This window comes from Sus scrofa, chromosome 3 (assembly GCF_054392235.1).
Source record: "Sus scrofa isolate SSC_HxYL_T2T_F1_AM1 chromosome 3, Sscrofa_HxYL_maternal_Yorkshire_Landrace_v2.0, whole genome shotgun sequence".
In the NCBI taxonomy this organism is placed as follows: domain Eukaryota; kingdom Metazoa; phylum Chordata; class Mammalia; order Artiodactyla; family Suidae; genus Sus; species Sus scrofa.
In genome coordinates this window covers 47,292,190-47,414,085 of record NC_139385.1, presented here as the reverse complement: position 1 = coordinate 47,414,085, position 121,896 = coordinate 47,292,190, and the positions used below count along the sequence as shown (strand labels likewise).

Below are 121,896 nucleotides of genomic sequence, written 5' to 3'. Positions count from 1 at the left end.
TCACGGGCACAGCGGGCCGCGAAGCCCAGCCCAGAGTTGCGCGCCCCACCGCCGCCGCGGCCGCAGCGGAGCTCGAAGCTCCCCGCCCCTCGGGACAGCCCTTCCGGGTCAGGGATGGGGGAAAGGGGCGGGGCTAGTCCAGGGCCCGCCCACCGGCGCGAGGGGCGGGGCCTGCCGTACGTCGTCGCGCGTGACGAAGCCGTGTTCCCGCGGGGCGGTGGCGGCAGCGGCCTCAGGGCGGCGGTGGCGTGGAGGCAGCTGCTGGCGCCTCCGGCTCTCGGGGTTCCCTTGACCCGGCTTCTGTGGCCCCGGTTAGGTCATGGCCGGTGGCTTCGCAGGGGGACGGACGTTGCCATGGGTGAGCGTGACCGGCCGCGGAGCTCCGTGCCCAGAGGGGCCACGTTGGAGACGGACGACGGAGCGGGCGAGCCGCCGCTGCCCAGCCCGCGTCTCCTTCTCAGTCCGCCGTCTGTGGCTCCCCTCGGGGGTCCCTCCTCAGGTCCCTCCTCTCCGGTCCCTCTACCTGTGTCATCCCTCAGGTCCCCCCCCCCCCCAGGTTCTCTCAGGTCTCTCCACCATGTCCCCCCTCTGTTCCCTCCCCTCCGGTCCCCCCACCAAGTCCTCTCTCAGGTCCCCCCCCTCAGTTCTCCTTCTCAGGTTCCCCTGCCATGTCCCCCCTCCGTCCCCTCCTCTCAGGTCCCCCCCTTCAGGTCCCCCTACCTGTGTCATCTCTCAGCCGCCCCCCCCCCAGTTCTCTCAGGTCCCCTCACCATGTCCCCCCTCCATTCCCTCCTCTCTCAGGTCCCCCCTCAGTTCTCCTCAGGTTCCCCCACCATGTCCCCCCTCCGTTCCCTCCTCTCAGGTGCCCCCCTCAGGTTCCCCCCCCCAGGTTCTCCCTCTCAGGTCCCCCCCTCACGTCCCTCTGCCTGTGTCATCCCTCAGGCCCCCTCCCTAGTTCTCTCAGGTCCCCCCACCTTTTCCCCCCTCTGTTCCTCCTCTCAGGTCCCCTCCTCAGGTCCCTCTGCCTATGTTATCCCTCAGTTCCCCCCTCAGTTTCTCTCAGGTCCCTCCCCCTCCGGTCCCCCCCTCCGGTCCCCCCACCATGTCCTCTCTCAGGCCCCTCCCCCTCAGTTCTCCTCAGGTTCCTCCACCATGTCCCCCCTCAGGTCTTCTTCAGGTCCCCCCTCCGTTCCCTCCTCTCAGGTCCCCTCCTCAGGTGCCTCTGCCTGTGTCATCCCTCAGGTCCGCCCCCCAGGTTCTCCCTCTCAGGTCCCCCCCTCAGGTCCCTCTGCCTGTGTCATCCCTCAGCACCCCCCCATTCTCTCAGGTCCCCCCACCTTGTCCCCCCTCCGTTCCCTCCTCTCAGGTCCCCTCCTCAGGTCCCTCTGCCTGTGTTATCCCTCGGTCCCCCCCAGTTTCAGGTCCCTCCCCTCCGGTCCCCCCACCATGTCCTCTCTCAGGTCTTCTTCAGGTCCTCCCTCCGTTCCCTCCTCTCAGGTCCCCCCCCCCCCAGGTTCCTCTACCTGTGTCATCCCTCAGGTCCCTCCACCCATGTATCCCTTCAAGTCCTCTCTCAGGCCCCCCACCCATCTCGCCCCTCTGACTTCCCTTGATCCCAGATCTCCCCACCCACTCTGTCCCCTTCAGGGACCCCCTTTCCCCCCAAAGGGTTCTAGAGACCTGAGCGAGCCGTGTAGTGACTGTTCCGGCTGCATCTTGAGGTCTGTCGGGGAGCTGGACACGAGGCAGATTTGTGTTCGATTTGCAAGCTGGGTGCAGAGGACAAAGCGTGTCTTGTGATGTGAGTCAGTGATGGACTCCGGGTGCCGCTGTTGCGCGGCCTGTGGCTTGGACGGCAAGTGGGCGAGGCTCGCAGGGAGTGGAAGGGGCCTGTTGGAGACAGAGTCCAGGAGATGAGGGCCCAGGAAAGGAGTCGTGAGCTTGCTCTCCTGGGACCCGTGTCGGGTCTTGCCCTGCCACCATCTGCCAGGGTGTAGACGGCGGCTTGCACGGGGAGTGGTTCTGGTGCTGAGTGGGTGGAGGCCAGGGGTGCTGCTCGGCACCCACGCGCCCCTGCCACCCTGGCTTGGTGAGTCCAGAGTTCTGGCTTTGAGGCCGCTTCTTGCTCCTCCACAGCTGCTGTGTGCTGGGCAGCGCCTGGGTTGACGTCTCCCTCCCGGGTCGGTCTCTGATGGGCAGATGTGCCAGTGGCAGCGCGGGGGTGAGCTGCTTCCCCGGTGTCTGGAGGCCCTGAGCGGGTCTGGGCCGAGGTCTGTGGAGCTTGGTCTCCCGCCAGTGTCCCAGCAGCCCTGTCAGGACAGTTTCACGCTTCCGTCACCTGAATCATCCAAAATGACATCTGAGGCCCCGGGATTTTGCGCGGCTCCGAGCTGGGTCAGCTGGTGCACCTACCTGCCTGCCTGGCCCTGCCACTAGGTGGGGACACAGGCCCATGCAGCCGCTGTCGCTGTCCCATATCCACAGGCCAGGCCCACCTTTCCCTTTCTGTCTCGGGACCCTTTGGTTCTGAACCTTTTCAAGCTCCTGTTATGAGATGACAGCAGGGTATTTACTGTGTTAGGAACAAAAATGGAGACGCTGTTACGCTTAATACTTTTTACGGAAAACCGGCGATAATAAATCCGCTGCAGGTAGACGTGGCATCTTAACAAAAGACAGTTTTGTTCAGCCTTGGTTTTAGGCTTGTGCCGGTAGGTTGCTTAAAGGCGCTGCAGTTTCGGCTTCTGCCTTCAGGCGGTTCTGACTCCGCCTGTCACGTAGGGAGCCTCAGGAGCATCTCGTGTATCCTTTCTGGAGAACCGGTGTGAGAAAGAAAGTTTTTTTTTTTTTTTTGTCTTTTTAGGGCCGCACCTGTGGCATATGGAGGTTCCCAGGCTAGGGGTTGAATCAGAGCTACAGCCGCCGGTCTCCAACGCAGCCACGGCAGCGCCGGATCTGAGCCGCGTCTGCGACCTACACCGCAGCTCCCGGCAGCGCTGGATCCTTAATCCACTGAGCGAGGCCAGGGATCGAACCCACAACCTCATGGTTCCTAGTCGGATACTACTACTCCGGAAAGACAGTTCTTAGCAGCCCTGTGAAAGTCGGACCTCATGGCCCGGGAGGCACCTTGAGAACCATGTGTGGCCACCTTGCACCCTTTCTGGTGTTCTGTCCACGTTGATGTGCTGATTTTTGATTCCTTTTTTGTCAATGAGGAAGGTCAGACGGGAACATTTAGCAGAGTTTTCTGAGGCGCGACGAGCTTGCGGAAATCTGCGTTGTCGTCAGGGCTGCCTTGCCCCTCAGTCTCGCTGAGGCCCGGCTCTTTGCGATTCCCGGAGGACCCAGGACACGGGCTGCGGCAGAGGCCGCGGGTGGTCTCAAGGGTCCTGGTCCTCTCCCCTCTTGGGGTCTGTGGAGAGATAGGGCTGCTGCGGTTCTCTTGGTGTCTTGCTACTCTTAAGCCATAGTTAATAGACTTTAATTATTTATTTATTTATTTATTTATTTTTTTGTCTTTTTTTTTTTTTTTTTTGTCTTTTGTTGTTGTTGTTGTTGCTATCTCTTGGGCCGCTCCCGCGGCATATGGAGGTTCCCAGGCTAGGGGTTGAATCGGAGCTGTAGCCACCGGCCTACGCCAGAGCCACAGCAACGCGGGATCCGAGCCGCGTCTGCAACCTACACCACAGCTCACGGCAACGCCGGATCGTTAACCCACTGAGCAAGGGCAGGGACCGAACCCGCGACCTCATGGTTCCTAGTCGGATTCGTTAACCACTGGGCCACGATGGGAACTCCAAGACTTTAATTTTTTGGAGCAGTTGTAGGTTTACAGAAAAACCAAGCCGGAGGCACAGAGTCCCTCTGTGCCCCCTGCTGCACTCATGCCGTGTCACACCTCTGTGTCCACGAGGCGGGGTTGTCAGGATTCTGAGCTGATAGCAGCACGGTGCTGACTGGCGCTGGGCCCGGCGCCCCCTTCCCGCCCCAGGCCCCCGGGCTCCCCTGGGACAGGGTTTCAGGGTTGGTTTCGATGGCCTCAGCCCCTGTGAGTGCGCCGCGTGGGGCTTTTGCGGGATGTCCGTCAGCTGGGGTTTGTCGAATGTCTTTCTCGCGGTTGGGCGAGGAGGCGCTGACTGCTTCTCGGACTGCGGCCTCTCGTGTCCTGCTTCCCTCCCCGAGACACCTCACCTGGGACGGGCAGTGGGGGGGGCGATGGGTGCTCGAGGGGACGGCAGCGGTGGGATGGCGGGGGGAGAGCTCGCAGTGTCGTAGAAGCAGCCGTGACAAAGCAGGGCTGAGGGAACTGGGGGCCTGACACCCGTGAGCACCTGACCTGGGCACCTGGCTGGGAGCCCTGCAGCAGGGGGAGCGGAGGCTCTGCTTTGGGGATGGGCTCCTTGGTCCCAGTGGCTGGGCTCTGTCCAGAGAGCACACATCCCCCCGGCTTAGCCCATGTTCCCTGGATCCGGCGGGTACCCCTGCCCAGCCAGCCTGCTCTTTCCTGGCTGGGCTTGCTCTCCGGGAAGCTAATGGGGTTATGGGTTTGGGCTGCTGTCTCCTCGGAATCCCCCTCAGGTGTTTTCTTCTTTTTCTTTTTAGGGCCGCACCCGTGGCATCTGGAGGTTCCCGGGCTAGGGGTCCAATTGGAGCTGCAGCCGCCGGCCTACACCCCAGCCCCAGCAACGCCAGATCCTTAACCCCCTGAGCGAGGCCACGAACCTGCGTCCTCATGGATCCTGGTTGGGTTCCTGAACTGCTGAGCCACGGCAGGAACTCCCCTGTTGGCTTTTCTGGGAGGCCTTACTCTGAAAGCCTGCTTCCATTGGCTTCGCCCCTTGGGATCCACGTGAGGCTTCGAGGACCCTGGCTGTGCTGGTCACAGGAGACTGGCTCCTGTGGAGGGCCAGGCTCCATGGGGAGCAGGCAGGAGGGGAGGCGGGCAGTGAGGGTGTGCCGTGGACCAGGGGGTGACCGTGGGCACTGGCAGGTGCTCCATGAGGAGTGGGCTGGACTGCGAGGTGGGGGGCCCCGCTCCAGGCCATCCTCGCCACCTTCCCAGCGCTTGGGGTGGGAGCAGCCTGGAGTCCCACGGCCATCTGGGCCTTACCCCACACTGTCCTGGTGACAACTGCTTTGTGGAAGAGTGTCTCCTTCCTAGAAAATGTGGGTTCCGTTCCATCATTCTCTGCTGACATGTCCTTACCGAGTGAGGATCCTGAGTAAGACTCAAGGCTCCCGGCTTTTCTTTCTTTTTTTCTTTTCTTCTTCTTCTTTTTTTTGGGGGGGTGCACCTGCAGCATATGAAAATTCCCTGGCCAGGGAACAGACTTGTGCCGCAGCAGTGACCGGCGCTCCTGGGCTGGGATTCAGATCCAAGCTGCAGTTGTGACTTGTGCCGCAGCTTGTGGCAATGCAGATCCTTAACCCACTGAGCGGGGCCAGGGGTTGAACCCATGTCCTCAGGGAGACTATGTTGTGTCCTTAACCCATTGAGCCACAGTGGGAGCTCCTCGCCTTTTGTTATTGTCACAGAAAAGTATCAGGTGTCCTAAACACAGTCACGGTTTCACTGGAAGAGTAAACCCTGCAGGTGAAGGGACAGGATGCTTATCAGCATAGCCCGGTGCCCGGAAGCAGCCAGCTGCAGGGGTTCTATGTCAGAGGGTGTTCTCGTGACCTGTACTTACTTGGGGCAGCCTGTGGGCCTGGTTAGGGGAGTCTTTGGCATGTCCGGCCGCCCCCTTCCTCAGCACTGAAGACCTGACGCGGTACCTCGCCCCTGCTCCACGGTGGGCTCCCGGGCTGCCGTGAGGGCCACGCTCTCCTCTTGGTTCCTCCTTCACTGGGTGCCCTTCTCACCCTCACTCGGGAGATGGAGTGGCCCTTGAAAGATGCGCTGGGCCTGGTCTCTGCGGAAGGCGGAGCTGGAGCCCGCACAGCGGGAGGACTTGGTCGTGGCGCCGGGTGATGGGCCGAGCCTGCTCTGGTTAAGGGCTGTGAAGGGCACCGGTTGCGCCGAAACCTAGCACCTTGGCATGAGGTTCATTTTGAGCTGAAGGCAAGTGAGAATCGGTAGATGCAGAAAGAAGCCTTCTTGGAGCGTCCCTTATCCGACTGAGAGCAAATTCTGGGCAGTAAGGCTGCCAAAAATTCCTCCTGCAGGGTGGGCCTGCTCCCGGGAGATGCTGTGACTAAAATTCTGTCCCAAGTCCCTTTCTGGGGGGAGTTTCGCGGCGCTGAAAGTGACGGAAAGACGCTCCGGCCTGTGTAGGCGGACACATCACAGTTTCCTATGTTTGATTGTTCTCTTAAACAATCGTCTTTTCTTTTTTATTTTATTTTATTTATTTATTTTATTTTTTATTTTTTTTGTCTTTTGTTGTTGCTATTTCTTGGGCCGCTCCCGTGGCATATGGAGGTTCCCAGGCTAGGGGTTGAATCGGAGCTGTAGCCACCAGCCTACGCCAGAGCCACAGCCATGCGGGATCCGAGCCGCGTCTGCAACCTACACCACAGCTCACGGCAACGCCGGATCGTTAACCCACTGAGCAAGGGCAGGGACCGAACCCGCAACCTCATAGTTCCTAGTCGGATTCGTTAACCACTGCGCCACGACGGGAACTCCAAACAATCGTCTTTTCTAAAGAGACTTGTCTTTCCTCTAAGAAGGCTTTTCTCCCAGCTCCTTTCCCCTGTTGAACTAGGTATGTGAGCATCCAGTTGAAACCGTTTCCAGAGCCAGCTACTTTGCTTGGCACCCAAGTGCCAAAACATGAATAAATGAACTTTTTTCTCCTGTTAATGTGTTGTCCCTCTCGTCCACACACCTCAGTTACTGAACATTAGAGGGTAGAGGAGAAGCTATTTCCTGCCTCCAGCCTCCTTCACCACAGAGGCTCCGTCACTTGGCCAGACATGGATGTGGGTGAGGCAGAGGGAGAGGAGGGGCTGGGGACCCCGCACCCTCCTTTTGCCCCACTCGCCTTGTGTGTGACGTCACACTTGCAAAAATCGCCAGGATACGTGGGAGAATCAAGATGATCCCTTGGCAGACAAGTGATGGGTTCTCATCCCAAACCCACCATTGTCAGGCCGTGAAGGTGGATGAGAAAAGTAGTTCCAGTGCAGGAGGGGACCCGTGCAGGCCGTGGAGAAGGAGGGGCGTGCCTTCTGCAGGGTGGGCAGTTTGTTGTCATCTTGGGAAGCCACACATAGCGGAAAATTGAAAAATAAAATTTAGCTTTTTCCTGTGTTTGGTTTAAATTGGGTTCAGAATGTCCTACATAGGAAACACAAAGGAGATGGGCCGAGCACCACCTCCTGTGTCCCGAACTGGTCGTTTCCGTGGTGCTCAGAGAGACCCATGAGTCCCTTGGCCGCATTGCCTGGGCCAACGGGAGACACGCAGCCTCGGCCAGCTCTGGTGAACCTCTGGCCTCAGGAGGAGCTGGGAGCGACCTGCGAGCAGCAGATGACTGCCCCTCCTGCAAGCCACACCGTAACCAGGTGCGGAGGTGCTGGCCAGAGGCGTGCTGCAGTGAGTCGGAATGTTTGTATAGAAACCTTATTTTTCAGGTTGCAAGTCCGAGAGGTCATAGCCATATTTTTGTATAGATAAGAACATAGTTTCTGAATTTGGGGTAGCTTTATTTATTAATTTGTTTTTTTGACCCTACCCTTGGCACGCGGAAATTCCCTGGCCAGGGATGGAACTCATGCCTCAGTGGTGACCTGTGCCACAGCTGCAGCAGTGCTGGATCCTTAACCCGCTGTACCACAAGGGAGCTTCCATTCAGTAGCTCCTTTATTTTATTTTATCTTTTCGTCTTTTTGCCTTTTTTTCTAGGGCTGCTCCTACAGCACATGGAGGTTCCCAGGTTAGGGGTCTCATCGGAGCTGTAGCCGCCGGCCTACGCCAGAGCCACAGCAACGCGGGATCCGAGCCACGTCTGCGACCCACACCACAGCTCACGGCAACGCCGGATCCTTAACCCACTGAGCAAGGCCAGGGATCGAACCTGCGTCCTCATGGATACTAGTCAGGTTTGTTTCTGCTGAGCCACAGTGGGAATTCTGATGATAATATCTTTTGATGAAAGATCCTTAATCAAGGAACACCCAGGAAATCATTCACAGGCTGAGATCAACCCACCTCCAGTTTCTAAATACTGACCAAAAGTCTCAGTCTTTATCCTGGGAGGGCCCTTTGAGCCTCACGTGGGCATGGGGACCCCACATGCCCAGGGCTGCCTTCAGTACAGGGCTAAAGAAAGATAGGTGGAGACAGGAGAAAGACAAATAACCCAATTAAAAAGTGCACAGAGGGAATTGTGGCGCATTGAAAATGAATCCAGCTGGCATCACAAGGACATGGGGATCCCTGGCTCGCTCAGTGGGTTGAGGAGCCAGCGTTGCCGTGAGCTGTGGTGTAGGTCGCAGGTGTGGCTCGGATCCCGTGTTGCTGTGGTGTCAGCTGGTGGCTGCAGCTCCATTTGGACCTCTAGCCTGGGAACTTCCATATTCCATGGGTGCAGCCCTAAAAAGCAAGAAAAAAAATGCACAAGCTGGTTCCCTTGTGGCGCAGCCAGTTAAAGATCTGGTTTTTTCTCTGTAGTGGCTTGGGTCAGTGCTGAGGTGTGGGTTTGATCCCTGGTCTGGGAATGTCCATATCTGCAGGTGTGGTCAAAAAAAATGGCACAAACAGGAGTTCCCATAGCGGTGCAGTGGAAGGGGATCTGACTGGGAACCACGAGGTCGTGGGTTTGATCCCTGGCCTCGCTCAGTGGGTTAAGGATCTGGTGTTGCCGTGAGCTGCGGTGTAGGTCGCAGACGCAGCTCAGATCTGGCGTGGCTGTGGCTGTGGTGTAGGCCGGCAGCTGTAGCTCTGAATCGACCCTGATCCTGGGAACCTCTATATGCCGCGGGTGTGGGCCTAAAAAGCAAAAAATAAAGATTAAAAAAAATGGCACAGACATTTCCCCAGAGAAGATAGGTTGATGCCCAACAAGGACCCGAAGAGATTGCTGGTAAAGTGCAGGTCAGAACCGCCGCAAGAACCATTCCCTCCTTCTCTGGGGATTGTGATAACAGAATTGCAAAATGACAGGTGCTGATGAGCATGTGGAGACATCGGAACCCTCGTGTGTGGCCGATGAGGAGGTGAAACAGAGCAGCTATTGAGGAAGACTGTCGGTTTCTCAGAAGGTTAAGCACCGAGTTCCCGGGTGACCCCGCAGCTCCATGCCTGGGTCCACCCCCGAGAGAGCTGAACTGGAGACAGGCCCTTGCCAGACCCCTGCCTGCCCGCCTTCGTTCCTGCGCAGTCACGGCAGCCAAGGTGGAAACGGCCCCCATACGACGACGATGACGGGTGACGGATGAGTAGAGTGTGGTCCCTGCACAGACGAGACGCAGGGACCACGGTCATGTACTTGACCTGAGTTCCCTTGTATGAAACGTCCAGAACAGGCACATCCAGAGACGGAGACCAGAGCGGTGCGTGCCAGGGGCTGGGTGAGAGGGTGGGGAGTGACTGCTAATGGCTGCAAGGTTCATTTTGGGACGATGGAAACGTCTGGAACTGGACAGGGGTGATGGTGGCACGAGGGAGACCAGCGAGACTCCCTCCCTTTCTGTCTGAGCGGGGACAGTGCGGGGGGACGGTGTCAGGGTTGAACGTGTGTGGGTGCCGAGAGGCTGCCTCTCGTCACCCAGCCTCTCCCACAGGGATTCTCCCGCCGAGAGCTGTACTTTGGGGTCTTGGAAGCAACCCCCCCACCCGCGGCAGGAGGAGCTGTTTCCTGAGATGGCGAAGGGCGTGGAGCCCTGGGAGCCACGTTGCAGCGCTGCCGCTTTCCACGTGGCCTCTTCTCTTGGCAGGTTGTCTGCAGCGAGTCTTATGTGGCTGTTAGACATCTTCCCAGCAGAACCCTCAGAGGATTCTAAATTTCACTTGCACTCTTTACATTTTCATTAAGAGCTTTCACCCAGAGAAAATGATGGATTAGATTTTACCGTTGGAAAGAAGCCAGATAAAATTAGATGGCTTTTGGTCCCCAAGGCCTTTTGGTCCGCCCCTCAACCCTGGTTTTTCTGGGTCTTTGCTTTTCTCCCTCGGTTCCCAGCAAACAGGTGCCTGCGGATGTGTGTTCACTAAAAGCCCTGAGGCCTGCAGCTCTCTGGGAGCCTCTCTGCATTCTTTGCACGAGGGATTTGGCTTTTGTTCCAATCTCCTCCGGCCTAGGACAGCTTTGGGCCTTGGGCTCCTCCTTGGGGAGGGTGTTTTTCCTCTCTTCTCTTGAGTAAATAAAGCTTGTTAGTCATTAGTCCTTGAGAGCCGTAAGCCGGTAGAGTATTTTGCTGCACCAAAGAAATTAATCCAATTCCTTGTCTGTCTCCTTCTTGGCAAAGTTAACCCCCTGTCTTACCCTCTAAATATAATAGCGTTTGCCTCCCAACCTGCCGCTTTGAGCAGAACTGGGTTCCAATAGGCAACCGTCTTGTGTTACCATTTGGGGATGTGGTGAATTACAAAGGCAGCTGCTGTTTCTTCCTGCACCACAACAAGGAAGAAAGATTATTCTGCAGGAACACCAGCTTAGATGGGTCTGGAGGAGCCGACGAAACCATCGGGGAAGCCCCCTAAGGTGGCAGGGGGAGCGGACATAGGGGGGTTATTCATGGGACTGTCAGTTTCTTTAAATGAAATTCCATGTGGTGTTTGTTTCGGCAGCGCACGCACTGAAACTGGAATGACAGAGGCATGAGCATGGCCCCTGTGCAAGGATGACGTGCAAACGTGTGAGTCGGCGTTTCCAGAAGAGTGATGTTCAGGTGGGTACCCTGCCCCCACTGTCAGGATTTCAAGACACAATGGCCTGGCCTGAAAAAAATCACATTAAATTTTATGCTATCACATACACAAAAAAAAAAAGAATAGAAGAGAAAAAGAGTTCCCACCGTGGCTCAGCAGTTAACGAACCGGACTAGTCTCCGTGAGGACTCAGATTCCATCCCTGGCCTCGCTCTATGGGTTAAGGCTCTGGCGTTGCCATGAGCTGTGCTGTAGGCCGGCAGATAACAGCTCGGATTCGACTCCTAGCCCGGGAATCTCCTCATGCTGTGGGTGCGGCCCTGAAAATACCAAAAAAAAAAAAAAAAAAAAAAAAAAGAAAAAGCTATGGTTTGCATTTGGGAAAATGTATAAAAATAAAACCTACGTTCATTTCACACGACGAACTGTAGGTTGGGGCACCTGGCCCAGCCTTGGTTGGTGAAGCTGTGTGGAGTGTAGGTTCTGAGAGCGATCCTCAAGGCTGGGGAGAGCCGCATCCGGGTGGGGTTTCTATGAGGACAGCACGAGGCGGCCTCAAGGCCGCCGGGGTCTCTGTTTCGCCTGACTTCCTGCGCTTCTGCTTCTTGCCACTAGATGCCTGTGAGTGCCGCTGGCAAGGACCGCAGGCGGTGGGATAATAAATCTGTTCCCGGCAATCAGTGGATATGTCTCAACTCCACATGGAGTTCAGCAGAGACCTTGAGCAGATTTCAGCCTGTCTCGCCCCCACATGTCCCAGCATTTTCAATTAACCGCGTGGGAAGAAGTCGGCCCGCTTACAGCAAAGGAGATTTTTGTGCTGTGTTCAGACGCAGGCAAATCCTAGCGCATGTGCCTGGGAGCCTGAGAGGACCCCTGTGGGCAGAAGGACCTGGTCACGAATGGGGGTGAAAGCCTCCCCATTCTGCAGTGCCAGCCTCGGCAGACTCGGGACACCCGCCGAAAAGCGTTCCTTCCACGCCCACCCCCGAATTTTAACGTCCCAGAGGTACTTTTTTGGCAGCTGAAAGTTTAAGGAACAGTTTTATTGGTTTCTTGATGTTATTTCAAGGGGGTGCCCAGCTCTCTTGGAACATTTGTGGGATCGTGGGTTCAGGGGACATGAGTGAAGTCCCAGAGGTGGGAGGGCCCTGGTGGGTGAGGTGTGACCACTGGCTGCCCCTGGGGCTCTGGACCAGACCTTGGAGCCAGTGTCCTGTTACGGCCTCCACTGGGACAGAGTCTGCCTTTGTCACGCACAGGGCCACTGGCAGCTGTGGGCTGTTCTCTTGGTTGATTGTCCCTTTTCCCCTGTGCGGGGTGCCTGGCGGGGAGCAGATTTGGGGTGGCTTCCTGGCACTGCCAGCTACACACGGCCGCTGAGCCCTGGAAGGAAGGGGTGGCTGCTCGGGACTGAGGCGAATGCATTCGGGAGGCGGAGGCTTGCCGCCGGACAGTGACAGCGGTTTAGTGTCTCAGAAGGTCCTTCCGTGGTCAGGTGGGGACACTCCGGATCTTTTGGGTTAGTTATCAAGGGAATTCCTCTGTCGTCTTTGACTTCTTGAATGTGCGTGGCTGCTAGAAAACGTCAAATTGTATCCGTCGCTCATGTGATATTTCTCTTGGACAGAGCCCGCCTTCTTGGAACACGCCCATGTGTGCACACAAACACACGAGCCCACCCACAGGTGCACACACGTGCCGCCCCGTCCCGATTGTCCCGGGTTGCTCACAGTGCTGAGAACCTTGCTGTGTCCGGCAGAGACGCCGGAGGAGGTGAGACTCACCAGCCCCTGTGCTCCAGCTCTCTCTCCGCCACTTTTCCACGTTCAAAATGAAAACACTGGTTTTCTACCAATTTCTTTTTTAAAAATTGAGATGAAATGCATATCATGTAAAATTAGCCATTTTGTTTTATTTTTTGCTTTTTAGGGCCCCACCTGTGGCATATGGAGGTTCCCAGGCTGGGGCTGAATTGGAGCTGTAGCCGCCGGCCTACACCACAGCCACAGCAACACTGGATCCGAGCTGCATCTGCAGCTTGCACCACAGCTCACAGAAATGCCGGATCCTTAACCCACTGCTCGAGGCCAGGGATTGAACCCGCGTCCTCATGGATGCTAGTCAGATTCGTTAACTGCTGAGCCACGACGGGAACTCCATGTTAACTATTTTATTTTATTTTTTTTTAATTTTTTTTTGTCTTTTGTCTTTTTTTGTTGTTGTTGTTGTTGCTATTTCTTGGGCCGCTCCCTCGGCATGTGGAGGTTCCCAGGCTAGGGGTCTAATCGGAGCTGTAGCCACCGGCCTACACCAGAGCCACAGCAACGTGGGATCCGAGCCGAGTCTGCAACCTACACCACAGCTCACGGCAACGCCGGATCGTTAACCCGCTGAGCAAGGGCAGGGACCGAACCCGCAACCTCATGGTTCCTAGTCGGATTCGTTAACCACTGCGCCACGACGGGAACTCCCATGTTAACTATTTTAAATTCAACAGTTCAGTAGGATTTGACACAGAGTTGTGCAGCCACCTCCTCTGCCTGGTTCTAGAACATTCTTATCCCTCAAGAGAACCTGTCCCCATCAGTGGCCCCTCCTTGCTCACCACTCTGGCACCTCCTCCTCTGCTCTCGCCATGCACCTGTCTGTTCTGGGTGCTCCATGTGGAGTCAGGCGCTGGTACCTCACGTGTCAGGCTTCTCAGCTTTGTGTTTTCGAGGTGCATCCGTGTTGTGGCGCGTGTCACAGTGTCCTTCCTTTTTGAGGCTCAGTCACAGTCCCTGTGTAGACGGACGCTCTGCTCATCCCGGAGGGATGCTTGGGCTGTGCTGCCGTGAACGTGGGCACAGGGTGTCTGATGCCTGCTCTCACTGCCCCGGGGCTGCCTTGCGAGCTGCGCCCGCCGCCTCCTGGAGAGGCGCTGATGGTGCTGGGTGCCAGGGCGGCGTACATCTCTGCTCCCGAGAGGCCCTTTCTGGGTGGCTCTGGGCGCCCGAGGCCTTTGTGACGCGTGAGGCCAGAGCTCACTTCTCAGCCTAGGCGGAGCGTGGGGCCAGCTTGTGTGGTCTTGGGGCCCGAGGTCTGTCTTTGCACCTGGGAGCTGCTGGTGCTCAAGGCCTGGCCCCTCTGGGTGCACCTGAGACAGGTGGAGGTGTGGCCGTGCTGTTGGTTTGGGGTCTTCCTCTTGCCTTCTTGGGGGGGTGAGGTCTGTCGGGCAGGGGTATCAGTTGGGCACGTGGTGGGGGCGGTGCTGAGAAAACAGGAGAGGTGGAGGGGCTTGGCACAGCCTGAGCTGTGGAGGGGTGCGAGGGCCCCAGAGAACCCGGCGAAAGCAGCTCGGGAGAGCCCCCCAGACAGAGCTGGGGGGCGGGGGGAAGGCCTCGTTTGCGACCTCTGTCCTGGGGACTTCCTGTCCAGCTCCGCTGAGGGGCCTGCAGCTTCTCCTTTTTTTTTTTTTCCTTTTTTTTGTTTTTTTTTTTAGGTCCACCCCCGAGGCATATGGAGGTTGCCAGGCTTGGGGTCGAATCGGAGCTGCAGCTGCCGGCCTCCACCACAGCCACAGCAATTCTAGATCCGAGGTGCAACTGCGACTTGCACCACAGCTCATGGCAACGCCGGATCCTTTAGCCCACTGAGCGAGGCCAGGGACCGAACCTGCAACTTCATGGTTCCTGGTCGGATTTGTTTCCGCTGTGCTGTGACGGGAACTCCTGCAGCTTCTCTTTTTTGAGGATCTGTCGAGTGACACAGGAGAGCCATTTCGAAGTGAACAGCTCAGAGGCGTTTAGCACGTTCATGGCATTGTGAACCACCACCGCTGTCTGGTTCCAGAAGATTCTTACTGCCCCACCTGGAACCCCGAGTCCGTTAGCTGTCCTGCGCCCAGCCCTGCTCACCTTCCAATTTCTGTCAGGTCCTTGAGTGAGAGGAACTGCACGCTGTCTGTCCGTCTGTGTCTGGCTTCTCTCACCGCGCAGCCCGTCTGCCCACACGGCAGCCTGTGTTGTGGGCTGAGCTGCGTCCTGCTGCAGGCGTGGACCATGGTGCATCGCTCCGATGTCCATTGTGGAAGCTGGGTTGGGAATCTCCTGGCCTCGTAACCACTCCCTGGGCGGGACTCCTGGGCCCCCGGGCGTGGAGATGGCATCTGGTTGAGAAGGAGGAGCAGGAGGACGCCTGGCTCTGCCAAGGGCGCCCCCTGCGACTGCCGTGCGGGTGAAACAGCGTGAGGGCATCTGGTGGGTCATTGGAGGCAGAAGTCAAGAGCCTGACTGAATGAGTGTCCCGTGGCGGCCACAGCAAGTGCCCACAGGTGGGGGCCTGAGATTTCTCTCTGTCTGGAGTGGAGTCAGAGGTGGAGGTGTCTCAGGGCTGCGACCCTCCAGGGGCTCTGGGGGTTCCTTCTGGGCTTGTCCAGCTCCTGGGCCTGCAGGTGTGCCTGGGCTATGGCTGCGTCACTCCAGCCTCTGCCTCTGTCCTCACGTGGTTTCTCCTCTGTTAGGAGACCGGTCACTGGATTTAGGGCCACTTTGATCCAGGATGACCTCATCTTAAAGATCCTTCACCGAATTGCATGCTCAAGGACCCCATTTCCAAAAATGTCATAATCCAGTGTTCATGTATACTCATCGTGTTTCACAATTTTCTGTATTTTGTGATATTTTGACCTCATAAGAAACCTACTTCCAGGAGTTCCTGTTGTGACTCAATGGTAATGAATCTGACTAGTATCCATGAGGACGCAGGTTCAATCCCTGGCCTCACTCAGTGGGTTAAGGATCTGGTGTTGCCGTGAGCTGTGGCGCAGTCGCAGACACATCTTGGATCCTACGTGGCTGTGGCTGTGGCTGTGGTGTAGGCTGGCAGCGGTACCTCCAATTCCACCCCTAGCCTGGGAACCTCTGCAGGGACAGCCCTTAAAAAGCAAAACAAAAAACCCATCTACTTCCAGATGCCACAGCACTTCCTTATCCACCTCTCCCACATGCTGCCAGTGTAACTCCTGCCCGAAGTCACCCGGGACCAGGGATCAGACGGCTGGGGACAGCTGTGCCCCTACCCCCTGGAACTGGTAAAGGCCTTCCCCTGGTTCTGCTTCTCCATGGCCCTGTGTGTGTGACCCCGTCTCTGGGACCTGCGACTCAAATCAGCTTTGTCTTCCCGAGCTGTTTGTCTCTCTTCTGTGGCCCCACCTGACTGGCCATCCTTAGGGACCCTGTTCAGTCCCCCACATGGACTGCACACATGATGTTAGGCCAGCAGGTCTGGCTCCTGTCCATGTCCCTTGATGCACGCTGGGACAGAGTGACCAGTCACCTACTGGGATGACTCCGTCCCAAGGCCGAGGCCCCGGGAACCTCCGTCTGGGCTCTGAGGTGCTACTGACTCAGTGCGTTTCAGATTAGCAGGAAGTTCCTGAGAGGAAAACCACAAGCGTTATTTTTCTTTAATTCCAGCCATTCTGTGGTTTTTGGAGATGGCGTTTAAAGATTTGTTTTTGATTTTTATCTCAAAGAGAATTCAGAAGAGCCCGTGGGTTGGGCTCCAGAGAAAATACAGACAGAAGCCGTGAGCTTGCACCAGGCAGCCTTGGAGGGTGAGTGGGCAGGATGGGCCTCGGGGTGCACGGTGGGGGAGGAGGCGCTGCTGCCTGGAACCCCAGCCTGGGCCACGTGGGTCCATCCCCCCACAGAGGTTTTAGGGGGAGGTTCGCTTTCATTGTCACTGGCCAGGACAGCACAGCTTGTCCCTGTTCTCATCACACAGAGAGGGTGACCATGCCTCAGGGGTCCCGTTGGCCTCCATGGGGGACCAGCTGGAGAATGGAGAGGGGGCCCCTAGGACAGGGGGTAGGGGATGGGGGGAGGGGCGGTGGAGGCCAGGGAGGGAGCCGCTGCTCTGGCCACCCCCCTGGGAGGGAGGAACTTGCTCTAGGGGCAGAGCTCAGATCTCGTGGAGCAGAGCTAAGACCCTGGGGTCTTCCCTCTGGGTCAGGCCCACCTAGATTCTGGAATGGTCTCTGTGCTGGGGGAGGGTCAGCAAGTTCTTAGGGAAAAACAAAGCAAATTCAGCGTGGAAGCTCTCTTGGGCTGTGGGGTCCTCTGGGGAAGGGGAGATGCTGACACATCAGCGGCGTACCCCAGGGCCGCCTAGGTGGACCGCGTGCTGGTCAGGGATGCGTGGTGCGCCTGGCGGGCTGGCCAGCGTGGGAACAGCTCCCCGCTGTCTGGACTTGCTGATCTTCAGTTTCTAAAGAGAGGGGGCCTGGCCTTCCAGGGACCCCAGTTGGCATCTGCCTGATGTTGCCTCACACTGGGCTGGACGACCGCCCCCAGCACGGCCTGGCAGGACGCAGGGCCATCTCCACGCTGCCTGTTTCTGGGCCTGTCCCCCTGATGGTTCCATCAGCACCGTGTCCACCAGGCCTCCTTCCCCCTCAGTAACCTTGAAGCCTGAAAGGTCTCGTTCCTTGTTGAATTCTCTCCGCTCGTTCCGTTTCTTAGTTTGTGTTTGTGTCCCAGTGTCCTCGCCTCGGCTGTGGGGAGCCCCGAGCCTGTTCGTGGGTCAGTGCTGATGGTCTGGACCAAAGATGTGGCGGCTCTGCTGTCCCGGCCCAGCCCTGGTTGTGGCTGCTCTGCAGAGCCTGGTGCCTTTCAGCGGGTGGCAGGGATTGGCAGGTATTCCAGGGGCCATGGTGGGGGGAGCTCAGAACATGTGAACCTTTGTCTGTGCATCTGCCCTGCAGCTGCTTGTGTTGAGACTGTGCCTCGAATTCCACCCAGTTCCACAGCCTCGCTCCGGGTGCTGCCGCTGCGTGTGTGCGACTGGGGTCTCAGCCGCGGACTCGCACGCCTGCTGCTCAGAGCTCTTGTCTCTTCTCCGTCCTCGTCTGCGGCCCGTGACCCCGCCCAGCCCCACAGCTGTGGCCACCGGCTCTGTGGTCCCTTCCTCGGTAAGGACACCTGCCTTGTCCTCTCCTTCAGCACCTTCAGGGTTGCGCGTTCCAGAAAGGGCGGAACTGGTTTGGGAACAGATGACTAGAGAGGCAGAAGGGACCTGGGCGCTGAGGGCCTGGCCCCCGCTCGGAACTTTGGTGAGCAGAGGCCCGTCGCCTGCCTCCGTCTCCTCCTCCGGGCGTTTGGGATACTAAGGAGGCCTGGCTTATGGGAATGAGGTCATTTATGTAAAGATGGAGTCAGGCCTGGGGGTCTTGTGTGTGTGTGTGTGTGTGTGTGTGTGTGTGTGTGTGTGTGTACACACCTCTCCTGGTGGACACAGTTCTGTTCAGCTTCCCTGATTGCCTGGGGCTGTGCAGCAGATGTCATTGTGGTCGAGTCCTGACCCGTGCTGGGCAGAGCTGTCCCTCGACTCCATCTTGGGCGTTTGTCGCTGTCCCCTCCGCTCTCTGGTCTGGGCCCCACCCCCGCCGGGCAGGCGGGGCATGGACGTGGCACTGTGTGTGCAGACCCCTGCTTCCTGTCTGCCTCCTGTGCCTCTTTCCCCTCCCAGCTCCTTTAGGCCCCAGCCTTGCCCATTATTCGGTCCCCCTCCCATCCTTATTAGCATTTCAAAGAGCCCACATTTGCACTTAACAAGCCCGAGGTGGTTTCTGGCTGCAGCCTGGGGCCACGGCTACATCCTGTGATGGGGACTGAAGGAGGAGGGGGCCCAGGCTGGCCGGGCCTTGGATGGAATTTGCACCTTGGACGCAGCGTTTGTGTCACTTTCCCAGGGCTTCCTGACAGACACCACAGGCTTGGCGGCTTCCAGCCGCAAAAGCGCATCCCTTTGCCGTCTGGAGGTGAGGATCAGGCCAAGATCAGGAGTCAAGATCAACCAGGAAGCTTCTGAAGCTCTGGGGAGGCTTCTCCTGCCTCTTGCAGCTTCTACTGTTGCCCGCAACCCTGGCATCCTGGCCTGTGGCCACGTCCCCCATCCGTCTCCTCCTTCTCATCCCTCTGTGTCTGTGTCCCCTCCTCCTCTTCCTCCCATAAGGTCATCGGTCATGGTCGGTTAGGGCCACCCTGCTCCAGTGGGACCTGCTCTTAACTAACTATATCTGCGAAGACTATTTCCAGACAAGGTCACGTTCTGAGATGCTGGGGGTCAAGTGTCAAGATCTCTGTTTTGGGGGCGTAATTCAGCCCACAGAGGGTTCCGGCTCTACGCTCTTGTATTTGATGGTATTAGATATTCAAGTTTTGGAGTTCCCATCGTGGCTCAGTGGACGTGAATCTGACTAGCATCCATGAGGACGCAGGTTCGATCCCTGGCCTCACTCAGTGGGTCAAGGAGTTAGCCTTGCCGTGAGCTGTGGTGTAGGTTGCAGACATGGTTCTGATCCCCTGTTGTTGTGGCTGTGGTGTAGGCCAGCGGCTACAGCTGCGATTTGACTCTCAGCCTGGGAACCTCCATATGCCTTGGGTGTGGCCCTAAAAAGACAAAGACAAAAAAAAAAAAAAAAGAGAGAGAAATTATTACAGTTTTAAAACATTTAATTTAATTTTTAGGGAAATACATTGTCCCCTCAACAACATGAGTTTTTTCCCAGTGCTCCCAGTTCCTCCCTAAGGGACGGCCACCTCCCCATGTTTGTTGGTGTCCTGGGGGTACTGTGGGAGCTCAGAACCCTCCTCATTCCCCTCACACCTTCTGTGGTCTCTGCGGGGGGGTGCTGTCTGCACCTGCCCAGCCCTCTGGGTCAGCGTCAGGAGCTGCTGTGTGGACGTGGGCAATTGAGTGTCATTAGAAGATAGTAGCAGAGTCTGGACCCAACCAAGCATCTTGTAGAAGCTCCCCTCACGGGCTCATGTGTGACCCAAGTTCCTGCAAGGAGGTGCTGGGTTGTAGAGTTTGGACGTGTATAGTACAGTTTTTTAACTTTGTCTTGTGAGATGATCGCCTATTTTGAGAAGAGTCGCGGAAATATTACCGTGGATCCTGCATTCCTTTCTCCCAGATCACTCTGGTTTCCTGTGTCTGCTTCGTCCTCAGAGATTAAGCTGTGTCATGGGGTGCAGCCTAGACATTTGAAGGGTGTGTTTCCTAAGCCCGGGGCATGTGTCCCCCGGCAGCCCCAGCACAGGCCTTGATGCAGCGCTAGACGCTCTCTAGTCTGCCGTTTGTGCTCACAGGTCTTTACTTGACCAAATAATGATTTTTTTTTTTAATGAGCGTTATGGTGTTTATTTCAGGCTCTCTCTTGGGGTTTGTGTGTGTGTGTGTGTGTGTGTGTGTGTGTGTGTGTGTGTTTTCTTTTTGTCACACAGGCACTATGTGGGAACCCCTGGGCCAGGGGTTGAACCTACGCACACAGCGAAAACTGGAGCCCCAGTGGTGAGAAAGCAGGAGCCTCAACCCACTGGGCCATCAGAGAACTCCCCAAATAATGACTTTTGCACACGTGTTAACTTTATCCCGAATGTTTCATCTTCTTGGTTTCCTTCCTTCTTTCTTTTTTTTGGCCCTTGAGGGCCACACCATCGACATAGGGAGGTTCCCAGGCTAGGGGTTGATTAGAACTGTAGCCGGCGGCCTCCACCCCACCTCACAGCAACCCTGGATCCTTAACCCGCTGAGTGAGGCCGGGGATCGAACCCGGGTCCTCACGGATGTTAGTCAGATTCGTTTCCGCTGTGCCACGACGGGAACTCCCCAACCAGTTATTTTGTGCGGATGTGACACTCTGGATTTCTCTGTGTTCATTTCTTGCCGCGGAACTTGCTTTTTGTTTGAGTCTGTTTTCCCCGGTGACTCTCTCGGGCCAAGCCTGCCATCCCGCCTGATAGTCCTGGGTGGCTGCTGCAGTTCATTCACGGGCGCGGAAAAATAAAATGAAATGAAACCAATCGCTTGGTTCCTCAGGCACAGGAGCCCCCTTTCCAGGCTCAGTGGCTGCACGTGCCGTCGGGTCCCGAGTGTGTCAGACGTGGCGGGTACGGAACGTTCCGTCATCACTAGATGTTTAATTGCACTGCGTTGTTGTGGGGTTTCCCGTGCACGATCATCGCCTCTGCAAGGAGAGATGCTTTGGTTTCTTTTCCAGCTCTTGGGGTCCTCACTGGGGGTTCTGGTCTGACGGCAGTGGCTGCGGTGTCGTGCAGAGGTGCAGTGTCGCGTCTCTCGGTCCGGGGCGATGGGTTTAGGAAAGGGTGTGTGTTTGTTTTTACGTGAAGAAAATATTTATCAGTTGCTGTCTTCCTTACTGCCTATACATGTTTAATCACAAATGGGCATTATCTTTTGTCAGGGCTTTTTTTTTTGTACCTAATGAGGGAATCATGTGCCTTTTCTCACGAATCTCAATATAGTGAATTTTATGTATGAAATTTCTGACGGTGCAACAGTTTTGGAGTCCTGGGATAAATCGCCCTTGGTTGTGGTTTCTTCTTCTTCTTCTTCTTCTTTTTAGGGCCGCACCGCGTCTGCCACCTACGCCGCAGCTCGTGGCAACGCCAGATCCTTAACTCACTGAGCGGGGCCAGGGATCAAACCCGCGTCCTCAGGGGTGCGAGTCAGGTTTGCTAACCACTGAGCCCCGATGGGAACTCCAGTTGCAGTGGAGTCGTACTCTGTTGGATAATGTTTCGGTAGTGCTTTTGCCTCAGTATCCATAAACGATACTTCTTTCATGCTCTCTTATCATGGTTAGGTTACCGGTGTTCTTCCTGCGTTAGAAAAACGGTACAGAAGTTGCCCCCTTATTTTCAGTGCTGTGGGGTGATCTGTAAAGTTTTGAGACCACCCGGTCCTTAAGAATTTGGTGGAATTTTTCTGTGAAATTATCCAGGCCCACTGTGTTTTTTTGGGCGGCGGGAGAGGTGGTTCCCGGTAACTTTACTTCTTCGGTGGAAACAGGTCTAAGCGTCCATCTCTAGCAGGGCCAGTTTGGTGCTGTGCTGCCCTAGGGTATTCTCGCTTTTACCCAGGTTTCCAGTTTATTTGTAGACACTGAGGCAAAGTGGCCCCTCAGGATTTTTACTCTTGCTTTTGTTTCACTGTTGATTTCCCCTTGTTATTTCTTATTTTGTGTATTTGGTTTTCTCCTTTTATCTCAGTTAACTAATGGATGACCTATTCCGTTAATTTAAAAACGAGGATTTTGGAGTTCTCTCGTGGCTCAGTGGTTAACAAATCCGACTAGAAACCCTGAGGTTTTGAGTTCAATCTCTGGCTTCGCCCAGTGGGTTGGGGATCCGGCGTTGCTGGGAGCTGTGGGGTAGGTCGCAGATGCGGCTCCGATCCTGCGTTGCTACAGCTCCGATTGGACCCCTAGCCTGGAAACCTCCATATGCCGCAGGCGAGGCCCTCAAAAGACAAAAAAAAAAAAAAAAGAGGATTTTGGTTTGCTAATCATGGCTGTTTTTTCTGTTCTTTACCACATAATGCCTGTTTTCATTTTGATTATTTCCTTTCATATGCTCTCTATTGACTGACTGACTTCTTTTTCTAAGCTTTTTTGGTTTGAAATTTTAGTGTATATTCGTTTTTATATTTTTTAATTTTTAAAACTCTTTCAACTTTATGGCGCCACCCGAAGCATATGGAAATTCCCGGGCTAGGGACCGAGTCTGAGACACAGCTGTGACCCGTGCCACAGCTGTGGCCCGTGCCACAGCTGTGGCGACGCTGGATCCTTTAACCCACTGCACGGGTCCGGGAATTGAACCTGCACCTCCACAGCAACCCCCGGCGCTGCCGTCAGATTTTTAACCCAGCTGTGTTACAGCGGGAACTCCTTCTCATCTTTTTAAACAACAGTGTTTATTAGCGTGAATTGTCTCTGTGATCACTTCTTTAAATGCATCTCAGATGCTGATGGGTAGCATTTTTGTATCTTTATTTTTTAGAAAGTCTATAATTTTGGTTGTATTTCCCCACTCATCCCAGAGTTAATAGTTCAAAAAATTTCCACATGGGAGTTCCCGTCATGGCACAGTGGAAATGAATCCGACCTGGAACCGTGAGGTTTTGGGTTCGATCCCTGGCCTCGCTCAGTGGGTTGGGCGTCTGGTGTGGCCATGAGCTGTGGTGAAGGTCACAGTTGCAGCTTGGATCCTGTGTTGCTCAGGTCGTGCTGTAGGCCGGTGGCTTCAGCTCTGATTTGACCCCTAGTCTGGGAATCTCCATATGCTGTGGGTGCGGCCCTAAGAAGCAAAAAAAAAAAAGAGGAAAAAATGAAATTTCCACATGGAAGTCTTTCTCTGTCTGCTTTTTGACACTGTTAATGGTCTGTGGACTTAGAGCGTTGTGAGCAGTTTTGTTGTATTTCCACCCATGGGGCCAATGCTTCCTTTGTGCCTGTGGTGGATCCCTGGGGCCGGGGACCGTGCCTCTTTACCACAGCGGCTCGTCTGGGCGGGTGGGGTCCCTGCCCAGCTGGCAGGGGCCTCTGCTCATCCAGAACCCGGAGTTCCCTCCGGGGAGGCGCAATCCCTGTGCGTGAGCTTCTCAACCAGGCTCAGCTGGGCCATGGGACGCCCTTAGGGACTGGTGCCAGGCTGCATTCGCGAGGGAGGCCTGCTGCCCGTGTCACATCCTGTCGCAGGCCCCGCCCACACTGGGAGCCCTCCTCCCCTGGGAGCCATGCCCTGCGCCCCCTGCGCCCCCTGCCCCATGTCGTCGGACCGGAGCGGAGAGGGGAGCATCTGGAGGTGGAGGGCTGAGCACCAGGTGCAAGAGGCCCCCGCCGCCTGTTCCGAGACGGGGATTGGGGGGGGAGAGGTGGAGTGAACCGGGGTGTACGGCAAAGGGCTGGGTTCGGGTTAATTCACGGTGCGCCGAGTGGGTCTCCGGCTGGTCCCCAGGGCAGTCAGTTTGAGCAGCTGGCTGGTGGGCAGCGTGTTGGGGGCCACAAGCAGGCGGGGGGCCGCTGAGCGGGGTGGGGACAAGGGGGCTCAGGCTGGGCATGGAGCTGCGGTGAGGGGTGTGCTTGGGGTGCGGTGTTGGCCCCGGCTGAGGGGGTCGTGGGGGAAGGAGTCGGGTGGGCCGGGGGCGGAGGGCGGGCTGGCAGGCTGGGGGTCAGGCCTTGGATGTGGTGGGGGCGGGTTGCCTGCCGAAGGTGTGTGGGTGGAGGGCCTGGCCGAGTCTGGTGTCTTCTGGGTTGCCAGCGTTGGAGCGGGGGTTGGGGTGGTGTGGAGGCAGGTGCAGACCCGGTGCCCTGGAGAGGGAGGGCCCCCTGCTGGTCACCACAGGGCGCGGGGTTCATCCCTGGCGTGCAGGCCCTGTCCTTCTCCACGCCCCAGTGGGCCGGGCAGGTCCCCTTTCTGGTTGGTGGCTACGTAGCAGCCGTCTCCCTGCCCTGGTCCCTCCCTGTTTAGAGTTGTTTTCACAAGGCAGAGACCCAGGGACACAGCTCCCGTGGCCCTGAGTGGCACAGCCGCCTCACTGCCCCAGCCGTGGGGATGGTGTCATCAGGAGAAGTGTTTGAGCCATGTTTGCTGGGAACTGGCCGAGAAGCAGGCAGGTTCCTTCTCTCCTGTGTCGTATCTCTGTGGTTGTCACGTATTGTATGGTTCCACTTCTATAAAATGTTCAGAATAGGCAAATCTATAGACAAAGTAGATGACTGGTTGCCAGGGACTGGAGGTGGGGGTTTGAGGGAAAACTGGGAAGCAGTGCAGGGTTTCTTTTGGGTGATGAAAATATTCTGAAATTGATGGGGGTGATGGTTGCACTACATTGAAATACTGAAAATCTTTGAATTGTTTTCCTTCCTTCCTTCCTTCCTTCCTTCCTCCCTTCCTCTTTTTTTAGGGCCATACCTGTGGCATATGGAGGTTCCCAGGCTAGGGGTTGAGTAGGAGCTGTAGCTGCAGGGCTATACCAGTCACGGGAACGCAGGATCCACACTGTGTCTGCGACCCACACCACAGCTCACAGCAGTATTGCATCCTTAACGCATTGAGCAAGGCCAGGGATCGAACCTGCATCCTCATGGATACTGGTTGGGTTCGTTAGCCACTGAGTCACAACGGAAACTCCCCTCCTTGCCTCTTGTCATTGTCAGGAGTTCAGTGACACCTTGAAGATGCAGGTGACCACGCCCCCGGGCAGTGGGATGCACCACCCTCCTCTCCCCACTGGCCCTCTCCTCTAGTCCTGTTTCCCACGGCCCTGAGCTCCTCGATGCTGGGGACCAGAGCTCATCTGCTGCAGTTGACCGTGCGGCCTAGCCGTGCCGCTGGACACGCTGCCCCATCTGGCGTGCCCTGTGCTGCTGTGCTGGAGCCGGACGCTGTCCCTCTGTTTTCTGGGCTTCCCAGCTTCTCCACACGAGCATGCACACAGGTGTGCCCGATAGTGAAAAAAAAAAAAAAAGAAAAACAAATTAGGAAAACACTAGAAAATAAGGGAATGAAATACACCCAGAGAGTTTGCAGGTGTAAAGCATGTCGCTGGCTTCCTTGGCGCGATGGCCCCAGTGCCGCATGCACCCTGATTAGAGACGGGGTCTCTGACTCTCTGACAACACGGTCGCAGCTCTGGTCCCTGGTGCTCTCTGCCCGACCGGCCTTAACCCCGCCTCACTGCTGACTTGGGGGAGTCAACACTGGTTTCAAGGGACTCAGTGAAAACCATGTGCAGGCAAATGAGAAGACAGATCCCAGAGAGGGAGCTCCCGTTGTGGCTCAGTGAAAACAATCCCACTAGGAACCATGAGGCTGCGGGTTCAATCCCTGGCCTCACTCAGTGAACTGTGAGCTGTGGTGTAGGGTGCAGACACGGCTCGGATCCTACATGGCTGTGGCTGTGGTGTAGACTGGCAGCTACAGCTCTAATTCGACCCCTAGCCTGGGAACCTCCGTATGCTGTGGGTGCAGCCCTAAAAAGACCAAAAAAAAAAAAAAAAGAGAGAATGGCAAATGTTGGTAGAAAGGAAAGTTGCTTTTATTTTGTTTTTTTTTTTGTCTTTTTGTCTTTTGTTGTTGTTGCTATTTCTTGGGCCGCTCCCGTGGCATATGGAGGTTCCCAGGCCAGGGGTTGAATCGGAGCTGTAGCCACCGGCCTACGCCAGAGCCACAGCCACGCGGGATCCGAGCCGTGTCTGCAACCTACACCACAGCTCACGGCAACGCCGGATCGTTAACCCACTGAGCAAGGGCAGGGACCGAACCCGCAACCTCATGGTTCCTAGTCGGATTCGTTAACCACTGCGCCACGACGGGAACTCCGGAAAGTTGCTTTTAATCAGAGTGCTGACATCTGGGGAGATGGTGGACTCGGCGTCTCCCAGGAGCCACCTCTGAAGATTCAGCTCGGCCGTGAAGGTTTTAAAGGGGAAAAGGAACCGACCTTGGCTGGGCATGGAGACGGGGCCCAGTGTCGCCGCCGTCCCGCGGTGGACGGGCCCTTGCTTGTTGTCTTCTTCCTCCAGGTGTTTTCTCGCTGACACGGTTTGGTGGCAGTTTGGGAGACGAGTGAAGGGAACACGGGGGACAGAGCTGGTCCCCTGTCTGTCCCTTTTTCCTTGTTCTACCTCTTTGAGCTACGGAAACGCCGGTGGTTGAAGCACCGTGGTATTTTGATGCCGCCGAGCTCTGGGTTGGTGCGAGCCACGCGTTCGTCCCCTTCTCCCAGGACCGGTTCTTGGACCTGTGCTGTTGTGGACTCAGTATCCGGATGGAGCGGCTTCTGTCGTGGTTGCAGTCTGTTCATCACGCGGTTACTTTTCCCTTGGTCACAGTTAGGGCATCTGTGAGGCAGCTCAGGAAACGTGCGTCACTGGATCTGTGACGTACTGTTACTGTTTGCTGTTCGAGCTGCTCTCTTGTGACTCGGGGCGGGGGGCATCCGGGAGCCCCATTGCGTGAGCCTGCGTAGACGTCAGGGTTTTGCTCAGCCCCAGGAGCAATGCTGAGACCTGCTGGTTTCAGCTCGGAGGCAGGGACTGCGGGTCTTTCCACCAGGCCCCTCGGCTTCTGGCCCTGCTGTGTGAGGTGGACGTGGGTGCCCTCCTCCGGGCTGGTGAGGACAGCTGGGCTCTGGCCCAGGCGCCGCTCTGGGAAGGTGCGAGGCTGCTGCATCCTGTCTGCCCACAGGGACTGGGCTCAGCGCCCCTGCCTTATTTAGGGACCTGTGGGTGCCGCAGCCAAGGGTGGACGCCAGCAGCCAGCCCGCCCTAGGCCCACCTCCGGCCCTGCCAGTGGCACGGCACAGGTGGGCATTCTGGGCACGGAGTGTGCTGTGCTTCCTGGACCTGAGTGGGGGTCGTGTAGCTGTGCAACCTGAGCCCTGACAGTGACAGGCCAGCTGTCACCCGGCCCAGGGTGAGACACTCGCTCTTACTTGTGTGGAGGGCGCGGCTGCAAGCCGGTGTCTTTGCTCTTCCACTCCCGCCAACCTGCCCTGGGAAAGACAGATTCCTTGGGTGTCCAGGGATCCCGGGTCTTCCTTTTCAAGGCAGGGGAGGTGCCTGTAGTCTCAGAAGCTGTCCCCTCCTCCTAGATCTGGGCAGCTCTGCCCCCCGGTCCTTAGGGCACGGCCAGGCTTGGGGGGAGCTGACCCAGGAAGGCACGGAGCCCCTCTGGGCATCCTCTGCCAGCCGGGGAACAGGGGAGGGAGTGATGAGTTGCTGTGTCTGTGGGGTCAGAGGGCAGAGCCGGTGAGGCCTGCAGAGCTTCCACCTCCACCTAGGCCCCATCCCCACCGGCACTGAGGCCTTTCCTTCTCCCCTCTATCAGGGGTGATAAGGGGGACCCCCTTGGTACCTGTGTCCCACCACAACTCTCTGACACGAGTACACGTGGCAGGAGTGGGGGCTCATGTGTTTGGGCTCACTGCTGCCACAGCTGCCCTGGGTGGGCCGGTCAGTGCAGCCCCAGACCGGGCTGTGGCTTCTGCAGCACCTGCCACAGCTGGGGCAGGGCGCAGGGGTCCTGCTGCCAGACGGGGTCCTTCTGCTGCCACCTGGCTCCTGAGAGGGGCTGTGGGCACCGTGCTGCTGGGCGTCCTTGGGGAGGACGTGGGGACAGGGCAGCGAGACTATACGTGTGGGTGCCCGATAGCCAAGGGTACCCCAGCCCTGGGATGCTGGGCCTTGCCTTGGAAGAGGCTCTGATCCCGGGTGTCCTGCGCTCGCCGGGTGCTTGCTTCTCCCACTTGGGAGCAGGTCCGGCAGGGCAACCCCCCTCAGCCGGGTGCTCAGGGCAGGCCGGGTGTGGCCGCCTCCATGCGGCCCACGGGGTGGAGGTTCAGGTCAGGCCGTCACTCCCACTTCCAAGATATCTAGCTCTTCACACAGTGTGTGGAACTGTGACATTGGTATGAAATGTCCCATGCACGCCTGCGTGCTCAGGCGTGTGTGTGTTTGTATGCATGCACGTGTGAATGTATGTGGTTGTGCCCCGTGGATGTGTGTGCACGTGTGTGCGCACAGGGGCTCCATCAGCCTTTGCGGCAGGCTTACTGACTCCACTGGTCCCTCGTTCTCTCTTGGGGGGAGTGTCTCCTCCCCGAGAAAGCCCATGGATCAGGATGCCGCTGCAGCCTGGGTCTGCAGGTCTGAACCCCAAATGGCCAGAACCTGGTTTTCGGATGTTTAGCGAGAATTTGCCCTGCGTCCATGTGGTCCTTTAGGTCCCTTTGGAAACCCTGAGCTTTGATGTTTATTTTTCATTTTCTTCTTCTTCTTCTTCTTTTTTTTTTTGTCTCTTCTAGGGGTGCACCTGCGGCATATGGAGGCTCCCAGGCTAGGGGTCTCATCGGAGCTGCAGCCGCCGGTCTCTACCAGAGCCACAGCCACGCGGGATCCGAGCCGAGTCTGCGACCTACCCCACAGCTCACGGCAACACCGGATCCTTACCCCACTGAGCGAGGCCAGGGACCAAACCCTCATCCTCATGGATGCCCGTCGGGTTCATTTCCCCTGAGCCGTGACGGGAACTCCCGGAGTGTTGATGTTGAAGCTGGAGCTGCTCAGACCCCGTGGCTCCACCTGGTTCCCTCTGAACCCCCGAGCTCACCTGTCTCCCAGGGTCCGGTGCCCCAGGGGAGGGTGACAGACAAGGTTGTTGCCCTTACAGGAAGGGAAGGGCCAGGAGTGGGGTGAGTGCCTCCCAGGCGGCGGCTCTCCTCCTTCCGAGGGCAGCCTCTCCGTGTTCTCCCCTCGCCCGGCCTCGCCGCCCTTCCTCCCGGCGGGGCCTGTGGTGCCTGTCATGTCAGCTCCCTCTGTCCTCCTGCCTGGACCTGTCAGTGACGGCACGAGGGTGCCGCTCCCAGCCCTGTCTCTGCTGGGCGGCAGGAGCTCCAAGAGCCGGGCCCTGGGCTGCGGGCCTTCTGGTACCTCCCACATGACCGTCTGGGGACCCGCCAGCCGTCTCGGCAGGAATTGGGGGATGAGTCTGAGGGGAGAGGTCTTCTTCCTTGGGCGGTGGGGGTGGGGCAGCAAGGTGCTGGGGGCCTGGGGCCCATGCCCTCCGCAGGGGTCCCCATGAATGCCTGAGGCCCTGCCTCTGCTGGGGACTGTAGCCAGGGCAATGTGCCACTGGGCAGGGGCCAGGGTCCTGGGGGCTCCGGCTCCCGGCTGGGTTTTAAGGGCTCAGAGAGTGCCCAGGGCCCGGATGTTGCCCGGGGGCCATGTCCCCAGAGCAGAGCTGGAAGTCTCATTGCCCCTCACCCCTGAGCTCTTGGGCTGCTGTTCCAGGAGGCGCCTGCCCACCTGGCCCCAGGTCGGTGAGGAGGGCAGTGGTGGGCGACACACTCTGCGCGGTCAGGTCTGGGTATGCGAGGCTCTCCTGGGTCCAGAGGAGCTGCTGCCTCTGCTCCTGTCAGGTGTGTGCACCTCCCGGGGTCCCCCAAGCACAGGGCCTGGGGGGTTGGCAGAAAAGGAATGTCCCATCTCGTGGTCTGAGCCGGAGGGCCGAGGCTCCAGCGGAGGACCCGTCCACCCCGTCCAGCTTCCGGGGTGTGGCCACGTCGCCTGTCTCTGCCTCTTGTCTCCTCGTGGCACTGGTCTAGGCCCTCCTCCTCCGAACCGATTGCGTCTGCAGAGACCCTATTTCTAAGGTCATGTTCTAAGGTTCTTGGGGACACCATTCAACCCTCCCACGACGGAGGAGCAGGGGACCCCAGGCCCAGGGACACCTTTGCTGAGACTCACAGTGAGGGATGCACTGGGGTGGACCCGGGAAGGTCCCGGGCGGGCTTCGGGGCCGAGTCCCAGGGACGGTGGTGGTCAGCCCTGCGGGAGGGCGGTGGGGCTCGGAGCTCAGGTCGACAGGAGCCACGGGCAGGTCGGGGGAGGGGAGCAAGACCGCGGGGGCCGAGCAGCCATCTGGGGGTGTTGGCTGGGGCTGGTCCCCTGGGATAGCACATGAGATCTGAATGTGCCGTCCACTTCCACTGGACGGGACGATGAGAGGGCTTGGGGGCCACGGTGCCCAGTGGGGGCAGACGGGGCAGAGGGACAGGCCAGCCGGCGGCTTGCTCGGCGCCAGTCCTGCAGCTGCACGGCTGCCACAATGGACTGAGGGGCATTGATGGGGACACAGTTGGCCCCTGATAACTCGCTAATGGCGCTTCGTATTTTTTTCGTCTAGAAGAATTGTGTGAGTGTGCGGACCAGCGGGGAGATGGAGGCCACTTGATGAAGAGCCTGGAGCCCACCCCTTAAAGGAACAAGGCCCGTTTCTCCTAAGGCTGGACAGCTGGCTCCTCCGGCTCCAGCCCGGGTTATTGACATGCAAATGCGTGCCCGGGAGCGCAGCTGCCGGCTGGCGCCGAGGCCCTCGCCCCAGGTGCAGCCCCACCGAGCCAGCAGGGCGAACGGAACCGTGGACCCTGCACAGGAGGAAAGGCAGGTGAGAGGTGTCATCTGGTGCTGCCAGCTCTGCATCACCGCTCTCCTGGCTTCCAGCCCCAGAACAAGGTGTGCCTGCAGGTCGCAGGGGCCAGTGGGTGGCCGCCAGCTCTCTCTCAGGAGGCTTCTTCGTCAAGTCCTCCCATCCCTCAGGGTTTCAGCAGACTGTCCCCCGCAGAGGGCAGGCTTTCCAAACGCAGGGAACAGAAAGAGAGGAGGGAGGTGTGTCCGGCACCTCGTGAGGCGAGATGCGGGGGAAACCCACCTGGAGTCCAGTGGGCGCCCCTTCCCACTCTGAGAAGACAGCCAGCTCTGGCTGAGAGTCAGCACGGGGTAGGGGGTCCGACACTGACGATGAAACAGAGTGTTCTGTCTAAAACCGTTCAGTCGTGGAGGGAAACACAAAATCCACGAACTATGCGCTCAGAAACTGTTCACAAGTGGGATGTCAGTGTTGCTGGCCCCCGTGGCCCCCCAGCGACCACACCCCTTCCCTTAGCCCCGCAGCGTCGTCCTGCTGGCCTGCTCGCTGTGGCCGTGGTGTTGGCAGTGCCGTGGTTCGGCGCCCGTCGGCGCGCAGCGGAGGCCCCATCTGTCTCTTGGCTCCCGATGGGTGTTTGGGTCTTAAGGAGCAGCGTGGCTGTGACCTGATGCGCACGCCTCCTGGGAGCTCTGTCCACGTTTCTGTCGTGGACGCCCCAGGGGTGGCACTGCCCGGTCCTGGGCGGGTACAGCGTGGCTTTTAGTAGATGCCACCAATCTATGCTTTGTACCAGCATTCCCACTGCTCTGTGGCTTTGTCCTCACTGGGCATCAAAAGTGTTACTTTGCCTGCCGGAGTGTTACTTCAGGGTTCCTTTGTTTCCAAGACCGTCTCAACTGAGGTACAGGTAGCGGCGTGCCGGAGCCGGCTTGTACCACCGCACCAGACCCACCATGCACACCCCTTCCAGCTCTGTCTTGAGCCATGCAGTGGGAATATTTAGATCATGGAGAATTTAAAAATACTGCAACTCAGGGCTCGATCCAGAGAGTCAATTATGATTTGCACACATTGCAATGAACCTGTTCTAGGTGTACAGCTTGCCGGTTTTTGCAAACGTGTACACGGAGGTACCTGCCATGCGGTGTAGAGACAGCACACTTCCTATCCCCTAAATGTGCCCTCGTTTCCCTTTCCCGTCAGTCCCACTGCAGCCTGGCCATGGGCATCCCCTGACCTGTTCTCAGCTCCTGTAGTGGAGACCGTTTTCTTCCCTAGAGTGGGTGGAAGTGGAATCACTGCGGGTGTGTTCTTTTGTGTCCAGATTCACTAGCTCAGCGTGATGTTTTTGAGGTTCAGATGCGTATCAGTGATTTGACCCATTTATTGCTAAGAATCATTGGTGTGGCTGCACATGGTGAGTTGATCCACTTACCTGCTGAGAGACTCCTGGGCTGCTCTTTGCTCCTGCTCATTACAGGTGAGTCTGCTAAGCGCATCGCTTCAGGGTCTGTGTTTTCCTGTCCAGGGGGGGAAACGGCTGGGTCCTAGTGACACATGTTTCATGCTTTCGGAGCGGCCACACCTTTGTGTTCTGACCAGCAGTGCGTGCTTTCTCCTCTTCTATGTTCTGAAAGTTTGTAGAGGATGATATTTCTTCATTAAATGTGGCCTAGAACTTAGTGATCAGGCCATCAGTCGGACGTTTTCTTTGTGAGAAGATTTTAAATTGTAATTTAATTTCTTTAATTGTGATGAATCTATTTGAGTTTTCTTTCTTTTTTTTTTTTTTTTTTTTTTTTTTTGTCTTTTTGCTATTTCTTTGGGCCGCTCCTGCGGCATATGGAGGTTCCCGGGCTAGGGGTCGAATTGGACCTGTAGCCACTGGCCTACGCCAGAGCCACAGCAACGCGGGATCCGAGCCGTGTCTGCAACCTACACCACAGCTCACGGCAACGCCAGATCCTTAACCCACTGAGCAAGGGCAGGGACCGAACCCGCAACCTCATGGTTCCTAGTCGGATTCGTTAACCACTGTGCCACGACGGGAACTCCTGAGTTTTCTTTTTCTTTGTGAATGTGTTTTAGTAATTTGTACTTTTCATGGAATTATTATTATTATTTTTTTTGGTCTTTTTCTTGGGCTGCTCCCGCGGCATGGAGGTTCCCAGGCTAGGGGTGGAATCGGAGCTGTAGCCACCGGCCTGCACCACAGCCACAGCCACGCGGGATCTGAGCCGCGTCTTTGACCCACACCACAGTTCACGGCAACGCCGGATCCTTAACCCACTGAGCAAGGCCAGGGACCGAACCCACAACCTCATGGTTCCTCGTCGGATCCGTTAACCACTGCGCTCCGACGGGAGCTCCTCTCGGAGTTCTCTGTCACTCCAGCCAGGATGTCAGGTCTGTTAGCGCCGCACACAGTGTTCTCTCATCATCCGTTTAGTGTCTGTGGGATCTGCAGTGAGATCCCTCTTCCTTCTCGATGTTGCGACTGATGCTTTCTCTGCCCGTGGCCAGATCACTGCAGCCAGAGCTCTGTCCCATTTGCTGATATTTTCAAAGAGGCAGACAGGGTTTCATGGGTTTTGTTCTCAGATGTTTTGGCCCCTGAACTGGTTCTAGCTTCATGCAAAGGTCTCGAGGACAGGGTGCCTCTTCCCTGCAGTGTGGGGTGCACTGTTCTGGCTTTCAGCCTTTTTTCCTTGCATGGAGATGTCTTTTTTGTGAGTTCAGATGCAAAGTTTGTCTATTTTTGCCCCGGCATTTCTGCATGGTTTTAGGTAAAGATTTTTGCAGTAGACTAGCTCACTGTAGTGAAACTTTTTATTATCATTTATTTATTTTTTTTTTTGTCTTTTGTCTTTTTAGGGCCACATCCACAGCATATGGAGGTTCCTAGGCTAGGGGTCTAATCGGAGCTGTAGCCACTGGCCTACACCACAGCCACAGCAACGCGGGATCTGAGCCATGTCTGCAGTCTACACCATAGCTCACAGCAACGCCGGATCCTTAACCCACTGAGTGAGGCCAGGGATTGAGCCTGCAGCCTCATGGTTCCTTGTCGGATTCGTTAACCACTGAGCCACCACGGGAACTCCCTGTGGTGAAACTTTCAAAGGGACAACTTCTAGGTTAGAAAAAAAGAGCAGGAGGTTATAAGAGAGGTGGTTGCCCTCAACCTGGAAGCCAGAACAAGAAGACAGGCAGGAGTGCAGGCAGGAAGGAGAGAAGCAACGCTGTCCACCATTTGCATGTAAACTGCAGGCGCGGCTTGGAGCCCCTGCGGGTTGGTTCCAGACCACCCAGGTAAGGAGACCGTCACAGCAAAGCGAGTCTCACAAACCTTCTTGGTTTCCCAGTGCAGTAAAAGTTAGATTGACACCATACTATTGTCTGTTAAGTTGCAGTACCATTGCTGGAAAGAGCAATGTATATACCTTAATTAAAAAAAATGCTAGGAGTTCCCTTCTTGGCACAGTGGTTAACGAATCCGACGAGGAACCGTGAGGTTGCTGGTTCGATCCCTGGCCTCACTCAGTGGGTTAAGGATCCGGTGTTGTTGTGAGTTGTGGTGTAGGTTGCAGATGTGGCTCGGATCCCATGTTGCTGTGGCTGTGGTGTAGGCCAGTGGCTGCAGCTCCGATTTGACCCCTAGCCTGGGAACCTCTATATGCTGCAGGTGTGGCCCTAGAAAAGACAAGAAAAAAAAAGATGCTAACTAGGGAGTCCCTGTTTTGGTGGAGCAGAAACAGACCTGACTGGTATCGGTGAGGGTTCAGGTTTGATCCCTAGCCTTGCTCAGTGGGTTAAGGATCCGGTGTTGGCAGAGCTGTGGTGTGGGTTGTAGACGGGGCCTGGATCCTGTGTTGCTGGGGCTGTGGTGAAGGCCGGCAGATGCAGCTCTGATTCGACCCCTGGCCTGGGAACTTGCATGTGCCATGAGTGTGGCCCTAGAAAGCAAAGCAAAACAAGACTGACTGTCGTCTGAGCTTTCAGAGAGTCGTCACCGTCTTCCTGGGGAGCGTCCTGCCTTGATGCCGACAGCTGCTGACTGAGCGGTGCGGTGGTTGCTGGAGGTTGGGGTGGCAGCGGCGTTTCCTAAGACAATGAAGTTTGTCGCATCAGTCGACTCCTCCTTTCACGAGGGGTCCTCCGTAGGATGCAGTGCTGCCGGACGGCACTGTACCCACAGGGGAACGTCTTTCAAAACTGGAGTCGGCACTGCCGCTGCTTTGTCAGCTAAGTTCATGTGATATCCTAAATCCCTTGTTGCCATTTCGGCAGTCTTCACTGCATCTTCACCTGAGTCGACTCCATCTCAGGAAACCATTTTCTTTTTGTCTTTTTAGGGCCGCACCTGCGGCATGTGGGGATTCCCAGGCTAGGGGTTGAATCGGAGCTGTAGCTGCCGGCCTCCATCACAGCCACAGCAAGGCCAGATCCTTAACCCACTGAGCGAGGCCAGGGATCAAACCCGCAACCTCATGGTTCCTCGTTGGATTCGTTTTTGATGCGCTGGGACAGCAACTCCAGGAAACCTTTTTCTTTGCTCATCCATGGGAAGCAGCTCCTCGTTTGTGAAAAGTTTTGTCATGGCATTGCTGCAATTCAGTTACATCCTCAGGCTGCACTTCTTTTTTTAAAAAATGTGTTTACAGCCACCCCTGTGGCGTATGGATGTTCCCAGGCCACGGATGGAACGGGAGCTACAGCTGCAGCCTACAGCACAGCCACAGCAACACCAGAGCCGAGCCATATCTGAGACCAGGGCCGCAGCTTGTGGCGATGCTGGATCCTTACCACGCTGAGCGAGGCCAGGGATCAGACCTGCATCCTGACAGAGGTAATGTTGGTTTCTCAACCTGCGGAACCACAACTGGACTCTAGGCTCCGCTTCTCATTCTAGTTTTCTTGCTCTTTTCTCCACTGAAGTCTTAAACCCATGAGGATTGGAATCAACCTCTTTCAAACTCCTTTTTTTTTTGCCTTTTTGTCTTTTTTGGGCCGCGCCTGGGGCATATGGAGGTTCCCAGGCTAGGGGTCGAATCGGAGCGGTAGCTGCCGGCCTCCACCACAGCCACAGCAACACCAGATCCTTAATCCACTCAGCCAGGCCAGGGTTCAAACCTGCAACCTCATCATTCCTAGTCAGATTCGTTTCTGCTGGGCCATGATGGGAACACCTGTCTTTTAAAAATGATTTTTACTTTTTCCATCATACCTGGTTTACAGTGTTGTGTCAATTTTCTGCTGTACAGCAGGGTGACCCAGTCACACACACACGAGTACATTCTTTTTCCGCATTACCCTCCGTTATGCTCCATCCCGAGTGACTGGATAGAGTTCCCTGGGCTGCACTGCAGCATCTCATGGCGTATCCACTCCAGAGGCCGTGGTCTGCATCCGTTAACCCCAGATTCCCGGTCCCGCCCCGTCCGCCTCGGCAGCCACAAGTCTCTTCTCCAAGTCCATGCATTTCTTTCTGTGGAAAGTTTCACTTGTGCCGTATATTTGCTTCCAGATGTAAGTGGCCAAACTCCTGTGAATGCTGATAATTTTGACCCATGAGCCGTGAATGTCCATCCTGACATCGAGGTGGTGATTCAGGTTCAGAAGGTTTTCAACGGACTCTGCCCAGATCGATCGGGGGAATCACTGTTTGTGGCAGCTACAGTTTTAGGAAATACATTTCTTTCTTTCTCTTTTTTCCTTTTTGGCTGCTCCATGGCATATGGAAGTTCCTGGGCCAAGGATCAGATGTGAGCCCGTTGCAACCTACGCCACAGCTGCAGCAGAGCTGGACACTTAACCCACTGTTCCAGGCTAGGGACTGAACTTGCATCCACATGCTCCAGAGATGTTGCTGATCCTCTTGTGCTGCAGTGGGAACTCCTGACAGGTGTCTTTTAAATACAAGTCAAGTCAAGTCTTGACTTGACTTCCAAGTCAAAAGTAGCTCTTTTTGGAAGTTCCCTGGTGGTCTAGTGGTTAGGACTCAGTACTTTCACCAGGGATTAAACCCCTGTGGTCAGGAGACAGATCCCACATCAAGCCACTGCATGCCATGGCCAAAAAAAAAAAAAGTGGCTTTTTGATCTGTGGGCTGCAGCATAGGTGTTGTGTTGGTGGGCATGCAACCAGCATTCGTCACCATCAAAGCTCCTGGGTGACCAGGTGCATTATCAGTGAGCAGTGATATTTTGCAAGGAATCTTTTTTTTTTTTTTTTTTTTTTTTTCCTGAGCAGCAGGTGTCAACAGTGGGCTTAGAATGTATTCAGTAAACCGTGTTGTAAACAGATGTGCTGTAATCCTGGCGTTATGGTTCCATGCATAGAGCACAGGAGAGTAGATGGAACATGATGCTTTTTTTTTTTTTTTTTTTTTTTTTTTTTTTTTGTCTTTTTGCTATTTCTTGGGCAGCTCCTGCGGCATATGGAGGGTCCCAGGCTGGGGGCTGACTTGGAGCTACAGCTGCCGGCCTCCCCCAGAGCCACTGCAGCGCTGGATCCTCAGTCCAGTCAGCAGGGCCAGGGATGGAACCTGTGTCCTCATGGATGCCGGTCAGATACGTTTCCGCTGAGTCACCATGGGAACTCCAGATTACTGATTTTAGTGTTTTTTAGATAGGAGGAGATGCAGGAATTGGGCTCATAAAGTCTTATGCGGAAATTATCTAATTCTCTGAAGGCCTGATCTGCCAGTTTCCCAGGGCGCAGAGTGCCTCGCTCCTGATCTGCACCCTGAACTGCTCTCAGGGGCGTTGGAGGTGGGCCGCCGGAGCAGCTCACACTTCAGTCCTTGTCGAGGTAGCGGGTAAGTGCCGATTCTGAGTTGTCGCGGCCCCTCTTGGCCATAAATTCGACCATGGTTTGGGAGGTATTGCATGGCCATTTCGGCCCATGGTGCCAGGAGGGCTCCTGCCCGGGTCGGGCGAGGATGTCAGGGACAGGCCGCTCCGTGGGCCCTCACTGCCCTGGGCCCCGTTACAGCGGCCGGGGGTCTCTGGGCCACCTGCCTTCCTCACCTGCCACCGACCCGGAAGCAGGATTCCCTCTCGTTTCCTCTCCCGCGTCTAGAGCTGCCCTGTTGGAGCTGTCGATCACGTGTGGAACCGTCCGTCTGGTCAGCCGCTTCGGGTCACCTAGTCACCGTTATTTTTGTCAGAGGCCCAGTCCCACATTTGGTCAGGCCGGCAAAGTACAAATAGTGCAGCTCATGGCATTCATAGAATTAGAGGCAAGTATTTAAGCCCAGCTGTTTCTTGACGAGTTGTCCAGACCAGGGAGTGGGGCACTTAGGGCAGAAAGCTGCTTCTCCCTGTGCTTCATCGCAGCTGTCGTGTCGGACGACTCAGGTGTGAACCGGCACAGGTGCCTCACTGAGACGCCCACGTGGCTTTGGGCACCACGCTCCTCACCACAGAGGCCTCAGAATTCTGTGGGCTCATCGACTGGTGACTCCTATTTAAAGCCTGTTGAGTTCCCGCTATGGTGCAACGGGATGGCTGACGTCTTGGGAGCCCTGGGACTCAGGTTCAATTCCCGGCCCAGCACAGCGGGCTCAGAATCTGGCGTGGCCAGCTTATGGCTTAGGTCATACGTGGCGGCTCAGATCTGATCCCTGGCCTGGAACTCCGTATGCTGCGGGGCGGCCAAAAAGAAAAGGATAAGAAAAGCGCCTCTTGGGTACATTTTTAAGGCTTAGATAGGGCTGATTATATCCTCTCCTCCTTCTGAAGGGACAGAAGTAGCTGCCAAATGGTCGGAGCAGCAGAATACAGGTCTCTCGACCGTCAGGCTCATCGCAGCGGTGAGTATGCGCCTCTGAACGGCTACATCCATGACCTCGAGTCCAAGGGGGTTCTCAGGTGCATCCTCCTGTCCCTCCCAGTGGGAGCCGTTTGTCAGGACCACAGATCTGCGGATGTCTGTTGGGTGCGACACGGTGACCCTCTGGTCACCTGACCCAGTCTGTCCCAGGCCAGTCTCTGTTCCCTGTCAGAGCCTTGGAGAGGAGAAATCTGCCAAGGTATCATCTAGAAGTAGGCGGCCAGCCTTGTTCCTGACCCTACTCGGCTAATTATCCTTCACGTCATTTCATTGTTCCCACCATAAGGGAGCCTTTAAATTTTAAAGACCATAGCCTGGTGTTAACCACAGATCCGTCCCATAATTGTTCAGGTTCCGTCTAATAAATGGGAGCGCGTAATTTTGACTGAGACTCAGCGCATTGTTGGGGTCGAGCTTGCGCGAGTGTGTAGGAACATTGCTGGCCATGGCCAGGGTCAGAGCAGCTGGTACTAATCGGCCACGTGAGGGGGGGCCCCCACGGTAAGATCAAGAGTGGCCTGAACAGGACTGAAACATCTTCTAAAATAAATTTACTGGAGTTCCTGTCGTGGCTCGGGGGTAACGTACCCCACTATGAACAAGAGGCGGAGGGTTCTCTCCTTGGCCTTGCTCAGTGGGCTAAGGATCCAGTTTTGCTGTGAGCTTTGGTGTAGGTTACACACGCAGCTTGGATCTGGTCTTCCTGCGGCTGTGGTGTAGGTCAGTGTCTACAGCTCTGATTCAGCCTCTAGCTTGGGAACTTACATGTGCTGTGGGTGTGGCCCTAAAGAGACCAAAACAAATCCTAGGGGCTGTCCAGTCAGAGCCTTGGAGAGGAGAAATCTGCCAAGGTATCATCTAGAAGTATGAGACATAGGTAGTTGGCCACAAAGCCTGCAGTTGGATTGATCTTTAAAACGGGCACAGGATCACGTCCACGACGGAACAACATCTGATCACATGCAAAGGCCCGAGGAGCCAAGGACCCACCGTACCTGGCGGTGCAGGCCAGGCCCGGCGTCTTGGGCCAGCTGTCTGTGTCCGATGTCGTCCTCTCGTCCTGGTTTGAGTGTATTTCTCTTCTGTTGGCGTGTTGTTTCGAGACGAGTTTGAGGCCCGTCGTCTCCTCCGTAGACCAGTCTGGCCCAGGTGGGAAATGCAAAGCCAAATGCCAGCCCCTCCTTCTGCTGCGCTCGAGCCAGCTCAGGGCCTGGGACACCTGCCCGTGATCAGCTTACTGTGGGGAGCTGCAGAAGCAAGCTTAGCGTGTCCTTTTGTTTATTTATTTTTAAGACGTAGTATATTTTTTGGTCCCATCTATGGCATGTGGAAGTTCCCTGGGCCAGGGAGCAAACTTGAGCCGCAGCGGTAAACCGAACCACAGCAGTGACGATGCCGCGTCCTTAACCACCAGGCCGTCAGGGAACTCCTAGAATGTCCTTTTGGAAGCTCGTTATGTACAACAATGTAACACGTCCCCTTTTAATAATAATATATAATAACCCACTGTGGGGTTAAGAATCCAGCGTGCTGTGGCTGTGGTGCGGGTCGGCAACTGCAGCTCCGATTCAACCCCTTGCCAGGGAACTTCCATTTGCCACAAGCGTGGCCCTAAAATAAACTAATAAATAAGATATTGTAGAAAAAACAAAGCAAAACAAAACAAAAAACAAAATGACCCACGGTGGAGCAGTGGTTAAGGGTCCAGCTTTGTCACAGCTGTGGCTTAGGTCTCAGCTGCAGCTCAGATTCTGTCCCTGGCCCGGGAACGTGCATATGCCGAGGGTGCAGCTGGAAGAAGCATATGTGCCTATAAGATAGGTTCATAAATCCTTCATTCCGTCTTACCAGCCTCCCTGTGATAACTTCAAGGGAGACAAACAGTGTTTCCCCAGAGGGTGGACGTCAGCCTGAGGAAGACCAGCGGAGGCGCCTTGGGCCGGGGGGGGCCACAGGCGCCACGGGTTTAGAAGTTGGGTTTCTGGAGTTCCCGTCGTGGCGCAGTGGTTAACGAATCCGACTAGGAACCATGAGGTTGCGGGTTCGATCCCTGTCCTTGCTCAGTGGGTTAACGATCCGGCGTTGCCGTGAGCTGTGGTGTAGGTTGCAGACACGGCTCGGATCCCGCGTTGCTGTGGCTCTGGCGTAGGCCGGTGGCTACAGCTCTGATTCAACCCCTAGCCTGGGAACCTCCATATGCCGTGGGAGCGGCCCAAGAAATAGCAACAATAACAACAGCAACAACAACAACAACAAAAAAAAAAGGCAAAAAAGACAAAAAAAAAAAAAAAAAAAAAAAAAGAAGTTGGGTTTCTGTGGTTCTGTGACCCAGAGCACTGTGGGGGTGTGGGTGACACGCACAATGAAAGCACTGCCTAAGTGGCCCAATTTTACAAGTTTCCTTGATAACTTGTCCCGTAAAATAGACCTCCCTCTCACCAGGTCTTTCTGCAGGGACTCCCCAAAGGGGAATGACCTTCCCTAAAAGCAGCTCGCCTGCCGACTGTGCCATGGCTCTTCTGCCTCCCAGGTGGAGACGCGGACATCGTGGCGAGTGCCTGCTGGGACCCCCGAGAGGGGGCATCTGGATAAAATCAATCTGCCACGTTTCAAAGGGCGTGCAGGTAAAGGAGCGCCTTCCTGATAACTGCGGAAGGGCTTTCCTGGGTTCTGTTTCAGACACGTGGTGCATCTAGGATAAACCTTGGCGCGGCAGTGCCGGAAGGCTCCCACACTACTGTTTACCCACAGCAGCTCTCAGCCTGGCAGACTCCTGTTCGTGCTCGTAGTTCAGCCTGTTGGGCAGGAGAGACTTTGGGTGAGGACTGCCCTCAAGCACTGACGCTGGAGAAACAACAGCACCATCAGCCGGGTCGTTCCCTGGGTCCTTGCAGATACGAACCGTCAGTGAATGATATTAAATCAGAATTTGCTGTAGCGCTTTCTTGGAGATCAGTCCTGGGAGATAAAAGATTGTCCGTTAAAACAAGACAGTCTTTTTTTTTTTTTTTCCTTCTTCTTTTTAGGGCCACACTGGCCGCATTCGGAGGTTTGCAGGCTAGGGGTCAAATCGGAGCCACAGCAGCTCCCCTGTGCCACAGCCACACCAGATTTGAGCCGCATCTGTGATCTATGTCTATCTCACAGCAACACCAGATCCCCAACCCACTGAGCGAGGCCAGGGATCGAACCCGCATCTTCATAGACACTGGTCAGATTCGTTTCTGCTGCGCCACAGCGGGAACTCCAGTCCAGTCCTGTTTTTCGTCATGGATGTCTGAGTCCTCTGGTCGCAAGGGGACTGGATGAAGTCTGTCGCATCTGGGAAGGGCTGCATCCGGTGAGAGCCAGGTCGTTTCAAGGGCGCTTCATCCAGTCGAAGACTGCTGTGCTGAGAGTCTAGTACGGCCTCCACAGAGGGGGAAACAGACAGTGAGAGGCGCTTGCTGACTGTGTCTTGTGTGGTCGGACATGGCAGCGCTGCACAGCCGGTGCAAGGCGCCATAAGCCCTTTCTCGACAGAAACTCCTTCTGTGGCCTCTTTTTAAAAATTTTTTTAAAATTACTCAAATGAATTTATCACCTCTGTAGTTGTATGATGATCATAACAATCCGATTTCATAGGATTTCCATCCCACGGCCCAAGCACATCCCCCCACCCCCCAAACTGTCTCCTCCGGAGACCATAAGTTTTTCAATGTCTGTGAGTCAGCATCTGTTCTGCAAAGAAGTTCAGTCTGTCCTGTTTTCAGATTCCACAGGTCAGTGAAAGCATTGGATGTTCGTGTCTCACTGTATGGCTGACTTCACTTAGCATGGTAATTTCTAGGTCCATCTGTGTTGCTAAAAATGTGGGTATTTCGTTCCTTTTAATGGCTGAGTCATATTCCATCGTGTATATGGACCACATCGTCTGGATCCACTCCTCTGTCGATGGACATTAAAAATATGGAGCGCTTCACGGATTTGCGTGTCATCTGTGCGCAGGGGCCAAGCTAATCTTCTCTGCATCGTTCCGGTTTTAGTGTATGTGCTGCCGAAGCGAGCACTGTGGCCTCTTGATACAAACTCCTTCTGTGGCCTCCTGCCCTAAGGGTATTGACGGCTGCTGGGGTAGGGGCTTATTCCCATCTGCAGTGGCTTTAACGGGGGCAGAGTGTAGCTTCCAGTGTCAGTAGAATCACATGCCCATAATTCTTTAGGTACGAAGCCTAGCAATTCGTCTTGTTCAGTGTCTTTCTCGTCAGAGTATGTGATGGAGGGAGTTCCCATTGTGGTGCCGAAGAAACGAATCTGACTAGAATCCGTGAGGACGTGGGTTTGATCCTGGCCTTGCTTAGTGGGTGAAGGATCTGGCGTTGCCATGAGCTGCGCTGTCGGTCACAGACGTGTCTCGGATCCTGTGTGGCTGTGGCTGCAGCTGGAGCTCCAATTAGACCCCTGGCCTGGGAACTTCCATATGCCACATATGCGGCCCTAAAAAGCAAAAAAGAGTATATGATGGACAAAGTCTGATTGATCCTTTAAATCTAGGAATGTTTCTCCTTTAGGAATAAAGGAAATATGGACTTTATCGCTTCTCATCGGTCTCTGCCTGTCAGGTGAAGGGGAAAAGTAGCATCTTCCTTTTAAGTTCCCCTCAGTCGAATCCTAAAGGGACCAATTTAAGAGCCTTACCAGGCACGTCAGAAGCCCCTACCACCTGCACTGAGGTGTCACTCCGAGGGAGGGAGCCTTTAAAGGTGGCCCCTCTATTGACTTGGGTTTTTCTTTTTTTTTTTTTTTTGTCTTTTGTCCTTTTAGGGCTGCACCCGCGGCATATGCTGGTTCCCAGGCAAGGGGTTGAATCGGAGCTGCAGCTACTGGCCTACACCACAGCTCACAGCAGGGCCAGATCCTTAACCCACTGAGTGAGGCCAGGGATCGAACCCACAACCTCGTGGTTCCTAGTCGGACTCGTTTCTGCTGCGCCATCACAGCAACTCCCGATTTGACTTCTGATTGTTTCTTCTTGTGTAATCATTTCTGCCTCTCCCAGGGTGTCAGAGAGGAGAAGGGGAGAGACTCCCCATGTTCCCTCAGAGCAGCCCTGTTCCTATTTAACTCGAAATTCCGGCCTAAAATCCAGTTTTCCTTTTAGGTTTCTCCTTCATAACTTACAGTTCAGTTTCTGATACCCTGGTTTTCTGCAGTAAAAAGCAGACTTTAGGTTTCTCTACCAGTTGTGGAGTGAACCGGGTAGGGTGGCAGTTAATCTTGGACTGGCACTGAGTGCTTAATTGGTGCAGTTGAAGGTTCATAATATTTTTTTCTTTTTTGCTTTTAAGGGCCGCACCCTCGGCATGTGGAGATTCCCAGGCTAGGAGGTGAATCGGAGCTTCGGCTGCTGGCCTGCGCCACAGCCACAGCAACGCAGGATCCGAGCCACCTCTGCGACCTGCACCACAGCTCAGAGCAACAGCGGATCCATGATCCACCGAGCGAGGCCAGGGGTTGAACCCTCATCCTCATGGACACTAATCAGATTCATTTCTGCTGCACCACAGCAGGAACTCCTGAAGTTTCGTAAGTTTTGTAGATGTCCCTTTTTCGTTCTTTTTAATGGTTTTGAAAAGTTGGTCAGCCAGTGTAACAGGGGTTTGTGTGTAACATGGACCAACCTAGATTGTCTTTTGACTGGAGTAGCGAAACCCTCATCTGAGCCTTCTAAGGAGTCGGAGTTCAGGAAAGGACCGTCTTGGTGGTTAGAGAATGATTCAGGAGGAATTTCCTTTGTGGCTCAGTGGTTAACGAACCCGACTAGGATTCGTCAACTAGCTGTGGCAATGCCAGATCCTTAATCCATGGTGCTATATAGCAGGAATGCCACTAATAGCTGTATTAACTGACACAGATCTGAAAACCTGGGCTTGTACAAACAGACGGTTAACTCAGATTCCTTAGCAGATCCCAGTGGATCCTAACTTTGATCAGGCAACTCCTTATCTAAGGCCCTGAGTTCTGCTTGGGCAGAGTTCAGCCCTGTCTGCAATAGGTTTCTCCTCGGAGGGAGCTGTAATCACTTCTGATTTTTTTTATCCTTCTTTACTGGGGAAGAGGGAGCAGGAGGTGGAAGAGTCAGAAGAGAAAAAGAGGTAGTGTCCATGCCAGGCAGCTGAGGTGGCAGAGGAGGTGCCGAGGGAAGGCAGTGCCAGCGCAGCGGCTCTTTCACGTTCTGACAGTTTCAGCAGTTGCTTGTTGTTTCCTGCAAAGAAGGTGCTCTATCAGTTCCTCTTTTAGAGGTGTCTAAATCCCAATTAAAGTAAGAATTGCATTTGGTCTGTTTGATCTTTTGGCCAGCTTTTTCTGTTTGTGCAGAAATATCAATTTTGGGATATCCAGAGAACCCCAATTTGGCCATTTTAAGTGGAGATCTCTTCATATAATTAGGTAGGTGCTTGGAAATAGGCGCGCCTGAAGTAGCGTACATGAATCTGGCTGGGGTGTGTGTTGGAGGTTAGTTTTGTGATCCTCCTGTGTGTTTGAGAGACTCTCTTTCCTGTTTTAAGCTGACTCTACTGGGGGTAAACATTTGCTAATGAAACTGTGGTGAGCAGCGTGTTGCTTGTGGGCTCCACTCCGGGTGTCAGCCTCGTCGTCCGCCCTCTCACGTGGCTCGGTTTCTCCCTTGGGTGATCTGAGATCACTGTGGGTGCTCAGATTACTGACGGATCAGTTCTTAGGAGTGACCCCCTGGATGAGCAAGTCCTTCTCTGATGAGTGGGTTTCCCTTGGAGACACTGCAGGGTATGAGTCCTCTGCCTCCACCATTCCTGTAATTTCGAGGTTGCCTGCGAAAGCTGTAACTGACCAGGAGGGTCTTGTTCTTTTTCTTGGGAGCAGAAGCTCTCATGTGCTGTCTTCACTTTTATCCCAACAGATTCTATTCAGGCAGCCAAATTGAGGCAAAGCATCAGATCAGTCTCTTACCTGACCCCTCAGCCCAGGCCAATCAGCCTCCTTCAACTGAGCAAACCCTGGTCCCCCTCAGCCAGCCGCCACCCCAGCGCCTTTTGACTGTGTGGGCATTACCCATCAGCATCTTCCAGCCAGCTTCCCCCGCCCCAATGTCTGTCACCTCTGTGGGTATTTTCCTGGTGTCTTTCAACTAGGCCCCCTGCCCGGTACCTTTTAACTGGGACACTAGGTGCCTGGTAAACTCGGGATCATAAACCAACACAGGAAATCTGAGAAACAAGAAGGACACACCCAAATTTGTTTCGACCCCCCAGTGAGGTGGGAAGGTGCAAGGGGCTCCTGCTGTTACCCAGGCTCTGATTCCTTGTAAAGTTCAGGCGAAGGAGAGACGTCTGCCATGGGCCCCTTCGAGGTCGTCAAAACTGCCACCTGAAAAAGGCGCAGCGTGAGAGCCGTGAGTTAAGTTTTATTTGGGGCAAAATGAGGACTAAAGCCCGAGAGACAGCCGTTCTGATGGCTCTGAGAAAATGCCCCAGAGAGTTCAGGGGTGGGGTGAATACACGGAGGATTCTGGTGAGGGTGCGTGCGGTCAGGCACCCATTTTGGCAGGGGCTTGCTGCTGGTCTCGGGAAAGTCACTGTTGGTCACAGGGAGCAGATGCTACCATTGGGCATTTCACTGCTTTTCCAGACAAGGAGATGCAAGCACTGGGGCCACGAAGTCTTCTCGTGGAAGCATCCGACGCTCTGAAGACCCCTTCGGCCGGTTTTCTCCGGCGCAGAGGCCTCACTCCTGACCTCACCCCCACCTCCTTTTAGGTGAGTTGAAGCTTAGCCGCTTCAGCAGCACATGACTTTATCGCTGTAGAGGTAGGTGGCGAGCGTCAGAACTGGAGCGGACAACCTTCAGCCCAGGCCACTAAAACGTTCTGCATGTCAGCAGTGAGGCTGTTTCATGTTCTTATCGTTTGTGCGTTCATTGGAGCAGCACTTTCATTTTTAATTTATTATTATTATTTTTTGGCTGCCCAGAGGCCTGTGGAGTTCCTGGGTCAGGGATCAGATCTGAGCCGCAGTTGAGACCTACGCTGAACGTGTGGCAACCCTGGATCCTTTAAGCCAACGTGCTGGGCCGGGGTCCACCCCGCGTTCTGTGCTCCAGGGCCGCCGCAGATCCGGTTGTGCCACAGGGGAAGCTTTTAATTTCCCTCACAGCTTAGCTGTTTGGTGCAAGATAACTAGCTTTTGGCCTGTCCTGACTTTCAACATGAAATTTAATCATTTTTATTTAGCTTTTGATTTAAAGAGAGAGATGTGCAATTCTTCCTTTTACGTGAACACTTAAGAGGCCGGTGCAGCATTCTTAATTGGCCCAACACCAGTATTGTTTTGTCTCAGGGAATAGGGAGCCCTGAAGAGAAGCGGGGGCATGGCTGGTCTCTGGAGCAGTTAGAACTCATACGGTTTTCTTTGGAGTTCCCGTCGTGGCACAGTGGTTAACGAATCCGACTAGGAACCATGAGGTTGCGGGTTCGGTCCCTGCCCTTGCTCAGTGGGTTAACGATCCGGCGTTGCCGTGAGCTGTGGTGTAGATTGCAGACGCGGCTCGGATCCCGCGTGGCTGTGGCTCTGGCGTAGGCCGGTGGCAACAGCTCCGATTCAACCCCTAGCCTGGGAACCTCCATATGCCGCGGGAGCGGCCCAAGAAATAGCAGCAACAACAACAACAACAACAACAACAACAAAAAAAGAACTCACATGATTTTCCATTACGTTTGTGCTTTTTTATAGCCGTACCTGCGGCACATGGAGGTTCCCAGCTAGGGGTCGAATTGGAACTACACCTGCCGGCCCACACCACAGCCACAGCCACAGCCACAGCCATGCCAGATCTGAGCTGCATCTGCGACCTACACCAAAGGTCATGGCCATGCGAGATCCTTAACTCACTCAGCAAGGCCAGGGATTGAACCCATGTCCTCATGGATACTAATCGGGTTCATTACCGCTGAGCCACCAGGGGAAGGCCCAAGTTCGTAGTCTTATGGGTATAGTTCCTGGTGCCCAGAACAATTACAGTAGTGATATAAAAAATCACTGATCACCCAATACCATAAAAATGCAGTGTTTCCATTTTTTTCAGTTTTTAATGAATGCCATGTGGCCTGGAGACCTAAAGTGAGCAGAGGGTGCTGCCCAGTCGTGCCGACGCACTTGCTGGATGCAGGGCTGCGTCATTTGTAAAGAACAAAGTATGTGTGAAGGCAGCACGGCAGGGTCGCCTGCGTTAGGACCAACAAGGAGCCTCAGTTTATGGTGCGAGATGGGCCCGAGGTGGTCTGGCGGGAAGTAGGACGCAGGACTCGTGCTCAGTGATGCCTCCACCCCGTGGCTAATCTCTGCCTCCTGTTTCCTTCCGCCTTAAGTGAACCCAGCCTGAGGCCTCGACCAAGCCTTGATCTGTGTCACCTGACTGCTTGCGCAGATCTGGGCCTCAGGTATCTTCCAGCCCCTGGGGCGGGAGGTCCAGGTCTCAGGACACTTAGACTTTTGGGGGGGGGGGGTATTTTTTTTGCATTGAGATGAAATTAACATGAAAAACAATTTTTTTACAGTGAGCAAACTGACATTTGGCATATTAGTGTTGTACCATCGTCACCTCTGTCTGGTTCCAAAACATTTTATTACCTCAAAAGAGAACACTCCATTGTTAGTGATCAGCCCCATTCTCCTCTCCCCTCCGCCTCCGGCAGCCACTAGTGGGCTTTCTGTATTGTTCCATTGACCTGTTCTAGGAGGCTTCTTTTTTTCTGTCTTTTTGCCTTTTCTAGGGCCGCACCCGCAGCATATGGAGGTTCCCAGGCCAGGGGTCCAATCGGAGCTGTAGCCACTGGCCTACACCACAGCCACAGCAATGCAGGATCCAAGCCGAGTCTGCGACCTACACCACAGTTCACGGCAACGCTGGATCCTTAACCCACTGAGCAGGTCCAGGGATCGAACCCGCAACATCATGGTTCCCAGTCGGATTTGTTAACCACTGCGCCACGACGGGAACTCCTCTAGGAGGCTTTTTGTATCTGACTGATTTTACTGGGCTTAATGTTTTCGAGATTTATCCACAGTGTAGTGTGTGCTGTTACTCTTTTTTTGTGGCTGAATAATATTCCCTTGTATGTTTTGTCTGTCCATTTATCTTGGGTAGGCATCTATGGTTTTCCACCTTTTGGCTAATGTGAGGAATAATGCTGTGACCGTGGCATACAAGTGTCTGTAACGCTGTGACCGTGGTGTGCAGGTGTCTGTGGAGTCTCTGATTTTAGTTCTTTTAGATGGATTCCCAGAAACAGAATGCCAGATCACATGGTAATTGATACGACATTGAACTCTGTGAGTTGCTGCTAGATTTTACCATAGCAGCCACACCATTCTGCATTACCTGTTACAGTGTACAAAGATTCCGATTTCTCTAAGTGCTTGCCAACACTTTTTTTCTATTAAAAAAATTAGTAGCCTTCCTGGTGGCTGTGAAGTGGCATCTCACTGTGGTTTTTGTGGGCATTTCCATGATTAAGAATTTTGAGCATCTTCTTATATGCTTGCTTGTTGGCCATTTGTATGTCTTCCTTGGAGAAATGTCCACTCAGATCATTTCGAACTGGGGTGTTTGTATTTTTGTTGCTTAGTTTTAAGAGTTCTTTATGTATTCTAGATACTAGAGTCTTAGGAGATACATGACTTGTAAGAATTTTCTTCTGGTCATTTCTCCACGTTGGTAGTGTCTTTCTTTCTTTATTTTTGGCTGCACCCTCAGCATGTGGAAGTTCCTGGACCAGGGATCAAACCCATGCCACAGTTGTGGCCTGTGCCACAGCTGTGGCAATGCCAGATCCTTGATGGTGTCCTTACTTAGATGGACAAAAGTTTTGAATTTGATGAAGTCTGGTTTATGTGGGGCTTTTGTTGTTGTTGCTCTTACTGTTGATGTCACACCAGAGAATCCACTGCCAAATCCACGGTTCTGAAGAACAACCTGTTTCTTTCAAGAGTTGTGTTTAGGTCTTTCATCCGTTTTGAATAAGTTTTGTTTTTTTCTTTGCTTTTTAGGGCCACACCTGCAGCATATGGAGGTTCCCAGGCTAAGGGGTGAATCAGAGCTACAGCTTCTGGCCTACACCACAGCCACGCAGGATCTGAGCCACATCTGCAGCCTACACCACACCTCAAGGCAATGCCGGATCCTTAACCCATGGAGTGAGGCCAGGGATTGAACCCACAGCCTCATGGTTCCTAGTCAGATTTGTTTCTGCTGTGCCACAACTGGAACTCCTTGAGCAAGTTTTTGAATATGGTGTGAGATGAGGGCCTAACCTCATTCTTTTAAGAATTTGTTTTACGGAGTTCCCGTCATGGTGCAGTGGGTAACCAATCCGACTAGGAACCATGAGGTTGCGGGTCCGATCCCTGGCCTTGCTCTGTGGGTTAAGGATCCGGCATTGCCGTGAGCTGTTGTATAGGTCGCAGACGCGGCTTAGATCCTGCGTTGCTGTGGCTCTGGTGTAGGCGGGTGACTGCAGCTCCAATTTGACCTCTAGCCTGGGAACCTCCATATGCCGTGAGAGCGGCCCAAGAAATGGCAAAAAGACAAAAAAAAAAAAAAAAGAATTTGTTTTACAAATTTGATTATTTTATTGAGGTATAGTTGATTTACAGTGTTGTGTTAATTTCTGCTATACAGCAAAATGATTCAGCTTTAAAGTGATATATATTTTTCAAAAATGATATGTAATCTTCTTGTTTTTCCATCCTATATGTACTAGTTTGTATCCACTAATCCCAGACTCCCAATCCATCCTTCCCCTGACCCCTCTCACTTATGGCAGCCCAGAGTCTGTTCTCCATGTCTTTGAATCCGTTTCTGTTTCATAGATGTGTGCAACCAAGAGATTCCACAGGTAAGTGCTATCATGTGGCGTTTGTCTCCTTCTGACGTGACTTAGTATGTAATCTCTGCGTCTATCCATGTTGTTGCAGATTGCATCATTTCATTCCTTATGGCCAAATAGTACTCCACTCTGTGTGTGTGTGTGTGTGTGTGTGTGTGTGTGTGTGTGTACATACCACGTCTTTATCCATTCATCTGTCAAAGGACATTTAGGTTGTTTCCATGTCTTGACTATTGTGAATAATGATGCTATGAATATAGAAATGTATCTTTTTGATTTATAGCTTTGTCCAGATATATGCCCAGGAGTGGGATTGCTAAATCGTAAGGCAATTATATTTTTATTTTTTTCCTTTTTTTTTGGGCTGTTGCCTGGCATATGGAGCTCCTTGGGCCAGGGATCAGATCCGAGTTTCAGTTATGACCTAAGCCGCAGCTATGGCAATGCCAGATCCTTAACCTGCTGTGCTGGGCTGGGGATCGAACCTGCATCCCAGCACTCCCAAGTTGCCACTGATCTGGTTGCCTCACAGTGGAAACGCCTATTTTTGGGTTTTTGAGGAACCTCTGTACTGTTTTCTGTAGTGACTGCACCAGCTTACATTCCCAGCAGCAGTGCAGGAGGGTCCCTTTTCTCCACACCCTCTCCAGTATTTTTTATTTGTAGACGTTTTAATGATGGCCATTCTGACTGGTGTGAGGTGGCACCTCATTGTAATTTTGATTTCCATTTCTTTAATAATTAGCAATGTTTCCAAGTGCCTGTCTTATTTGGAGAAGTAGCTACTGAGGTCTGCCCGTTTTTCGATTGCTATGAGCTGTTTATGTATGTTGGAAATAAAGCCCTTGTCAGTCGCAGCATTTTCTCCCAGACTAGTTTGTCTCTTCATTTTGTTAATGGTTTTCTTTGCTGTACAGAAGCTTGTAAGTTTGATTAGGTCCCATTTGTTTATTTTTGCTTTTATTTCTATTGCCTTGGGAAACTGATCTAAGAAAACACAGGTATGATTTGTGTCAGAGAATGTTTTGCCTGTGTCCTCTTCTGAGAGTTTTATGGTGTCGTATCTTATTGTTAAGTCTTTAAACCATTTTGAGTTTATTTTTGTGTATGGTGTGAGGGTGTGGTTTACAGTAGCTGTACACGTTTCCCACCACCACTTGCTGAAGAGACTGTCTTTTTCCCACTGTATATTCTTGCCTCCTTCCTTGAAGATTGGTATGTGGGTTTACTTCTGGATTCTGTTTTTTCCGTTGATCTATATGTCTATTTTTTGCCGTTACCATGCTGTTTTGGTTACTGTAGCTTTGTAGTATTGTCTGAAGTCAGGGAGGATTATGCCTTATACTTCGTTCTTTTTCCTTAGTGTTGCTCTGGCAATTCTGGGTCTTTTGTGGGTCTATATAAATTTTAGGATTATTTTTTCTAGTTTTGTGAAAAATGTCATGGATAATTTGATAGGGATCAAATTAAATCTGTAGATTGCTCGAGTAGTATGGCCATTTTAATATTAGTTCTTCCAGTCCAAGAGTATGGGATATCTTTCCATTTCTTTGAGTCATCTTCAACTTCTTTGTTCATATTTTATAGTTCTTAGCATGTCTTTCATCTCCTTAGTTAGCCAACCTCCTTCTTTAGGCTCACATCCATTTCCCAGCACCATCTGAGAAGACTCTCCTTTCTCCATTGATTGGTCTATGGCCATTTGACCATGCATGGGAGGCTTTCTCTCTAGGCTCTGTTCTCTTGTATTGGCCTGTATGTCCATCCTGTGCCACTACCAGTTTCTTTTGTTTTGTCTTTTTGCTTTTTCTAGGGCTGCACACACAGCATATGGAGGTTCCCAGGCTAGGCGTTGAATTGGAGCTATAGCTACCAAGCCTACATCACGGCCACAGCAACACAGGACCCGAGCCTCCTCTGCAGCCTGCTGTAGGATCCAGCTCATGGCAACGCTGGATCCTTAACCCACTGAGCAAGGCCTGGGACCAAACCCGCAACCTCATGGTTCCCAGTCAGATTTGTTAACCACTAAGCCATGACGGGAACTCCGCCACTACCAGTTTTGATTACTATAGGAGTCAAAAGTGGAAGTGTGAGTCCTTCAACCTTCCTTTTCAAGCTTGTTTTCATTATGTGGGGCTCCCTGCAATTCTATATGGATTTGAGAAGTGGCCTTTATATTTCTACAAAAAGCGCCATTGGTTTTTCTTTTTTTAGGCTGCACCTGTGGCATGTGGAAGGTCCCAGGCTAGGGATTGAATTGGTGCTGCCATCTGCTGGCCTACACCACAGCCATAGCAACACCACATCTGACCTGCACGTGCAACCTATGTGTCAACGCAAGATCCTTAACCCACTGAGTGAGGCCAGGGATCGAACCCACATCCTCATGGATCCTAGTCAGGTTCTTAACCTGCTGAGTCACAATAGGAACTCCCAAGGCCACTGGAATTTTAGAATTTTGATAGAGATCTTTTTTTTTTTTGCATTTTTGTCTTTTTGCATTTTCTAGGGCCACTCCCACGGCATATGGAGGTTCCCAGGCTAGGGGTCCAATCGGAGCTGTTGCTGCCGGCCTACACCACAGCCACAGTAACGCGGGATCCGAGCCACGTCTGCGACCTACACCACAGCTCACAGCAACGCCGATCCTTAACCCATTGAGCAAGGCCAGGGATCGAACCTGTAACCTCATGGTTCCTAGTTGAACCACCGAGCCATGATGGGAACTCATGAGGCCTTTTTTTTAGGGCCTCACCCGTGGCATATAGAGGTTCCAGGCTAGGGTTCGAATCGGAGCTGTAGCTGCCGGCTGTGCCACAGCAACGTGGGATCCAAGGTGATTCTGTAACCTGTACCACAGCTCATAGCAACGCCGGATCCCTAACCTGCTGAGTGAGGCCAGGAATTGAACCTGCAACCTTATGGTTCTTAGTTGGATTCGTTTCCACTGCCCCACGATGGGAACTCCTTGATAGAGATTCCGTAGACTCTAGATACTTGTTAAGTATTGTCATCTTAACAGTGTTAAGCCAGCAAATCCACGGACACAGACAGACCCCTGGGCACCTTATTTAGGTCTTTGATTTCTCTCAGTGATGTTTTTATACTTTTTAGTGTACAAGTTGCTCACTTCCTCGATAAAATTTACTCTTGGGTATTTTATTCTTTTGGATGCTATTATAAATGGTATTTGTTTCCTTAGTTTCTTTTTCAGATTCATTGCTGGTATAGAAACAAATATGACTTTTGTATGTCAATCCTGTACCTGCACCTTTGCTGGATGAGTTTATTCGCTCCAGTAGTTTTTTGTGGATCATTATAGTTTTACTTATTCCCTGATAATTTCAAAGCCTTTGAATTACTTTTCTTGGCTGGACCTGCAATACAGTGTTGAACAGCAGTGCTGCACATGAACATCCTGGCTCTGGTCACAGGGAGAAAGGCGTTAAGTCTTTCACCGCTAAGTATGATGTGAGCTGTGGGTTTTTCCTCAATGCCTCTTATTATGTTGAGGAAGTTCCCTTTGATGCTTAGTAGGAAGGTGTTGGATTTTTTTTCTTTTGTCTTTTTTAGGGCCGTACCCACGGCACATGGAGGGTCCCAGGCTAGGGGCGGAATTGGAGCTGCAGCTGCCGGCCTCCACCACAGCCACAGCAGTGCGGGATCCGAGCAGCATCTGTGACCTACGCTACAGCTCATGGTAACGCAGGATCCTTAACCACTGAGCGAGGCCAGGAATCGAACCTGCAACCTCATGGATGCTAGTCAGATTCGTTTCTGCTGAGCCACGATGGGAACTCTGTTGGATATTCTGCAGAGGATTCTTCTGCGTCAGTTGGGATGATCATTTTTTTCCCCTGGCCCTGCATTCTGTTAATGTGCATTGCACTGATTTTCTTATGTTGGATGCCTCTGGCGTTCTGGGATAAATTCTCCTCCATCATGGCATATGATCTATGCTGATAGATTTGTTTCGCTAGTATTTTGTTGAGGATTTTTGTGTCTCTACTTATAAAGGATACTGGTGCCTTTGTCTGGCTTTGTTACCAGGATAACGCTGGCTTCATAGGATGAGTCAGGAAATGTCCTTCTTCTGATTTTTTGGGAAGAATTTGGAAAGCATTGTTAATTTGTCTTTAAATTCTTGGGAGAATTCAGTAACAAAGCCATCTGGTTCAATATTTTCCTCAAATGGTTTTTTTCTTTTTTTTTTTTCCCACACCTGCAGTGTGGGGAAGTTCCAGATCAGGGGATGGAACCTGCACCATAGGCAATGACCCAGGCCCTTAACGCACTGTGCCACAGGAGAAGCCCCATCTGGACATTCAACCCCCCACCTCTGTTGTTCGACATGTTAGGAGGAAATCACCATCCCTAGAAGTCACAGACAAAGCCCACAGTGGCCAGCATGGCCTCAGGGGCAGCCGCTCGGTTGTGTGGGGTCCTTAACTGCATTTTTCTAGGGATCAGGAGGAGGGATAGGAAGAAACAGAATGAGTCTGCAGGCTGAGAAGAAAGGGGACACCTGGAAAAGGCGGGAGGAGGAATGACAGCACGCATGTGTGTGTAGCAGGAAGTGGAAGGGGGCAGTTTCTTTAAAGAAATGCAATTAATTTTATTATCGTTGTACATCTGTCATCACAACCCAGTCTTACAGCGTTTCCATCCCAAACCCCAGCCCATCCCCTCACCCCCAGCCTGGCTGCGTTGGTCACCAACCATAAGCTTTTCAAAGTCTGGGTCAGTTTCTGTTCTGCACATAAGTTCATTGTGTCCTTTTTTTAGATTCCACATATAAGTGATAGCACATGATGTTTGTGTTACTGTCTAACTTCACTGAGCATAATTTCTAGGTCCATCTTTGTTGCTGCAAATGCCATTATTTCATTCCTTGTCATGGCTGAGTAATATTCCATTGTGTGTTTGTACCACATCTTCTTGATCCACTCCTCTGTCGATGGACATTTAGGTTGTTCCATGTCTTGGCTTTTGTATGTAGTGCTGCAGTGAACACTGAGGTACATGTGTCTTTTTGAGTCATGGCTTCCTCTGGATAGGTGCCCAGGAGTGGGACTGCTGGGTCCAATGGTGATTTTATTTTTAGTTTTTTGAGGAATCTCCATAGTGTTTTCCATCGTGGCTGCACCAATTTACATTCCCACCAACAGTGTGAGAGGGTTCCCTTTTCTCCACACCCTCGTAGCATTTATTGTTTGTAGACTTTGATGATGGCCATTCTGGCTGATGGGAAGGTGGTACCACGTAGTAGTTTTGATTGACATTTTTCTAATAATTACTGATGTGGAACATCTTTTCATGTGTTTTTTGGCCATCAGTATGTCTTCTTTGGATAACTGTCTGTTTATACCTTTTGCCCATTTTTTTGACGGGGTTGTGCATTTTTTGGCATTGAGCTATAGGAGGTGTTTATCTGTTTTGGAGATACCCCTTGTCAGTCCTTCATTTGCAAATATTTTCTCCCTTTCTGTGGGTTGTCTTTTTGTTTTGTTTACGGTTTCCTTTGCTCTGCAAAACCTTTTAAGTTTAATTAGGTCCCATTTGTTTTTGTTTTTACTGTCATTGCTCTAAGTGGTGGACCTGAGAAGATATTGCTGTGGTTTATGTCAGAGAGTGTTTGGCCTATGTTTTCCTCTAAGTTTTTTAGTGTCCAGTCTTATATTTAGGTCTTTAATCCATTTGAAGTTTAATGATGTGTATGGTGTTAGGAAGTGATCTGATTTCATTCTTTTACATGCAGCTGTCCAGTTTGCCCAGCACCACTTGTTGAACGGACTCTCTTTTCTCCATTGTATATTTCTCCTTCGTCATAGACTGTAGGTGTATGGGTTTAATTCTGGGCTTTCTATCCTGTTCCACTTATCTGTATTTCTGTCTTTGTGCCGGTGCCACACAGTTTTGATGACTGTAGCTTTGAGGTATAGTTTGAAGCCAGGGATCCTGGTTCCTCTAGCTCCATTTTTCTTTCTCAGGATGGCTTTGGCTATTTTCTGGTTTCTTTTGTGCTCCCAAACAAACTTTAAAATATTTTGTTCGAGTTCTGTGGAAAATGCTATTGGTAATTTGATAGGGATTGCACTGAATCTGTAGATTGCCTTGTATAGCACAGTCATTTTGACAGTATTGGTTCTCCCAATCCAAGAACATGGTGTATCTTTCCATCTGTGTCATCTTTGATTTCTTTCATCAGCATCTTACAGTTTTCAGAGTACAGATCTTTTGTCTCTTTAGGTAGGTTTATTCCTAGGTTTTTAAAATTCTTTTTGTTGGTGGTGTTGTTGTTTTGCCATCTCTTGGGCCGCTCCCGTGGCATATGGAGGTTCCCAGTTTAGGGGTCTAATCAGAGCTGTAGTCACTGGCCTACACCAGAGTCACAGCCACGCGGGATCGAGCTGCATCTGCAACCTACGCCACAGCTCACAGCAATGCTGGATCCTTAACCCACTGAGCAAGGCCAGGGATCGAACCCGCAACCTCATGGTTCCTAGTGGGATTTGTTAGGCACTGAGCCATGACGGGAACTCCTTTTAAATTCTTTTTGATGCTATGATACATGGGATTGTTTTCCTAGTTTCTCTTTCTGATCTTTCATCATTAGTATATAGAAATGCAGTCAGTTTCTGTGTATTAATTTTGCACATTCAGCCATGAGCTCTGACAGTTTTCTGGTAGTGTCTTTAGGATTTTCTAGATATGGTATCATGTCATCTGCAAGCAAACAGTGATAGTGTCATTTCTTCCTTTCCCGTGTGGATGCCTTGCCTCATATCTGACTGCTGTGACCAGGACTTTCAAAACTATGTTGAATAAAGGTGGTGAGAGTGGACATCCTTGTCTTTGCTCCCGATCTTAGTGGGAATTCTTTCAGCTTTTCACCATTGAGAACGATGTTCACTGTGGGTTTGTCGTATATGGCCTTTATCATGTTGAGGTAGGTTCCTTCTGTGCCCACTTTCTGAAGGGTTTTTATCAGAAATGGTTGTTGGATTTTGTCAAAAGCTTTTTCTGCATCTACTGAGAGGATCGAAGGGGTTTTATTCTTCAGTGTGTTAATGTGGTGTATCACACTGATTTAGGTATGCTGAAAATCCTTGCATCCCTGGGATGCATCCAACTTGATCATGGTGTAAAATCCTTTTGATGTATTGTTGGATTCAGTTTTCCAGTATTTTGTTGAAGATTTTGCAGCTATGTTCATCAGTGATATTGGCCTGTAATTTTATTTTTTGTGGTACCTTTGTTTGGTTTTGGTATCAGGGAGATGGTGGCCTCATAGAATGGGTTTGGGAGTCTCCCTTCCTCTGCAATTTTTTGGAATAATTTCAGAAGGATAGGTGTTAATGCTTGTCTAAATGTTTGATAGAATTCGCCTGTGAAGCCATCTGGTCCTGGACTTGGGTTTGAAATTTTTATTTTTTTGTCTTTTTAGGGCCACACCCACAGCATATAAACATGCCTGGGCTAGGGGCCGAATCGGAGCTTTAGCTGTCTGCTGACACCACAGCCACAGCCACACAGGATTCACGCCGAGTCTGTGACCTACAGCACAGCTCACAGCAACGCTGGATCCTTAACCCACTGAGCGAGGCCAGGGATCAAACCTGCAACCTCATGGACACTAGCCAAGCTTGGAACCACTGCGCCACAACAGGAACTCCTCCAGGTATTTTTTGAATTTCCTCTTTGATTGCTTCAGTGATCCACTGGCTGTTTAGTAGCGTATTGTTTAGTCTCCACGTTTGTCTTGTGCCATTTTTTTCTTGTTCATTTCCAGTCATGTGGCGTTGTGGTCAGGAAAGATGCTTGGCATTTCACTTTTCTTAAATTTACTGAGGCTTGATTTGTGGCCCAGATTGCGATCTATCCTAGAGAATGTTCCACGTGCACTTGAGAAGAACGTGTTTTCTGCTGCTTTGGGATGGAATGTTCTCTAAACATCTGTCAAGTCCATCTGGTGTAAGGCATTGTTTAAGGCCTGTGTTTCCTTGTTCGTCTCCCGTCTGGATGAGCTGTGTGTTGCTGTAAGGGGGTGTTCAAGTCCCCGCTATCATGGTGTCATCATCAGTTGCTCCTTTTAAGGTTGTCAGCACTTGCCTTATGCACTGAGCTGATCCTGTGTTGGGCGCGTGGAGATTTGCAGGTGGGGTGTTACGTCCTCTTCTTGGGTTGATCCTTTGATCATTGTGTAATGTCCTCCTCTGTCTCTCAGAATATTCTTTAAGATCCACTTTGTCTGATAGGAGAATTGCAGCTCCAGCTTGCTTTTGATTTCCGTTTGCAGGGAAACCCTAGAAGTGACGTGGGTCTCGTGAAGACAGCGTGTACATGGGTCTTGTTTGTGTATCCATACAGCCAGTTTGTATCTTTTGGTTGCAGCGTTTTGTGCATTTACATTTAAAATAATGTTTGATATGTATGTTCTTATTGGCATTTTATTGTTTTGGATTTGCTTTTGTTGGTCTTTTTTCTTTCCTTCTCTTGTGGTTTATCTTTCGGTGTTCTGTTTGGATTGCCTTTTCTTATTTGTGTGTCTGTTGTAGATTTTTGGTTTGCAGTTACCGTGAGGTTTTGATATTGGAAGAGACAGTGTGTGTGTATGTGGTTTTAAACTATTGGTCTCTCAATTGCAGACGCCGTGTCCAGTGTCCTGCCTTTGTGACCTCCCCTGCTCACGGTTTCTGGGTTGGTGGCGACTTGAGTGTGGGTGATTTCCTGCCACCAGTGAGCCTTGTCATTTCTCATGTTTTCTTTCTCGTTGGGGCCTTTTCTTTTCCCTCTAGAGACGCTCCTTTAGAATCTATTGTAGGGCTGGCTTGGCGGGGCTGGATTCTCTCCGTTTTGGCTGGTGTGTGACACTTCTGACCTCGCCTTCAGAGCTGAATGAGGGCCTTGCTGGGCAGCGTGTTCTGAGTTGGAGGCTTTTTCCTCTCGTCACGTTGCGTGTGTCGGGCTGCTCCCTTCTGGCCTGCAGAGGCCTGCTGAGCAGTCAGCCCGTGGCCTCACCGGGGTCCCCCTGTGCGTTGTTTCTTTTCTCCAGCTGCTTCCAGTATTTTCTCTCTGTCTTTAATTTTGATTGATGTGTGTCTCAGGGTGTTCCTCCTTGGGTTCACTTGACGTGGCCCTCGCTATGGTTCCTGGAGCCGAGTGAGCCATTCCTTCCCCACATTAGGGAAGTGTTTGCCGCTCCCTCCTCGGGGCTTTTCTCTGGGCCGCTCCCTCCCCTCGTCCCGGCAGCCCCATCTCGCGTGTTGGCGCCTTAACATCCTAGAGGTCCCTGGGGCTGTCCTCACCTCCTCTCATCCTGTCGGCTGTAGTCTGTCCTGTGTCAGGGATTTCAGCTGTGGGCATCCGCCTCGCGGATTCGCTCTCGGGCCTCTTAGGCTCTGCTGTGGGTTCCTCCCAGTGAATTTTTCATTTGGTGATTGTGTTGTTTATCTCTGCTTTTTTTTGGGGGGGGGGCCACTCCCATCTCTGCTTTTCTGTTTTTTAAATCTTCTTTTTCTTTGTTCGTTGTTTCTTGTAATTTATCGGCTTTGCCTCCAGTTTATTTTCGAGATCTTGAGTCGTCTTTACTGTCATCGGTCTAGAGTCTTTTTCATGGAGGTTCGTAATCTCCAGCTCATTTAGCTGGTTTTTTTTGGTTTTCCTTGTTCCCTTAGCTCAGGCACAATTCTCTGCCTTTTCACCGTGTATAGATTTTGGGTGCGCTCTCCTTTCTGCCGACAATGGGGTTGTCGCCTCTCTTGCTTCTGGTGTCTGCCCCCTGCCGTGTGGCTGATGTGGGTGGGGGGGCTTGCTGCAGGCTTCCTGAAGGGAGGGGCTGCCGCCTGCCCCCTGTTGGGTGGCTCCGATTCCTGTCCCTCTGGTGGGTGGGGCTCTGGCTCCGGCTGGGATTAGAGGTGGCTGTGCGATGGCGATGGCGGGATTGATGGCAGGATTTCGGCGGGTCCTTAGGCAGCCGTTTGCTGATGGGTGGGGCTGGTGGGTTCCCACCTGGTTTGTTGTCTGGCCTGGGGTTTCTCGGCCATAAATGGGTGGGGGTAGACTTTTCCAAAACGGCCCCCTCTAGAGGAGGTCATGCTGATGACTGTGCCCGCGACCTTAGACCTTCCCCCACGGTAAGCCACGGTCGCCCTGTTTCCCAGGAGAGCCCCCAGGGACCTCAGGCAGGTCTGACCCGGATTCCTGGGGTGTCTCTGCTTGGCCCTGGGACCTAGTGCCCAGGAAGGCCTGTGTGAGCCTTCCAGCGTGGAGTCTCCGTGTCCCCCAGTCCCGGGAGAGCTCCTGTGCACACGCTCTGCTGCCCCTCCACACCCAATGCCCCGGGGGCTCCTCCTCCCGACGCCAGGTCCCTGGGCGTGGGTCTCAGTTACTTTCCAGTCTGGGCTGCCCGCCTGGCAGGTACGGTGTTGCTTATATTGCATAATCCCGCCTCCTACCATCTCCATGTGGCCTGTGTGTCCTGGAGTGAGATGTCTTTCAGTTTCCAGTCTGTTTTGTTGAAGGCTCTTCAGCAGTTGGTTGTAATTTTGTTGCTTTTCTGAGAAGCTGAGCTCCAGTCCTTCCCCCACCGTCCTCATCCCCATCCTGTCTCCCCAGCAGTTGTTTGAAGCAGCGAAGCTGGGGCGCTCAGGAGGCTGATGAGAAGACGAGAGAAAGCCCAGTTGAGCACAGGGAGGGAGAAGGGCCCTCGCCCCATGGGGGCGGGAGCGGGGGCACCAGACGTTGTGGGGGACGCCGTGCACAACCACAAGGGCAGCAGAGCCTTCAACAGCCCCTCAGGTTTTCTGCATCTTTGGGAGCAGTTCTAATAACCAGAACACGCCTGAACCCAGCAGCACTGGTCTGGAGAGCTTCATGCTGCTGCAAGGCCCCCAGGCCAGGGGTGCCCTGACCCTGTTGCACCAGAGGTGGTGACCAAAGGGTGTGAAACCTCCGGTGAAAGCTGTGCGGTGAGGAGCCCAGGGAGAGGAGGGCCCGGGACCAAGGACGCCCCACAGGGGCCGACAAGGCCGAGGTGGTGAGGAGGGGGGGCTCGGCCTCGGCAAGTGCCAAAGATGCAGTACGTCAGCTGAGTGGGGACCGTTTAGTGAAGGGAAGATGCCCAGAGGCTCGCGCCCTCCTCACAGGGACAAGCCCTGTGCCCAAGCCCCTCGCCCCATCCTGGAGCAAGAAGGAGGTGCTGGGTCCTCCCTGAGCCAGCCTCTGGCTGAGCCTGCAGCTCCGCACGGCCTCTACCGGGCCCAGTGGATCCCCTGAGCTCCTTTCTAGAGCAAGAGGGCTGAGTGGGGGGCCTTCGAGGAGGAGCGGCAGAGCAGGGGCACCTCTGCAGCTTAGAGGGTCTCGCCCGTTGCTGTCACCGTTAGGCCGACCCCCGTCGGACAGCGGGCAGAGCGCGCTGCAGGGGAGAAGCCACCAGACAGTGGGGGTCTCAGCAGTGGCCAGCTTGCCAGGCGCTGGTTTCCAGGGTGTCTATCATTGGCTCAAGGGAGAGCTGGTGGGAAGAACAGACCTGAGATCCCCCACCCCTTGGGCAGGGCAGGGAGCGTCGCCCCAAGGCCAGGTCCCCTGCGAGCGGGCGCCGTCCTGTGGTCTGAGACCCTGTGGTCTCTTCCCTGGGTGCGTCAGTGACTCCTGGTTTTAGAAGGTGGCGGCCTGAGCCTGAGGGATGTTCCTTTTCCAACACGTGTCTGCACTGCCAGCTGGACGATGTGTCCAGACACAGCTGCTGGGAGGGGTGAGCCAAGGCCCCACCAGGTGTCCCTGCCACCCCCTCCCCATAAGAACAGCCGACCATCCTGACGCAGGCAGCGTGGGTGGAGCTGCGCAGGCATCTGGGCCTTTCTCGTCCATCAGGTCAAGCGCGCATCTGGTGCTGAGGGGCCAGGCTCATCTCTCTGCCAGCCTGGGTGTGACCAGGAGCAGCCTGGGGTTCAGCAGAGGCAAGAGAGGCGGCCCTGAGGGCCGTGGGCACCGGAGCGGCCACGCAAAGCCCTGCGGCCCAACATGGCTGGTGAGTGTGTGGGATGGAGGGGATTCGGGGAAGGGGCTGGGTGACAGGCGGGGACCCTCGGTTCACGTCCAGTGAGGTGGGGCCATGGGAGAGCCGAGTGGAGGAGGCTGGGGGTCTCAGGACAGACTCTAGGAGTAGGGCTGGGGCTGTTCTGGCAGAGGCGTGGACCTGGGGTCACCTAGGACATCCCGCAGGGTGAGAGGACACTGTCCTATCCCAGGAGGTGTGAGGCCGCCTTGTTCCCGGGGTCCCCGTGATGGGCTCAGGGCCTCCCATGTCACTCCTGCCACAGGCTCCCCCCACCCCTGCTGAGCTCATTGGTCTAAGCACTGCCTTCTGGACATGTCTGGGGGTTCCAGGAGCCTTGGGGGCCGTGACTAGACTAGGGCTCTGGGAAGGAGCCCACCCCAGGGGGTGCTGAGTTCCAGGAACCGCCCCTGCCTGAGCCCTGGGTAGCAGGGAGACCAGAAGGTGGGGGTGGGTGGGAAGGGCGGGTGTGGACCCACCCTGGCTCCTGGCAGGGAGTCCACCTGCGGTTCCAGGCTGGGGGGGCTGCCCCAAGCCAGGATGCAGCGTCTCCTCAGGCCCCTGTCCGCCCTGGGCCCCACAGGGGCGCCTCTGGTACCCCCACCCATGGGTAGGGCCCTTAGGGCCGCCCCCCCCACCCCCGGGAAGGGCTGCCCAGACACGGCAAGCTGGCAGGAGCCCCACACGGCTGTGGTGGGCAGACTTGCTGGCTCCAGGCTTCGAGTCTGAGGCCCTGGCTGTCCCGCCAGACACAGGGCGTCTGTTTGCCCGTGAGCAGGAACACGGCCTCTCTGTTGCCTCCTGGGCCGGCTGGCCCCCCAGATGGGTGGTGGTGGGGCTCCACACAGACCCACCCTTGTGCCCACCTCAACCTGGCCTCCTGGCCCGAACCACCGTTCCCGCTGGGACCCCCCACAGTGCAGCTGGTGCCCTGGAAGGTGAGGGTGGTGGGAGTCCGTCCCTCATAGCCGACGTCAGGCCCTCGCAGTCCCAGGCTGCACCCTAGTTGTCACTGCAGCACCCGGGAGGGTCGCCAAGAAGCACACCATTAATCCAGTTCAGCCTGTGGTGACCGGGCCTCAGCACTGCTGCCCTGGGGACCCCCCGGCCCCAAGTTTGGGAGCAGGAGGCTCCAGGCATGAGACTGGGGGAGGAGGTCACAGAGGAGAGGCCGTGCCTTGCGCAGGGCCCGTGGGACGGCGGCCGTCCGTGCACCGGTCACTGTGGAGGACCGTGTGCTGTGTATGTGGGGGCAGCGGGTTCTGAGAAAGGGCCAGGGCTTCCCTGCGGCCACATCGGGTACACAGCGGGTTGGGCCGTGGACAGTTCCCGCCCTGGGCAGTTCTTTCTGGGACAGACCAGGGCTGGGAGCAACACTGGGGTGCTGGTGTCTGGAGGGCCTGGTGCTGGGAACCGCGGGGACCCACTCTGGGGAGACAGGAAAGCCCCCAGGCCCCCTGGGCGGCCGGCAGCCCCCCTCTTCTCCGGGTCTGCTTCTCTGGACGTCTGGGCGGAGACCCCACTCACCACTCAGAGCAGGCAGCCCACCGTCTTTCCCACTTTATTGCTCGGTGCACAAGCCCTGGGCCGCCTCTTACTTAGGTTCCGGCTCCGGCCACTCCCGTGACTTGAAGTAGCCCTTCAGGTCCTGGAGGCGGAGCGGCGGGAAGTAGGGTCCCAGCCTCTTCCGAATCCACCACTTGCCCTCGGCGGCGTGCCGGCCCCCCGGGCGGCTGAACTTGTACCTGTAGTGCTCTCCCCGGACCCACCTGAAAGGCGACGGCAGCCGGTCAGCCCAAGCCCCCCAGACAGCCCTGAGCTTAGGGACCCGGGTCTTCCCTCCAGGGGGGCTGTGGCCCTGTGCTAGGACCCCTCAGAGGGAGGCCCTCGGGGAGCTGGGGCCCCGAGCAGATGATGGCAGGGGCGGGGAGCAGGGCCTGTGGCCCCTGCTGTCCTGCACATCTCCAGGGTCAGGGGTGGAGGCTCAGCCGGCAGGTGGGGAAGGGTCCTGTTTGTGAGGGCGTCTGACCTGGGAGGGGCCGTGCCCTCGAAGGGGTTGACGCCCAGCAGGGACAGGGCCTGGGCGTCGTTGGCCAGGAGCTTGCCCGCCAGGTGGATGATCCATTCGTTGTGCTCATAGGTCTGTGGGAGAAGAGGACAGGGCAGTGGCTGTGGAGACAGCTGGCCGCCTGCCGCTGCTGCCAACTCGGCCCCCTGGACACGTGCCCAACGGCTTCCACTGCTCTTCAGTCCAGCAGGATCTCAGGTGAGAGGCCAAGCCGCTGGGAGGCTGTCCTCCCGGGCACAACGGGAGGGTGACCATCCTGCAGGCGCTCCGGCCCGAGCAAGTGCTGGGGACGCTGGCTGCCCTGGTGGTGGCCACGCCTGCCTCGCCCCCCGTCCGTGAGGCCTGGCCCTTGGCACCTGCAGCTCCTCGAACGAGCCTGGAAGATTCTTAGCGGGCCAGGCCCAGCACAGGGGTCCTGGGCGTTGTCCCACCCCCACCAGCCCACGTCCCCACTGAGGGCCTTACCTGGAAGGCAGCGAACCACATGAGCCAGTCCAGGCGGTAGTGGTACGGAGAGATGAGGCACGGCCGCCGCCTCAGATCGCCTGGCTTACACTTGAACTCATAGTCCTTCCACTCGGCATCGGGCGCGCTGGCGTTGGGGCTGGCCGTGCCCTGCAGGATGACCTCTGTGCGCTCCTTGGTGATGCTGGGGGGGTGGTGGGCGCGCCGTCAGTGCTGTGCCTCCCCCGCCACCCCCCTCCCAGCAGGGGAGGCTGGGGCTGCCCCACCGCCACATCCCCTCTCCACCAGCCCCAGGTACCTGCCGAAGGCCCCATACGTGTTGACGATGCGGAGCGGGTGGAAGGAGCTGTTCATGATCTGCCGGGGGCTCAGCAAGTTGAGGACCACGGGGACGCTGAGCCCAGCGATCAGCACGCCCATCGCCAGGTTGACCAGGCGCCGTGCCACACAGCCTGCCAAGAGGGATGGGTGCTGGGTGGGCTCCTGTCCCCAGGCTGGCCTCTGCACAGCCCCGAGGGAGGTGCCCCTGGCCCTGGTGGGAGGTGCGGGAGATGCCCCACAGCCCCCTTCTCTCTAAGGACACATCCCAGCCGAGGTGGACGCTGTCACCACAGCTCCCCCACGTCCTGGCCAAGAGCAGCCGTGTCTGGTCACTGTGCATCCCTCCCTGGGAACCAGGACACGTGGTCCCTGTCAAGCAGATGGGAGTCACGGCCCAGGCCGTCTCCTGGGCTGTCGGGGAGAGAGGACGGCTGGCTGCCATCCGCTCGAGGGTTGACCACACCAGACACGGAGGCCACCCTGCTGCCCAGCCACGTCCATCTTCAGGTGTCACCCACCGTATGTCTGCACGGCCCTGGGCCCCTGGGCCTCCTCTTCCTGCATCTTCAGGACTCGGTCCTTCAGGCCCCCAGGCCCCGAGGGAAACAGGAACGCCAGGGTGGCGTCGTCGAAGCAGGCGAGGCTGGGCACGATGGTCAGCCAGTTGAGGAAGCTCAGGTTCCCGCTGACGATGAGAACCACCTGGGGGACACACGGCACCTGAGCCCAGGCGGGGCGGAGGGGGACCCCTCCTGCTGCTGCATTTCCCATGCTCCACGGCGATGCCCAGACTCCTCCCCCAGAGCTGCTGGCGAGGACCCCGCCCGCCGACACCGGACTCAGCCCTCTGAGGCTGCCTGGAGCTGCAGTGGAGGCCGCGGGGGCTCTGAGCTACACGACCGGAGGATGACAGGTTTGTGTGTGGTCGCTGTTTGGGTGACTGCCAGCAACAAGCTCCAGGACTCCAGCTGGCTGGCTCGGCCGCCCCCCAAGTGTCTGGGCCAGGACCAGTCCCCGGACCCTGCAGTGCGTCCCTCACCTGGAGGGGGCTCGGGACAAGCCAGGTGAGGGAGGGCATCTGGTGCTGCCCTTGCCTAGCTCCGCGGCCCCAGCCAGGTCCCTGGGAGGTGGCCAGGGGGCCTGTCTGCTGCCCCGTCCTCCACACCCGATGACCTCACACGAGCCTGTCCTCTGGGACCGGCGGGGAGGGCTCCCGGCAGCCCACACGGGCGACCTTGGCTTGGCTGCGGCTCTGACAGAGCCGTTTCCTGCCGTGGTGGTGTGAGGGCGGGACCAGCCCCGGGCATCTGCTGGGCGGCTGCCTAAGAGGCGGGTCACTGCCCCTCCTCAGAGGCCTCAAGGGGCCCGGCTGGATGCGCTGAGGGTCTGGGGGAGCCTGGACGACTCAGGGTCCAGGAAGCCCAAACGTGCCTGGTCCCAACGGGCTTGTCCGTCCAGACTTGGCACCAACCAGATGACCGGTAAGAACTGAGGCCATGATGCAGGTAACAGCAGGGGGTTCTGCTCACCCAGCCTGTCTGCCCAGCGTGTCACCAGACTGCGCCCTGAAGCCGACTTCCGGAAAGTTCCTTCTGGCAACCCCTGGGACTTGTTTTAGTGACGTGGAAACAGCACTTTCTCCTTACTTTGACCCTGTGGTCAAGGGCGTGGGCAGGAATGGGTGTGGGTTGTCTGAGGGGTGTGTTCACCTGAGGAGAAGAGAGGTTGCTGGGCTCATAACCCCCTCCCTGCTCTGGGTGCCCCTCATCATGGAGCCCCGGGGACGCCAGGGCCAGCTGTGCAGTTTCCCACAGGCCCTGGGCCTGGCAGGAGCAATAAACCCAGGTGAGCTTCCTGGGGACCACGGCGGGAGGACAGAGCCCCAGAGATGCCCGAGAAACCCAGGCAAGGGGCTGCCAATTTGAAGGGCCCGGTCAGTAAGCAGCACCTGTTCACCTACACACACGTGTGTAACACGCCCAACATTAAAACCTCGACAGGTAAAAAGCAGAATGGATGGTACTCGAGTCTGAACTAGTGATTTGCAAGATGGACTTGAGACACCCTCCAGAGTGTGGTGCAAACGGGAAAATGATTCAGCAGAGTCCATGGACCTGCCAGGACAAGAATGAGGTAAAGAGAATGGACACCCTTGAGGCAGAAAGATACCGCGGCCTCAGGAGAAAAAGGGCTGCAGGGCAGCCACCAGAGTGAGACCCAGGCCTGTGCACATTCGGCTCTTTCTTGTTTCCAAGGATGAACCAGAAGTAAAACACCAAGCCAACGTCATGCTCAATGGAGAAAAGCTGGAAGCCCTCCCGCTCAAATGTGGAGCACGACGAGGATGCTCACTCCCAGCGCTGCTACTCAACAGAGTACGGGCATCCTGGCCGCAGCCATCAGACAGACAGAAGAAGTGAAAGGGCCAAATTGGAAGAGAAGAGGTAAAACTGACACCGGATGCAGATGACATGATACCCTACATGGAAAACCCTACGGATTCCACCCCAAAACTACTCTTAACTGATCAACACATTCAGCAAGTGGCAGAAGATTAACATTCAGAAATCGGTCACATTTCTGTACATGAACAATGAAATATTAGAAAAGAAATACAAAAATCCAGTGTCTTTTAAAATCCCCCCCCCCCAAATCAAATACCTGGGAATAAGCCTGACCAAGGAGGTGACATCTATGCTGAGAACTATAAAACATTAATCAAGGAAACTAAAGAGGATTCAAAGAAATGGAAATATATTCCATACTCCTGGGTTGGAAAAATTAATATTTCAAAAATAGCCATCCTACCCAAAGCATCTACTATATTCAATGCAATCCCTATCAAATCACCCATGACATTTTTCACAGAACTAAACAAACAATCCGAAAATTTTTATGGAACCACAGAAGACCCAGAATTGCCAAAGCAATCCTGAGGGGGAAAAAAACAAAACAAAGCAAAAAAACAAGCAGGAGGCATAACTCTCCCAGACTTCAGACAATATTACAAAGCCACGGTCATCAAGACAGTGTGGTACTGGTACCAAAACAGACACACAGACAAATGGAACAGAATAGAGAACCCAGAAATAAACCCAGACACCTACGGTCAATTAATCTTCAACAAAAGAGGCAAGAATATAAAAAGACAGTCTTTATAGCAAGGGGTGCTGAGAAGACTGGACAGCTGCATGTAAATCAATGAAACTGGAACACACCCTCACACCATGCACAAAAATAAACTCAAAATGGCTTAAAGACTTAAACGTAAGACAAGACACCATCAAACTCTTGGAAGAGAACACAGGCGGAACATTCTCTGATACCAACCTTACAGTGTTTTCTTAGGCCAGTCTCCCAAAGCAACAGAAATGAAACCAAAAATAAACCAATGGGACCTAATCAAACTGACAAGTTTTGCACAGCTAAGGAAACCATTAAAAACAAACAAACAAACAAACAAACAAAAAACCAAAAAGACAACTTACAGAGTGGGAGAAAATAGTTTCAAACGATGCAGCTGAAAAGAGCTTAATCTCTAAAATATACAAACAACTTATACAACTCAAGAGCCAAAAACCCAATAGCCCAATTGAAAAACGGGCAAAAGACCTGAATTGATATTTCTCCAAAGAAGATATATGGATGGCCAATAAACACATGAAAAAATGCTCAACGTCACTGATTATTAGAGAAATGCAAATCAAAACTACCGTGAGATACCACCTCACACCAGTCAGAATAACCATCATCAGGAAATCCACAAATAACAAGTGCTGGAGAGAGTGTGGAGAAAAGGGAACCCTCCTGCACTGTTGGGGGGAATGTAAACTGGTACAACCACTCTGGAGAACAGTATGGCGGTTGTTCAGAAAACTAAATCTAGAGCTACCATACGACCCAGCAATGCCACTCCTGAGCATGTATCTGGACAAAACTTTCTTTGAAAAAGACACATGCACCTGTAAGTTCTAGCACTATTCACAACAGCCAAGACATGGAAACAACCCAAATGTCCATTGACAGATGATTGGATTAAGAAGATATGGTGTATCTATACAATGGAATACTACTCAGCCATTAAAAAAGAACAAAAATAATGCCATTTGCAGCAACATGGATAGAACTAGAGATTCTCCTGCTAAGTGAAGTTAAAAAGAAAAAGACAAATACCATATGATACCACTTATACCTGGAATCTAATATACGGCACAAATGAACCTTTCCACAGAAAAGAAAGTCATGGACTTGGAGAACAGACTTGTGGTTGCCAAGAGGGAGGGGGAGGGAGTGGGAATTTGGGGTTAAGAGATACAAACTATAGCCTTTGGAATGGATAAGCAGTGGGATCCTGCTGTTTGGCACTGGGCGGTACTATATCTAGTCACTTACAATGGAGCGTGATAATGTGAGAAATGTATACATGTATGTGTGACCGGGTCACTGTGCTGTGCAACAGAAAATTGACAGAACCCTGTAAACTAGCTCTAATGAAAAAAATAAAAATCATTATAAAATGAAAAAAGAAAGATGTTAAGAAAAAAGATGTAAAATAGTAGAGGAGTTCCCAATGTGGCCAGCAGGTTAAGGATCTGGTGTTGTCCCTGCAGCAGCTCAGGTTACAGCTGTGGCACAGGTTTGATCCCTGGCCTGGAAACCTTTGCATGTTGCAGGCAAGGCCAAAAAGAAAAAAAAAAAAGGGGGGGGGGAGTAAAACAGTGTAAGCATTTAGACTGAAAAATGCAAAAAAATGAGAAAAAAAAAGGAAGTGTGGGAAGGTGGCTCACAGATGCCTGTCTGCTGAGCTGAGCTCCTGGTGGGGTCGCCACTCACCCTCCTCCAGCAGGTGGGCAGCAGCGAGGACGTCGAAAAGGATGAGGACGCGGCCACTGGGTCTGGCTCCCAGCCAAACGCTGAGCTGAGCCTCAGGCTCCGCGTCGCCCCAGCCCCCCCCCCACCCCCCCAGGAGGACGACGGAGAGCAAGGCCCGGGGCAACCTGCACGCGCCTCCTGCATCTCGCCCTCGAGGCGTGAACTTCCTCTTGCTGCACGGAGCTGGGTTTCCCAAGACCTGGGAGCCGACGATGCTGGCTTGTTCCCCACCCCGTCCTCTACCCTCGGGGCCCAGGTCGCGGCCGTCATCCTGCCTCATGGTTCAGTAGCCCCGTGCTGTTCCCACTTCCAGGTTAAAACTCGGCCAGCGACTCTGGGTTCAGGCCAAGAGGGAGGAAGTGGAACTGGACCCTCCACCCAAACAACTGCATTTTGGACAAAGACGAAGCAGCTACGACCTGGGCCTGGGCGCTGCAGGACTCCTGCCCGGGTCGGGGGACCCCGGAGAGGGGAGCCGGGGCAGAACCCTGAAGCTGGGGAAGCGGAGGGGCTGGCGTGCCACACAGGCGCAGAAGGCAGCACATGAGCTGGGGGCCCTGGGGCCGACACTGAGCTGACGCAGGTCTGGAAGCTGCATTCTGCACACCCGCACCCAGAGCCAGGCCCGTGGCAGAGCCTATGCGGCCGTCCTGTGCAACGGACCCGCAGATCAATTAGGTGCTGTCGGGAGAGACCCAGCAGCACCACCTCGCGCCTAGCACCCAACCGGACGGACGCAAGTTGGAGCTGGGAGAGTGCGAGGCCCAGGCAGAGACAAGCTAGGCTGGTGGCAGTGTTGGAAACCAGAGTCTGAAGCTAGTGCATAAGAGCCGCTGTCCAAAATGAAGAGATTTAAAGGAAAACGTGGTGAGAGAAACGGGAAACCTCCCGAGAACCAGGTGGTGATTCGAGCATTTAAAGGTAACACGAGATGTTACTGGGAAGACTTCTGACAAAACCGACACCGTAAAGGAACAGGTGAGGCCAGCACAACAGGAACTTTCTAAAGTGAAGCACAGGGAGAAGCAACGCTGAGCAGAGCCCAGGCAGCCCCTCCAGCCTCGGGGGAGAGACATGGGATTTAAGCCCCTGGAAGGAAAGGGGGCAGACACAACATGAAGAAAGTTCTCTAGAAAGGCAGGGATCACCAAAGCCCAAGAAATCACAAACAGGGAGTTCCCATCGTGGCTGAGCAGTAATGAACCCAACCAGGATCCAGGACGCAGGTTCAATCCCTGGCCGGCAGAGACGCACCAACGGGGGACTGACCTCCAATGGTTGCTGCTGCTAAGAAATGCTGGGAAACGAGGAACCGAGCAGGCTGCACACAGAGGGGCAGGGGCTGGAAACCACGAACGCAGGCAAGTAGCAAACTCACCGGTGTCTGTGCACTTCACGTAGAGAGTCCCACGTGCAGTCGCAGTCACTGGGAGCACGGCTGAGAGCCTCACCAGTGAGGGAGCACACTGCGGTTGAGCACACGCTCTCGGGGTGGGGAGGCCCCACCCGTGACCATCAGGGGCCGTGGGGGTCCTTCCCCTCCCTGTGTCTGTCCCAAACCGTAGCTGTTTTCCATTCAAAACGAGAAGTGCCACTGAGGCGGGGCGGAGACCCTTGGTGCCTGTGGACCCGTGAGGGCCACACCCTGGGGGCAGGGGCACGGGGCCTCTGCCAGTGAGCTTTCATAGCAGTGATGCTGCACAGGCTTCCCCTGGCTTCAGTGTGGGGCTACACTGCTGTCTTGCTGGCCTGGCCGGCACCTGAACCCTTCTGGAGGGAGGCCACCAGGGGGTGGCAGACCTGATCAGGGTCCTTGGGGGCCAAGGAAGAGCCCCAGGGGAGTTCATCCACCTTTGCAAAGGGGAATTGGGAAAGCAGCCACCCCCAAGCATGAGCACGGGTGAGAGGCCGTCACCCTCAGCCCCGGTGCCCCAGCAGGAGGTGGGGGCTGAGGCCCCTGGCACCCAAGCTGGGACCTGGAATGTTCCTGTGCAGCAGGACCCCCGAGACCCAGCACTTCTACTGGGGTAAGGGCCCTGAGGACCCCTGAGCGACACCCGGCTTCCCCCACCCCACTCCCCTGCCCTGGTCCTGCCTCGGGCGGGGGGAGAGACTCTGGGGCCCTGAAACAAGCATTTCCCAAATATATCCCCCCAGTCACTCCACCCCAAGCCCAGCCTGGGGGCCCCTGACTTGGAGAACTAGGGTTTACTGGGCAGTTTTGGGGACAGAACCCCATTTCTGATAAAGCAGCAGGTGCCCCAAGGACTTACAGTCCTCGCTCCGGGATTCAGGTCTGCACGTGCCGGCTGTCCCCCTGTGTCGGGGGTGGGTGGGAAGACAGTGTGGGTGGGGTCCTGCGCCCATGAGACGCTGCAGGAGACGCCCCTGAAGGGAGGGGATGGGTATGTGGGGACCCCCCCACCCTGCTGGGCTCCCACAGCCTTGCAGAGGACATGCCTGCTTATAAGCGACTTTCTGAGGCCAGTTACACTGTGACCCCAGCTCCGGGCAGGTCACACGGCTGGTGGAGGCAGCTCTCTGTGCCTGCAGCCATGGTCTTGTCCCCCGGACCGAGGTGACATCACGGATCAGAAAGAGCAGGACGGGCTTGGGGGGGAAGCTGCAGGGTGAGGTGCCTCTCTGCGTGGCCCACGGCCCCTCCAAGGTCTCTCGGCATCAGAGGAGGGGTACGGGGTGGGGGTGGGGTGCCTGTCTGAGAAGACAACGTTTGCCGCTGGAGGCTCTGCAGAACCTTCTGGTACAGCTGTGCAAACCGAGTGTAGGAGGATGTGAGCACGCTCACACCCCCAACCCTCTCCTGAGAAACCAAAAGAAACAAACAGAACCAGGGACCGTGAGGTCACGGGCGCAGAGATGGGAGCAACGCGCAAGCCCACGGGAGCCTGCGCCCCCACACTGCCCGTGGGGGCTGGACATGTGCTGCCGGCCCTCTCTGCCCTGCACTGCGGGGGCCCAGCCCCCGGGGGCTTGAGTCCAGGCCTCTGAGAAGGGCCGAAGCCTGGGCTGGGCCCCACCTTGTTCTAGGTGCGCTACAGGCGGGGCGGTGGGCGTGGGGCACACGCCTGGCGTGTGTCCCCCGGGGCCTTGGGGACAGAAGGCAAGTGCACTGCTGGCCTTGAGGAGCAACGTCCAGAGCCAGGCGTTGGTAGCAAGGCCTCCTGAGGCACCGCTGTGCCCCCTGCGCCCCTGCCATCCAGCACTGTCCACCCAGGAAGAAGACCCAGGACTGCGTCAAGACCCGACCATGTGGCCTGAGCTGCCAGGGGCCGCCTACACCCGAGCCCCCGTGTCTGCGTAGACCCGCGACGGAGGCGCAGGTGCCCTAGGCCGGGGCTGGGTAGCTGCTTCTCATCCTGAAGCACGGCGTCGGGAACAAGGAAGGGCACTTTGGCGGAAGGCCAATGCACCATCTCCCCGTCCTCTGTTCAAGTAGCGGAGCCCCTCCACCTGCAGCACCAGCTCCAGGTCCCTTCGGTTCCATTAAAGCCAGCGTGTGGGCTGCACCCACAGCTCGTGGAAGGTCCCGGGCCAGGGGTCAAACCTGGAGCGAAGCTGCTGGGCCCTTAACCTGCTGCGCCATGGGGGGCTCACTCGGTTATTTTCAAAACTGGACCTCGCTTATTTGGGGAGAGGGCAACGGGTGGGGACAGGTCAGTGCAGGCCCCGGGCGGTCCAAGGCTTGTTGTAAAAGCAGCTCCAGCAGCAGCTGAGCAACGTCCCGTGGCCTTGAGAATGACCCGTGGGCACCGTGGCGACTGCCACGTCTGAGCAGACCCGATTCCCGCTGGGGCTGCGCCAGGTGGGTCCCTGAGGTGCCTGGGGGCCTAGACCACGGGCTATGCAGGCGGAGGGAGGTGGGAGCTGCCAGCGGGGGCCCTCAGATGAGGGGGGACGTCCAGCGTGAGGCAGGGCCCAGGCTGGCAGGCACTGCCACGGATGCCTGAGCCTCTTTGCTTGGGATGACGGGGCCACAAGGCTGAGGTGCGCACGGGGCCTGGCCTCCTGAGGGGTCCCTCAAGGCTGTTGTTGGCAGCAAGGGTTTTGCCCTCCAGCCAAGTCTGGATTTTATGATAAACTGTGGTGCATCCAGACAATGGACTCTTTAGCAATAAAATGAAGAGAGCTCTAAACCCACAGAAAGATGCCAGGAACCTCAAATGCGTGTTACCGAGTGAAGCTGGTCTGCAGAGGCCGCATCTGGGTGACTCCGACCACAGGACATTCTGGGAGCAGCAGACCTCTGAGGACACGAAGACACCAGCGGTTGCCGGGGGCTGGGGGGGGTGGGGAGCCCAGGGAGCCCAGAGGATCTTCCAGGGCAGTGAAATGAGTCTGTATGACGTTAGTTAACAACAAGGGACCAATACCGGCTGCTTAGGTGCAGCAACTGTATGAGGAATGCAAGACGTTCCTGGTGGGGAAGCTGCGGGTGTGTGCGTGTGTGTAGGGAGGTGTGGGAACTCTGCTCACGTTTTCTGTAAATCTAAAATTGTTCTTAAAGAAATTGTTAGTTAGGAGTTCCCGTCGTGGCTCAGTGGTTAACGAACCCAACGAGCATCCGTGAGGACGTGGGTTTGATCCCTGGCCTCGCTCAGTAGGTTAAGGATCCGGCATTGCTGTGAACTGTGGTGTAGGTTGCAGATGTGGCTCGGATCCTGAGTTGCTGTGGTGTAGACTGGCAGCTGTAGCTCCAATTTGACCCCTAGCCTGGGAACCTCCATATGCTGCCAGTGCAGCCCTAAAAAGACAAAAATTATTACTTAAAAACAACAGAAAAATAGAGCTTAAATATCGGCAGCAAAGATAGGTGGGCAAGTAGGGGTGAGGATGAAATCATCTCGTGGCCACGGAGAGACTCCCATTCATGGCACAAGCAAGAATGCGATTTGGTTTAGACCTTCAGTTAGGAAGTGTGTACTGCCTGAGAGAAACAGAGTGTGTAACTTGCTAATTAGGAGAGGGGAAGACTGGGATGAGAAAAACCTCAAAAGAAAGCTAAAAAGAGCAAAAAGAAAATATGAAGATGTGGAAATAAAATGCAAATGCACCAACCAAGATATGTGAACCTCTTACTTAGAGAAAATCAGCCTCTGGAGTTCCCTTGTGGTGCGGCAGGTTAAGGACCCAGCATCGCTGCAGTGGCTTAGGTTGCTGCTGTGGCACACGTTTGATCCTTGGCTGGGAACTTCCACATGCCATGGTTAACACCAAAAAAAAAAAAAAATTGTCAGCCTCCTTGGAGAAGAAATCCTGTCTGTGCTGTCACAAGAGCAACGGAAAGGACTCAAACCAGACTCTGCAGATGTCTAGGCCTGGTGCCCTGAGCAGTTCAGCGGAAAACGGACGCAATGTCCACGTTCTGGTTTGCCACTCAAATTGCCTCCCGAAGAAACGCCGACCCTGCACGTAGCTGCCACAGAAAGGTCAGTGGCCACAAAGAGTCCTCCCAGGCCTGACGGGCACTGGCTCTGTCCTGTTGGCAAGGGTGAGGCCTGGGGCGCGCCCAGCAAGGCCCGTGCGACGGAAAACTCACAACCACGAGCAGCAAAGAGGTGGCAGGTTCCACCCACTAACATTAACACACGCGTGGCACAGGCAGGGTGGCTCTCCCTCGGAGGGCGGAACTGTTCCACATTAGCTCTGGCGTCATTCACCCGAACGAGCACGGCAAGAGAAGCGAGCTTGCAGCCAGTGGCAGACAAGCCATTTGCTAAAGCCTGACACCCATGCACGACGCGAGACATACCGCAAACAAAGAACAACGCCATACGCCACCGCTCCCCGGGAGACAGAAGCTGGAGAGAACCTTAGGTCGAGGCAGACACAACAGACAGGCCGGCAGCCACGCTACCAGCGGGACCCCCACTCCCGCTGCCACTGCACCCGCCGCCCGTCTGGGGCAGCAGCACCAGGAGCAAAGAGGCGGCGGCCACAGGGGCCAGCAGGTCTCGCAACAATAAACACGGCGCACGGGATGCAGGAGCGACGATCCCAGCCTGTGTCCGCTGGGAGCCGACAGGCAGACGCTCACCTGGAACAGGATCTGTAAGGCTCCGTGGAGGATGCACATGGAACGTCCCAGGAAGACGAAGAAGGGGACCACGAGCTCCAGGAAGTGGTTGCTGAGGGTCTCGAAGCGGTGGAACCACCACGGGGAGCGGTGCAGGACGTAGGCCATGGGGTTGGGCACCGGCTGCGTCTGTGGGTTCAAAAGGGGCCCGTGAGCTGCACCCGGAGCACCCGCCCAAAGGCACCCTGGCCCCCGGCCCTCGCCCTGCCGGCCGCCTGGAGGTGAGGTGGGCTTGGGTGGTGAGGGGGATGTCTGGGCACTGCTGCCCGCCCTCCGGCAGCTCACACGCAGCCAAGATGTGTCACTGGACGGGAGCACCAGGCCACGTGTCCTGACCTTCTCCACCCACCTGGCATCCTGTAATTCTGACACCCACCCCTTCAGGGATCCCCAAAGATGTGGCAGCTCAGATGCTGGGGGTATCTATGGTCAGAGCTCTGGGCTGCATGGGTACTGGAGAGCCTCCGAGAAGGGACAGAGCAGGGGCAAGGAGGTGGGACCGCGGGGTGCTCGGGGTCCTGGCCCCACGTGTGTGTTCCTGGCTACAGTCTCCAGGTGTGTGCGGGCCACACAGGTCCCCAAGGTCCGCATGTTGACTCAGCCGTGCTGCCGGCTGCCAGGGCCCAGCACCTCCGCCCTCCCCATACACGTGGCCAGCCACACTCAGAGGGGCCATGGTGCTGACACCATGGGGGCTGGGGCGGCCTGGCGTGGGCGTCCAGCCGCTGGTGAAGGGTGTGTGTGGGCAGCCCTCCGTGCAGAGCCGGCTGCTCCCTCCAGGGCTTTGTGCCCTCTGCACAAACACAGCGCACACACCGCAGCTGCCGTCCACCATCAGCGGGAAAGGCTGGGCCGGGGAGACGGACGGTGAACCAGATGGAGCCACAAGGGTGCCAGTTTGGAAACAGACTGTTCTGCTGACATTGATGGGCTTGCAGCGGACGCGGTTTAGAGCCCAGCAGAAGCAAGTGTCCCCTGCAGCTGCTGCTGGAATACCGACTGCCCCAACCACACGCCCCCAGCCTCGGCAACCGTGGAGCATCTCCCTCTGCCTGCTGGGCCTGACTCCCTCCGATGAGCTGTGGGCGCCAAGGAACCCGGGGTGCGCTGGGTGCGGGGACCCACCAGTCAGGCCTGGGTGCCCTGGAGACTGTTCCCCCCCCGACTCTCCAATGGGAGGCGTCCCCGAGTCGGGCCCAGGGGCAGGGGTGGCAACCTGGGGAGAACTTCCCTAATGACTCACCACTTGGACACCATTTCCGACTCGAAGTTACAAGCCCAGTGAGACACCCCAGCCACCCCGAGTCCCCGTCGCTCCAGTGCCCTCCTCTCGCCATGGTGTCCCTGCGCCTTCTGAGGTGAGCTCTGAAGACCTCGCTCCACGTCTCCCAGGAGCACAGCACAGGGGCGCCCAGATGAATCCACCATCCGCAACCACGGGTCCCCAGAGGCGCCCCCGTTAGAACCCCCCCCCGGGTGTCACTGTCCTGGGAGCCCCCGCCAGTCTGGCTTGTCCACCTGCCTTCATGCATGTCCTCACCCTGTCTCGGCTACACAGGCTCCAGCTTGTGAACGTGGAGCGCGGTTCTGACATGGAGAGGCAGCCCCTCTGGGGAAGGGGGTGCAGGGCTGGGGGCGGCTTGGTGGGGTGTGGGGGGCAGGGTGGTTGGCTGCTCCTGCTCAAAAGCCTACACTTCCCGACGCCAGACCGACCACACAGCAAGGGGCGCCTGAGCGGGGGGAAGCTGTGCTGGTGGTTCACAGCCGCCTCCCTCAACGACACAACGTGGCTGCAGCAAAGCCGTTCCAAATGCTCCAGCTTTTTCTAACAGCAGAAAGTTTCTGGACGCGGTGAGTGGCCCCTGGACAGGACTGCACAGCGGACGGGCCACACTCTTTCCTGGCCGCCCCTGGAATGGTGCCCGGGCGGCCAGCCTGGCTTCCCCCACGTCAGGCCCAGCTCAGGCCCCGCCCTGGTTCTGGCAGAGGGACCAGTGACTCCCCGGGGCTGAGGGCCTCGCCTCTGCTGATGGCCAGAGACAGCACGGAGGGCAAGCTCCCGCCCGCTCACAGACCCGGGGTGCCAGCAGTGCAACGCAGACTCTGAGACGAAACGCCCCAGTGACCTTCCCGCTTGTCGCCCTGCTCCACGACGGGCAGTCAGACCTTCCGGACCCCAAGCGAGCGACTAGAAATGCCAGCAGAGGCTGCCTGCACTTTTGTCAGGTTCCCAGAGAGAAACAGAGCGCGTGGGAATGCCCAGCGCCCGGGGAGCCTCAGCGAGCACCACGCGGCGGCTTGGGGCGGGGGTGCAGGGCAGCGCCCACCACAGCTGCACGCCCAGCTTCTGCTCCAAGGTCGGGCTCTGGGTGCCCTGCAGGCTGGTGGCCCCACGCCGCTGGACACAAAGGCTGCCTCTGTGGGCGCGAGGCTGTGGGATGTGACAAGTAAAGGGAGTGGAAAGTGATTTACGTCCTGGGTTCAAGGTCAGCTCTGCACGTGGGACTTCGGAGCAAAACGAGAGCGTGACTTGCTCACCTTGTTTGGGCACCGACAGAGGGAGAAAGAGGCCGCTTGCAAACGTGTGGCTCCCAGGGCCATGCAGACAGGTCGCCCTGGAGGTGCCCAGGCCGCGTGGACACTCCCTTACAAGCAAGCAGTTGAGGCGTGGGCTACAGGCTCAGCGACACGGCCAGTGCAGAGCCTGGAGGTTCCCGAGGCACGCAGGACTCCGGAGGGAAGAAGGTCGGACCCTGATCCACCTGCTCGGAGCAGAGGCCTTGGGAGCGCGAGGTGGCTGCTGAGGGCACGGGCCTCTTGAAGCCGCCGGGACAAGATGCGAATGGCTGCTGTGCTCCCCCACCTCCCGCCGTCTGACGGCCACCGGCTGTGAAAAGCCATCCAATGAGGCCACTCCAACCTGCTCGGCCGCGTCTGTCTGGCTTGTGGCACCTGACCAGTGTGCCTCTGAGCCGAGGGCTGAACCGCCTGCAGCGAGGCCCTCACGCTCCGGGGAGCAGCCCTCACGATGGGACCAGACACTCCCTGTGGCTGAGGGACATCTGCTGGGCGCTCTGGTCTGGCCGCTGAGGACAGAGGCAGCATAGGCCGCCCACGTGGAAATCAAAGCCCTTGTGTCCCCGCTTCTCGCTTGTCGGGAACAGGCTTCAGCCACCAGGACCTTCTCTGGGCCCCAAGGGGCAGATTCGGCTCCTCGGGGAAGGGGGGACGCAGGGACGGGGCAGCCCAGGGCTGTCAGCAGAGCTACGGGCAGAGTTCGTGGTGGAGCGGAAGCAGCAGGAGCCCTCGTCTCAGCTGAGGGCTCCTCCCCTGCTGCTCGGCTCCCTCCCACAGGCCCCACTGTTGCTGCAGCCACAGCTGAGTGTCCAGGTCACCCAGGACAAGCCACTTCAAAGGGGTGACGGCGGCTTTGCGTCTGCCAGCCGCACGAGGGGTTCCTCCCGACATCGCTGGGGATCCTCGTGCCGATTCCGTTTGCAAAGCGGCGCTGAAACAGGACCCCATGGAGGAAAGGCTTCTGCTGCAGGAAGGGGTTGGGGCTACCGTCCCTCCAAAGGGCTGTGCCCTGAGCCGCCCCCCACGCTCTGGGACAGCAGGCCTGTGACACCATGGCCTCCATGGCCACTCTCATCTCTGAGCGTCAGACCGCAGTCCCTGGTCCTCAGTGGGCGGAGACCCTTCTAGAACGTTGGCTCCCAGTGGCCCTGACCTCCCACTCCACGGACATCACAGCCCGTGGGCCTTGTCCCCAGGACCCGGCCCTGCCCACCACTGCCCAGATCCTCCAGGGCTGAGGGGCCAGGGCTTGCAGGGCCGCCCGGCGTGCAGCTAAGTCCACGTCCCGGCCAAGACGCACGTGGGCGAGAGCTCTTCAGGCCGCTCTTCTCGCCAAGACCCCTCCTCTGACCTGAAGCAGGACTTGGGCCCAGGAGCTGGACGGCTGCCCTTTGGGGAGCGCGGTCCTCACAGGCTGTCAGGACCGGGTTGAGCAGATGGCCCTGGGGGCTCACGGGTGGGCCCAGGGCAGCACAGAGGGCCCTCGCAAAGCCCACGGGGCCCCGCCCCACCTGCCGAGCTGCAGACATCTCCCCTCCAATGCTTTCAGGGGGAAACACTGGCTCTGGGACCCAGGCAGGGACGTGGGTCCTTGGGCAGGAGAGAAGGGAACCGGGGCTGGGGGACCTGGGACCAGTGGTGGCAGAAGGGAGGAGAGCAGGTGGGCTCGGAGCAAGGAAGACCACACCTGCCTGACAGGCAGCCCTGGGCCCAGAAAGCTCTGGCCTCGAGGATACCGCAGAGGGACCCCGTCCCGCCAGCCGAACAGGCGGGACCCTCTAGAAGCCACCTGGTCGCTGGTCCCTGCCTGGCCCCAGAGCACGGGATGCAGGAGGACGTGGGGATGAGCGAGCTGCGGCCCTCAAGGCTGCGTGTGCGCAGGGGGCCGGGTCCCTGGACGTGGATGGTGCACTTGGCCGGCGCCCACACCCGACACCGCCGCCCGGCCGCACCACTCACCTCATAGTGGAAATCCATGCAGGTGAGGTCCCGCCAGCACCGGTCCCCCCGGATCTTGATCAGGCCCTGCCGAAAAGACGGAGAACAGAAACCAGCGCGTCACCGGAGGAGTGAGGCCAAAGAAAACCCAGACAAAGGGTCAGGAGAGGCGCGTGCGGCTTCTGAGGACAGACAGCAAATGCAGGCGTTCCCGTCGTGGCGCAGTGGTTGACGGATCTGACTAGGAACCATGAGGACGTGGGTTTGACCCCTGGCCTCGCTCAGCAGGTAAAGGATCCGGCATTGCCACGAGCTGTGCCATAGGACGCAGATGTGGATCGGCTGCGGCGTGGCTGTGGCTGTGGCTCTGGTGCAGGCCGACGGCTGCAACTCTGATTCGACCCCTAGTCTGGGAACCTCCACATGCTGTGGATGCGGCCCTAAAAAGACAAAAGAAAAACCCCCAAACCCCTACAAATGCAGGTGAAAAGAACACTGCTTCCTCTCCCCAAGGTCAGGCCCCCGCTGTCTTTAAAACCCGCCTTTTAGACTGAGCATCACCGCCCAGCACGGTCGCGAGGCTTCAGACACTGCAGAGCACGTGACCGTCACCAGCGACGTCTGCAGACGCCAAGGAAGATGTGGGAAGGGGCAGCGTCCCGGCTGCCAGGGTGACAGACCCCGGGAGCAGCCTGCGCACAAGCGTCTTGGCAACTCTGAGCGTCCCTCGCCGTGCAGTGGCCGTCAGGCCACCTGTGGGCGCAGGGGGGACGGTCAGCTCACATGTCTGCCTCCCACCTGCCCACTCAGTCCCTCAGTCAGAAGCAAGCCGTCCCCAACAGGAGTAAAACTGCTGCTCTAGGTGCAGAGATGTGGCCCCAAGGCCCGTCCCAGGACGGCTGGGCTGGAAGGTGGGAAACCGCGTCACAAAGAAACAAAACTCGTGGTTGTGGTCTCTGCAGCCGCAGTGGCTCCAGGCAAGTGCCCTCAGCTTCGCCCCTGCACCCACGGGGTGTCCAGGGCGCCTTCCTCACAGGAGTCGAGTCATGGCCCCCAAACACCCTCACAGCCACAGGGCGACGCTAGTGCTGGGTTTGAAAGCAGCTGAAGCTCTGGGCCGGGATGGGAGGGTGGCGGTGGACAGGGCCTCTGCAGCCGCATGGCCAGCAGGGCGGATGACCGTCCAGGATGTGAGACACGTCCCACTCGGGACTTGTCTGGATATGGAGCCAAGGATGGGCTGAGAGAGCAACCAACACCCGGCCTGACCCCTGGGAGGGTGGGGGTGGCACGGACGCAGCGACACCCCAAGGAGCAGGGCCGAGAAACCACAGGGAAGTTGGGGAACTGTGTGGCAGCCACACTGTGAGCCCGGGGGACCGCGGTCAACACCAGTGCTTGCCGTGCAGCTGGTCATGGAGGGAGCCACTGCCCGCTTCCGTGTCCACCCCTCTGGGGGCTGGAACCCGCATGTCACGGGAGCCTGGCGGCGCTGGCGGAGGGGCCGCCTGCTGTCCGTAGAGACTCACGGGATGGGTCACTCTGAGACGCGGGCGGTCGCGGCTCTGGGGGACTGGGTTTGCTTGGGTCACTGAAGTGCAAGGAGCCCACTTCCGCTGGGGACCCGCTGGGCGCAGTCGCGGACGCGTGGAAGACAGCCCTTCCGGGAGCTAGGCGTGTGCCTGGTGCGGATGAAGCGCAGCTTCGGGTGAAAACGTGCCTGCTCGCTGGGCAGGAAACGCAGCCCCTGTCACACGACACTCCCCGTGAGCGCGGGCTCCCTACCGCCTTCGGAACCCGGGAGGGGTTCTCTTTGGAGACTCAAACCAGGCAAAGAAGAAAAAAAACAAAATAATTAAAATGTCATTCAAATTCTAAGCTGATATGAGCCACTTAAAAGTCTGAAACATTCTTCTGGGAGCAGAGAATAATTACATTCCTCCATCTACTGACTTCTCTCCACAATGCAGATGTCAGATTTTCCACGGATTTTTTTTTCTTTCAGAGTAAGTGTCAAAGGAACAAAGCCTCCTTTGAGCCTTTTTCAGCCCAAAATTAATCGCAAAAAAATGGCACAGACAGGCCAGTAAGGCACCGAGTGACCTATGGCCATGCACACCACTCCATCGCCCGGCGAAAGGGAGGGTGCCAGGACGCGGGAACATTCCGGGCGACCTGGGGGGCCGTGCAGGCAGCGGGTGGGGACTGGCGTCCAGGGGGCACGGAGCAGCTTTTCTCTGAAGCTCACACTCCGAGAACACACTTCTTAAACTCTCCCACTTGCAGATGGGAAAAGCCAGGCCTTGTGTCACAGAAATAGCCTCGGTTTCTGTAACGCTGCACAAATGCCATCACACTCACGGGGGCGGGGGCTCCTGGGCCTGTGGTGGGAGGGGGGCCTTGGGGTCTCAAGCCAGAGTGGCCCTGGCAGTGCCCCCACTTTACACACACACGGCCCCCGGTCTCTGAGTGTTGGAATCTTGGTCTGCTCTGGAAATCCCTTCCTCCCCGTGAACACAGGCCACGAGGCCTTTTCCTCAAAGGACACGCTTCCTGGGCCTGCCTGGGAGCCGTGGACACCGAGAAAGGGTCTGCAGGTGTGGCTGTTCTCCCTGAGCTGTGACCCTCCCATTCCGCTGCGACCCCGGGCTCTGCAAGCAGGTGGAGGGGACCCCGTCCCCGGGCACGTGATACCTTCAGCGCAGCTGCTCTCGGCTCCCACCCGCGTCTCACCTGAGCGCACACTGGCCTGAGGGCTCCCAGGACCAGCCGTCCCCATATCCTCCCAGCCCGGCCAAGCCCTTCTCTCCAGGTCGGGGCAGGGCCCACACCTCCTGACTCCAGGGTGTGAGTAGGTGGAAATCTAGCACCAGAATCCATCAGGGACGTTGGCACACGCAGGGGGCAGGTACCGCGTTGGCAATGGGGGGGTCCTCGGGGCTGAAACACGCAGTGAGAGAGAAAAACCGCTCATGCTGTGTGTGGAGTTGCGCTGAGTCCACTCCCCGAATCCTGGAGAGCGCGCCTGTGAAAAGGGCCAGGGCCGCGGGGAGCCCGGGAGAGGGGCTGGCGGGTTTCAGGCCCCAGGCACGGCCCCCGCCCCGGCTGCTCTGAGCCAGGCACCGAGAGCCACACAGGGTGCTGGGCTGGGGCAGGGCTGTGCTCATGCGATAGAGCAAACCAGGACCCGGGCTCCCCTTAGTGAGTGGGGATCCCAGGACCTGACAGGCTCACCAGGAGGTGGCCATGAGGACGCCTGCTTGACACATCACGGGGGAGGCCTCACACTCATCTGGCAGCACTGCTGCAGCCCCATGCAGCCAGCATCCCTCCCAGAGGCTCCCAGGCGGCGCGGGCAGCGAGGTGGAGCCCCGCGGAGCACCAGCGGACCCGGGCGCGCCGCAGCGCTGGACCCCAAGGGTGGACCCCGCCAGAGCCTCTGTGAGGAGGGGTCAGTGGTCTGCACAGCCACCCCGCCCTCCAGGCCAGGGCTGGGGCGTGCAGGTTTAGCAGAGCTGCCGCTCACAGGGGCCACACGGGAAAATACCGGCCTCTTCCGGCAGAGGGTTGATTCACGGAAGGCAAATGCACACCCGCAATGCCCAGTTCCAGGCGCGCTGACGACTGCGTACGGTCAGGCGTTCGCCCAGAACGGGACGCAGGATTCCGGCCCATCCCAACACCCCCCACCCCATCCCGTGCTCTGTGACCGCGTTCCGGGCAGCGCCCCTGCCGCTGGCTAGGCTGCCTTGCCCCCCTCCCCCGGTCGGCTCTGCCTGGGCGCCCGGGGTTTTCACCCCGACGGCCGGTGCCTGCAGCCTCCAGGCCAACCGTGGCTGCCTCGGAGGCTGGCGCCCAGCCCGGCCTGGCCCACGAACGCCCTGGAGGCTTCACATCCGTGCACGGGGCCCAGGGCTGCCGTTGCGTGTGCAGACCGGCCTCTGCGTGGACACAGGTTTCCGTGCAGGAAACTGGCCAGAGCGTGTCTGCACCACTCGCACTGCCAGGAGTCCCGCGGCCGGCAGACCCTCCCCGCCAGGTGCCTGTCGGGCACACGCAGCCGCAGCTCGCGGACTCGCGCCGGGGCCGGTCCTCCCCCGGTGACGCGGAGGAGCTGCAGGTTCTAAAGGTGAGGTTCCGGCTGAACCTGCGCCCCGAAAGTCTTCGCGGTCTGGGGGTCGCCTGTTGGTTTTCGTAACGGCGCATGTGACGATGGAAAAATCTACTGTCAACGAGGTCGAATGTGCTGAACGTTGTCTTCAGTGGTTAGCGCTTTTTTGTGCTCTGTCCCAGACATCTCTGTCCATCTCAAGGGAGCTGTATGCCTGTCACTCCCCAAACTTGGTGGCTCTGGACGTCATGTTTGTAAATAAAAGAGACTCCGGGCTGCCCTCGGGCTCTGGCTTGGCACCTCGGCGGAAACGCAGCCTCTGCGTCTGCCTGGGTCTGCTTCTGAGAGGCTTCTTTTACATCTTCCAAGAAGTTCTTGCTTTTGCTTTTAGGTTGAAGTGATGACCCATCTCAGACGAGAGGTGGGGACAGACGAAGCCATGGTCGGAGCCCACTTGCTTCTTCTGCGTAGACATTCTGCCAGCACAGTCCGTGAGCCGTGCACCTCGCTCCCGCCGATGTGGCACCGCGGCGGGCGTGGGCGACGGCCCCGCTGTGCGGCTCCATCGGCCGCTCCCTCCCAGTCCTCCCGCCCCTGGTTTAGGGCAGTAGCACACTTCGGCTTCGAATAAAGCTGAAAAGTCAGGAGGGATCCGTCCTCCGACTTTGTTTTTCAAGATCCTCTTTATTTCTATGTAAATTTTAGAATCAGCATGTCAGGTTTCCAAAAAAGCCTGTTGGGAGTTTGACAGGCATCGCCTCAAATCCACACATACATCTGGGTCACGCGACACCCCCAGGCCAAGGCAGTCTGCGCCCCGTGGATACCCTGTGAATGCGGCCCGTCTCCTCATCTGTGTGGGTCGCAGACTCACATCAGCAGTGTTTACAGCTCTACCACGTGGCTCACACATGCCCATCATCTGTTAAGAGGTATCTGAGGGCTCTGATGCGATGGCAGGAGTGCTTTCCAAATTTTACTTTCGAACATGTCAGCAGTGTGTGAAGCACAGTCTGTCTCTCACGCTGACTTTGTCTCCTGCAACCTTTGCTAAATTCCCATATTCACTTTAGCAGCTGCTTTTTCTTTTTAATGGTCACACCCACCGGAAGTTGCTGGGCCAGGGACTCAATCTACAACCACAGTCACAACCTATGCCACGGCTGCTCGGGGCTGGGGATTGAACCTGCGCCTCCAGAGAGACCCGAGCTGCTGCGGCCGGGTTCTGAACCCCCTGCGCTATGGCGGGAACTCGGAGGTTAAGGTCCACATGCACACGTCGTGTCTGTGAACAGATGCGCTTCGTTTTCTGGGCAGTCTTTATGCCTGTCTCGCTCTCGTCTCGTGGCGCTGGGACGTCCAATTTGGTGTCAAGAGCCGAGGCCACAACAGACACCAGGCTGGTTCTACCCGCATGCGACTGCTTTCGTGGCTTTCACCCTCTGGCCGCCTAGGAAGCCCAGTCTAACGTGGCCTCAAGGGGACGCTGCGCTGTACCACATGCTTTCAGCACCTGCTGAGACAATGAGACGGTCCTTCAACCTTGTTCCGTCGCCACAGGGAACCGCACTGATCGAGCTTTAACTATTAAACCACCCTGCCTTCCGGACACAAACTGCGCCGCTCTTACCGCCAGGTCGGACGCGCCAGGATTTTGCTGGGTCTGTGTCTTTGCTCATGAGGAATGCGGCGTCTCTTCCCCGCGGTCCCCTCCTCAGCAGATTCTGGTGTCGCTCTCACACCGTCATGGCAGACAGTTTGGGAGGCGATCCTGCCTCCGCCGAGGGCCAAGGGCTCGTGTGGGACGCTAGCGCTTCCTCTTTCATGTCTGAATTCCCTGGATTCTGGGCCTGCACTTTCTTCCCAGCAGCGGGGCTGACAAAACTCTCTCATTGACTTGACTCAGCAGACGCGGAGCTGCTTTGGCGTCGTTTCCTTCTCTCGGTTTCACAAAGCCGCATTCGTCAAGGAACTTGTCCCTTTCATCGATGCTGCCAAACTAACAGGCCCCAGACCTTCATGGCATCCAGGGGTCATTTCGGCAGGCTCTCCAGGGCGCCCGCCGCCCTGTGGAGGAAGTGTTCTCGTGGGCGCTCTTCAGTCACGGCCCGGCTGTGGCTCCTGGCCTGAAGACGGTGGTGCTGTGGGCCTGAGCCGGCCCCGAGTCTCGCACAGGCTTCCCTGGTGTGCTCACAGGATGGGACAGTCTGCGCGCAGCACTGAGCAGCCGGGCCCCTGCTGCTGGCCGAGAAGGGACCCGAGGCCACCGCCTGCAGCCTGCCCAGGTATGAGAGGAAACACACTTTTGTGCCCCGAGGCTCAGTGCCCCCTCTGATGGCACAACCCCTCCGTTCTGCCACACAGACACGACCCGCGCCAGCCGCAGCGAAGATGCGCTCATCAGGAGATGCGCTGACCCGGCTGCAGTTTTGCTCAACGAGAATTTAGGCTGTTAAGTGCTTGACGCCTCAAGTGCGGCGCAGCAATAACCGAGTACCAGGAGAGATGCGGACAGAGACACCGGAAGAGCCGTAGTGAGACCAGCGGGAACACACAGGGCACGCGCGTGGAAGCCGTCCTGGAGGGGAGGGCCCATCCCTCGATGTCCAGCCGCAGGGCAGCCCCCGCTTCCCGGCTCTGAGGACTCAGGAGGCCTTCACCGCCCGTCTCTTCTCCGGGGCAGCACTTACACCAGCGTGGGCTCTTACAAGGAGGGAGAGTCGCCCGCGTGGCCACCTGACAGCCACGTGCCTGCACCCCTGGAGCCAGGCTGGAGGGACGTGCAGAAAAGAGACAGGTGTCGGGTCTTAAACCCCCCAGGGCTCAGCCTGACCCCCAAGGGGGCGCCCCCTGGCATCGTCCAGGTCTGAGAACTCTCAGCAGGCAAGACACTGGCTCAGCCCCCAGAACCTCAGCCGCCGAGGGCAGTCCATGCAGGACCGCCTGTGAGGCAGGGGAGAAGCCTAGGGACCAGGGCCGAGGGCTCCGGGGCACAGACAGGTGTTTAACACGCTCTGGGTGAAAAGTCTGGCCAGTTTAAACACAGCTACGAAAGCCGAGATTGAGAGGAAAGGGAACTTTATCTCTCAAGCCTCACTAAAGGGCTTAAGCACAGTGACAGGGACGCCCACACTGCCTACCATTTTCTGCAGGTGACAAGGTCCCCACCTCGGTGGGACTGAAATCCCAGCGTCCGGGACACCTCCTAGTCCCGTGGGCAGGCCCAGAGGACCCCACGCAGCTGGGCCTTTGCTCCAAGGACGGAAGCGGGCCTGGTCCGCCCTCAGCCACAAGAATCGCTGACTCCTCGCTGCTGTTGGCCAGACCCACGTGTGGTGCAGCGGGATGACCTGAATCCCGGTTCCAATCATGCCCATGCCGTGACCGCCCTGCACTCCGAGGCCTGCGTGGGACAGTTCGGGGGCTGGACGTCACTGCTATGTCAGCAGGAAGGAGAAACTAGATGAGCATGTCCACGGCACAGGCCAGACCTACAGCTGCTGGGAGGGCGGGCAGGCGGGCATCTCTGCGCTCTGTGGGCCAGTGTGCCACCTCCCGAGGCGCCGCTGAGGTGGCCTCTTGTTAGGTTTCAGGAAACAACCCCTGTCCTATTCTGAAGGTGCAGCTGGGGGGGCTGCTGTGGGTGCATTAGCCTGAGTCACCCCTACCCCACAGCCCAGGCACAGCAGCTCCTCTGGGTCCGTGGCCACATGCTGGCTCTGCTGGGTCCAGAATCGCACCTCTATGAAAACTCCCTAAGGCTCTTCAGGCTTTGGATATTCCTGCAGTGCCGCCGTATGTATGGTGGTGGGTCTGTACATACACACACACACACACACACACACACACGCATGTATATATAGTCTTTTCGGGGCCACACTCACAGCAGATGGAAGGTCCCAGGCTGGAGATCGAAGCGGAGCTGTAGGCACCGGTCTATACCACAGCCCCACAGCAATGGAGATCCGAGCCGCGTCTGCGACCCACACCACGGCTCACGGCAACACGGATCCTTAACCCACAGAACGAGGCCGGGGACTGAGCCTGCGTCCTCGAGGATCCTCGTCTGATTCGTCTCCACTGGGCCGCGACGGGAACTCCGCGCTGTGTTTTAAACCTTGCTTTTTCCAACAGCTCTTGCTGGCCCGTGGAAACACCCTGACTCTGTCTCGGGCCTGGAGGCCTGCACTCTGCTAAGCGCGCTCACTGGCTCCGCGGGCCGTCAGGACCTCTGCACACGAGACCGTTGCCCCCGTGGACACAGATGCTGTCGCCTCTTCTGCTCAGTCCAAGGGTTTTCGTCCCCTTTGCCTGCTTTACCGCGTGAGCCACGGTCTCCCTCTCGCTGTCGCCTGGATGTGGCGGCGGCCAGCACCTTGCTCCCAGTCAACAGAAAACCCTTCCTTCCTGCCCGTCCAGTGTGGCGCCAGCCGTAGGGGCCGTGCGGTGAGCTCTCATCAGGCTGAGGAGGCTTCCTTCCGTAGCCAGTCGGCTGAGACGGTTTCCTGCTCCTTCGACTAACTGCGAGATTCTGTCCCAGGCTCGCAGGGGCAGCTGCATCATTTCTCTCTCCGTTGCCTCTGGCGCCGAAGTGAACTACAGCTGCCAGACCTTGCGTTCTGGGGAGCACCCTCCGCAGCTGCTTCTGCCTCGCACGGACTCCGCAATCATTTGCTACGAATCCTTTAATTCTCGGTCTGCGCTCTGGAAGGACCCGGTCACTTCCCTCTCTCGAGAGGCCTCTGTCTTCGCCGGCCTCAAAGGCTGAGCTCGAAAGGGCTCCCTCCCCGTCTCTGAATGTGTGTGTGTAGGGTCTGCATCGCTGCTTCTTCGCATGTTGAATGAAGCCCGGCGGTGAGGTCGTCTGGGCGCGGAACTTTCTCAGGGGCAGCTGCTTTCTGTTTGTTTGAAGGACTCAGTTTCTCAAACAATCCCCACCTCCCGCCCCCACCTGTGCCCGTGCCAGCAACCTCGTCTCCCTCCTCCACGTGCACAAAGTGGCTCATGCTTTCTCTTCACTTTTTATTTTGAAAAGACCTTAAGACTTCAGAAAAGCTGTAAAAACAGCATGGAGACCCTGTACGTGTGTCACTACTATTTCGACCCTATTCAAATGCCACCAGCTTCCACTCACTGACAACGCGCAGCGGCCCCTCAGGCTTTGGCTGAAAGTAAGGCTGAGACTCAACCCGCTAGTCAGGGAGTCTGAGGAGCGTCCCAGTGCTGGGACTCGTCTGACGTTTTCTCAGATCAGAGGACGCCCTGGGGACAGAAGTGACGCCATGTCTCACAGCTCCTTCTCTGCACAGACCCCGCCTCTGTGCACCAGCCTTCTGCTCCCCGCAGGGCCAGGCAGTTGAGAGCTGGGCTCCAGTGTCCCTCTCGGCCCCCCCATGCCCTGTCTGCCATCTGGGACGAAGACAGCTGTGTCACCGTGTGTCCAGTTTCCAGCTGCTCCCAGAGCAGGGCAGCCCGGTGCCACCTCTAGAAGAGCTGACGGCACCCCAGGTGCCCGGGGGCCAAGGCCGTCCAAGGGCACAGCCGTGTCCCTTCCTTCTGCTCAGGCTCCAACTCCGCCTGGCCTGGCCTGGGTCCCCCAGAGGCTGGGCTCTGAAAGGACCCATCCGTCCCCAGATGTGAGGCACTGCCAGAGGCCACAAGAGAAGAGGGCCACCTCGTCACCCTCCCTGGCCGGCCAGCTCCACGCTTCTGCTCCCAGAGGAAGCCTGAGGGCACCCAACATCCAGGCCAAGCCGACTAACTGCAACTCTGAGCGCACCTGACGTGTGGGTGCGGCTGGGCCAAGAGTCCGTCGAAGCGCTCTGAACGGTGCCTTGGACACACGAATGACTCGCCGCCTCTGGGAGGTGTCGTGGGAGTTTGTTCAGCCTCGAACTGTGCGCAGAACGGCCTGTCAGCTCCGCCAGCCAGGCCTCTGCCCCCGGTTGGGCCGGCGCTCCACCCGGGAACTTCGTTTACGGGTCCCACCCAGGGAAGCTGCCATCGCAGGAGGGTCCCCCAGTAAGTCCTTAGAGACGCTGCATGCACATGTGTGCTCTTCAAAGCCAGCGGAGAGGGCATCTGAAACTGGGTCCTAGACGGACAGGGACCTACAGCCTTGATGCTGAGAACATTTGTACGGCGAGCAGACATCTCCCAGGCTCAGGTTTCAGCAAAAGGAGCTCAGAGAGCCACTCCTGTCCTCCTCGTGGAGACGTGGGCTCATGGAACTCAGCGCACTCCACGGCAGACCCTGGACGCACGACCACCCGCACGGGGCTTCCAGGCCCTGGAGCCGCTCGCTCACCAACTACACACCCGTCCACCCTCCCATCCCAGATGGGCGCTCTTGGGGCTGCCCCTGGGGCCCCGGTCACACAGCGCAGATGGGCAGTTAACCCAACCACGGCCACGGCCCAGGTGCCCGGGAGGGAAGCCCGTGAGGGGGCGCCGAGGGCCCTGAAAGGAACCCGAGGACTCCCGTCCCGCTCAGGGGCCAGCATGTCCCCTCCACAGAGCAGACGCTGCTGCGCACCAGCTGAGAGTGGCACTGGCCAGGGTGTAGGGCGGTGGGGCAGCAAGACGGGCTCCCACTGTTCAGGTGCGGCGGGTGGGGGGGGGTCGTCAGGCAGGGCAGCGCCCCGCAGCGCAGGTCCAACCGCACGGCTGACGAGGGCCGGGGCGGCCCGTGGCGCTAACGACGTGGAGGGAAAAGGACAGCACGGGAGGACCAGCTGCGCCCGCCTGAGCCAGAAGGGCCCCGGCGGGTCGGGAGGCCCCTCAGGCAGCAGGGGCACGTGCCACACGGCCCCCTGCTCTGCGGGCATGCGGGTCTCCCCGCGAGGAACAAATGAAGGCAGAGAGGTGCTCAGCTTGTCCAGACGATGAACAGACACGAGGGTTTTATGACGACTCCAGGGCAACAAGCAGGGCAGAGGTGGAGGAAGAGCGCGTGAAGCCGCCAAGCCGTTGGCCCAGGGCCCACCTCCGTCCCGATTTCGTTTCTGACAAACTCGAAGGTGCACTTAAACCCGAGACATGCAGGGTCCTTGGCGGCACGGAAGGCGGGCGCCAGGGGCGGGGAAGAGGACGCCCAGGGCTGAGCCGCACCCTGACCCCAGACCCCACGGTGTCCGTCCGGGAGAGACAGACGGGGAGCGGGGAGCGCCAGGCCTCGCTGGGGCGGGAGGCCGCCGCCGCCACGTCCTGACCCGCCAGCCTGCTTCCCGATGTCCGAGACGTTCCTCGCGTGCTGGGGGCTGGGGCTCCCAAGTTCCCCCGAGAAAGGACTCACGCCCCGGCTGTTTCCCACAGCAGCCCGCCGGGCCGAGGGGCCAGCAGGGCATCGGGCACTCAGAGACGGGCCTCGGGTATCGCGGAAAGTGACGGAAGGCATGACAGCGAAGCAGCGAGGCAGTGGCTTCTTTTTACAGCATTTCCCTCCAAATACGATGAATAAAAAAGCTCAACTTACCGCTCCGAGCATGATTCTGAAAATCAGCCACCGAAAACCCCACAGAACAATCCGGGACGTGGGGGTGCCCCTGGGCAACGGGGACAGTGTCCAGAGAGGGCACAGGAAAATCCCCAGGAAGCCTGTCTCCAGGAGCTGGGACTCCCATCCTGAAACGAGGGCAGCAGAACAGAGGACGTGTGAGCAGCAGCCACGGCAATCTCGGCAGCACCCCGACCTGCCTTCGCAGGGACGGACGGCTCCGGGACACAGCCCGGGGAGCCCCCGCGGCTCAGACCACGGCTCCTGCCCTTCGCAGGGCACCCCCCAACCATGGCACAGCCCTGGAGCATTCGCCGGGGTGGACATGGGCACAGAGGAGGCCAAGGAAGCCAGATGTGAGGTGCTGAGCAGACGGCGGTCCCCTCCGCCCGAAGTCACCGCACAATGCCTGCCTGGCCCCGGCCGAGGGGCACCAGTCACTCCTCCCGCTGGGGAGCCCACAAGACACAGGCAGGTGTGCGCAGCAGACCCGAGTTCTGCTTCCGACAGTGGAGACGGCTCTCAGGCTGTGTCGCCCGGAACGGGGAGCTGCTCGCAGGCTGGGTCAGGCCGGCTCTCAGTGGGGCCTGCCCCTCGCCCTTGGAGCCCATGCTGACAAAGCTCAGACACAATGGGCCGCGGCTGACGCCTGACACAAGGGCACACGCTCCACGGTCCCACATCGGTTCCAGAACGACTACACTGACGCGGGGAAAGGAAATCAGATCTGGCCCCCTGGGGGGGTCGTGGGGGTGCCCACGGGCCAAGACGCACACAGAGCACCTTCGGGCCTGTGCGTTTCAGTGTTTTGTAAAGCTCGTCCTCGAAAACCCAGAGAGACCTAAACGAACTCTGAACCCGTTTTCAGGCCAGTTGTGTAGACGCTGACGTGGGCAAAGTGCTCTGAGACGCGTCCAACATTAAGGTCAGGAAGACACAGGTGACGACACCAGCAGGGCCAAGGGCCAGTGGCGGGCGTGAGGGTTTACACCGTGCACTGGCTGACGTTTTCCACAGTTGGAACTTTTTTTTTTTTTTTTGTCTTTTTAGGGCTGCATCCATGGCATGTGGAGGTTCTCAGACTAGGGGTTGATCAGAGCTGTAGCCACCGACCTCCACCCCAGCATCGTGGGATCTGAGCCGCATCTATGACCTACACCACAGCCTGGCCAGATCCGAGCCGTGTCTGCCACCTACACCACGGCTCACGGCGACGCTGGATCCTTAATCCACTGAGTGAGGACAGGGATCGAACCCAAGGCCTCATGGATCCTAGTGGGGTTCGTTAACCACTGAGTCACGACAGGAACTCCCTGAAACATTTTCACAATAAAACGTGGAGCTACTCTTGGGTTCCATGAATTCCCGAAACTCGGTCCCTGAGCAGTTCTGGAGAGGAGCCGGTGAGACTGTGGCAAAGCAGCACCCAACAGCAGCAGGGTGACAGCAGGGGTGACGCTGAGGGGGGCTCCCTGGGCTTGAGGCCTTTGCCAAGCTGCCAGCCTGCACCCTGCACCACCCAGAGATGATTCCAGAAGCAGAAAGAAGCCCGGACATCAGGGAGGGGTGCCCTGGGGAGGGAGCTAAGCGAGGTGGGCGGAGGAGCCCACAGGACTCCAGGCTGTGGCCAGGCCCCGGCTGGCTGTGGGGTGGGGTGGGGGTCGGAGAGGAAAGCAGAGCCACCATGCCGCCCTCCCACGGGGACCCAGCATGGGACGCCCACACAGGCTCAGCCAGCCTCCAGGCCCTGCACCCCGCCAGCTTCCCACAGACACCACAGAGAGGAAGCAGGACGCGTCCATGCGGGGAGATCGCAGGCACCGCCCGTCGCCCATGAGGTCCAGGTCTCATCCCACCCGCGGGGCCGGCCAGCCTGTGCGTCACACCCCGCTTCCAACACCGGCCTCGCGTCTCGATGGGAAGAAGCGGACTTTGCTCCTCAGGAGACAACCCTGCCGGCTTTATCTCGAGGCCACTTCCATCACACGGCTCCCTTCACATGTGGTCTATGACGGCGAACACACGTGCAGACAACGTGGGCTGAGCGGACTTAACCGCAGCTGCTTCCGCTCTGAGGACGGACGGCCCCGGGTCCTCAGTGCCAGCCTTCCTCTGCTGGCGGTGGGAAACCTCGGGGGCCGCGAGGCCAGTGCCTGAGGCCCCTGCTGGCTCCGAGAGCAGGGCAGGCCCCGGAGGAGGCAAGGCCGGGGCCGCCCGCCTGCCCGCCTGGGAGTCGGGCCTGTGCCTCACTCGCGCTGGCTGGAAACTGCCCAGCAGCCGGCAGAGCCCGCACGGGCGTGTGGCGAGGTCCCCAGAGCCCGCCTTCTCTGTCACCTCACTCGGCACAGCCGCGCGAACAGAATGGGAATGTGCAGTCTGAGTGACATCAATCACGGCGACGTGCAAGTGGCAGAGCCCAGAGACCCCCCCTAAGTGCCAGGAAGCAGGCAATGGGGACCTGCTGCCACCCTAGGGACGCATGTGTCACCTGGCCCTTCTGAACCACTGGCATTCTCCTCGCTCTGATGGGTGAGTGGGCCCCCCCTCCACCTCATCAGAGCTGGTTTCCAGGCTGAGGCTGGAGCTGCCTCCTTGCTGGGCGTCCCTCCGGGCACCAGCGCCTGCTGGCCCGCTGAGGAGGAGAGGGTGGCCTGCACCCACCCGCCCTGCTTCCTCTGCTTGGGCCCCGCGGGGGCAGCAGCTGTGCGGCCGCACAAGGAGCACATTGTCCGCCGCGGCCCCAGGAAAACAAGCCCTCCTCCAAGATGTGCAGGCCCCTCCAGAGGGACAGGGAGCCCGGAAGGTTCCACCCACGGGGGGACGTCCCGCCAGTGGCTTTGGGAGGGTGGTGAGCAAGTGCCCGGGGGAGCTTCCATGCGGTTGCCCCCACCCACTGCTGGCTCGTTTCCCATAAGGCAGCCCACACAGGACAGCGCGTTTGGGACGCATCCTTGTGAGACCGGGGTTGGGGCTCTGCCCTGCACGTGGACAGAGGTGGTGGCCGCGGGGTGGAGATGTGGGCGTGGTAAGCAGCAGGGGACACGCGGGGTGGTCCACTCCTGTCCTGACCGAGCCCAGGACTGGCCATCGGCGGCGGCCTCCAGGTCCCAGAGCAGGCGGAGCCCCTGCCTTGCCGTCCGTGCACCCGAGGGCTGGCCTGGCCACAGCCTGGCTCGCTCAGGCGCTCCGAGCAGGGGGCTGCTCTGTGGGCTCGCCTCCCGGCCCGGGCTTCCAAACCACCCTCTGAGTCCCCGGCCTGGGGTGCCCGCCGTGTGAGCAGGAGCCACACATCGAGTCTGAGGAATGCCTGCGACGCGATGCACTCAGGTCCTTGGTCTTGGGCCCGACCTGTGACCCGAGGCTGCCCCGGCTGCTCGGCAGCAGGACGCGGACGTGGCGCTGGTGTGGCTCTTCCCCCGGGTTCTAGGAAGGGTGAGGACTCTTCTATAGAAGATGAGAAACCCTGCTACGGGGCAGCCCGGCGACGCCAAGCACAGCGAGCAGGGCTCCAGGGCGGATGCAGAAGGCCGGCTGCTCCTCCCGGGAGACTCTCGCTGACTGTCTGCTCTGGACGTGGACGCCCGCAGACCGGCTCCAGCCAACAAGGGGACCTGGGGGGCTCAGCAGGTGCTGTGGTCACCCAGCGTCAAGGCCTGGATGCCAGAGGCCTCGCCGCTGACCAAGAAGGAAATGGGACCCTAAGCAAGCTTTCAGGGCTGGGGCCGCCTGATGGCGCTGACACTGCCTGGAAACTGTCACCGTTCCTGAGGAAGAGTAATTAAGCTGCGCAGGCACGGCTCCTCAGAGATGACAGCACCATCCACGCTGTGAGCAGGAGCCCATTAGCTTCACGGTTACAAGCGGGAGGGGAGAGGGCGCATCACGGCTGACAGCTGTCACTCCTGCCTGCGTCCCCCGCCCCACCTGGGAGCACAGCCTAAGTCACAGCACCTCGGCCCTCTGGGCAGAGCAGCCAGCGCTGCATCACGGATGGCAAAGAAGGGACCTTCTTATACCTTAGAGACCCGGTTCTTAGGCCCCCTGTCCCCACAGGTGCCAACGCCCGGTCTCTCAAAGAGACCGAAGCACGAGATGAGGGGTGACAGGGCTGCTTCGGGAGCGCCTGGCCTGGCCCAGTGTCCCTGACACCGTCTGCTGGGATGATGGCTCACTGTGGCAGCGGCGGGACGTGCTGGGCCCTGCAACAGCCCCTGGGCCTCACGACGGGCACACGCCCGGGTCCAGCGTGGCTCCCGGGGAGAGGGCGGGTGGGGAGGTGGGGGACAAGGCGGGCAGTCCTGACTTCATTCACCATGCACTCCGGTCCCTGACCCCTTGCCAAACTCAAGCAGCGGGAGAGGAACCCAGACTCTGCAAGCCCCCAACACGGGGCCGGGAGCCTCAGGACCCGAGGCCCTGAGCACAGCCGGCCCGCCTGGTCCAGGAGCACCGCCTGTAGCCGGCTCCTCAGCACGTGCCCCGCCCCAGTACTCGAGGCCGGTACAGTGTGTCCTCAGAAGGAGAGCCCTCGGGACTGAAGTCTAACCCTACCCCAACCCTGACCCTGACCCGACCCCCGACCCTCCAACCCTAAGCCCCTAACCCAGCTCCATGACCCGACCTAAAATCCAGCACTGTCCCTAACCAGAGCCCTGCCCTGGGCCCTACAGAGCCCTGGACTGTCGATCTGGAGCCCCGCCCTTCCTCCAACGAGCGTGCAGCGCAGTGTCGCCCACGGCCCTGGGCTGTCCCCGACTAGGGAGCCCGGCACCTTCTCGATCAGAGACCTAAGTGTCCCAAACTAGGGCCCTGATCTGTCCCTCATGAGGCCCTGCACTGTCTGAAACCAAAGCCCTTGGCTGTTACCAACCAGAGCCCTGCTCTCTCTCTCGAGTCCTGCCCAACGAAGGCCCTGGACTGTCTCTAACTACGGTCCTGCACTGTCCCTGACTAGATTTCTGCCCTGTCCCTAAACTAGAGCTCTGCCTTGTCCCGAATGACATCCCTGTCCTGTTCCTAATGAGAGGCCTGTGCAGTCCCTGACAGTGGCCCTGCACTGTCCCTATCTAGGGTCTTGCACTGTCTCTAACTAGAGCCCTGATCTGTCCCTAACTAGGGCCCCAAGCTGTTTCTAATCTAACCCTGCTCTGTCCCCGCTGAGGGTCGGCTGTGCTACCGCATCCCCCCCACTTTCCTGTCCACAAGCTGTGCTCGAGAGCAGGCGTCGCGCCACTTGCCGCGCCTGTGTGTGGGCTATCCCATGTGAGGGAGACTGCGTTTTGAGGACAGAGGGACGGCCAGTGTGCCAGCCCCCTGCAGCCTGGCATGGAGGTGACCCCGCCCCAGCAGGGGCTCGGGTGGTGAAGAAGGCATGGCAGCCGGAGGGGTGCAAGGGAGGCCCCGCCGACACTGCCCCTGAACCGACAGCCCCCCTTGCCACCCAGACAGGCAGGCCCTGGGGGAACCATGAGCAACAGTGACCCTGCAAACACTGCGGTCCAGAGGGCACGACTGCCAAATGACTCGTTAAGACGGTTTCCTGTTTCATTCTGACGAAACACAACAAGAGAGCAGAGAACAAACAAAAGGGAGGTCACAACAGCAGAATGGAAACTTCTCTCGCCAGGTCCAGCACGGCCCGGGGAACAGGCACTCCTGTCTGCTCTTCGCCTAGACAGGGGCCACACAGGCACGGGACCCTCAGCCTCTTCTGGCCTCAAACCACCTGGCCTCGCTGCCCCTGCCTGAAGGGACAGACTGGGGCCCATCCTCGGGCCCAGGAGGAACTGAAGCCTGAGGCCCCGGGACGCAGCCAGGCTCCTGAGCACCTCCCCTACCTTGGCCCCTCACTCGGTGGGTGATGGGCCTGCTGGGCCTCCTGTGTCCCCGCCCTTGCCTGGAGCCACGTCTGCCCAGGAGTCCTCAAGAATCGGCGGGACCCGGGCAGGCCTCTCGGGACAGGAGCCCCATCTGTCCAGCTTCCTGGTCACGTCTTGTGCATGTGACAGTTTACGCCAGAGGTCAGGCGGCAGACAACACACGTTTTCTCTCAAGGAGGTGTTTTGCAAAGAGCTGGCTGAAGGCTTCCTGCTCTAAGAAAAAACGTCATTTAAGTGGCCTGCTCCCAATCAGGCAGCGCCTGGCAAACTGCCGATCTGTGTTTAGGGGTGTCCTGGCCGCCGCGGGGCAGGAACTGACCCGGGTGACCCCCGAGGCGGCTGCCCGCCCCTCGCAGCGCCTCACGGTGCTGGGCAATATTCGGTTGCCATGGCAACCGGCCCTCCGCACCCAGGCGTGCCCGCCACTCTGACCCGTGCAGGTGTCACCAACTAGGCCGGAAACAAAATCCACGGTGAGGACCTCAGCTGGCTTGGCTGGTGTGGGGCAAACACGGGAAGGCTTCCTGTCGACGGAAATGAGAGCCGGCCCCGGAGGCTTTTCAGATGAATAGATTCCAAATCTTTAACATGTATCAGGCTGAAGGGCACACGAGGCCTTACATGTCTTTGTCTTTTGTTTCCCGCGCAGGAAAATCAGCCAAAGCACGTCTCCAAGTGCCTTGGCGGACGGGAGGCGATGCGAGGTGCCTGGCACAGCCGTTCCGGGCGGCCCGTCTGCTGGGCTGTCTCACCTGCCTGCTCCCCAGGCAGCCCGGGAGGTTCGTGTGTCCACAGGCCCTGCACGGGGCAGCCTAACACCCAGCACCACGGCGGGCGAGCTCCTGCCCCCGCACACTCGTGCCACGCACGTGGGGGCCGCCCTCACCCCACGCTGCCCTGGTGCCTGCAGACGACCTGCTAAGCCCACAGCCACCCAGGGCCTCCCCCATGCTCATGAACCTGGGGCCGGCATCCTCAGGCTGCCTGGGCAAGCCCTGGGACAGGCTCGCGTGGCCAGTTAGGACAGAAACGCCCACCCTGGTCAGCAGCGCCAGGGAGGGTCGGCGCATCTGGAAAGGAGAGCATCACTCACCCACAGCCAGCAGGCACCCAGGTCAGAGGTCAGGACAGCCCTCAGGCCTCCGCCCCCCACGGACTCCGTGTCTGCTGGGGGTCACTGCCGGGGACATGCCCGTGTCTCCCTCTCCCCCGCCACCTCTGGAGGCTGGTTGTCTCTGGCCCTCCAGGGAGGTCAATGTGACGGGCAGCTCCCCGGAGGTCAGAGGCCAGGACGGCTGCTGAGGGGCAGAGTGCCCCACAGACCCGCCCCAGGCAGCATGCAGCCCCTGGGATGACAAGGGGAGAAGCGGGCGTCTCAGCACCGCTGCGGGCACAATCTTGCTCAGAGGTCATGTGCAAAGGAGCCTGCATGGTGCTTTAGTGACACAGGGCGGGGCAGTGACAGCTTCGGGCATCATGTCCCTGATGCCCTCAGAAGAAACTTCCAGAAGCGTTTTCTTCTTCTGCTCAGTGTACAGTGGGAGATGAGGTTCCAGCTGATGCAAGCCATCATGGGGACACGCCATGAGTGACCCACAGAGAGACCCACAGGCAGAGGGTGATGATGACCAGGGCCCAGCGACCACCTGACCCACCCCTCGCTCTGCCCAGGGGGGACCTCCTGTGCTGGAGACCCAGGTCCCTTAGGCCTCTGCTCCCAGGGCCCGTCCCTACCACCCTTTGCTCAGGTCTCCGCTCAGATGCCACCTTCTCAGGGCCTTCCTTGGACCTAACACTGCAGCTGGGCTCCATCCACCCTGGCACTGCCTGCCCGGCAGCACTCACCGCATACTGCTTATCTCGCCCGCTTCACCCCACACCCCGCCCCGGACCCGGAACGCGAGCTCCCAGCAGACCAAGCACCCACAGCGAGCATGTTCAAGGCTACAACAATGAAATGAAAATACACCCCTAAGACATGAAATGAGAGAACTCGGAAGAGAAAGAGAGCTACAAAGAAAGGACAAAATCCAGAACTGAGAAAGAAAATGTCTGGCACTGAAACAGAGCAGACTGGAGGCCAAGAACGCAAAGGTGGCGAGCGTGATGGCAGCTCAAGCAAGACCATTCGACCTGCGAACAGGGACTTAAAAAGTGAGTTACAACAAAACAGACTTTCAGGAACTGGTGAAACAACATCAGAAGCTCCAACATACGTGCAATTGGAATCTTAGGAAAGGAGAGAAACGAGGAGGAAAAAACTTTGAAAAAATACTGGCAGTAATTACCCAAACTTGGTAAAAGACCCAAATGATAGATTCAAAAGCCTCAGGGAATCGCAAGCGGGATAACATCCTGCTCAAAACGCCATGTGCAGGCACATCACTGTCAAAATGCCGCGAAGCAGAGACAAACCTTCGGGGCGCCCAGAGAGAAGAAAGGCACGGGTGGTCAGAGGACAGCCGACAGGAGCAGCAGTGACTTCTCGTCAGAAAAAATGGGGGCGAGAGACAGTGAAGCGAGGCAGAGTCTTGCACCTGATGGAACTGTCTGTTCTGAGATGAGAGCCAAGCATCCAGAAGCTTTTCAAACTGCCAGAGACCCCAGCAGCATGCATGGGAGGGGCTGGGCACAATCCGAGGCTTCGGGAGGAAAGCAAGCCTCGGGCGATCTCAGCGTGAGGGAGGCACCCCCCGCGCCCTCGGCAGGACCACGCGGACTGCCCGTCCAAGGGTGGGAGGGCAGAAGGCCTGCGTCCCCGACCGCGCTCAGGAGGCACCCGTAAGAAACACACCGCTTCTCTCTGACAGCAATCGAAGAGGTAGGACTGTGACTTCAAGGCCTCATGTTCGTGATGACAAATGGACAGAACACCGCCCATCGTTACGGAGAGAGAAGCAGGTGAACCTTCTCTAAGATCTGCTTTCAGCTGGGCCACTTTACTTCCATTTTCCAGAGAGGCTGGGTCCCCCGGCTGTCACGCATACAGCGAACTATGGCCTAACCCGCGCCTCGGAGAGCCAGCACCTCCTGTGCGTGAGGACAGGGCACAAAGGTCCCCAGGAGGGTGTCGACGGAGCGGGCCCTCTGGAAAGGCAGCAGGGAGCCCGGCGCGAAGCCGCCTGTCCCTCCTGACGGGAGCAGCAGGTGCCAACAGACCAAAGTGCTGAAGCTCCTGCCTGGACTCAGCCGTAGGGCAGACCCCTCTCCTCTGCGTACAGGGGGTGGCGACTGGCTGGGCACAGGGGAGGTTCTGGGCGAGGGCGGCCTCCGGCACCTTGACGAGAGTCTGGATTCCCGTACAGCTCTGCGCCGCTGCCAAAGCTAATATGGTCCAGGAGCTCCTGCTGTGGCACAATGGGATCGGTGGCGTCTCTGCAGCGCCAGGACACAGGTTTGATCCCTGGCCTGGCAAGTGGGCTAAAGGATCTGGTGCTGTCGAAGCTAAGGCAGAGGCTGCCACGGCAGCTCGGACCTGATCCCGGCCTGGGAATGCCATATGCCGCAGGGTGGCCAAAAGAGAAAAAAACAAACAAAAAACTAACGAGGTCCACTCAAGACCCGCCCATTTCACTGTGGATTCTTCATCTGGGCAAAACCCTGAACATGCACTGAGCCCTGGTGAATGACCTTGTCTGCAGAGTGGTCAGTATTTAGGGACAGGGTACTGACGACAACACACAGGACGGGCTGGCGGTGGCAGGGAAACGACGAGATCAGGTGCACGGCGACAACAACAGACAGTAAAACACACACTGCAGAAGCTGCGTAGTCCACAGACAGGTTTTTAACACACCGTGCTTTCAAGTTTTTGTGTGCTGGAAGTTTTTCACAAATGATTTTAAATGTCTGTTCAGCACGGTGGTGGAAGTCTTAGTCACTGCGAGAGTGGAAAAGGTATATAAGTTTAAGTGTTAAAGTGGACGAAATATGACTGTCTACATAGAGAAATTAAAAAAACCCAAGAGAATCTATAGAAAACGAGTTCAGCCGTTGAGTGGCGGGAACAGATGCCCAGAATCCTCTGGGGCGCTTGGGACCCAAGTCCTTCTGAGAACTAAGTGAGGGGCGTGTTCTGACTTCCCCAGAGAAGTTGCATTTAGAGCAACCGAAGAGTTAACGGGGAAAGTTCCTTTGACTTAACCCCCCGCTAACAGGAGCAAACAGAACCAGAGCACTGGCCCGCGCGGGCCGGGCGGATGGACGAGTCCAGGCCATGACCAGCACGGCGGCCGAGCCGGGGGCCCCGCCGTGCAGCTGCTGGAGAACCTTCTAACGACCCATCGGGTGGCAGAGAGAGGGGAAGGCAGGCCGTGCCTCCTGACCAGTGGCCACAGGGAGTTGCGGCAGCCCAGCAGCACCCTGGCCTGGAGCAAAGCTGATGCGGGGCCTGCGGCTCTCCCACTAGCGCGTGGCCCGGGGCAGCCAGCCCAGCGCTCCCACACACCCACGTCCCAGCAGTGCCGAGGAGGGCACGTCGGGGAAACGCGTCTGATCCTGATCTGGACGTTTGTGAGACGACCGGCTGTGCTGGGGCCACCGGCATCCGTGAGAGACCTCGGCCTACGCCTTCAGGAGTGGGGATGGTGTTGAGACCCCGCGGCTTGGGAAGACCCCATCTTTCAGAGGCGCACAACGAAGTTATTTCCAAGCAAAATAACACACTGCCTGGGGCTCACGTCACACAGCAGAGCGGGAGGGTTCGCCCGCACTCAAAGACGGCTCCTCTCGGGAGCTGCGGTGGTGGTGGCGGCGATGGCCAGGCTTGTGGGCTCCCAAGGCCACTCTTTGCTTTCAAACATGTCTGAAGTTTCTTTAAAATCAAAAGCTACAGAGGGCTTCGAGTACGGGCGAACCCTCCCACTCTGGTGGTGCAGGGGGTTAAAGATCTGGTGTCAGGCAAGCGCGGTGTGGATTCGATCCCTGGCCCAGGAACCTTCATACGCCTCGGGGGCAGCCAAAAAAATAAAGGAACAAAAGTTACAGAAAATTCCCTCATCTTCTGCTTGGATGTTTAAAACTCCCCACAAAGCAGAAGCAAACTGTGAAATGCTACTTTTTACACTGTCATTTGCTGTAGAAGCCAGACGTACAGTGAGTACAGGAATAAGCCCTTAACAAAGACTTTTTGTCTTTTTCTAGGGCCACACCCGCGGCATATGGAGGTTCCCAGGCTAGGGGTCCAATGAGAGCTGCAGCTGCCGGCCTGCACCACAGCCACAGCAATGCCAGACCCGAGCCCTGTCTGTGACCCACACCACAGCCACAGCCACAGCCACGCCAGATCCCTGACCCACTGCATCAAACCTGTGTCCTCATGGTTGCCAGTCAGATCTGTTTCCACTGAGCCACGACAGGAACTCCCAACAGAGACTTTTTTAAATTTCACGGGAAAATCATTAAACGTTTCAGAGGGACACAGAAGATTAAAAAACCCAACAGAATGGGCATGCCTTTCACGGAAGGTGATGGACGCCCTTCGAGCGGCTGCAAGCCATCACTCTGGGAGCTGCAGTGGCGTCTGACTGCACCACTCAGGTACAACTCCCAGAACAATGAAAGCTTTTTTTCCAGAATAAAACAGGAGATGTGTTTTTCTGAGCGACTGATTTCCTGGGGTTGGAGGCTGAGATGGGGCTGATAAAAACTTCTTTGTGTTCCGACTTGGAGGTGCAGCAATTGCAGCCTGAGGAAGGCGATGTGAGCAGAGCCAAATGCTCTGAGGGTGGGCACCTCGGGGTGCTGGCTGCGTGGGCCCTCCCAGCACCGAGCGGGGCCTGACGCAGGGCCTGAGGGAAGACACGGGGCCCGGGACTGCGCCCACGGCCACGTGCTCTCCGAGTCCTGTGGGGCTTTGCTCCAGCGCAATGTCCGCTTCAGAAGGAGGGGCACCCACCCACCCGGGGCCTCCTGCTGCCAAACCAGAGAGTGGCTGCGGCCCCACTGTTCTCCCCCTGGGGACTGTGACAAAGTGACTGACTTAGGCACAGTCACAGGGGAGAGGCAGAGAGCTGTCCCCTTACTGAGGAAGAAGGGCCAGATGCTGGACGGCGTTGACTGCCCCGGATCCAGGTCCCGAACCAAGTGGGGGGCGGGGGAGGCGGATCTCAGCAGCGAGTTCAGTCAGGGCTGGACCTCTGAATGTACTTTGCTCCTCCACCCGCAACAGCGCTTTCACCAAATCAAGTCCCGAGACGCATGATGCACTAAGACCTTCACGTAAGCCGCTGACAAGCCACTCGCGTGTGCTCGGCGCGCAGCAAGGGGCCGTGGCGCGGAGGGTCCAGACGCCACGGCCCGGGGGGGCCCCGCGTGACAAGCACCGAGGCTGTTTCCCAAGTCAGGGCGTTCATCCCAAGCCCTGCGGCCTCTCCTGAGGCGGATCAAACAGCTCTTCCTCAGATGAAAGGCGACGTCCTGCCATCAAAAACTACAAAACCCAAGACACAGCACAAATGCAATGAGTAGGAGAGGCCGAACTCGCCAGACCCCGACGACGCGCCAAGAGCCTGGCGAGGTCCCAGGGACGCCCACCCGGGTCCTGCAGGCCCAGCGGAGCGCGTGGCAGGGCGCGACGCTCTTTGCACCCGCACTCCCCTGACTCTGCCCCGCAGCCTTGACGCCTGCAGGGGGGCGGCCCCGGGACCCTCAAGGCCCCGCCCTGCCTGCTCCAGACAGACCTCCGCTAAAGACTCTCTCTCCTCGCGACGTCTGTGGGGTCCAGACAGCCCTGGCAGCCCCTCCTGCTGGGCAGAGGTGCAGAGAGCAGGTCAGCCTCGGGACTGGCCAGAGACTGGTCCCTACTTGGTAGCCTGAACCTCTGCCTCTGAAGACCTCCATCCTGACAAGTTCCAGCACGCAGACCTCCATCCTGACAAGTTCTCTGCACCCCCGCCTAGACGGGACCTGAACCTCCTCTGCACCCCGCCTCCGCCTACAGCTCGCTGAGGTCCCAAACCAGGGAAGGCGCGCCTCCAGCCCGGGCATCTGGCCACTGCGCCCCCGGCTCCGGTTTGAAGGGCCTGTCGTGAACTCGAGCCCCACGCGCCCTGGCCCAGCTCACGTCTGTTCACCTTTGACTTCATTTTTCATTAAAATTGATTTATTAAAACGAATACACTCATCGTCAGTTGAAAGCAGAAACGTGCAGTGAAGACAAACCCAAAGTAGACAAAATGAAGTGACCTGGTCACCAAGAGGCAACTCTGTCTGGTTAAGCCCTGGGTCGTGGATTTCAAAACCGAGCTGATTTTCGCAGAGGCAGACGGCAGACAGTCCACGCTGCTAAATGTGTCCAGGTCTCCCTGCCTCACCCGGGGCTGCGGTCGCTAAAGCCCCGGAGAAGGAGGAGGAGGGAGACGCACTCCGGGGGCCAGCGGCCCACCTCCTGCCCCACTGGCTGCAAGGGCTATGCCAAGCCTTTCTGTATGTTCCTGGTGCTGCCGCAAGGCAGGGAGCAGGCGGCCAGCAAGCACAGGCACTGAGGTGGGGGACCCTGCAGCCACCCGCCTTCCAGGGAGGTCCCACCAACACACCCGCCCCTGTGGCACTCGGTCCCCAACCCCTAACCTGTTCGGTCACGAGAAAACACAAGAAGCCCAATTTGAGGGACATTCTGCCAAGTACACGACCAGATCTGCGCAAAAGTGTCAAGGTCATGAAGAACCAGGGACATCTGGAAACCAGAGGGGACAAAGAGGCTTGAGAGCTAAAGCAGTAGGAGGACCCCAGAGCTGAAGGGGCACCGGTGGCATGTGACAGTGTATGCAGTCAGTGACCAGTGCTGCGTCAGGGATGTCCCCTGGGGGGCTGGGCAAGGTGCCCGGGGGACTCTCAGCCGTCTCTGTAACCTGGAAGCTACGCTGAGATCTTTGCAAGGTGCCGTTGACACATTTCACCAGGACAGGCTGCCTGAAGAGGGCGGGGCTTGGGGCCCGCGGGCAAGGCCGTGGCTCCAGGAACCGGCGGTGATGCTGGGCTCAGCGTTCCCGGCTGGGTTCAGGATGCCAGGAGGAAGAGGTGCCTCCTTCCCAGCCCGTGGGCGGACGCTGCGGAGGGCTTCTCGAACTTCCCCACACACCATCGCCCAGACACTCCCAAACGCACGCGCACTTCCACTCAAACCAAAGGAACCCAGGACTCGGACCTCTGGATGTGCATGCGGGCACTGCCGCGGGGCCTTCAGGCTGCGGGCAGCCGGGGGCAGGCGTGAGCTGCCTTCCAGGCGAGGACACCTGCCTTCCTGGGACACCCTGGCGGGCTGAGTCCTGTGCGCACAGGCTCCCGCTGGCCGGGCACCATGGTTCCTGGGCAGGGCCCGCTCCATGGGGCCGCTCGCTGTGGGGTCGCGGTGCCCAGCACACCCGTGGCTGGAGCAAAGCAGGGCCAGGGCTGGCCTTGCAAGTGCAGGAGGGGGGCGCATCCCACAGCAGGAGCAGCCTGTAGGGAGGCCTCATAAAGGCCAATGGATGTCACAGATCTTACCCCGAACCCCGTCTGCAGGAGAGCAGCTAACATGCCCGCAGTAAGTACAGGATCCTGCGTGAAAGAGATACGCCGTTCTCGGAAGGGGAGGACACAGCCATCAGGAAGAGATGTGTTTTAGGCACTTGGGAACCATGGCCAGTACTAAAGCCGCATCGGTGTCTGTCTCCATTCAATGAATCCACACAGACAAGAGCTGCTATTGTAAGAGCAACAAAGCATGGCTTCCTCGTTTAAGATTTCTGTTTTAAAATATCAAAGCATTTACAAAAGAAACTGGCACGCAGCTGCTGCTGCAGAGCTAACCTGACAATGCCTCTCCCTGTTACTGTGTTGGCAAAGGGCAGGCTTGCCACGCTGTGTTCCTCCTGCCTGACAATGGGGCACTGGAGCCAGGAAGCTCCAGGGACACACTCCAGACGCTGGAGGCTCCAGGCCAGCCCGGGGCCGCGCTGCTGTCCAGTGAGACTGGGGGCGGCCCTCTGGTTGCTCAGCGCTCACAGCCACCCAGGCGCACAGGTGCTTACCTGCAGGGACGTGGGGCCGGGGCGACGGGAATATAACCAGCCTGCTCATCTTGCCTTAGACGGGCAACGGTTACTGCGGGCGAGGTACGAGAAGGGTCATCTTGCCAGGCACTTTCAGCTGCTTTACACAAATGCGATCCAGAAAAGGGCTTGAAGGGGTCCTCCCTGAGAACACTGCCCCCGGACACCAACGGGAGCCAGGCCGTGGAACCGTGGCTGCGTCTCTGGCCTCACCCAGCACGACGAGGCACTGCCGTGAACCACGAGGTCCCAGGGATGGGGTGGGGGACGCGCCAGTCAGCGGTACCGAACCTGGCAGAGGGTTAGGTGCCCGCCATCGCCGAACCCAAGGCCTCAAAAACAGGTCTCCTGGCAGTAGCTGGGCCCCAGAGACATCCTTATGAAGGGGAGAAGGCGCTAAGAGATGGCCCTGCAGGGTGTCCGATGCAGTAAAAAACAGCACTGGGAGGGGCCAGCAGCTGTGCTGGTGAATGTGCAGCAGGCTAAAGAGACAGGAGCAGAGATGAAAACCAAAGCAAATCACAAATGAGGAGGCAACTGGGGACTCAAGGAAAAGGAGTTACTGGAAAAGAATTACACTCCGTCAACAGCTCAGTGTCAGCCGTAGTTGCAGCCACGATGATGTAAAGACGGCACAGTCATGAAAGAAAAATCACGTGGGTGGTGTGGCGAAGAGCGCTCGAAGCAGGGGAGTGAGAGCAGGCAGCCCACGGAGTCCAGAGGGACGGATCGAGAACACTTCACACAAAGTGGGAGGGCAGCCCGTAAATCCATGGAATCAGAACGCACTCTCGCCGCACACAGAAATACTCACGATGGCTCAAAGACTTAAACATGAGACCCGACGCCCTGACATTCCTAGAAGAGAGCACAGGCAAACCACCATCTGACACAAACCATACCGAAGCTTCCTTAGGTCCATCTCCCAAGGCAACAGACAGAAAAGCAAAAAAAAGTGACAGGACCTGATTAAACTCAGCAGAGGAAACCATCGACGCAATGACAGAGACTCCAGACCAGGAGAAAGTAACTGCAAACCTTGCGACTGACAAAGACTTACTTTCCAAAAGATATCAACAGCTCACACCCCTCAACGGCAGCAACCAACAGTGCAACGGAAAACGGACAGGAGACTGAAACAGACGCTGCTCCACAGACGGCCCACGGGCACGTGACGAGATGGGCAAGGCCGCTCACTGTTAGAGACGCGCAACTCAAAGCTACAAGCAGGTACCACCTCGCCCCGGGCAGAACGGCCAGCCTCACAGAGCCTACAAATAGCCCGGGCAGAGAGGCTGTGGAGCAAAGGGAAGGGCCTGCCCCGCGGGTGGGGTCAGCTGGGGCAGCCGCTGTGGAGGGCAGGGCGGAGCTTCCCCAGAGAACCCGAGAGAGCTGCTGTACAGTCCAGCCATAGCAGGCCTGGGCGTGCGTCTGGACAAGACTCCAATTTGAAAAGACACATGCGAACCCCTATGTTGGCAGCGGCACTACCCACAATGAACGAGACACGGAGACAACGAGACATCTGCCCACCAACCGCTTAACAGATAAAGGAGAAGTGGTACGTGTACACAACGGACTCTTCCCGGCCGTGAGACAGCACAGATTCTTGACCCACTGGACGCCGCCAGGGCCACACCCGCGTCCATGGCCACGTGTCCGCTCGTCACCGCAGAGCCACTGCAGCAACTCCAGGACCAGCGATGCTCGCCCTCCGTGAAGTCGGTCAGGAGGAGACAGACAAACACCACACGGCATCACTCACATGTGGAAGCTAAAATGCAACAGAAAAGACCCTATCTACAAAAGAGAAACAGGCTCCGACACAGAGAAGATATGCGCAGTGGCCCAGGGCAAGGCGGTGGGAGCGGGAGGGGAGGCTGGGTCTGCAGACGCAAACCCGCACACACAGACAGAGACGACCAGGCTGCTGTGCAACCCGGGGACCCATTCGCCATCCCAGTGACAAATCCGAATGGACGCCCGCTGAGGCCCAGTGGGGTCAGCAGGGACCCTGCAGTGCCAGGACGCCAGTCTGATCCCCAGCCTGGAACAGGGGTTCAAGAATCTGGCGTTGCCGCAGCTGAGGCGCAGACCTGGCCTGGGAATTCCACACGCTGTGGGGTGGCCAAAGAAGAAAAAAAAGATGAAAAAGAACATACACGCGATTGGATCACTTTGCTGTATAGCAGAAACTAACACAACACCGTGACTCAGCTCTACTTCCATGCGACGCCTATGCAAAGGAAAAGGCGTCACCTATATAAACGTGTGGGCAAAGTGCTCACGGGGGTGAAGGCGCTGCCTGAGACCAGGGCGAGGGCACGGGCACAGGAAGGCACCCTCCTCCTGGCAGGAGCTGTGGACTCCAGCTGGAGTTTCGAGTCCACTCGCAAGTCTACCTTAACGAAAGATAATCAAAAGGACACCCTTCGGAGCGTCTCATGTGGCCACAGTGTAATAACATCAGAGACTGGCCAACAAACGGTAACCTGTAAAGCCTTAGCCGTCTGGTTTGGAAGTTCTGCTCTAAGCAGCACTTAGGCCAAAGGGGCAGCAGCACCGGACGTTATAAAACGGCATCACCCGACCAGCTTCTGCACAGCAAAGGAAACCCAAATGAGAACAAAAAGACAACTTACAGAAGGGGAGAAGGTAGTTTCAAATGATGCAACGGACGAGGGCTTAATCTCCAGGATATACAAGCAACTTGTACAACTCCACAGCACAAAAGCCAACCACCCAATGGGAAAATGGGCGAAGGACCTGAATAGACATTTCTCCAAGGAAGAAGTACAGATGGCCAACAAGCACAGGAAAAAATGCTCAACATCCCTGATTATTAGAGAAATGCAAATCAAAACTACCATGAGACACCACCTCATGCCGGTCAGAATGGCCACCATTGATAAGTCCACAAATAACAAGTGCTGGAGGGGCTGTGAAGAAAAGGGAACCCTCCTGCACTGCTGGTGGGAATGTAAACTGGTACAGCCACTATGGAGAACAGTACGGAGATACCTTAGAAAACTATACATAGAACTACCATATGACCCCGCAATCCCACTCTTGGGCATATATCCGGACAAAGCTTTCCTTAAAAAAGACACATGCACTCGCATGTTCATTGCAGCTCTGTTCACAATAGCCAGGACATGGAAACAACCCAAATGTCCATCGACAGATGAATGGATTAAGAAGATGTGATATATATATATATATATATATATATACACACACACACATACAATGGAATACTACTCAGCCATGAAAAAGAAAATAATGCCATTTGCAGCAACATGGATGCGACTAGAGACTCTCATACGGAGTGAAGTAAGTCAGAAAGAGAAAGATAAATACCATATGATATCACTTATATCGGGAATCTAATATACGGCACAAATGAACCTTTCCACAGAAAAGAAAATCATGGACTTGGAGAATAGACTTGTGGTTGCCCGGGGAAGAGGGAGGGAGTGGGAGGGATCAGGAGCTTAGGATTAATGGATGCAAACTGTTGCTCTTGGAATGGATTTACACTGAGATCCTGCTGTGTAGCATGAGAACTATGTCTAGATACTTACATCACAACACAACATGCTGTACAGTGGAAAAAATTTTTAAAATAATTAAAAAATAAATTAAAAAAAATGGCACTACCTGCCACTGTCAGAGACACGGGGCCCTTAGGTGACAGGTACACAGGCAGAGGGGCATGAGCCCGGGTCTCCATGACTCTGCCTGCAGGTAAGAGGAAGAGAAGATTAATGAGTTAATCCAACTCAGGATCTTAGAAAATATTAAGCCCCTTCCTCCTGGGAGGAAGCTACCTGTAAAAAGTAAAAGTTAATGAGCCAAAATCCATTTTAAAAATCCCATAAAACGCGTGTTTTGAAAGGACTCATCTGGCTGTTGTGACACACGAGGAGCACTGAGGCAGGACCACAAGCGGCGGGGTGGGGGGGGGCAGAGAGGTTTGGGGGGTGCAGCCAGCGGCCCTGGGCTGCAGGACTAGCAGTAAGACCCAGAAAAAGGGGGGTGGTGAAACCGCCCTGGACAGCTAGGGCACCGCCCCCAGGAAACTCCCACTGACCACGATGCTACCGTTACCAGTGACACTGTGAAAAGGAAATGCCAGGCAAACATCCACAACACTTAATAAAAATAAAGGGTCATTTTGAACATTCCTGACAAAACCTGCTCAAAGGGATTCAGCACTGGACCTAAGAATGACAGCAACAAGATGCCTCTTCAGGATTCTAGAATTTGGCACATCACAGAGGGTGAGCAAGGCTCAGAAGGAGAACCAGGTGTGACAGGAGGAAGCTGGAGCCAAGTGTGAATCACCGTGTGGACAAGAGAGAAGACTTTAAGACGCATTTCCCTCCAGGTGCCACTAGGCGATGTGCACCAGGTATCACCCAGCGCGAAAGAGATGCACATGACGTGCCACCTGGGCAGCTCTAGCCCAAACCGACGTGTGCGTGTTTGTGGGTGATCCGAGCAGGCACCAGAGGCAGGAAGGTGTGAGCAGGCAGGCGGTGGAGGCGGGCAAGGGCACCGCCGGTCTCCCTTGGCGCCCAGCCCCTCGCCTGCTGCTCCGTCTGCGCGGGCGCTCCCAGTGACCCGGGAGAGGGGCCAGAGAGAAAAGAGCAAGGGCACGGCCTGCTGGCCGCAAGCACTGAGGAGATGCGGCCTAGAGGGGCGGCCACCTAAGGCCACTCACAGCGAGAACACGGATGGAGCCGTCTCCTTCCCCCTGGAGCTGACCGCTTCTGCTGGGTCTCGCGCGGCCCCAAGAGTCACTCAGCCCACACCGCCTGTCCTTCCCAAGGACCTGACCAGATGTGAGACCCAAACCGACACTGCCCAGCAGAGCCCCCAGCCCCGGGAGTAGCAGCAGTAGCTGGCAGGCGGGAAGGGATCAAATCCATCCCAGTCCGTGAACAGCAGGACAGGCTCCCTGGAACGGTCCGCAGGCTGGTGAGCTCCCAGGACAGGGCGCGGCTGCCTCTGGTTACAGGAATAATTTAATCATGAGAAACCACTTTCTTGGACACGGGGCTGTGGGGAGATTAGACGAAGCATGAATTAAAGTGGAGGATATGAGAACCAGGCGAAGCCCGGAGCCCTGGCCAGCAAGGGTCTGGAAACGGTTCGGTGGACTTGCTCGGGCCAAGGCAGCGCCGAGCCGCGAGGCTGGCTAATCACTTCCGGCAGGCAGGTTCCACTCCAGCACCAGCGGGTTTTAATAAAAACTTCCAGTTGGGCCAGTAAACCCCTCATTACGTTGTTTTTAAAGCATGAATTTAAGAGCAGTAAGGGTCAAAGGGAGCATTTAATCTGCAACTGCTGGCGGGAGGAGCTGCTGTGACAGGGAACGTGGGGTCCCGGTGTCAGGCCACGTAAGCAGCCAAGGACCCCCCTCGACCTGCCTGGAAGCAGACTTCACATGCAGGAGGGCAGGTGGCCTGCTTGGCAAGAGCAAAGCATGGCGCCAGAGGGACAGTGGCAGGTGACACAGCGGAAAAATGGCCAGTCAGCTCATGTCCCCACCCGCTAGCCAGGCCCTCCATGCCCGCACACGACACACTGCCCCGCCACACTGCAGCTCCCCAGCCCCTCACACCTGCCCCACGCCAGAGCCCGCCGCGCTCCTGCTCTTGGCAATGACAGGTCTTTAAGCCACTGAGCGAGGCCGGGGATCAAACCCGCATTCTCACAGATACTAGTCAGGTTCTTCACCTGCTGAGCCACCACGCGAATGCCCAGCAGGCTTGTCTTCAACGCTGTGATTCACTCTGTGTGCCTGCGAGAGGACGGCTCACCCGGACAGCTTGACCCAGGTCAGGCAGCTCCTGACGTCTCGGTCAGGGCCCTGCTCCCTGAGCTGCAGTTCGCAGCAGGACGCCCACCACGAGCCCAGACCCCAGGAAGCCTCTGCACTAGCTGACGGTTTTCACATTAGGATAAAGCAAGACCTTCTCCACTGAGCTTCTCAATGAAATCAAGGACCCCACAATGTCCGACGCTCAGCCTCGCAGGCCTGTGGTGAAGCAAGGAACGCTCCGCTCCGTTCCTAAAAAAGACCTTCCCAGGCCCGGAGCCCTTGGGAACCCTCCCCCGAGGTCCTTCCACACCCTCCTGCCCCCGAAGAAATGGGACACGGGAGTGGGTCCCTGGAGAGAATACCCCTAAGAAGTAAATCGGATGCACTCAGGCTCCGGGGCTTCCGACAGGGGCACTGGTGTCGGGGGTGCAGATGGGGAGGAAGGTGCCTGGAGGTCACCTGGCTGGAGGTGCCACCTACATACACCGAGGTGCCTCAAAATCAAATCAAAGAAGTCACAAAACACTCTCGAGGCCTCAGAACTGCCAAAGTAGGAGTGAGACCTCGGGAGAGCACGGGCTTCCTCGTGTCTGTCTGTCTGTCTGTCTAGGACAGTGCAAGGTGGCCGAGAGCCAGAGCTGGGATAGACCCTCCCCCAGCCTGGCCAGTGTGGATCCCCAGCCCCCGCAGTGGGCAGCACAGCCTTCCCTGCCCGCGGCCTGCCGCCCAGACCTGGAAGGGGCCTGGGTCTGAGCACTCCGAGGGGCTCAGGGGATGGCCCTGAGACATGGACTGCGGTGGCCCTTCACTTATCCTGCCCTCGGCACACACGGCAGAGCGGGGTCCCCTCCCTGGGGCCTCGCCACCACAGGGCTCAGCCACAGGCCAAGAGCAGCTTCGTCCTGGCAGAAAGCCCCCAAAAGCCCTTCCTGGAAGCCCCAGCTGAGCCGGACCTGTTGGGTCCCCGCATGGTTTTCCAATGCATGAGACCAGCGGAGGTCTGCAGAAGGTTCCCAGCCCCCAGAGGTCAAAGAGCACACTTACTGCAGGGGAGCGGGAGAGGCCTCCCTCGGAGCACACAGAACGGCAGACCCATCCCCCGAAGGCCGCCAAGCCAGGGGGGCTTCAGAGTGCGCGGCAGTGGTGCAGCCGCCGAGTGAGTGCTGGCGGACACCGATTTCCTGCGTTCACACGGCCTCTCCCGCAAGTGCGTGGCCACCTGCAAGTGGCAGCACGAGGAGGGACGGTGGCGGGGGCCCCAGACTGGAGGCAGTGGGACATTCAGAGGCTCGGCCTCCCGAAGCGCTGGGTCTGAAGGAAGGGAGCTGCCAGGAGGAGGGCTAGCAATGTGTGCACTCCAGGCAGGAGACTGGCATGCACCAGGCAGAGCCAGCGCCACGTCCGGAGGAGGGGTTGAGCTTAGACCCTGCGCCCTGGGAGGGTCGGAGGAGAGTCAGGCCAGTGGAGCCCCCAGGAGAGACGAAATGAACAGTGCCACCCATGGACCTCTTCACAGCCATGGACAGTCCTCGATCTCTGCGGCCACCGGGCGCCTGAGCCCTCGCTGTGCTGCAGTAGTTAGGTTGGAGCCCAGCATTTTCTGCATCTCAGCAGGCAACCCAGAGAGGGGCCTCGTGAGCAAAGACTGAACAGAAGAGAAGTGGACATAAGCACAAACGCGACAGGACGACAGGTGCACTGGGAAAAGCCAGTTCTCAGTGGTCACCCCAGAAGTGGCCGAGGAAAATCCCAAAGGCCTGAGGTCCCTTTCGTCTGGCTGCCCTGGCCCTGGGGTCACAGCTCAAGCATCGGCCGCAGAGAGCAGACAGCACAGGAACCCAGCGTTCCGCGGGGCCCCCCAAGGGAATGGTGTTAACCCCAGTTACCCCTGCGGCCGGGGAGGCAGCAAAGGCTTGTGCAGAGCAGCCAACAAAGCCGCCAGAAGCACAAAGCCAAGACCCGCTTAACGCAGCGCCCGCCAGCGACACCCCTGCCCGCGCCCACACAGACTCATACTGCGTCCACGCGGGGCCGGGAAGCTCCGTGGATGGAGCGTGTTCGCGGAGGCTCTGGTCCCTGCTGGCCTCAGTGACCACCAAGTCCTCTGAGACAGAAGGGCCCAGCCCGGGACCGGGGGGCACGCCTGTCAGGCAGCGAGACACTTACTAGAGCGCCAGCCCCTCCCTGGGACTCCACCACAGGCCCCATCCACCCGCAGGCCCCCAAACACGCAGGCAGGGCTGGACGTTCTCCCCTTGCCAACTGGGAAGCCCTGTACCGCGTCACATAAATCAAGAGACCTCTCACCGGGGTCCCCCGGATGCGGCCACGCCGGCTCCTCGAGGGGACTCTGGCCGCAGAAGAGCGCGGCTGCGCGGGAACCTGCCCTCTGTGGAGTGGGACTAACGGGTTACGTGAAGTCAGACGGGTCACAAGGATGCGGTGATGACGGGGCCAGGCTGGGTGTGCACACCGGGCGAGAAGGTCTTTCTACTAGTTCAAGGCTCATTTCTTCCTTTGGAATAAAACCACCACTGCACAGAGCCTGCATTTGGAGACAGGGATCCCACAGTTCCCTACATGGGGGGGGGGGCACTTCGATGGATGCTCCCCCGGCCCATCAGTGACTCCAGCCCATGACGTGCTGACTTCTTTGCTTTATATTTTAAATTAGAATTTTTGCTTTGCTCTCTACCCTTTTAAGGGAATTTAAAATCAGGAAACATTCTGTATTCACTGTCATCTTAAATCCTAATGCTCTTCTTTCCCCAGAGTCGCCCGAATCCCCGTATCACTCGAATCCCTGTAACGCCTGCCAGGCTCCCTCCGCGTCGCGGGACGACAGCTCGGCCGGGCCAGGGCCCCGGTGACAGTGGCTCCCGTCCTCGGCCGACTGAGTCTCCAAGGAGCACTGCGGGAATGACCGTCCCACCTCTGGCTGCGCTGAAGCCCTGCCCTCTCCGGTTGTGGCTGTTCTGACTACGCTGTTTATTCATGAGCTCTCAAGTTCCTGAACCTGCGGCATTTTGCTTTTCCCTCCTTTGGAGACAGTCTTGTCTTTACCTCTTCGAAAACTTCCCTGCCCTGCTCCTCTCTCTCCTGCTCCGGCTCCCGGTCTGTTTCCCATCGGCGTTTCGGTCGCGTGTCTTCAAGTCGGCTGATTCGGTTCCTCAGCTGCGTCCACTCTGCAGCAGATCTGTTCTGGGCGTATGTGTGTCTCTAGTGATTTCTCATGATGTCAAACCCGGGGTGTAGCCACAGGACCGGGTCTGGGTCTGCACCGTGGCCTCAGGGCCCACAGGCTGCGACCACCTTCAGCAGGGCTACTGCTACCCACCGGCTGGGCGCGGGCTCTGGGGCCAGACTTTCTCGGGCTCGTGGTCCCTCTCTCCGGCGCAGCCCCGTGTCCAACAGCGCCGGGCGGGTGGTGGGGAAAGGGCTTGGCTGGCCCGGCCTCAGCAGGAGAGGATCGCGTGCCACCTCCCATCCCCAGGGACAGGGGCGCCTGGCCTGGGTCTGCCGGCGGGACACGGCCCCCCAGAGGCAGAGGGTTCTGCTTCAGGCCCTCCCTGGGGTGTGTGGGGTGGTGGCCCTTTGCCAGGGGTTCAAGGCTTCTGCTTCCTGTAAGGGGGAACGCGCGGCGGTGGGAGTGGTCCGTGGCCATCACGCCCTCACACCCCAAGAAGACCTCTGTGGGCCCCCGCCTGCCCCAGCCGTTCCTGAAAGCCTCAGGGGAGGGCCCCTGTGTCTGGGGACAATGGCCCCTCCTCATCCTCTGCCCCCGGTCCCAAGTGAACACCAGCGGGCATGGGGCACTGGGACCCCTGGCAGCACGGCATACCCCCTGGCTGGTGGCGCCGGAAGCCGCGGCTCTGGGAGCCGACGTGGCTCTCCCCGCGGTTCAGGCGGGAGGGAGCCGGCCACTCAGGGCAGCAGGATCTCCTCCCTCCCTCCTCGGAGTGCTGTGTGCGTGGAGCGCGGGGACCTGCTGGAGCCCGGCGGCCGCCTGTCCACCTGGGGGTCTGTGTGCTGAGGGGAGGGGCCGAGTCCCCGACCTGTCCCGGGACCCTCCACCTCCCCGTAGAGGACGATGCTGCTCCGTGTCCCTGGACGCTGGCCGACGCCAGCCCGGCCGCCCAGCCCTCGCAGCACGGGCTCCAGGCCGTCCCATCTGCACCGACAGAGCACAAGGACGCGCTGCCTCTGACGTGGCTCCTGGGAACTGCTCGGGCTGACTTCTGTCTTCTGTCCAGAGGATTCAGCGAGCACTCACCGTCATCACCCGTCTGCTGGTGGCCAGCGCCCACTCCATTTCTGACTTGCTAGAGACCTCAGCCCGGCCCTTTGGAGAGCACCTCCTGAGCCGCATCCGTCAGTCTTCCTGGGACAGGTTACAAGGTCCATCCCCCGCTTCTCAGATCCACTGGAGTTGACCCTGTGCCATGTTGCCGGGCACAGGAACCTGCGTCTGTGCATTGGCCCTGCCCGTCATGGGCGCCCCCTCGGCACATGCCGGTTACTTCAGGAGCCATGGCTCATTCTGCTTTACACGCTTCAGAAACACACATCAGGAGGAAGCGGGAGGAGGGCCGCCTGTACGGCTGTCCTCCTACAGCCCTGCACCTGCACCGCGCCTCCTTGGCGGGGCACCCTCTGGCCTCAGCCCTGGAGGCCACCGGGTGCAGGAGCTGGTGACACACGGGGGCCTGGAGAGCCCGCCCTCCCGTGGTGCTCAGCACACGGGCCCCTTTAGCCCTTCCCGCTCCGGCCTGGCCGCTCCTCCCTGGGCCTGGTTCACCTGCCTGGCGACTCCTCCACCCGCCTTCACCCTGTCCCTCAGCCCAGACAAGGTATCTCCAGGTCTGAAACCGTGACTCCTCCCATTCTTCCCGCGTCCCGAGCCCGCCCTCACTCCCGCAGGGCAGCGCGTGCCTTGCTGCGAAGGCTGGCATCCGCTCGCCTAGTGCGCAGCCTCCCTCGACTGCCGCTCCAGCCAGAGGGGTCTGCCACCCCGTCTCCCGCCTCCCGGGCCGGGGCCACGTCTGCCCTGCACAAGCGCAGCGCTGGGGTCACCAGGACGGGCTGCGCCCCCTTGCAGAGCTCTCAGCATCTCCTCCGGATCGGCTCCTGTGCGCGGCCCGGCTGCCCAGGCCCCTTGGCCGACCAGGCCCCTCGGCTGACCTCTGGGCAAGACGGACGGGCGCCCCTCAGAGCGCTGAGGAGGTGGCCTCCGCCCGGCTCCCAGGCAGGGAGCGGCCTCCACTCTGGCACCTGCAGCCCCCACACACCAAAAGGGAACTCTCAACACAGGGAATAGAAAGGCCACACACCGGTTCGCCCCCTGCCGCTGCATCAGCTGCGCGACAATAAAGGAATCCGTTTCCACCCTCTGGCTGGACCACCAGCTCCAGGTTGTCCATCTGGCTCGACCCAGAAGGGCTGGAACAAGCTCTGAGGACTGACGCGGGCAGAACAGGAGCCCTGACGCAGGGAGAAGGCACCACTGAGGCACGGCGGAGCCCGTAAGGGGACCGGCCCTGGACCCCATCTGTCCCGCAGCCACAGGGACGAGAGGGTGGTGGGAGGCCCCCACCCCGAAGTGGACCTCGGAGCCCCCCTGGGAACCTGAGCTGCAAGGACCCGCCAGGGAACCGCTCTTTCCTGCTCCCCGAGACCTGGGAGGACCCCGGAAGTGCATCAACTGACGAACCTGCTGTGTCCCCAGGGCTGCCTGGAGGCCTTGGGACCCAGGACAGCTGTGCCCTCAGCCAGGCCTGCCCTGGTGCTCTGCCGGCTCTGGGAGCCATGCCGGGGCGGTGCTTCCCACAAGCACAGGGGAGGACCTGCGGTGTCCCCGCAGGGAACAGCAAAATCCCAGGCCTGCGGGTGCCCACGGTACCCTGCTCTACGCAGCGTGCCCACTGGGGACAGGGAGGCCTGGGCACAGAGGCCCTCCGCCAGCAGAGGGGGACGACCCATGACAGTGTCATGGGAACGCCCGCTGGGGGTCCCTGTCCAGCACAGGACTAAGGGCCGCACGCTGGGCCTGCTCGAGGCCCCTGGGCAGCCGTCAGGGGTGCAGGCCAAGGGGAAACGTCAGCAAACAGGATGGGGCAGCCACAGGGCCGATGAGAGGCGCCAGGACAGCAGGCAGCACACGCGGAGGTACGTACCCCAGAAAATGCCAATGCGGGCATACTGTCCTATGACTGTCACTTACCAAATGAGTACCTGAAAGACAAAAGGAGAAAAGTGCCCTCAATTAGGCTTCTTCCCAAAACCCTTCAAACACAGGTTTCATGTTACTGCGCCCAAGAAAGAGCAGACCAGCGTCCACCAGCCTGAGCAGGCGCGGGACACGGAGGACACTGCCCTGCTGAGGGGGCACGACCTTGGGGGTCTGGACGGAGGCAAGGGGAGGGGACCCCTGCCCTAAGGTCATGAGTTCAGGTGCAGGTGAGGGGAGACCAGCTTTCAGGAGTCTCAGTGGCAGTAAAAACTGGGGACCCCGGCCCTTGGGTGCGTGGAGGTGCAGGTGGGGGAGGCCTTCCCTGGAGGGTTAGCGTGGAGGTGGAGCGGAGAGGAATCCCGCCCTCCGGTGTCTGAGTAAAGGCAGAGGTGAGAGCAGACCCGCCCTCGGGGTCTTGGGGGAGGTGATGCTGCGGGACCATGGCCCTCACGGGTCTGACGGGAGGTGAAGGGGAGGGAATCTCTCTCTCAGGTGTCTCAGCAGAGTCAATGCTGAGAAGAGACGGGCCCTCGGGGCTCCGCGTGGAGACCAGGTGCAGGGAGGGCTACCCGAGGGTCAAGTGGACCTGAAGGAGAAGGCGGCCTCGCGGCTTTGGGAGGGAAGGGCAGGGTGAGGGGATGCCTGCCCTCGGTCTCTACGTGGAAGTCAAGACAGGAGACCTGCTTCCAGCTGCCTAGAGCTGCCCCCAGAGGACTCAGGGCAGGCGGAGGTGGGGGACCCGCCCGAGGCCCCCCGGGCAGCCGGAAAGTGAGGAGCATCTCCTCCTCCCGCCCCCACCCAGGGCCACGCTCGGTACAGGCCACGCCCAGCAGCCAATCCACAAGTAAAGGGCATACTCCAGACCCCTGGACATCGGGCAGTTCTAGGGGCCGACTCCTTGCCCAGCTGAGTGTGAGTCTACACTGTCTGCAGCTCTGCACGAGATGCAACCCGCTGCAGGAATGCAGCTGCTCAGTGGGCTTCAGTGAAACACCCATGGGAGAGGGACTCGTGCGCTTCTAACCCATGCAATCAAAGGTCACCTACGCTTAGCTGTCCTGCAGCAAATAATGTCCATCAAACACCACAAAAATGTCAGACTCTGGCATCCTAAATTTCAAAGGACAGAGGAGACAACAGGCAAGAAGCCCGAGCAGAAGAACTGGAGCTCGCCTTACGCCCGAAAACACCAACATTACAGCCAAACACTGAACACCCATCCACAAACTAGACTGGAAACTCCCACAAAAACAGTTACCCCACACCCAAAGGCAAAGAAGAAGCTACATCGAGATGGTAGGAGGGCCGCTAATACAAATATAAGCAATCCTGTACCCACTGGGTGACGCAGACTGGAAAGGAACCATATTGCTGAGGCTCACACAGGAGCAAGAGTTCTGAGCCCCACGCCAGGTTCCCACGCCCAGGGACCTGGCGGGCGGGAGGAGGAGCCCCCGGGGCATTGGGTGTGGAGGGGCAGCAGGGCATGTGCGCAGGAGCTCCCCTGGGACTGGAGGACACGGAGACTCCACGCTGGAAAGGCTCACACAGGCCTTCCTGGGCACTGGGTCCCAGGGCCAAGCAGAGATGCCCCAGGAATCCGGGTCAGACCTGCCTGAGGTCCCTGGAGGCTCTCCTGGGAAACAGGGCGACCATGGCTTACCGTGGGGGAAGGTCTAAGGTCGCGGGCACAGTCATCAGCATGACCTCCTCTAGAGGGGGCCGTTTTGGAAAAGTCTACCCCCACCCATTTATGGCCGAGAAACCCCAGGCCAGACAACAAACCAGGTGGGAACCCACCAGCCCCACCCATCAGCAAACGGGCTGCCCAAGGACCCCATCCCACAGCCACCTCTAATCCCAGCCGGAGCCAGAGCCCCACCCACCAGAGGGACAGGAATCGGAGCCACCCAACAGGGGGCAGGCGGCAGCCCCTCCCTTCAGGAAGCCTGCAGCAAGCCCCCCCACCCACATCAGCCACACGGCAGGGGGCAGACACCAGAAGCAAGAGAGGCGACAACCCCATTGTCGGCAGAAAGGAGAGCGCACCCAAAATCTATACACGGTGAAAAGGCAGAGAATTGTGCCTGAGCTAAGGGAACAAGGAAAACCAAAAAAAACCAGCTAAATGAGCTGGAGATTACGAACCTCCATGAAAAAGACTCTAGACCGATGACAGTAAAGACGACTCAAGATCTCGAAAATAAACTGGAGGCAAAGCCGATAAATTACAAGAAACAACGAACAAAGAAAAAGAAGATTTAAAAAACAGAAAAGCAGAGATGGGAGTGCCCCCCCCCCAAAAAAAAGCAGAGATAAACAACACAATCACCAAATGAAAAATTCACTGGGAGGAGCCCACAGCAGAGCCCACAAGGCCCGTGAGTGAATCCGCGAGGCGGACGCCCACAGCTGAAATCCCTGACACAGGACAGAATACAGACGACAGGATGAGAGGAGGTGAGGACAGCCCCAGGGACCTCTGGGACGTTAAGGCGCCAACACACGCGAGATGGGGCTGCCGGGACGAGGGGAGGGAGCGGCCCGGAGAAAAGCCCCGAGGAGGGAGCGGCAAACACTTCC

General features: G+C 57.2%; 1 protein-coding gene, 2 long non-coding RNA genes, 1 other non-coding gene and 1 pseudogene across 24 annotated transcripts; 2 read left to right on the top strand and 3 right to left on the bottom strand.

The window, feature by feature from the left end:
• Positions 1 to 201: 201 nt before the first annotated feature.
• Positions 202 to 85,526, top strand: LOC106509720 (uncharacterized). 15 transcript variants are annotated; one of them, XR_014841048.1, is made up of 16 exons: positions 202 to 358; positions 9,113 to 9,501; positions 9,733 to 9,885; positions 10,739 to 10,839; positions 30,364 to 30,621; positions 31,928 to 32,083; positions 37,298 to 37,423; positions 37,687 to 37,846; positions 38,349 to 38,419; positions 46,087 to 46,214; positions 57,792 to 58,025; positions 62,219 to 62,375; positions 64,543 to 64,668; positions 65,224 to 66,169; positions 67,257 to 67,389; positions 67,512 to 68,734. It is a non-coding gene; the product is annotated as an uncharacterized LOC106509720 (long non-coding RNA). The 15 variants fall into 15 exon arrangements; XR_014841052.1 differs by lacking the exons at positions 67,257 to 67,389; positions 67,512 to 68,734 and adding an exon at positions 85,240 to 85,526; XR_014841047.1 differs by lacking the exon at positions 46,087 to 46,214 and having other exon boundaries at positions 30,361 to 30,621.
• LOC146404614 (U6 spliceosomal RNA) lies at positions 10,723 to 10,820 on the top strand (annotated as a pseudogene).
• On the bottom strand, positions 42,382 to 42,488 carry LOC146404613 (U6 spliceosomal RNA). Its single transcript, XR_014842670.1, has one exon. It is a non-coding gene; the product is annotated as a U6 spliceosomal RNA (small nuclear RNA).
• LOC146404612 (uncharacterized) lies at positions 43,444 to 55,468 on the bottom strand. Its single transcript, XR_014841068.1, has 3 exons — positions 50,000 to 55,468; positions 48,454 to 49,510; positions 43,444 to 46,850 (listed from the first exon to the last, which is right to left on the bottom strand). It is a non-coding gene; the product is annotated as an uncharacterized LOC146404612 (long non-coding RNA).
• LMF1 (lipase maturation factor 1) lies at positions 63,948 to 119,315 on the bottom strand. 7 transcript variants are annotated; one of them, XM_085018078.1, is made up of 14 exons: positions 117,358 to 119,153; positions 116,422 to 116,705; positions 116,148 to 116,280; positions 115,392 to 115,629; positions 114,129 to 114,729; positions 110,915 to 110,995; positions 92,323 to 92,471; positions 80,759 to 80,824; positions 76,184 to 76,351; positions 65,775 to 65,958; positions 65,234 to 65,387; positions 64,936 to 65,119; positions 64,432 to 64,544; positions 63,948 to 64,171 (listed from the first exon to the last, which is right to left on the bottom strand). In XM_085018078.1, exons 5-14 carry the CDS (start codon positions 114,178 to 114,180, stop codon positions 63,997 to 63,999), a joined length of 1,326 nt encoding a protein of 441 aa, XP_084874204.1. In that variant the 5' UTR covers positions 114,181 to 114,729; positions 115,392 to 115,629; positions 116,148 to 116,280; positions 116,422 to 116,705; positions 117,358 to 119,153; the 3' UTR covers positions 63,948 to 63,996. The 7 variants fall into 7 exon arrangements, with proteins under 7 accessions (XP_084874204.1, XP_084874208.1, XP_084874207.1 ...); XM_085018082.1 differs by lacking the exons at positions 110,915 to 110,995; positions 114,129 to 114,729; positions 115,392 to 115,629; ... (1 more) ...; positions 116,422 to 116,705; positions 117,358 to 119,153 and adding an exon at positions 119,258 to 119,315; XM_085018081.1 differs by lacking the exons at positions 110,915 to 110,995; positions 114,129 to 114,729; positions 115,392 to 115,629; ... (1 more) ...; positions 116,422 to 116,705; positions 117,358 to 119,153 and adding an exon at positions 108,315 to 108,518.
• Positions 119,316 to 121,896: the final 2,581 nt, after the last annotated feature.

Excerpts from the sequence above, each read along its gene's own strand:
- LMF1 (XM_085018078.1), bottom strand. The coding sequence starts at position 114,180 with ATGGGTCTGCCGTTCTGTGTGCTCCGAGGGAGGCCTCTCCCGCTCCCC. Across the intron at positions 110,996-114,128 it reads GCCTCTCCCGCTCCCCTGCA|GCAGAGTCATGGAGACCCGG; the intron begins GTAAGTGTGCTC and ends TCTTACCTGCAG. Across the intron at positions 80,825-92,322 it reads TCAGAATCATGCTCGGAGCG|GGCCTGATCAAGATCCGGGG; the intron begins GTAAGTTGAGCT and ends TCTTTTCGGCAG.